This window comes from Xenopus laevis, chromosome 2S (genome assembly GCF_017654675.1).
Source record: "Xenopus laevis strain J_2021 chromosome 2S, Xenopus_laevis_v10.1, whole genome shotgun sequence".
NCBI lineage: Eukaryota > Metazoa > Chordata > Amphibia > Anura > Pipidae > Xenopus > Xenopus laevis.
This window is the reverse complement of record NC_054374.1, coordinates 162,870,682-162,998,120: the sequence shown is the minus strand read 5'-3', so window position 1 is coordinate 162,998,120 and position 127,439 is coordinate 162,870,682. Positions and strand designations below refer to the sequence as shown.

Sequence of the window (127,439 nt, the reverse complement as noted above, 5' to 3'; positions counted from 1 at the left end):
GTTTGGTCTTTTGAGAAATGGATTTCAGTGCAGAATTCTGCTGGAGTAGCACTATTAACTGATGCGTTTTGGAAAAAAACATGTTTTCCGAAGACAGGCTCCCTTTAAAGGAGAAGGAAACCTAGTCGGCGCAAAAACCCTCCCCCCCCCTCCCGTGTGTTGCCCAACCCTCCCTCCTCCCCCCTGGCCTACCTGACCCACTGGGCAAATGCCCCTAACTTGTTACTTACCCTTCTGCACAGGTCCAGTCTACGGAGTTCACCGACACCATCTTCTTCCAAGCGATTTTCTTCCTGCTTTGACCGGCGCAAAGTGAAATCGGAAAACTTTGTGACTTTTGGCGCATGCGCAGTAGATCTGTACCGGCGAAATGCTCCTACTGCGCATGCGGCAAAACGCCAGTCAAAGCAGGAAGAAGAAGATGACGTCTGTGAGCTCCGTGGACTGGACCTGCGCAGAAGGGTAAGTAACAAGTTAGGGGCATTTGCCCAGCGGGACGGGTAGGTCGGGGGGGAGGGTTTTTGCGCCGACTGGGTTTCCTTCTCCTTTAAAGGAGATAGCCAGGGAGGAGAAATCGAACGCCGCATGATGGATCGTCGCCCTGCCGCCTTTTCTGAAGAGGAGCGCAAGGGGCGTTCCAGTACGTTATTTCTAAATAAAGACTTTGCAATGTTAAAGTTTAATATGTATTGGTGTTTTTTTTTCCCGGAGTATACAAACTAATTTTTTATAAAATCTTTTTGATATTACTGATCCTTTAAAGACCAACACACACAGGACTTGTATTATTCATTCTTCAGTAAAGGGATGCACCGCATCCACTACTTTGGATTAGGCCGAACCCCTTGCGAAAGATTCAGCCGAATCCGAAGGGGAAAACATGTTTTACTTCCTTGTTTTGTGACAAATTTGCATATGCGAATTCTGTTCGGCCAGGCAGAAGGATTCGGCCAAATCTGAATCCTGGCAGAATCCCAAAACGAATCCTGGATTTGGTGCAATATTACTTAAGTATTATACAGAGATTATTTACTCCTATTAGTCCAGTAGAGTTTACAATCCAATGTCCCTGTCGTAGTCATATCAGGAGCCGTTTAACCTCCCTGTGTGTGTGTTTCGGCATGTGGAGCAAATCCACACAAACATGGGGAGAACCTGCAGACTCCTTACCATGGCTGGAATGGAACCCAGGGCCACAACACTGAAAGTGTTAACAGGGAAGATGAACTTTCCCTTAAAAAAAAAAAAAAAAAAAAAAGGGCTAAAAATTACTTTATCCGATTTTAGAAATGATACCAATGTTGCAAATACAATTGTTAGGGATTGTGGGACTGACACAGGAAGAGACCTAGAACCCCACTGAATGTCACCCATGGGTGCTAAGGAAGTGACGCTGATTGCCATTCAGCTAACAGGGAGATGCGTTTCAGTGAGGATAAATGTGAAGGCACATGCAGTTAGGGTGAGTTGTGTTGCTAAAGACACTTACACACGAGTGTTTAGTCTTGGAGGGTTAAGCCCTGATTGGCAGAGCCCTGTGTATAGGACACCAGCCTTAAAGGGATACTGTAATGGGAAAAAATATTTTTTTCAAAACATCAGTTAATAGTGCTGCACCAGCAGAATTCTGCACTGAAATCCATTTCTCAAAAGAGCAAACAGATTTTTTTATATTTAATTTTGAAATCTGACATGGGGCTAGACATTTTGTCAGTTTCCCAGCTGCCCCCAGTCATGTGACTTGTGCTCTGATAAACTTCAGTCACTCTTTACTGCTGTACTGCAAGTTGGAGTGATATCACCCCCTCCCTTTTCCCCCCAGCAGCCAAACAAAGGAACAATGGGAAGGTAACCAGATAACAGCTCCTTAACACAATATAACAGCTGCCTGGTAGATCTAAGAACAGCACTCAATAGTAAAATCCAGGTCCCACTGAGACACATTCAGTTACATTGAGTAGGAGAAACAACAGCCTGCCAGAAAGCAGTTCCATCCTAAAGTGCTGGCTCTTTCTGAAATCACATGACCAGGCAAAATGACCTGAGATGCACCTACACACCAATATTACAACTAAATACACTTGTTGGTTCAGGAATGACATTTTATATTGTACAGCGAATTATTTGCAGTTTAATTTAGAAATAAAAACTACACCATAAAAATCACGACATAATCCCTTTAAAGAACTTGACACTTCACCACAGAAACCCTGTTTAGATGCAAATTTTATACCTTGGTTTTGGAGCAGTTTATACTGATATAAATATTTATATATATTAAAAAAAAAAAAAAACAATTACTCAGGCAGTGCCTCAATGTCAGTCCCAGGAGGCGGCAACTTTATCATTTGCTGATATATATTATAATGACGGGAACTGATGTAAACATCAAACATGGCCTGAAGGATCAGGACAAAGCTCATCTTCTTCTAAACCTGCTTGGATACTGCTCCAGAAGCGCAAAATATTCCCTTTGTCTGGCAGACGGTCGTCTGGTACCTGAATACAAAAGGAATAAGCTCAACACAACTTATTGCACACGCCAAATTTGATGGTCAACTCTTGTTAATATATAGTGAATAAAGTACCCCCTCTTGTAAAATATAAGGATATTATAAGTTACCGAGGAGTTTCATGACCATATAAAAGTACGAGGCCGAAGGCTGAGTGTTTTTATACAGGTCATGGAACTCCGAGGTAACTTCTAATATCCTCATATTTTACAACTGGGGGTACTTTATTTATTATAATACACAAGTTTCAGTGAGTCATGTGACGGAAATGACATCAGAACTGACCGTTTATAACTGATGACATCAGAACTCACCGTTTATAAGAATATAATTTACAGGATATTCATGGCTTTTGTGTATTATAAAGGTATACATAGATGTCTCTGGGCTCATTTAAAGGATAAGTCAACCCCATAAGAAGCCTCTCCAATTTGCCTCAGAAGGGTAAAAATTTCCTTCCTGACTCCAAGATGCAATGGGACCAGTCCCTGGATCAACTTGTACTATGAGCTATCTCCCATATCCCTGTATTCCCTCACTTGCTAAACACCATCCAAACCCTTCTTATACCTGTTTCCTTCTCCTTTAAAGAATAATTAAACCTTAAAAATATGTGATTGTAAAACTGATAAGGGGGCTATTCTAAGAACATTTGCAATTTACATTCATTATTTATTTTTAATTCCAAGATATTAAGGGATACATGTACTGTTAATATGAATGAATTTTGTTACAACAGCTCCACCTGCTGGTCAGTTTCCCACCAGTCTGACCAGCAAGTAGTCAAGGAAGTTGTCAGGAGAAAGAAAGAGGCTGATGTTCTGCTTAGGAATAAAATTAGAAACCTTTCTCACATCTTTCCTAAGCAGAAGAACATCAGCCTCTTTCTTTCTCCTGACAACTTCCTTGACTACTTGGTGGTCAGACTGGTGGGAAACTGACCAGCAGGTGGCGCTGTTGTAACACAATTCATTCATATTAACAGTACATGTATCCCTTAATATCTTGGAATTAAAGAAAAATAAATGCTGTGAAGATGTGGAATTGTCTCCCTGAATCAGTGGTACAGGCTGATACATTAGATAGGTATAAGAAGGGGTTGGATGGTGTTTAGCAAGTGAGGGAATACAGGGTTATGGGAAATAGCTCATAGTACAAGTTGATCCAGGGACTGGTCCCAATGCCATTTTGGAGTCAGGAACCTGTGCCTTTCAGCTTTGAATGGCTGCCCCCATGGCTACACAACAGCTTGTTTATATAAACTATAGTAGTACTTATCTGTTATCTACTGTGTATCCTGTGCTTGAATGGCTGCCCCCATGGCTACACAGCAGCTTGTTTATATAAACTATAGTAGTACTTATCTATTATCTACTGTGTATCCTGTGCTTGAATGGCTGCCCCCATGGCTACACAGCAGCTTGTTTATATAAACTATAGTAGTACTTATCTGTTATCTACTGTGTATCCTGTGCTTGAATGGCTGCCCCCATGGCTACACAGCAGCTTGTTTATATAAACTATAGTAGAGTTTCTGAAACAAACACACCAGTTTTACCAGTGCAGGGCAACAGCACATTATATAGTGAATAAAGTACCCCCTTTTGTAAAATATAAGGATATTATAAGATACCGAGGAGTTTCATGACCATATAAAAGTACGAGGCCCAAGGCCGAGTGTTTTTATACAGGTCATGGAACTCCGAGGTAACTTCTAATATCCTTATATTTTACAACTGGGGGTACTTTATTTATTATAATACACAAATTTAAGTGAGTCAAATGACATCAGAACTCACCGTTTATAAGGATATAATTTACAAGATATTCATGGCTTTTGTGTATTATATTGTCATTACTTTTAAACACTTTCATTGTTTGGTGTTGCGGTTTCTTTTAAAGCAGCCCTGCAACCTGAATTTTCAAGTCACCTGCAAATTTTAAAGGTGTTGTTTCTACTTGGGGCAGTGAAAGCTGAAAAGATTTGGAAGGAGAAGTCAAATAATTTAAAAATTATAAATAAAAAATGATTGTTGATCATTTAAAAAGTTGCTTAGAATTGGCCAATCTATAACACACTATAAGTTAACAAAGATGAACCACCCCTTTAAACTATCAGGGTCACTTAAATGACTGCCCATGAATATACTTGCCCCCTATAGTTCCCCTTTAAAACCAGACGCAATGGCTTTGCCAAAGGACAGGGAGGTGCTGCAGAAGGATGGGAGAGGCCACGCAGGGGTCATTCAGTTTTGGTTGACCCCTTTTCCATCAAAAAAATACCTGCCTTCCTATATAATTACTGTTTTTTTCCTACATTGGGATCGACCGGCATATTTACCGGCCAGGTGGCAACTATAGATTGAGGGCAAAACTACAGAGAAGCGGATGCAGGGGGAGGAGGTGTAGGGGCAGGAAGTATAGGGGGTCCCATGAGACCCTGAATTATGAGCAATTTCAATCTATTGGTAAAACAACTCCTGGTTATGTTGGGGCCTAAGATACATTTACTCTGGGGCCAGTTATATGTAGTTCCCCCACTGATGTGACTGTAAACGACAAGTCTATTATAGAATGAAAGGGGCGGGTCTGTGTCTCATATAGAATCTGAGCTGCTCGTGTCAGTCTCACCCCGGGTATTACACGAGCACATGAACTTGACAATCACTGGAGCCTCACACACTGCCGGAGGGGGTATCTCCTGCCCTGCCGACCCATCCCACACGGGTCAGTGAGCTCCGAGCGCTCCGCGAGCCCCGGGATCTGTCTCACCGACTGCACCAACTTTACTCTCCGCGTTCTACTGTGGGCGCCGCCATCTTGCCTGTCATGTGATGCGCAGCGGTGACCTCACGTGACAGCCTTAAGCAGCAGCTTGAGCAGCAGGCGCTTGTGTATATGCGGGATGCACCTGTTCTGACCCACCTCCTCCTCCTCCCAGGCCGGATTATTGGCACCATGTCCTGCCCTCCCCTGTGCCCGGACTTGTCTCTGTGCTGCACTCGCCTCCCCTCTGTGACTGGCAGCCTGGGACCCACTGGCCATCACTGACACATGGACTGTGCAACTGGGATACAACAAGAACACACAGCTGAATATTTACCAGCTGAGACCCTGAGTGTCAGCCCAGCGGGGCACCCTGGGAAATATTTATAGGGGAGCTTGAGCCCCTGAATCCTCAGCTCCAATCTAGAGGCACCGCCCCCACATCACTGCTCAGCACTCACTGACTTTAGAAAGTTCTTTTTTTGGAGCAGTTTTTACCCAGAGGGATTTCCTATTTTTATATATTCTATTTCCTCCCAGGCAGCTGAATTGTAAGTGTCCTAGGAGTATCCCATCTATTTTTATACTTGCGACTGGATCTATTGGAAATTCTGATAATTGTCTGATAATTGTCTGATAATTCCTCTTACCCGGCCATTAAACTACTGGCCATTCCGTCGGACTCTTCTACGTTGCACTGTCATTGGCTACTGAAGATAAAGTAGCGGCAGCCGAAGATTTCCCTATAAGAATGCCAGTGAAGAAGACAGGTGGGCAAAACCATCATTTCCCTCCTTCCATCTCCATCTCAGACGGGACCCGCAATGTTCTCATTAACATGAAAGACATCTGATTGGAAATGAACTTAGCAAATAATTTCTAATGTACATTTCTGTGACCTAAAAATGCTCAGATTACGATGGGTTTTGTGTTATTGACTTGAGGATAGAAAAGACATGTATCACCCTGCTCATCCATGACATCCAACATCTCATACACTTAATGATCTGTTCCATTCCTGCTACTACTACTACTACTACTAGGCTTTCTTTGTATCTCCCTGTCCTATTAAATGGCCTGTCAATCAATACGAATGTGTATAGTGATCTGTAAATAACATACACGTCTTTGTATAAACTTGTATACATTCTTAATTGTGTAACTAAAATCTGCAGAGATGCTGTTACTTGGGTCCAAGCACTGGCAACAAAGCTTTACCTTACAGAACACCAATCTTATGTAGGAAGAGTGTGCAAAAAATCAATAGTCTAACAACATAGTAGGGAGAGATGGTGCCTATACTAACAGTGGATAATAGTCTCTGGGAAGGGAGTGTGACTGTGGGATAGCAGGTATAGTAGGGAGAGATGGTGCCTATAGTAACAGTGGATAATAGTCTCTGGGAAGGGAGTGTGACTGTGGGATAGCAGGTATAGTAGGGAGAGATGGTGTCTATAGTAACAGTGGATAATAGTCTCTGGGAAGGGAGTGTGACTGTGGGATAGCAGGTATAGTAGGGAGAGATGGTGCCTATAGTAACAGTAGATAATAGTCTCTGGGAAGGGAGTGTGACTGTGGGATAGCAGGTATAGTAGGGAGAGATGGTGCCTATAGTAACAGTAGATAATAGTCTCTGGGAAGGGAGTGTGACTGTGGGATAGCAGGTATAGTAGGGAGAGATGGTGTCTATAGTAACAGTGGGATAATAGTCTCTGGGAAGGGAGTGTGACTGTCGGATAGCAGGTACTGTATGTGGAGTGAATGCTATACTATGTGACTCATACCCAAGCCTGTGTTAGAAATACCTTTATACCTTCCATCTAACTGTGCAATCATACTTCCTACCTTAAAAGGAACAGTTCAGTGTAAAAATAAAAAGTGGGTAAATAGTCAGGCTGTGCAAAATAAAAAATATATTTAATATAGTTAGTTAGGCAAAAATGTAATGTATAAAGGCTGAAGTGACTGGATGTGTAACATAATAGCCTGGACACTACTTCCTGCTTTTCAGCTCTCTAACTCTGAGTTAGTCAGCGACTATAAGGGGGGCCACATGGGACATAACTGTTCAGTGAGTTTGTAATTGATCCTCAGCATTCAGCTCAGATTCAAAAGCAACAGTTATGACCCATGCGCCCCCCCCTGAAGTCTCTGATTGGTTACTGCCTGGTAACCAATCAGTGTAAACCAAGAGAGCTGAAAAGCAGGAAGTAGTGTCCAGGCTATTATGTTACACATCCAGTCACTCCAGCCTTTATACATTACATTTTTGCCTAACTAACTATATTAGATACATTTTTTATTTTGCACAGCCTGTCTATTTACCCAGTTTTTATTTTTACATTGAACAATTCCATTAAATCCTGGGCAAGGTTGTTTTTTTTTTAAGAAGAGGCAAAAGTGGTAGTATTGTTGGTCACTAGGGGGAGCCTAACTAATTGTCACCCTCCCCAATCATTAGTTTTTCTTGTCCTTGGACAATGTGACCACATGGGGGCCGGCAAGTGCTCCTCACGTCCTCAGCCACATACTACCCCACCCCTGCTGGCTTTAGGCACTATCTGGCAGCAACAGACGAGGAACGAGGATATCATACAGCCAGTGCCGGGTCTAGAATATGGTGCTCCCAAGGCTGTGATCACACCTCACAGACAGACAGTGGTACAGTTTTCCTTTGCATTTGACTCTTCTGCCTACTCCGAGTTCAGGCCCTTCATACAGTAGATGCTGTGACTGCTTGGGGTGGCTGCTGTACGGTAGTTACATCACTGGATGGAGACTATGGGGCAAATTTACTAAAGCGCGAAGTGGCTAACGCTAGCGCAAATTCGCCAGCCTGACGTCATTTCGTTACTTTGCTGATTTACTAACGGGCGCTGGCGTAAATCCGCTAGCGAAGTGGACCTACTCTAGCGCTACTTTGCACCCTTACGCCAGGCGAAGTTGCGCTATGGCGAAGGGACGTAACTACGTTAATTCACTAACTTGCGGATTTTCATGAACGTTAACTCTTGCGCCAGACTTGCCTTTGCCAACTGAGACCAGGCGAGGTGCAATAGATTAGACAGGGCTTGCTTCAAAAAAAGTTGAAATTTTTTCTAAGTCCCAAAAAATGCTGTCTTCTTTTCCTTTTTTAAGGGTGATAGGCTGAAAAAGATCGTACATTTTTTTGGGGTACCCTCCTTCCCCCCTACATTTCCTAACATATGGCAGATAAACTATACAGTGGGCTCATGTGTAGGGCAATATAACACCTCTATTTTATTTTATGAAGCTTTCCCAGGCTTGTGTAGTGTAATGTATTTGCTGCTACACATACGTCCATTGTACTTTAACTTGGCGCCGTATGCAAATTAGGCATCGCTAGCGTAACTTCGCTTTGCTTGACTTCGCTACTGTTCGCCTCTCTGAGTGCAACTTCGCATTTTAGCGACTTTGCGTAGCGCTGGCGAAACTACGCCTGACGAAGTGCGGCGGAGTGTGGCATAGCTGTCGCCGGCGCAACTTCGGATCTTAGTGAATTTGCCCCTATGTCTAGATATCAGGGTATCTGTTATAGTTCCTCAGAGGCCTTTACTATCCAGTGGGGTCAGGTGGCCTTTGTCTTGGGCTTTACCATGTATCTGTATTTGATGGAGCCCATTTGCTGGAGTCGGAGTGGTGCCGAAGAACCTGAGGTAGGAGGCCTCACAAGGAGAAGTAAGAGGCTCCAATAAGGAGATTAGAAGTGTTAGTTCCCTGGGTGTCACCCAGCAGAGTAAGACCTTAACTTAAAAACAGAGACACTTTAAAGGAATAGTTCAGTGTGAAAATAAAAACTGGGTAAATAGATAGACTGTGCAAAATAAAAAATGTTTCTAATATAGTTAGTTAGCCAAAAATGTAATGTATAAAGGCTGGAGTGACTGGATGTGTAACATAATAGCCAGAATCCAACTTCCTGCTTTTCAGCTCTCTAACTCTGAGTTAGTCAGTGACTATAAGGGGGGCCACATGGGACATAACTGTTCAGTGAGTTTGTAATTGATCCTCAGCATTCAGCTCAGATTCAAAAGCAACAGATATGACCCATGTGGCCCCCCTTCGAGTCTCTGATTGGTTACTGCCTGGTAATCAGGGCAACCAGTCAGTGTAAACCAAGAGAGCTGAAAAGCAGGAAGTAGTGTTCTGACTGACATGTTATACATCAAATCACTCCAGTCTTTATACATTACATTTTTGGATAACTAACTATATTACAAACATTTTTTATTTTGCACAGCCTGTCTATTTACCCAGTTTTTATTTTTACACTGAACGATTCCTTTAAGTAAATTCGCCTATCTGTAACTAATTCCCTCTCTGGGCAGATACTGCCAACAATTTACATGTATATTAACAGATTGTTCCTGGAACTGAGCCCCCTGCATAGTCTGTATTCCCTAAAATGTAGGAGGTGCGCCTCTAGAGCAAAGGTCCCCAATCATTTTTATCCATGAGCCACATTCAAATGTAAAAAGAGATGGGGAGCAACACAATCATTTGGGTCGCCCCTATGTGGACTGGCGGCCTACACAAGGTCTTTTTAGAAGTACAACTGGTTTTTATGCAACTAAAACTTGCCTCCAAGTCTGGAATTCAAAAATAAGCTCCTGCTTTGAGGCCATTGGGAGCAACATCCAAGGGGTTGGTGAGAAACGTGTTGCTCGTGAGACCAAGTCTTTATCTTCATTAAAAAAAAATGCACCTGTGTGGGGTATGTTCCAGCTTAGCACTGTGTTGCCATACAGATTGAAACCCCCAGTGATTTTGAGTTTACTTGCCCTTTAATATGTGCCATTTAGCTTTTCCAGTTGCAAGCCTCAGTATTTGTGCTGAACTAGAAATTAAATGGACAGATATAACAATCAGCACTTATTCTAAATGAGTTCTAGCCGCTCACATGATTATATAACGCCGCTGCATCTGGCGCAGGAGTGTGACACCATGTGCATGGGGGCTGCTACCAGCTTCACTGAAAAGAACAGCGGAGGATTAGATTCAGGAAAGCTTCTGTGTTTGATGCTTAATCCTCAGGGAAATGAACAACGGTTAAAAAGATCTCTATTTTCTTTGTTTAAAGGGGAAATTCACGCTAAAAAAGTGGTTTTGGTATAATCCAAGTAAATGTAGCTCTTAGCAACTTTCCAATATATATTTATTAAAATGTATCCGGTTTTAAAGTTATTAATGGCTGGTGAAGGAAACAGCTCACCCACTGAGTTGGCACCTACAGGAATCAGGATCCAAACAAAAGAAAGGGATGGTGAACAAAGGTGATATCTACAGAATTAATATAAATGGGCCAAGTCAATAAGGTCTTAAATGGGAACTATCGCGAAAATGAAAATTTAATATAAACTTCATCATACTGAAATAAGAAACTTTCTAAATACAATCAATTAAATATTCGGTACCGTTTCTGAAATAATCAAGTTTATCATCACTATCCCTCTCTCAGCATCTGTTTCTCTTCATTCTCTCTTCATGCAGCAGTTGGGTGTCAGATATTCATTGACAGTTAGATCCAATATATCTTATAGGGGGGCTCCTTTCCTAGCAGATGTATTAGAGCTCACTCAAATAACTGATTCCAGTATCTAACAAAATAACTGCCTTTTGCACAAATCCTGCATGTAGAGAGACACGATGTCCGGTAATTTTAATAGAGTGAGCTCTAATACATCTTCTAGGCAAAAGGAGCCCCCCTATAAGATATATTGGATGTAACTGTCAATGAATATCTGACACCCAACTGCTGCATGAAGAGAGAATGAAGAGAAACAGATGCTGAGAGAGGGATAGTGAAGATAAACTTGATTATTTCAGAAATGATACATCATTTTTAATTGAGTGTATTTAGAAAGTTTCTTATTTCCGGACAATGAAGCTTATAGTTACATAGTTACATTGTTAAATTGGGTTGAAAAAAGACAAAGTCCATCAAGTCCAACCCAAATGAAAACCCAGCCCCATACACACACCCCTCCCTACTTTCATACAAATTCTATATACCCGTATCTATACTAACTATAGAGTTTAGTATCACAATAGCCTTTGTATTATGTCTGTCCAAAAAATCATCCAAGTCCCTCTTATAGTCATTAACTGAATCAGCATCACAACATCACCCGGCAGTGCATTCCACAACCTCACTGTCCTGACTGTGATGAACCCCCTACTCTGTTCCTTTAAATGAAACTTCTTTTCTTCTAGTCTGAAGGGGAGGCCTCTGGTACGTGATTCTCTTTATGGGTAAAAAGGTCTCCTGCTATTTGTCTATAATGTCCTCTAATGTACTTGTAAAGTCTAATCATGTCCCCTCGCAAGCACCTTTTTTCCAGAGAAAACCACCCCAACCTTGTCAGTCTTCCCTCATAATTTAATTTAACCAGTTTAGTTGCACTTAGTCTCTGCACTCTCTCCAGCTCATTTATATCCCTCTTAAGGACTGGAGTCCAAAACTGCCCCCATACTCCAGATGAGGCCTCACCAGGGACCTATAAAGAGGCAGAATTATGTTTCATCCCTTGAGTTAATGCCCTTTTTTATACAAGACAGAACTTTATTTGCTTTAGTAGCCACAGAATGACACTGCCCAGAATTAGACAACTTGTTATCTACAAAGACCCCTAGATCCTTCTTATTTAAGGAAACTCCCAACACACTGCCATTTAGTGTATAACTTGCATTTATATTATTTCTGCCAAAGTGCATAACCTGCATTTATCAACATTGAACCTCATTTTCCAGTTTGCTGCCCAGTTTTCCAGTTTAGACAAATCACTGTGCAAAGTGTCAGCATCCTGCATGGAACCTATAGTTCTGCACAATTTAGTCTCATCTGCAAAAATAGAAACAGTACTTTCAATGCCCACCTCCAGGTCATTAATAAACAAGTTGAAAAGCAAGGGACCTAGTACAGAGCCCTGCGGTACTCCACTAACAACACTGGTCCAATTAGAAAATGTTCCATTTACCACCACTCTTTGTAGTCTATCTTTTAGCCAGTTCTCTATCCAGGTACAAATACTATGTTCCAGACCAACATTCCTTCATTTAACCAGTAACCTTTTGTGTGGCACTGTATCAAATGCTTTAGCAAAGTCTAAGTAAATCACATCCACTGCCATCCCAGAATCGAGGTCCCTGCTCACCTTCTCATAAAAAGAAATTAAGTTAGTCTGGCAAGATCTATTACACATAAAACCATGCTGGCACAAACTCATAGTATTATGATTTGCTATGAAGTCCAGTATCTTATCCTTTATTAACCCTTCAAAAAGCTTTCCTACCACTGACGTCAGACTAACTGGCCTATAGTTTTGAGGCTGAGAACGGGATCCTTTTGTGAATAGAGGCACCACTTTAGCAATTCGCCAGTCTCTCGGCACTATGCCAGATCTCAATGAATCCTGAAAAATTAAGTAAAGAGGTTTGGCAATCACAGAGCTAAGCTCGCTAATTACCCTGGGATGAATACCATCTGGCCCCGGACCTTTGTTAATCTTAACATGTTCTAGTCTTATAATTAAAATAACATTTTTGCAATAGTTCCCCTTTAAGAATAACTATTAGTGACCCGAAGGCATGTCATGTTGTCCACACCCACTTGTAATGATGTCATAAAATGCAGTGACCGTCCTTGCAACAGGTTGCTACAGGATAAATAAATTAGGGATGCACCGAATCCAGGATTTGGTTCGGGATTCAGCCAGGATTCAGCCTTTTTCAGCAGGATTCAGATTTGGCTGAATGCTTCTGCCCGGTTTAACCAAATCCTAATTTGCATATGCAAATTAGGGGTGGGAAGGGAAATCGCGTGACTTTTTTCACAAAACAAGGAAGTAAAAAATGTTTTCCCCTTCCCATTCGGATTTGGTTCGGTATTCGGCCAAATCTTTCGTGAAAGATTTGGGGGTTCGGCCGAATCCAAAATAGTGGATTCGGTGCATCCCTGCAATAAATCCAATTTACAGTATATCATCCCCATTCTGATTGGCTTACAGATAACTGTAGGAAAGATGATGTCCCTATAAAACTAGAACTAGCAGGGCCCTGCCCTAGAAACAAACCTCAAGCATGGGCCAGAAGTAGCAATAAAATATATACAAATACTTACTCAAGGGTGGGGAGATGTAAGTGTGGTTTACTATTGAGGCTGTAACTATCCCCCTTTTACTGATATTGCTCATACACCAGGACCCTGCTGGGCTCTATATACTCATGGGGTCCCCTTGCAGGCTCTGGGTCTGCTGTTGCTATTGTTAATTGATCAATATATCAAGACAGAGAGATATAGGTTGGTGTTTACAGTTCAACACCAACTGCAATTACTAATGTAAACGCAAAAGTATCATCCGTTATACTGTTACTCAGCAGCCCCGGGGGGTGACTGTTACCTGTATTTTGCTTGTTCTCTGCAGATACAGAGCGAGCGTTGGCATTACTGGAGGAATATCGCAGGAAATTACGAAAACCGCAGGAACGGCAGCTCAGACTGGCCATTGAGAAGGTGATCCGTCTCTTTAAGAGTAATCTGTTCAAAGCCTTGATAGGTAAGTGCAATGAGTTCCCCTTTCATTCCAGATTCTGCTTGTGGAGACTCATAACAACCAGAAAACATGATGATTGCTATGTCAGTGGTCGCCATTTGCCTGACACCAGTGGGCCACTAGACACACTTATTGGCAAACACTCGCCCCTGTGGTTATGTTTTTATATAAATAAAAGAAGTGGGTCAGAATTCAAACACTCCGGGTGCTAATTTCATAATGTTGCACAAAAATTCTCTTCTATCAGCAGGGGGTGATAATTATATGGGTTAACGAGGGTGTGTGCATCTGCATTCACTAACATCCCTTTGATCACTATTAATTGTATTTCTCCTCTCTCGCCTACTGGTTGCTATGGAAACAAGCAAGGGGTACCAGTACCGTTGCAGAAGCCTGATGAGTGTCCCCTATACAGAGAGACTCTTGGGCCGTTCTGCAGAATTTTCACATCTCTGTATCCACAATCTCTAAAAGCTCAACCCTTTGATATAGGGTGTACTCTTCCCACTCAGCCCATAGTACTTACTACTCTCATAGTAAGCAGTGTTTTAGTATACAAATGAAGAGCACAGGAATATTATGTTCCGAAGTCTAAATCTAAACCAAAAAGTTGAAGGTGAACTTCCCCTTTATTTACTTTTCTCCACTACATTGTTTGTTGGACATGCCCAGCCTCTGCCACCTCCAAGATTGGGGGCCCTTGAGCCGGACCCTTTATCTGACTGTCTAGATGTCTGTTCAATCCTATAAAGTGTCAGCTGCTTGGTTAGGCATTGGTGCTTTACGTATTAATCAGTGGGAGGCTCAGCATAGATCGTTCTACATATTCAAGATTCTGAGGACAATTGCTTAGCCATGGCCTCTCAAGGTGGGAAACCATGAGCTGAACTCTCTTCATATTATTAGGCACAGGAATGTATGAAGTTATCCTATCACCTCTCCATGGATATAGAGGAGACGCTGGTCCATATTGGATCCGGGACTGGCCTTGTTTTTCTGCTTCTGCAAATTTCCTACTACTTAGAGGTCAATCATAATAATGTGACCTACGTAATATGTGTAAAGGGGCTGCGCTAATAAGGCACGTGCATTAGTGAGCTTTGCTAGGTTGGCAAAATTAGATGAACTAAAATTGAATATCTCACCTGCCGATGCAGCTCATCTCTGCCATTCGCTCCTGCACATGCTCTCATTTTATCTCTGGGTACAGGTGAGGAGGGTGGCACGTGCCTCAATGCTGGAATGTGTAAGTCAGCTGATCAGCTGCTAAATGCCAGGCCTGTTACATCATTTTAATAAAAACTGGAGCTTTTGCTGCCATTGAAGCAGATGTGAAAACTGCACGAGCCAGTATATTTATTTCCTCATTAGAGTGCTCATTTGGAGCTGTATATGAGGGAATACCTATGCTGCCATAGTTTTATGGGATCTCTCTGTACAGACTATGAGCAAACTTAGGGACTGTTCCTGCTGAATTGTGCTTAGTACAGGGGAATACCTATGCTGCCATAGTTTTATGGGATCTCTCTGTACAGACTATGAGCAAACTTAGGGACTGTTCCTGCTGAATTGTGCTTAGTACAGGGGAATACCTATGCTGCCATAGTTTTATGGGATCTCTCTGTACAGACTATGAGCAAACTTAGGGGACTGTTCCTGCTGAATTGTGCTTAGTACAGGGAATACCTATGCTGCCATAGTTTTATGGGATCTCTCTGTACAGACTATGAGCAAACTTAGGGACTGTTCCTGCTGAATTGTGCTTAGTACAGGGGAATACCTATGCTGCCATAGTTTTATGGGATCTCTCTGTACAGACTATGAGCAAACTTAGGGACTGTTCCTGCTGAATTGTGCTTAGTACAGGGGAATACCTATGCTGCCATAGTTTTATGGGATCTCTCTGTACAGACTATGAGCAAACTTAGGGGACTGTTCCTGCTGAATTGTGCTTAGTACAGGGAATACCTATGCTGCCATAGTTTTATGGGATCTCTCTGTACAGACTATGAGCAAACTTAGGGACTGTTCCTGCTGAATTGTGCTTAGTACAGGGGAATACCTATGCTGCCATAGTTTTATGGGATCTCTCTGTACAGACTATGAGCAAACTTAGGGGACTGTTCCTGCTGAATTGTGCTTAGTACAGGGAATACCTATGCTGCCATAGTTTTATGGGATCTCTCTGTACAGACTATGAGCACACTTAGGGGACTGTTCCTGCTGAATTGTGTTTAGTACAGGGAATACCTATGCTGCCATAGTTTTATGGGATCTCTCTGTACAGACTATGAGCAAACTTAGGGACTGTTCCTGCTGAATTGTGCTTAGTACAGGGGAATACCTATGCTGCCATAGTTTTATGGGATCTCTCTGTACAGACTATGAGCAAACTTAGGGGACTGTTCCTGCTGAATTGTGCTTAGTACAGGGAATACCTATGCTGCCATAGTTTTATGGGATCTCTCTGTACAGACTATGAGCAAACTTAGGGGACTGTTCCTGCTGAATTGTGCTTAGTACAGGGAATACCTATGCTGCCATAGTTTTATGGGATCTCTCTGTACAGACTATGATCAAACTTAGGGGACTGTTCCTGCTGAATTGTGCTTAGTACAGGGAATACCTATGCTGCCATAGTTTTATGGGATCTCTCTCTCTGTACAGACTATGAACAAACTTAGGGGCTGTTCCTGCTGAATTGTGCTTAGTACAGTAAAAAACTATGCTGCCATAGTTTTATGGGATCTCTCTGTACAGGCTATGAGCAAACTTAGGGGACTGTTCCTGCTGAATTGTGCTTAGTACAGGGAATACCTATGCTGCCATAGTTTTATGGGATCTCTCTGTACAGACTATGAACAAACTTAGGGGCTGTTCCTGCTGAATTGTGCTTAGTACAGGGAATACCTATGCTGCCATAGTTTTATGGGATCTCTCTGTACAGACTATGAGCAAACTTAGGGATTGTTCCTGCTGAATTGTGCTTAGTACAGGGAATACCCTTTTTAACTCATCTTCTTCTTTCTTATTCCACCCTTTTCCTCTTTCACACGTCTTTCTAAACTCGTCTTTCTCCTCCTTTCCATTTTCTTTCTCTCCTTTATGGCTTCATCCTCCCTCCCTTTCATCCTCACCTCCCTGCCGTGTTTGGTGCCCCACTTATTCATGACTCCTCATAACACCCCCTTCTGCTTCTGCTTCTGCTCTACATTTCACTCTCCCATCAACTTCCGCTCATCCCATTTGACTTTCTGCTGCTTCTGAGCTTTCTCTCCTCATTCTGCTTTTCATTTTCCTCAAGGCCCCAAAGCAAATCTTCCTCCCTATCAATTTCATATATATATATATACTAAAGCAGTGAATCAAATGCCAGTAGGTATACCTCCCATTTCTACTTATGTATACAGGGCTTCCTAGTTTTATACTACATTTCTTTCTCTCGCTTCAGCTTCTGATTTTCCAATCCTCCCTATTCTGCTCTTTCTCTTTTCCTCCTCTTTCCATTCCAAATTCTTTCTAGCAAATTTCTACACAAATGAAAAACAAGCTAATGAAGGTTTCCTTCTTAATAGTCCTAATTCTAGTAATACAACAAATGATGCATTTTTCACATAAGAGGAAATTTAAAAGAGACTAGAACATGTAAAGATAAACAAAGGTCCAGGACCGGATGGTATTCATCCCAGGGTACTAAACGAGCTTAGCTCTGTGATTGCCAAACCTCTTACTTCATTTTTAATTCAGGTTCATTGAGGATTTGCATGGCCGAAAGACTGGCAAATTGCTAATGTGCCACTATTCAAAAAAGGATCCCATTCTAAGCCTCAGAACTAAATGCCAGATAGTCTGATGTCTAAGTTGGGAAACTGGGCAGCAAACTGGAAAATGAGGTTCAATGTTGATAAATGCAGGTTATGCACTTTGGCAAAAATAATATAAATGCAAGTTATACACTAAATGGCAATGTGTTGGGAGTTTCCTTAAATGAGAAGGATCTTGGGGTCTTTGTAGATAACACGTTGTCTAATTCTGGGCAGTGTCAGTCTGTGGCTACTAAAGCAAATAAAGTTCTTGTATAAAAAAGGGCATTAACTCAAGAGATGAAACATAATTCTGCCTCTTTATAGGTCCCTGGTGAGGCCTCATCTGGAGTATGGGGGGCAGTTTTGGACTCCAGTCCTTAAAGGATAAGTAAGCCTTTAAAATAAGTGAATGTAAAATTCATGAGGAAGCTTTTCTATGCACTTTTGTAATTTACATTCGTTATTTATTTCTTTAATTCCAATATAGTAAAGGATACATATATTGTTAATATGAATGAATTTTGTTACAACAGCGCCACCTGCTGGTCAGTTATTGACCAGTCTGACCACCAAGTGTTCAAGGGTGATGGCCGATTCTGTTAATGCCTTTAAGAGGGGCTTGGATGACTTGCTGGACAAGCAGAATATCAATAGCTATAGTGATACTAAAATCTATAATTAGTATATATATTGGTATATACTGTATAGTTTATGTGAGTATATGGAGGGGTTGGTATGAGTGTGTGTGTTTCCTTCCAAGCTTAGCAATGCCAATCCCTGTTTTATCAAAGCCTTAACTCATCTATTTAATCTCTCGCTCTCAACTGGAATCTTTTCTTCTCAACTAAAACATGCTCTTGTCACCCCCATTCTGAAAAAACCCTCCAGTCTCAATATTCTCCGACCTATCTCTCTGCTACCTGAGTACCCAATTTATACCTGGCTAATGCTATTCCTCTCTGACAATAACCTGCTGGACCCCCTACAATCTGGTTTTAGGCAACAACACTCCACTGAGACTGCCCTAACCCAACTAACTAATGACCTTTTAGCAGCCAAAGCCAACAACCACTTCTCACTACTAATACTTCTTGATCTCTCGGCTGCATTTGACACTGTGAATCACCCTCTTCTCCTCCTCCTTCAGTGTCTCCTACAATGGATTGGCATCTTCTCCCCTACCTCTTTCTGTTGGGGTTCCTCAGTGCTCTGTCCTCGGACCCTTGTTATATTCTCTCTATACTTCCTCTCTCAGCAAACTAATCGTATGGTTGTATGGTCTCCAATACCACCTCTATGCTGATGGTACTCAGATCTCTCATCTCCTGATCAATCTAGAGCGTCGGGTCTCCTCCTGTCTGTCTGCTTTCTATATTCGGCTGTCACAATGCTCAGGGGTGCTGCGCCAATGAGGCGAGTTGATGACAGCCCCGAACAGGTTACCAGTGGTGGTAAAAAAATCCACTCATGGTACCTTGAAGATTTGAATTTCCATTTTTTAAACCAGAAATTTGATTTACTACTTTGAGAGAGCACCATTGCGCTCCCCACACTAGAATTGCTGCCCCTGCGCAGGAAAGGTAAACGGTTAAGGGGGCAGCATTGCAGGAGCCGCTTCAGAAACACCACTGACCTTAAATGAAACCTCTCTAAAACGGAAATGGCTCTCTTTCCCCCAACTAACACCCATTACATGCCAGAAGTAACTATCAATTCCACTACCCCCCGTCACCCCAGGCCCAGTGCCTTGGGGTTATCCTAGATTCTGCCCTGTCCTTCCCTCCTCATATCCAGTCACTTATTAAATCATGTCACTTTCACCTAAGGAACAAATCCATCTCTAATCTCATCTCTAGTTACTCACCCTACCGCTTACTACGCTCCTCTACTGACCTGCTCCTCAACTCTTCTCTCATTACCTCCTCACATGCTCCCATTCAAGACTTTGCAAGGGCTGCACCCCTCCTCTGGAACTCTCTCCCACGATCTGTCCAATTTTCTCCCAACCTTTCTGCTTTCAAAGGATCTCTTAAAACACACTTATTTAGAAGTCTATGCTACACCTCCCACCATTATTTCTGATCTTGCTCATTCTCACACCTTGTGTCTCAATCCCTTCCCCTTTTAGACTGTAAGCTCTTTTGCAAAGGGCCATCACTAGTGATGGGTGAGAAAATTCGCCAGGCAAAAAAATCGATTCTATAAAATTATTCGGATGCCCATTGACTTTAATGTATTTGGACAAAATAGCCGTGTGTATAAAAATTGTTACGGGCACTGAAATTGGTGCGCGTCAAAACAATGCGTTTCACTTATTTTTTGCCACTGCATGAATTTCACGGCAAATAGAAATAGGACAAATTCGCCCATCACTAGCCATCACCTTTTGTATCGTTTACTGGTTGCTATGTGTGTCATTCTGTATCTTAATTCTATAAACACATTTTGCTGCTATAAAAAAATATAAAAATACATAATAATAATAATAATGTGTAAGTATGGACACTGGGTTTCACTGGGAGGGGATGAACTTGATGGACTTTGGGCTTGTTTCAACCCAACGTATCTATGTAACTATGTTCATCATTCATATACTCAAACTTCTCCTCAGTCGCCAATAGGCATGACTCCCATTTCTTCTTATTTAGACTCCACAGCCAGGTTTCATGAAGCTGAAATGGGGTTTTCTTACCCAAAACTGGTCGGTATCGGGGTGAATTGGAGCCGTGTCTGTGCATGACCGGGTGCATCAGACGTTTTGCTACTTGTGTTTTACTCTTGTACAAGAATCATTGGAAAATCACCTGCTGCTACTGTATGAGGTTCCTATAGGCTGGAGCCTGGGATATTAGTGCTATTACATAGAGTTATATAGGAAGTAGAGTTCCCTGTTTGTGTCTGATTATGTTTAGCCTGCAGTGTATTGCTGATATATATAATAAGGCTGGAAACCATGATTTACAGGGGGTCTCTTCGACTACAGCTCCTCTGTTCCATCACAAGGGACTCATTCTATTAAAAGTGAATAATCAGCTTTGGGCGAGGGGAGGAATAAGAGGTTTAAGCAGAGGATGTTTATTGTTTTGATTCATCTCCGTAAAATGTTTTGTATGTTCCAGCTGGATTTAATGTGCCCCAAATATCATTAATCACCTTAAGCAGCATTAGGTACGAGTAATCCCCTTCGGATCTATGGCGCCCGCTCTGAACAGGAGCAAGAGCCATTCACAGCCTGACAAAGCCGGGGAATCAGTTCAGTGCGGATATGTCAGTAGAGATGGGCGGATAAATGAGATTAGACTGGAATATATGTTTGTCATTTTCTTCCTATATTGCTGGGCTTGGGTTTCATCTCTGTGAAATATTCAGCAGCTTTCATGCTTCTTTACAGGTCTGTTATTCATGCTGCACTGTTTGATTAGTCAGAACCAGCAGTGCAGCGAATAACAAGGTTTCAATAATTTGAAAATTTGTAATGAATGTACATTGTACAGGTATTGGATCTGTTATCCAGAATGCTTGGGACCTGGGGCATTCCGGATAATGGATCTTTCCATAATTAGGATTGTCATACCTTAATTCTACTAGAAAATCATACAAACGTTATATAAACCCAATAGGCTGGTTTTGCCTCCAATAAGGATTAATTATATCTTAGTTGGGATCAAGTACAAGCGACTGTTTTATTATTACAGAGAAAAAGGAAATAATTTTTTAAAATTCGGATTATTTGGATAAAATGGAGATGACCTTTTTTATAATTTGGAGCTTTCTGGATAACGGGTTTCCGTATAACGGATCCCATACCTGTAAGATATTATTTTTGGATTTACTTTCCCTTTAACCTTACAGCTAATAACATTCAGTGGAGCTTCAGGCTGGAGGGTCCAAGGCCCACCGGAGATTCTGATACAGGGACCCCAATCACCCCTCCAGCCACAACTCCCCCACCCAGTACCTGTTCTCTCGAATGGGGCAGCTGAGATTCTAGCTATCTGTATAACAGAACATTCTGTCCCAGTGGCTGCACAGATCCTATCTGATCCCTATTGTAAGCAGCAGTCCTGTCCTGCTTTATGGCAGCTGAGATTCTAGCTATCTGTATAACAGAACATTCTGTCCCAGTGGCTGCACAGATCCTATCTGATCCCCATTGTAAGCAGCAGTCCTGTCCTGCTTTATGGCAGCTGAGATTCTAGCTATCTGTATAACAGAACATTCTGTCCCAGTGGCTGCACAGATCCTATCTGATCCCCATTGTAAGCAGCAGTCCTGTCCTGCTTTATGGCAGCTGAGATTCTAGCTATCTGTATAACAGAACATTCTGTCCCAGTGGCTGCACAGATCCTATCTGATCCCCATTGTACCAGTCCTGTCCTGCTTTATGGCAGCTGAGATTCTAGCTATCTGTATAACAGAACATTCTGTCCCAGTGGCTGCACAGATCCTATCTGATCCCCATTGTAAGCAGCAGTCCTGTCCTGCTTTATGGCAGCTGAGATTCTAGCTATCTGTATAACAGAACATTCTGTCCCAGTGGCTGCACAGATCCTATCTGATCCTATCTGAAACTGCCCCTAGTGTGTGTCTGAGATTAGATTGTAAACTCCACTGGGATTGATGGTTAATCTCTGTAAAGTGCTTTAGACAGAATATGTTGGCAGTAAATAAATAAAAGGGATATACAATAAACAGAATTGGTCACTAGGTGGCACTACATTACTAAATTTGTCTGCTCAGGAGCATTTTGTTCTCTTACTTGTCATTTCTGAGTAAATTATCTGATATTAAAAAATACCAAAATACGGTATGAATGCAACTATGAATCACAGGAAAATGGCTCCATTCTTACATATTCTCAAACGTTTATGTTCCTGTGCCTCCCAAAGCCTATGTGTATTTATATAGATTTTGTAATATTTATTTCCCCATCTGTATTATTATTGTACTGTGAGACTGCACTGTGGCAGCGCTATATAAATACAGATAATGTATCTGTCATGGTCACCTTACATTATATATCAGTGTAACACCCTCTTGCCGACCCCCTTGGTGCCAAGGTTGTACCATCTTACCAACTCGGGTCCTGAGTTCCCTTTGCAAGGTGAAAGGTACTGGGAAACTCTTCTCTGGCAGTGCCTCCACCTAATGGGGTCCTGGAATACACCTGAGGATAGTCCCATTAGGAAACAAATCAATCACACACTTTATTATATAACAAACCACAACTTTATATAAGGAAAGTGTAAATTAAAGGGGAAGTAAAACACATTTACATCATATCATTTGTAACCCACTCCCCTGGGAACCTGTGGCAGTCCATCTCCTGACCCTCCATGCCAGACAAAGTCCCGCAACTCCTTTGGCAGACAAAGAGTATCAGTCCCTTTTCCCCAAAGAGCACATTTGTCCCCAGGTTGCGCTACCTGCCCCAAATACCTTTCCCACTGGACAAGATATTGGCTCCCACGTGGCAGGCACACAAACAGCCTGTTTCACAAACAGGAGATACGCTGGATCATTATTCTTTTTCTACCCTCCCTTAGGCACTCCTCACCCTTGGGATTCCTCCTGAGCTGGAACAGGCATCCACAGCCACGAAATCTTTAGAAGCTCCAGGCTCACCTAGCTGAGCACACAACAAGGCTTTAAATCCTTCAGGGTATTGCTCCCAGCACTGTCTATAGGGCGAGCACGGTAAACCCCCTTTACTCCTTACATCCAGCTCCCAACGTTGTCTATAACGTGAGCACACAGAATTCCTCTGCAAAACTACAGCTCCCAGCACCATCCATAGCGCAAGCACAAAAGATGTCCAGCAAAATGCCAAACAGGCATGGTTTAGCTTTCCAGGCTGTTGGAGTACCCTGCATCAGCCCACAGGGCTATCAAACTCCTTTTAGCCCCCTACATCTTTGCATAAGTTCTGGTCACCTTCCTACATGAAAGTGAAAGTAGGAATCCTCCGGCAGTAATGGCTGACTGAGCACATGGCATCCCCTTTTATATGGTTGCACAGCACTACCTTGTGGCTGCTTTTGGGATCAGTCATGCTACACCAATCCAATCCCTGTATACACCATGAGACTCCAAATAAAAAGGGGAATTTATGCCTCAGGGTCCCTACATTAGAAAGCTACAATATACAGGGTTGGTCCGTATACATTTTATATCACAGAGCGACAATATATAGGGTCGGACCTTATACATTATATATCACAGAGCGACAATATACAGAGTCAGACCTTATGCATTATATATAAGAGAGCTACAATATACAGGGTCGACCTTATACATTATATATAAGAGAGAGACAATATACAGGGTTGGACCTTATACATTATATATAATAGAGAGACAATATAGAGAGTCGGACATTATACATTATATATAAGAGAGACAATATACAGGGTCAGACCATATCCATTATATATCACAGAGCGACAATATACAGAGTCGGACCATATGCATTATATATAAGAGAGCTACAATATACAGGGTCGACCTAATACATCATATATAAGAGAGATACAATATACAGGGTCGACCTTATACATTATATATAAGAGAAAGACAATATACAGGGTCGGACCTTATACTTTATATATCACAGAGCGAAAATATACAGGGTCAGACCTTATACATTATTTATAAGAGAGCTACAATATACAGGGTCGGACCTTCATTATATATAATAGAGAGACAATACATAGGGTCAGACCTTATACATTATATATAATAAAGAGACAATATATAGGGTCGGACCTTAGAAATGATATATAAGAGAGACACTATACAGGTACGGACCTTATACATTATATATAAGAGCGCTACAATATACAGGGTCGGACCTTATACATTACATATAAGAGAGCTACAATATACAGGGTCGGACCTTATACATTATATATGAGAGCAACAATATACAGGGTGGGACATTATACATTATACATAATAGAGATACAATATATAGGGTCGGACCTTATGCATTATATATACGAGAGCTACAATATACAGGGTCAGACCTTATACATCATATATCACAGAGCGACAATATACAATATAATTTTTCCTTATTTACTATTTATTTAATTGTTTTATCTCCGATTAGGGCAGAGCAGCTTGTAAAGTGTAATATTAAAGTATCAGAGCATGTTTGGCTTTATTACCCACTGCCTTCTAGGTGCCCAGAGCCTCATCTGAAAGTCTAACTCTTCCCCCAAATGAGATTTCACGTTTTTACACGTTTACAATAAATGTCAGCGAGTGGTTTACGACGAGAGTGATCGCTCCTCTGTGTAATGGAATATTCTGAATTTCTGCCTCCTCGGATGGTTCCCGGCAAAGAAAAGATTGTTCACTTGTAAAGAAGCCAAAACCTTTTAACAGGAGAGAAGTGGGGTCTGGATGGGGAACATCATGTCTATTCCCAGCGCTTCAAGCACATCCGTTGGCCATTATCTTTTTAATAAATAATGGAAGAAATGCATTAATTTCCCTATTGAATATTATCTAAATGGTGAATGTAATGCCAGTGATACAGGGCAGTGAATATCTGCATTTATATATATGACTGGAAGCTGCCATGTTGGACAGCAGTAATAATCGCAACATTTGTTCATGACCACTAGGGGGTGTAGAGCCTGTCTGTACATGTGTCATACCACTGCTGAAGGTTACATATATAGAAACATTGGGGTACCAGTCACCCTGCTATATTTCCAAGGGTACCCAGGGTACAAATAAGCACTCACCCCAAATCTCCCCCTAACTGACCTTCAGACTGGGCCCCCTTAGCTCATAACAAGGTTACTGATATATAGAAACATTGGGGTGTCATCTTGCTATAGTTCCAGGGGTACCCAGGGTACAAATAAACACTCACCCCAAATCTCCCCCTAACTGGCCTTCAGACTGGGCCCCTTAGCTCATAACAAGGTTACAGATATATAGAAACATTGGGGTGTCACCCTGCTATAGTTCCAGGGGTACCCAGGGTACAAATAAGCACTCACCCCAAATCTCCCCCTAACTGACCTTCAGACTGGGCCCCTTAGCTCATAACAAGCTACAGATATATAGAAACATTGGGGTGTCACCCTGCTATAGTTCCAGGGGTACCCAGGGCACAAATAAGCACTCACCCCAAATCTCCCCCTAACTGACCTTCAGACTGTGCCCCCCTTAGCTCATAACAAGGTTACAGATATATAGAAACATTGGGGTGTCACCCTGCTATAGTTCCAGGGGTACCCAGGGTACAAATAAGCACTCACCCCAAATCTCCCCCTAACTGACCTTCAGACTGGGCCCCTTAGCTCATAACAAGCTACAGATATATAGAAACATTGGGGTGTCACCCTGCTATAGTTCCAGGGGTACCCAGGGCACAAATAAGCACTCACCCCAAATCTCCCCCTAACTGACCTTCAGACTGTGCCCCCCTTAGCTCATAACAAGGTTACAGATATATAGAAACATTGGGGTGTCACCCTGCTATAGTTCCAGGGGTACCCAGGGTACAAATAAACACTCACCCCAAATCTCCCTCTAACTGACCTTCAGACTGGGCCCCCTTAGCTCATAACAAGGTTACAGATATATAGAAACATTGGGGTGTCACCCTTCTATAGTTCCAGGGGTACCCAGGGTACAAATAAACACTTACTCAAAGTCACCCCTTTACTTGGGCCCCCTTAGCTCAAATAGTGCTTATGAATGAAAGTAGAGATAAAATCGAGGTTCATTTGCAATGAGTCTGATGAAGCCAATGATTAATTATTAATATCACATTATCATTTCCATGTGCCAAACGAGACTAAAGAGCCCAGTCCAGTCTCAGTTCTGATAGAATTTGGTCGATTGCGATTGACTTTTTATGCAGAAGTTTTTTTTATTTATATTGTCCAAATCAAAGGCTTTAGCTCCTTTAATGGAGAGTCCTGCCATTCCCCAGCTCCGAGGCAAAATGAACAGTTTAGTGGTAAATCAATGAGTGTTATAGAAAAACAAATTTTATTTCTATCCAATATTTGAGGAGATGATCCATTAACGAAAAATATACTGTATTTATAAGTAGAGCTGATAATACATTAGTAAACTCTGTGGCAGTTATTATTCTGCGCAGGGAGGAACATTTATCTTTATATTTGTCTTTCCTTTTATCAGTGGGAGGAGCCATATTTGCTCAGGTGCAGTTACATCATCTACAGACCCAGTGCTTGCTAGGAATAATGGTGAACTGGTTCTTTGTCATTATTAAACAATAGCCTTTAAATTATATATACTGTATGTCTTAGTCATAGGTATCCTACTATACCTTATATACCTGCTATCCAGGGCCGCCATCAGGGGGGGACAGGGGGGACAAGCGTACCGGGCCCGGGCATGAAGGGGGGCCCGGCAGCGCTGCATTTTTTTGAAGATCCGGGCCCCCCTTACGAGCGCCCGAGCCGTACGTCTTGCCTCTTCAGTGCCGAATGCGGAAGTGCCGAAAAGCCGAAGCCGATGCGACGAAAAGACCCGAAGTCACGGAAAAAGCCGAAGTCCCGAAGTCACGAAGCGCCGAAAAGACCCGAAGTCACGAAAACAGCCGAAGCCGAAGTCCTGAAGCGGTGAAAAGACCCGAAGTCACGAAAGGAGGCGAAGTTGAAGTACTGAAGCCATGAGTTCAATTCTACTGAACACCAGTTTGTGTTTTTTTTTTTTAATCCCCTGGCCACCAATGTATTATTTTAATATTCTATAGGCCCCTGCCACCAATCTTTTTTTTAAAACTTTTGTTTTTGGGGCCCCAATTTTTTTTTTAACTCGTAAGGGGCCCCTTGCCACCATTGTTTTTTTTTGGGGTTTTTTTTTAAAAAAAAAATTAATTTTCTTTTTGGTGGCCCCAAATTTTTTTAACTTGTAAGGGGGCCCCTGCCACCAGTTTTTTTTTTTTTTCAAAAAAAATTTTTTTTTTAAATTTTTTTGGGGCCCCAATTTGTTTTTAACTTGTAAGGGGGCCCCTGCCACCATTTTTTTTTTTTTCAAAAAAATTTTTTTTTCTCCAAATTTTTTTTTTGGGGCCCCAATTTGTTTTTAACTTATAAGGGGGCCCCTGCCGCCAATGTTTTTTTTTTCAAAAAAAATTAATTTTTTTTCAAATTTTTTTTTGGGGCCCCAATTTGTTTTTAACTTATAAGGGGGCCCCTGCCGCCAATGTTTTTTTTTTTTTTTTCAAAAAAAATTAATTTTTTTTCAAATTTTTTTTGGGGCCCCAATTTGTTTTTAACTTAGAAGGGGGCCCCTGCCACCAATGTTTGTTTATTTTTTAGTTTTTTTTACATTTTTTTTGTTGGGGCCCCAAGTTTTTTTTAACAGGGGGCCCCTGCCACCAATGTTTTTAAAAAAAAAAAATTTAAATTTTTTTTTTTTTGGGGCCCCAATTTTTTTTATAAGGGGGCCCTGACCATCAATAGCTTTTTACAACTTGTGTGGGGGGGGGTTACTTTTTTAGCGCTAATGTCTGTGTGGTCTTTTAACTGCGATGTGGGCGGGATATGGGGCGGAGCTTGGTCGTCAGTGTGGGCGGGGCCCAGGGGGCCCCAAAAATTTTGTTGTACGGGGCCCCGTGATTTCTAATGGCGGCCCTGCTGCTATCCCACAGTCACACTCCCTTCCCACAGACTATTATCCCACTGTTACTATAGACACCATCTCTCCCTACTATACCTGCTATCCCACAGTCACACTCCCTTCCCAGAGACTATTATCCACTGTTACTATAGGCACCATCTCTCCCTACTATACCTGCTATCCCACAGTCACACTCCCTTCCCACAGACTATTATCCCACTGTTACTATAGACACCATCTCTCCCTACTATACCTGCTATCCCACAGTCACACTCCCTTCCCAGAGACTATTATCCACTGTTACTATAGGCACCATCTCTCCCTACTATACCTGCTATCCCACAGTCACACTCCCTTCCCAGAGACTATTATCCACTGTTACAATAGGCTCCATCTCTCCCTACTATACCTGCTATCCCACAGTCACACTCCCTTCCCACAGACTATTATCCCACTGTTACTATAGACACCATCTCTCCCTACTATACCTGCTATCTCACAGTCACACTCCCTACCCAGAGACTATTATCTCACTGTTACTATAGACACCATCTCTCCCTACTATACCTGCTATCTCACAGTCACAGCCCCTTCCCAGAGACTATTATCCACTGTTACTATAGACACCATCTCTCCCTACTATACCTGCTATCCCACAGTCACACTCCCTTCCCAGAGACTATTATCCACTGTTACTATAGACACCATCTCTCCCTACTATACCTGCTATCCCACAGTCACACTCCCTTTCCCAGAGACTATTATCCACTGTTACTAAAGACACCATCTCTCCCTACTATACCTGCTATCCCACAGTCACACTCCCTTCCCAGAGACTATTATCCACTGTTACTAAAGACACCATCTCTCCCTACTATACCTGCTATCCCACAGTCACACTCCCTTCCCAGAGACTATTATCCACTGTTACTATAGAGACCATCTCTCCCTACTATACCTGCTATCCCACAGTCACACTCCCTTCCCAGAGACTATTATCCACTGTTACTATAGACACCATCTCTCCCTACTATACCTGCTATCCCACAGTCACACTCCCTTCCCAGAGACTATTATCCACTGTTACTATAGGCACCATCTCTCCCTACTATACCTGCTATCCCACAGCCACACTCCCTTTCCCAGAGACTATTATCCACTGTTACTATAGGCACCATCTCTCCCTACTATACCTGCTATCCCACAGTCACACTCCCTTTCCCAGAGACTATTATCCACTGTTACTATAGGCACCATCTCTCCCTACTATACCTGCTATCCCACAACCACACTCCCTTCCCAGAGACTATTATACCACTGTTATTCTGTTCCAAGCTTGCCTGTACTGTGTAGTTACATAGTTACATAGTTAAATCTGGTTGAAAAAAGACAAAGTCCATCAAGTCCAACCCCTCCAAATGAAAACCCAGCCCCATACACACACCCCTCCCTACTGTCACATAAATGATAAATACCCATACCTATACTAACTATAGAGTTTAGTATCACAATAGTCTTTGATATTATGTCTGTCCAAGAAATCATCCAAGTCCCTCTTATAGTCATTAAAGGAAAACTATATCCCCAAAATGAATACTTGAGCAACAGATAGTTTATATCAAATTAAGTGGCATATTAAAGAATCTTGTCATACAGATATACTGTATATATTAAGTAAATATTGTCCTTTTACATCTTATCCCTTGACCCACTATTTCGTGGTGGTCTGTGTGCTGCCTCAGAGATCACCTGACCAGAAATACTGCAGCTCTAACTGTAACAGGAAGAGATCACCTGACCAGAAATACTGCAGCTCTAACTGTAACAGGAAGAAGTGTGGAAGCAAAAGACAGAACTCTGTCTGTTAATTGGCTCATGTGACCTAACAAGTATGGTTTGTTTGGTATGTTTGTGTGCACCGTGAATCACAGGACCTCAGGGGGCTTTCCTTATTTTTTAAAATGGCAATTTTCTATTTATGATTACCCAATGGCACATACTAATGGTTTATTTACATGAAGCAGGGTTTTACATATGAGCAGTTTAGTATAGAGACCTACATTGTTTGAGGGGTATAGTTTTCCTTTAACAGAATCAGCATTCAGTGCATTCCCCAACCTCACTGTGAGGAACTAAGTTGCTTCATATGAATGTTCTACTTTACATATACTATTCTGTGCTGCCTGTGCATTGTAGAGAGCAATGTGTAATACAAAGCATAAATCCAGAGTTTTAGGGCTGAATGTGATTGTGAGCTACAGACTGTGTGAGCTTTTTCCTTCACTGGTGCCAATGCCACTGACTGTCGGTTCTGTTACAGAGAATGTGGCAGCCAGTTATTGAGCTATTACACTGCTCGGTGCAGGTGGGAACATTCTGTCATTCTAGGTCACACCAAGGACCATATTTATAAAATGATGCTTGAACTTGTCTGGCAGAGAAAGATGCACTTAATGTATGTGCCCCTTCCTGTGATGATGCAGCATTTGACCCCTGGCGAATGATTTCAGTGTCTGACAGATGGTGAAAGAAAACAAACTGTCAGGCCTTTTGGCTAAATCATGATGAAAGCAGCGCGGGACACAAATAGATATGTCACTGTGCAATTACTGAGCGGCATGAAGCTGCCAAGCGGCTTTTATAGACTATTCACCTTCCCTTTAAAGGGATACTGTCATACTGTCCAAAACACATCAGTTAATAGTGCTGCTCCAGCAGAATTCTGCACTGAAATCCATTTCTCAAAAGAGCAAACAGATTTTTTTATATTCAATTTTGAAATCTGACATGGGGCTAGACATATTTTCAGTTTCCCAGCTGCCCCCAGTCATGTGACTTTTTGCAGGCGGTTATTTCTCCTACTTAATGTAACTGAATCAGTCTCAGTGGAACTTTGCTATCTAGTATAGGTCAATCTAAAAACAACTGGACTTGCTGAGTAATCAATGAAGACGTTTCACTACTCATCCGAGCAGCTTCTTCAGTTCAACTGACTGGTGTGGGAAGTTCTCGGCTATAAACTCTTCCACTAATCCATTTACAATGGCACATTGTAACTCTTCAAAGAGGTGACATCTGAAGCGAAACACAGTCATCCCATATGTAGCTGGAGTGTCAGAGAAACTCAGGAGGATTTTCAACAAACACCATGTCCCTGTGTTTTTTCAAACCTATCAACACACTGAGACAAAAACTGGTACACCCAAAGGATCCAACCCCCGAAAAACAAAGCAATGTGGTATACGGAGTCCAGTGTAGCGAGGAGAGCACAGATCTATACATTGGGGAGACAAAACAACTGCTCTCCAAGCGAATGGCTCAGCACAGGAGGGAGAACTCTACAGGGCAAAACTCTGTCTTTCTACACCTAAAAGACAAGGGACACTCCTTTGAAGACAGCAAGGTCCAAATCTTGGATAAAGAAGACGCTGGTTTGAACGAGGCGTGAAAGAGGCGATTCATGTCAAGGTGGAGAAACCATCCCTGAACAGAGGCGGGGGCCTTCGACACCACCTGTCTGATACATACAATGCTGTTCTAACATCTGTACCCCGGCGGATTCAGAACACTTCACACATCCATTCATGCAACTCTCACAACTAACACCTGTATCTAGGAGTTGCATGACACATTGGATAATCCTATCACAACTACACAGAATCAACACCTCTGTGAATTTCTTCAGATGTCACCTCTTTGAAGAGTTACAATGGGCCATTGTGATTGGATTAGTGGAAGAGTTTATATGCGGAGAACGTCCCACACCAGTCAGTTGTACTGAAGAAGCTGCTCGGATGAGTAGTGAAACGTCTTCATTGATTACTCAGCAAATCCAGTTGTTTTTAGATTGACCTATACTAGATATACCATGACCTGGATGAATGAAAATCTTCATAGTCATTTTGCTTTTACTATTGAGTGTTGTTCTTAGATCTACCAGGCAGCTGTTATCTTGTGTTAGGGAGCTGCTATCTGGTTACCTTCCCATTGTTCTGTTGTTAGGCTGCTGGGGGGGTGTGATATCACTCCAACTTGCAGTACAGCAGTAAAGAGTGACTGAAGTTTATCAGAGCACAAGTCACATGACAGTAGTAGTCAAGGAAGTTGTCAGGAGAAAGAAAGAGGCTGATGTTCTTCTGCTTAGGAAAGATGTGAGAAAGGTTTCTAATTTTATTCCTAAGCAGAAGAACATCAGCCTCTTTCTTTCTCCTGACAACTTCCTTGACTACTTGCTGGTCAGACTGGTGGGAAACTGACCAGCAGGTGGCGCTGTTGGAACACAATTCATTCATATTAACAGTACATGTATCCCTTAATATCTTGCAATTAAAGAAAAATAAACAATGAATGTAAATTACATAAGTGCTTAGAATAGCACCCTTGCTTACTTATCCTTTAATTCCTTGAGTCATACAGGTGCCACACTGACATAACCTTGCCCTCCCCCCCTGAAACGTTTAAAAATAATTTCCAACCCATAGCAGTCGTCCTACCCCCTTCTCTTCTCTGGATGTGACTCTTGGAATGATTTAGCAGAAGTCAGTTTCCCTGTTAATCAGCTGGATTCTGCTACATTGTTTCAGGAGTCTGAAGCAGCAAGGCGAGACAGACATTGCTTTCAATAGCAATTACATTAATTACATTAACACTTACCTTTAAAAACAGGGACACATTTTTTTAAATTTTGTATATTGAAAAAAAAAAAAAAATAAAGCTGCTTAAAATAACATTTTCTTATTCTGCATCTTTCTATTCATTTCCATGAATGAGTGCAGCCATGATGATTGCTCTGATGAGGGAACAGTGACCCCCAGTGGCCACATTGTAATAAATGCTTTTTAATGGCTGAGCCACTTTTCTGAGCTTTTGAATGAAGCGTCTGTCATACCGGCAAGTGGCCGCCCAGTAATAAAAGCCTGTCGTTTTTTTGAAGTAATTGGACAGCACGCAAAAGGGCTCATGTATAGTGATGAGTGAATTGTTTCGGCAGGTATAGATTTGTGGCGAAATTCTGCACTTTGCCATTTGCTTTTTTCCCCCGAAACTGCGGCAAAGATCTGCTGCGGCAAAAAAAGTTGCCAAGACAAAATTGTCGCCCAGACAAAAAGTCATCATTAGAGAAAAAACACCCATTGGCTTTAATGCGTTTGGACAAAAAAGTGGCAGAGATAAAGTCTCCGAGACAAAAAAAAAAGTCGCACAAGAAATACGCCCATTGACTTTAATGCATTTGGAGTGCGAAAATATTGTGTAAAAAAATGTTGACGCCTATTGACTTTTTTGATTTTTGCTGTTTTGCTAATTTTTTGGCAAAGCAGGAAAACTCACTTTATGGGGGGCTCAGGCCCAGTAAGGACCCAATTAATGAGCAATTGTAATATATCTTGGTAGAATAGATCAACATACCAATGTTTTTGGGCTTCAAAATGTAATTTGCTGTGGGGCCCAGTAACATCGAGTTATGCCATTGTCTACACATCGAAGCATTTCAACTTGCTCCAAATGATGATAGAATTCGGGACGATTTAATGTTGGTAAAAATAACAAAAAAAGTGATTATGTACAAATTTTGCTGTTTGCCCATACTAAACCCATATGGGGCAAATTCACTAGGCGCCGAAGCGCTGAACGCTAGCGTTACTTCGCTAGCGTTTGTCATTTTCGCTACTGCGCAAATTCACTAACGAACGCTGGCGTAGTTTTGCTAGTGTTACTTCGCACCCTTACGCCTGGCGAAGTTTCGCTAGCGACGTAACTACGCAAATTCACTAACGCGCGCAGTGTACTGAACGCTACCTTTTACGCTAGACTTCCTTCGCCACCTCAGACCTGGCGAAGCGCAATAGAGTAGATAGGGATTGTTTCAAAAAAAGTCAAAATTTTTTCTAAGTCCCAAAAAACGCTGGCGTGTTTTCTACATTATAGGTGATAGGCTGAAAAAGATCGAAATTTTTTTTGGGGCTCCCCTCCTTCCCCCCTACATTTCCTGACTCATGGCAACTTACCTAGACAGTGGGCACATGTGTAGGGCAAAATAAGAATTTTATTTGATGATTTGAAGGTTTTCTAGGCATTTGTAGTGCTGATACGTATTCCTCCACTGAAATTTGAATTTGGCGCCCTATGCAAATTAGCCTTCGCTAGTGCAACTTCACTTTACTAAGCAAATCAACGCTAGCGCAACTTCGCAACCTTACGCTACCCCTGTGCGCAACTTCGGATTTTAGTGAATTTGCGAAGCGCTGGCGAAACTACACCTGGCGAAGTGTGGCGAGGTGCGCGAAGCGCAGCGAAGTTGCGCCTGGCGAAACTACAATTGTTAGTGAATTTGCCCCATAGGATCACAATATTGTGCATTTTAGGACCCTTCCCCTGAGAGCCTCTAACACCCGGTTTCATGCAGTGTAACTGAAATCCCCCAATAGTGACTCTCCTTTCCTCTCTCAGAACAGGGCAGAGAGCAGTCACTCTTGAGACACATCTTTTAACAAGTGATGGCCAAATGTGACCTGTTTTGCTTCACCAAAAAATCTTGAAATGGCGAAAATTCGGCGAGATGCATTGAAGTCTATGGGCGACAATTTTAAAATTTTGGCGTGCGACAAATTTTTTCACCCATTAGAGTTTCGCCGCAGGTGAGACTAATCATCCCTCACAGCTGATCAGACCCAGAGGATTCTGGGAGGCATATACTTTCCTTCTATGATTTTTCCAGCCATGCTTCAACTGCTATAGGTAAGTACTGGGCTCCCTGGCACCTTGAGTCTGTGGGTGCACACGAACTTTTGCAAGTTAAGGGGTGTCCAAGTAGATGCCCATGTGCCCACACACCCTGTGCCTTTCATGGGAAAGATCTTCTATTCTGGAGTGAAGTGAAAACCCAGGGGGCAGGGTGCAAAGTACTTGGGGGCAAATTTACTGAAGGGCAAAGTGACTAACACTGGCGAAAGCGTGACGTCATTTCGGTACTTCGATGATGTAATACTGGGCACAGGCGTAATTTCGTTAGCGAAAGAGACTGACACTGGTGCTCATTCGCACTCAATCGCCAGGTGAATTTGCGCTTTGGCGAATGGATGTAACTACGCAATTTTACTGAACGTTTCCTCTTGCGCCAGACTTGCCTTCGCCACCTCAGACCAGGCGAAGTGTAATAGAGTAGATAGGACTTCCTCAAAATTTATTGAAAAAGTCCCAAAAAACGCTGGCGACTTTTCCTTTTTTCAGGGTGATAGGCTGCAAAAGAGAGTCAAATTTTTCTGGGGTACCCTCCTTCCCCCCAACATTTCCTAACATATGGCACATAAACTAAACACTGGGCTCATGTGTAGGGCAATATAACAACTCTATTTTATTTTATTAAGGTTCCCTGGGCTTGTGTAATGTAATGTATTTGCTGCAACATATACGTCCATTGTACTTTAACTTCCCGTCGTATGCAAATTAGCCAACGATATCGCAACTTCGCTTTGCTCGCTGAATTAACGCTAGCGCAACTTCGACAGCGTTCGGCGCCAGGGACGCAACTTCGCATGTTAGTGAATTAGCGTTGTCTGAGCGAATTTTCGCCTGGCGTTGCCTGGAAATTTGCCTCTTGGTCCTTTCCTCCTGTTTTTTTGGACTTTGCCCCCTGCTTTATAAAAAGCCCCAGGAGTCTATGAGGCACCCGCTGCCCCAATCACAGACAGAACGTTCCTCTATCGACCTCCTTTGGAAGATCAAGGAAATATCAATTATTCATGGAGCCTCTTCCATCTCCTGGATCCCTGGAACCCCACTCCGAGAGTTATCTCTCCCATTTACATGACTATCATTATCCTGTCATTATGACTTATTGCTTCTCTCTCCATAACATGAATCCCTCAGCCTCCCCTCTTTGACCTTTTCTTACTGTAACGCTACAGCCTTTAATGGGGAATATTATTTAATATTAAACTTAGATTTTTCTGCTCAGTGGCTCCTCTTGTTAATGCTGCTAATGGAAATTCAATGGGCAAGCTTTAATGCTGTCGCTGCTGATGAACTGCAGCTCCCAGAATCCCTCTTTATAGCTAAGGTCCCTGCTGGGAGTTGTAGTTCTGCAGTATCAGGAGTGCTACCGTTTACATTTACCCTGTAATTCCATTATTGTGTAATGATTTTCCTGGTGAAATAAAATGACAGTTGGAAAGTTGCCCCCCTACGGTTGCCTTGGGTGCAAAGCAGTGGTGCACCTGGAGGATTATGGGCCATGGAGCAACATTTACACTGGGGACTAAGCAATAATCTGGATCCCCCATGCCAGAGCTACAGGACTCCCGATAGGCCCCAGTCGTACCCCCTTGGAGTTTGTGTCAATAAACATTTAAGCAGCCGTGGTCCATTTTTAAAGGGGAAGTTCAATCTTAGCATGCCATAGATTGCCTTTTTTATGATTCTGTCTCATCTTAACTTGCAGTTCAAAATACAAAAATCTGGGTGTTGGGGTCAGTGACCCTTCATTCTAGAGAGGCCCTCTCCTATTCATCCCCCTAGAGACCCTAGGGGGAAATGTAATTAAATTCGCAAGCGTTACTTAAAATGCCAGCTAGGGGGCACTACATGTTAAGATGCCCAATTCCCAGTCTCTCCCAAATTTCTACAGAAGGTTCCTGGATTGGTCCTTTAGCCACAGGTATTCTGCATATAAATTGTGATCCTCTTCTAAAGGAGCCAAGAAAGAGTTACATTCTGTAAAATAAATGTAGATTTACATATTCTATGTGTAAATACCCAGAGCTGCATATATTTCATACTGGAACAATGTCAGGTCCGGCTGATTAACATTTATTAGATCTCTAAGTCCCGGAGACCAATCTCTTAGGGGCCGGCGTCTCGCTGCTTCTAATGCAAACATGGCGGCTTCCAGCACTTACTGCTAATTCCTTTTCACTCTGCACTGGGGATTCTTCCTTCCCCTTAATTGAAAATAGGACTCCAGGGAATATCAGGGCCACAGTTCATGTAAATGAGGAATAAATTTCACTTTCCCTACAATTCTATCCTTTCTATAATAATTATTTTACATTGGTTCAGATTCTGCACCTTCCTGTCATTCTTCCTACACCGACTGTCAGTTGCAGTGTAAGCAGTTTATAGGTGCTGCTCATCATAACTAGTTGTGTGAACTGTTATTGATTTACTTGTACCATGTGGCGCCTTTACATGGAATCATGGGTAAATGGCCCCTTTTTTTACTGTACATGGGAGCAAATATTTAAAATGTGGTTACCTATGGAAACAGCTGTGTATTAATGCTTCCTAGAGAAGAGAAACTATTCATCCGTGAGTGTAAATTCAAATATCAAGTCTATCTGATCCCCATTGTAAGCAGCAGTCCTGTCCTGCTTTATGGCAGCTGAGATTCTAGCTATCTGTATAACAGAACATTCTGTCCCAGTGGCTGCACAGATCCTATCTGACCCCCATTGTAAGCAGCAGTCCTGTCCTGCTTTATGGCAGCTGAGATTCTAGCTATCTGTATAACAGAGCATTCTGTCCCAGTGGCTGCACAGATCCTATCTGATCCCCATTGTAAGCAGCAGTCCTGTCCTGCTTTATGGCAGCTGAGATTCTAGCTATCTGTATAACAGAACATTCTGTCCCAGTGGCTGCACAGATCCTATCTGATCCCCATTGTAAGCAGCAGTCCTGTCCTGCTTTATGGCAGCTGAGATTCTAGCTATCTGTATAACAGAACATTCTGTCCCAGTGGCTGCACAGATCCTATCTGATCCCCATTGTAAGCAACAGTCCTGCTTTATGGCAGCTGAGATTCTAGCTATCTGTATAACAGAACATTCTGTCCCAGTGGCTGCACAGATTGTATCTGATCCCCATTGTAAGCAGCAGTCCTGTCCTGCTTTATGGCAGCTGAGATTCTAGCTATCTGTATAACAGAACATTCTGTCCCAGTGGCTGCACAGATTGTATCTGATCCCCATTGGAAGCAGCAGTCCTGCCCTGCTTTATGGCAGCTAAGACCCTAGCTATTTTAATAACAGAGCCCATTAATAGTGATTTGCGGATTTTTTCCCCAGCCATGGATTCGCAAAACTGTGCCAAAAATTCACTGCAACAAAAAAAAAAAAGCCTGTTGACTTTAATGAATTTGGACAAAATGTCGCCTTAAGAAAAAACGTCCATTGACTTCAATGCATTTGGAGCATAAAAAATTGTTGTGGGTGTCAAATTTTTTTTTTACGCCCATTGACTTCAATACTTTGGCAATTTTTTTTTTTGCAGTTTCGCAAATTTTTTTCACGAATTTTTCAGACAAATTTGCTCATAACTACCCATTAACTTTCACTACTGGGGACACCCATGGGAATCATTACTGCCTCACTTTGTATTTTATTGCTAATAAAGCAATATAGTCTGAGGATTACCCATCATTACACAATACATAGGTACAGGTATATATATTTATTTACTTTCTTGCTGATAATATTCAGCGTGTCAGGCAAGTGAATGCTTTGGAGTGTTTGGTTATACAACTCGAGCACAATTTGTATGGGTTTTAAATCCGTGGCTTTGCATCAAACAACCTGAGAGATTCGCCCACACACGGCTCCATTATGACACGTTCATGTCTGTTGGAGGCAGATGCTGTTTTTCCTGCTGCTGCTCAACTTTTCTTCTTTTCCTGCGCTTTATGGTGTCATTTAACACCTTCAGCGCCAGGTGCATCTGTAGGAGAGGAAAAGAGATTGCGATGGTTCCCCGATTCCCATGAAGGAACTGTATGAAACGCGTGGGACAAATCTTTAATTGTTTGTAACTATATTTGATTTCTTTTTCAATCAATACCAGAAAACAAGTTAAAGAACTCATGGTTTCCATTACCCCCCACTGAAGTCATGACGATGCTCCTACAGTTATTTTCTCGATTTTTTTTATCAAGCAAAAATCTTACAAATGCAGTTGCTTTAAGTTGCAGGAAAAGAACGAAAATCACATTGTTGCATTCAGTGTCTGTTTTTCTTTACAGCTGAAAAGCCTATGATTAAAGGGGCTGTTTACCGTCCAAACACTTTTTTCAGTTCAGTTGTTTTCAGATTGTTCCCCAGAAATAAAGACTATTTTCAATTACTTTCCATTATTTATTTTTTACTGTTTTTCCGAAATCTAAGTTTAAAGTTGAATGTTGGTGTCTCTGGTGTTTGAGTCTGACAGCTCAGTAATTCAGGTGCAGATTCTAAACTGTTACAATTTTACATTTAGTTGATACATTTCTCAGCAGAATCTCTACATAGTTACATAGTTAAATTGGGTTGAAAAAAGACAAAGTCCATCAAGTCCAACCCCTCCAAATGAAAACCCAGCCCCATACACACACCCCTCCCTACTGTCACATAAATGATATATACCCATATCTATACTAACTATAGAGTTTAGTATCACAATAGCCTTTGTATTATGTCTGTCCAAGAAATCATCCAAGTCCCTCTTATAGTCATTAACTGAATCAGCATCACAACATCACCCGGCAGTGCATTCCCCAACCTCACTGTCCTCACTGTGATGAACCCCCTACTCTGTTCCTTTAAATGAAACTTCTTTTCTTCTAGTCTGAAGGGGAGGCCTCTGGTACGTGATTCTCTTTATGGGTAAAAAGGTCCCCTGCTATTTGTCTATAATGTCCTCTAATGTACTTGTAAAGTCTAATCATGTCCCCTCACAAGCGCCTTTTTTCCAGAGAAAACAACCCCAACCTTGTCAGTCTCCCCTCATAATTTAAGTCTTCCCTCCCTCTAACCAGTTTAGTTGCACTTAGTCTCTGCACTCTCTCCAGCTCATTTATATCCCTCTTAAGGACTGGAGTCCAAAACTGCCCCCATACTCCAGATGAGGCCTCACCAGGGACCTATAAAGAGACACAATTATGTTTTCATCCCTTGAGTTAATGCCCTTTTTTATACAAGAACTTTATTTGCTTTAGTGGCCACAGAATGACACTGCCCAGAATTAGACAACTTGTTATCTACAAAGACCCCTAGATCCTTCTCATTTAAGGAAACTCCCAACACACTGCCATTTAGTGTATAACTTGCATTTATATTATTTTTGCCAAAGTGCATAACCTGCATTTATCAACATTGAACCTCATTTTCCAGTTTGCTGCCCAGTTTTCCAACTTAGACAAATCACTGTGCAAAGTGGCAGCATCCTGCATGGAACCTATAGTTCTGTCGAATTGAATCGACCCAACAACTCTAATCAAATTCGATTTGATTCAAAAACTCGGTTCGAATTTAAAAAACTCTGTTTGAGTTTTTTTTCTCCGAAAAAAACTTGAATGTCAGGAAGACTGCAAACAACTCAAAATTGATCTCTGGACCTCTCCCTTATACAGCAATTCGGCAAGTTTAAGGTGGCGAATAGTCGAATTTGAGTTCTTAAAGGACCAGAGTATGATAAATCTCGAAATTTGAATTTGAATTAAAACTCTAATCGAGTTTGGATAATTCAGAGTTCGAATTTGAGAAATTAGAGAGTTCGAATTCTAATTTTCCCTTCGACCTTTAATCAATCTGCCCCTAACTGTGTGTGCCATACTCTGCCTGTGTGCACCATACTCTGCTTGTGGGGTTGGAGGTGAACATGGTGGGGGCTAGTTATAATGTGGAAATTCTTGTAAGGAGGTCCCCCAAGCTGTTTAATTATATACAGGGGAGAAGGAGGCACATGAAGGTATGTCTTCATATGACATTAATTTTTTTCATATATGAGTGACGAGAGATGTCCCTGAAGTGACCACCAACCATTGGTGTTTTGGTGTGCTACCACCATTAATGTGGGCATCATCTAAACATTTCCTATGATAACATGGGGATAGTTTAAAGTGGATGTGGTTTAAAAAGGGGTGTGGTCAACGCTGGTTTCCATTTCCGGCCCTCCACCACAATTTTGTGTGGCCCTCCACAAAATTGCGGCCCTCTGTACCATAGATGTTGGACAACACTGCCCCATGACATCAGCAATGATATCAGTGATATCCGTGCCACTATACTGGCTTTGGATTGCATACATGTTTTTGGTGTCGAGGAATGATTATCCAAGAACTCACAACAGAATGTCTAAGACCCAGAAAGGGCATGAATGAAGGCTGGATCCTGTGTAGCACTTCATGTGGTCATTACTCTACTTCTGGCCATGGTTCCATCAGACCTAAGCATTCCTGTTAACTTCAACCTTACATTGATGTATTTGAGGGAGGTCACCTTGTTCCACTCCAGGAATCTTTCTAGAATCCCTAGTTGAGGATTTGGAAAGTAAGCAAGAGGTTGGTCACTTTGCAGCACCATATGCATTTTCCTAGTTGAGACACTTCCCTGGACTTCCCTTGTCCTAGAAGGAAGGTCATCTGTCTAGAACCGTGCGTCTTCTGATTTAAGGTTCAAAAGCTCTTTGTTGATTATTTCCGATCTTTCTCAGTTTTTTGTGCAGTGTCATATTCATTAAGGATTTCTTTGGGTTCACTATATTACTAAATGTCCTACCCTTGCAGAGAAGACTATTGTCTTCACACTTGGCCACACTTGCTTCTCAATCCAAAAACCTAAAATTAAAATGAGTATGCTTCCTTTCCTCTATCGCCCAAATACCATATGCAGTTTGGGGAGACGTGCCTCTCACAGAAGAAGTAGTCTCCTAATTGTACTCAAGCTACTCACAGGGAGTAAACATTGAACCCAAATCACCTTTAAAAGAATTCATCAGAATTATACAGAATCATAGCAACCAGTTTCTACAAAGAATCATCAACAGAGCTCTGAATATTGCATGTGATCTCTGACTGTTCACCTCTCATCAATAAAGGTGGAAAAAAATCCCACTTTATAATATGAGAAGCCCATTTCCTACTTCATTAGAAGCATTAGGTGAAGTGGTTATCTTGCTTGCTGGAATACATCAAAGCATTATGGAACAGTTTGAAGCTTTCTGGCCATGCCTCTAATGGTTGTGTAAATGGAGAGAAGTACATAAAAACAGTTTGTGGGTAAAACGTAATTATCTCATTCACGTTATATAAAGATAAAAGTGGTTAATCATCATGGAGAAGAAAGGCACGGAGGATTCAGCCCTTATGCAAGTCAGTCGTACAAAAAGCTTTTGTTCTTGCTTTGAAAAGAGATGAGTTAAAGGTTGTGTCCCATATTTATTTCCATGTTTATTTGTAGTCGGGAAAAGGCAGTAGATTGTTGCATATGGTGATGCTAAAGAAATGGGTTCTATATTACATATATATATGTGTGTGTCTGTGTTTGTGTGAACCCAAAAATTACATTTTGCTCATTGAAAGAAAATTTAACACTCACACTTTTTCCAGTAATAATTAGTAGTAGTGAAGTTTTAATGGACAAAGAAAGGTTAGGTTATTGTGACTATGAATATTTTCATTCATCCAGGTCATGGTTTATCTAGTATAGGTAAATCTAAAAGTTAGGTTATTGTATTGCTCCTCTATTTCCAAAGATGCAATTTAACAGGGAATTAAGATACTACTCTATTGTGCTGCCCTTCGGTTAGTGACTGTCCCATGGGCCCTTATCAAGATTATGGCTTTCCTACAGGAGACCACGTCCCACATAAACTATGAAACCACCTTATCTTCCCTGTGAAGAGAAAAAATTCTTGTCCAGATGGTCAAGAAGTTTTATCTACCCATCTGAATCAAGGAAGCCATTAGGAAGATCTACATTATACTCTCATATTCTCTTATACCCTGACCCAGGGTTTCAGGTAAGTAAATACAATCACTTGGGGGTGCCTACGTTTTGGTATCCCCAAGTATAACATACCTTTCCTTCTCCTTTAAAGCTCATTGTTGATTCCTTCCTATCTTCCTCAGCTTTGGAGTGCTAGTGTCATATTCACTTTCCGACAGTCAATGTCCCACATAAACCATGAAACCACCTTATCTTCTCTGTGAACAGAGAAAACTTCTTGGCCAGATGGTCAAAAAGTTTTCTCTGCCCACCTTGATGAAACAGGCCATTAGGAAGGTCTACATTCTACTCCTCTATGTATATGTTGACTCATTCTGCTATGTTCCTGAGTACTTTTTAGGGGATCTTATATTGTGGCCTGCATAAAGCAATTGTGTTAGGCAGCAGTCTGGTAGTTCATCTATACATTCACCAGATTAAAATATGAAGTTTCATTCATTGGCATCTGTGGATTACGGTCAGGGTCAGACAGTGGGCCCGGATCTCGTGGGCCTTGCATTTCATAGCTGGCGGCAAGGTAGGGGAAGGCAGTTCGGGGAGATTGTCGCCAAAAGAAGAGGCGATTAGTCGCCAGGCGACCAAATCTCCCCGAATCTGCCCATGTGTCCCTACCCTTAGGCTCACAGTGTAATAAAACCCCTTCTCACCGCATTGTAAAGTGATTTTGGATTTTGAAGGTCATTCTGTTTTTATGGGGTGGGGGGTTGTGCAAAGATTCTCTAGAAAACTCAGGGACTTCAGGTCCCAAAATTTCACAATGGTGAGGATAAGGTTGCAAGTAGTGATGATTGCAAGGCGAATTTGTCCCGTTTCACTTTGCCGGAAAAATTCATGACTTTACCACGAAATTCGCAAAACGGCATTGATGAAACGCATTGAAGTCAATGGGCATCAAAATAATTTTGACGCGAGTCAAATTAAACACCCGTGACAATTTTTATACGCGTGCCTATTTTGTCCAAATGCATTAAAGTCAATGGCCGTTTTGACGCTAGTTGCAAGACCTAAGTCTAAATAGAACAAGCATTTGATGGCAAGATAGTACTTTTAGTTCAGCAACTGGGGTCCTCTTAACTCCAATAGACCGCTGACATGGGTAAACCTATTTAGCAAAATCGTATTTGTGCCTTTCATAAATGAAGCCGACATATTTCATCCGCCATGGCATTAAGCATTGACTCTGCAAGTAAAAACAATCAATAATATTCTGTCTTTACGTCCCCTTTTCTACAGTTAAATTACCAGAGACTTAACATGGTTTTCTATTGTTCCAGAGGAGATGTCCTGTAAATGATATTTTGAAAGACTTTTTAATTGTAGAGTGTTTTTAAAGCTCGAGTGACGGGCACATGATGGGCATGGAAGAGCTGCAGCTGGCATGTATAATACTGAGAATCACCAGCCTTGCTTTGTAAATTGAAGCAGCTGCTTGTGATTTGGAACAATAACATGATAGAAACATGGGGGTAGCACTGGCACTTGGCTAATTTGGTCCTTTGCTTATGTTCAACCATTTCTTCAAATTTTAGCCCCAGAATACACAGATTTATTGTTAAATAATATACAGGGGTAGAGATAGCAATATCGTTTTTCACTTAAGACATTATTTGTGTAGACATGCCCAGTGTATAAGGCTATACACACAAGTGCAGGCACTTGCAGAACAATAGTTCCCAACTGTATTTTATAGGTAGAGTTGCAGTTATAGTAATATTACTTAGCATTGTGGAATCACTCATGACGCAGATGCCACTCATGAATCTACTCATCCACCGCAAAAAAAAAACGTATGGGCCACCACATCTCCACATCATGTTATCCTGCTGCCTACGCCACTCAGCAAGGGCATACAGATCAGCCTGAACACATACAGTCTATAGAGCCAGCATGGGGTGGTTGGAACATGGGCTCCCTGGGTTCATTGCAGTTGTAAATTGTTTTGGGTGCTAATAGTTCATACAGTAGGTAGATGTCTACAAGATCAAGACCATCAAGATATGTCAACATTCTTCAGTTTCTGTGCCTGTAAGAGAACCCGGCACTCATAGTTTAACCTCCTATTTTAATTTTATTTCATGACTATGGCCATTTGATGAAAATATACCAAAAATCTAATACCAATTTCTAAGAAATATCAGAAGTCATTATGGACTTTTGTGCCTGATGGGTCTGGTAATGGATAAGGTGACTGAGTGTCTGTTAGTATACGGAGACACACACACTCAATTTATGCAGCTGGGGAGTTTTACCCCATTTATTGTTTCACCAACATAATCAACGTTTCAGGGGGTGCACCCTCCCTTCGTCAGGATGTTGGAGGATTTACCCCCTCGAAACATTGATTACTTTGGTGAAGCAATAAATGGTGTAAAACTCCCCAGCTGCATAAACTGAGTGTGTGCGGCTCCATATACCAACAGACGTCTATGGACCAAGCCAGGTCAACGGCTGGCCAGCTCCACCCGTGCAGTACCTGAAATAATGGGTGTGTGGGGAGCCTACTACATAAGGTAACTGCTGTGGTTCTTTGTGAATAAAACACATTTCCAACCAATGAGAGGGATACTCGTCTGTATCACTTTAATATTTGAATGTGATGGGTTGGTCTAAATATACAATATATATATATGTGCATCAAGTAACTATAGACTAGAGAAAACTAAAAAAAAATAAAACATGGGAAACTTGCCCTTTAAAACTACTTCAAAATGTCAATGAATTATAAAAAAATAAATAAATAAAAAAAAAGATAAACCTGATACAGTTCTACTATATCCATTACCTTGTATGGGCTTTTCATAATGAAATAGAATGATCACTTAAATGATGACCTACTGCGAGGCGGCAGAATTTGCCCTTCGTGTAAGTGTTCTTACATTTATTTCAATCTAGCACACTTGATTGCATTTACATTGGCCAATCTCTAAGAATGTCTAGCATGAGAAAGATCCTCTAAATCACGGAGCATTATGCATGAGATTGCATTATTTACAAACTTGGTAAGCAATAACCGCCGCCGCCATAGAAACTATTTCATAACAATGACATTTAAATCACTTTCATGAGCTTAGATACGGTCGCTCTACAGTAACATCTCAAGAATCTACAACTCGTGTTTGCTTTGTACAAATATAAGATTGTACGAAATGTTCCTCTTTTGAATTTAGGCCTCCTCCAAAAACCTCACAAAATGTTAAAGTAAGTTTGGATCAGTATTTTATTGGTTTATTAGCCTTTGTGTAACACCAAAATATACCACAAGGACAACCTAGGGTTTCCACGTGTCCAGATTTGACTTGGACAGCGCGGTTTTCAGAAGGGCTGCTCGGGTCAAGATAGTCTGCCCGTGTTTTCCAAATAAGGAAAACCAGCAGGATCTCTGATTAACATGGCGATCAGCCAATCACTAAATGCCACATCATAGCCACACCCACAAGACATAGCATACCCGCCAGCCTCTTCACTGACCCACCTATGTGATGTCATGGCTAGTGATGTGGCTAAATTTGACAGGCATGGATTTGTGGAGAATTTCACGTGAATCAGAGCCGGGCCAACCCGGCCAGGCGCCCTAGGCAGCCTGACGGGCCAAGGCGCCGGCTCTGTGCGCGCTCGACTGCGCATGCGTGAAAGTGCGCTCCAGTGCGCATGCGTGAAATGTGCGCACGCATGTGCAGAAGCGCATTTACGCCAGTGCCAGACGAGGAGAGACGGGACCGGACACGGGGTAGGCGACAGAGCAGGTACGTGCCTGGCGCCCCCTCAGCTTTGCGCCCTAGGCACGTGCCTACTCTGCCTACCCCTAGTTCCGGGGTACATTCACAAAACTGTGGCAAAAAATTGACCATGAAAAATCTGCCGTGACAAAAAAATTGTCAAAATTTTTTTTTTATCAAAATCTTCAAAATTATTTGGACACCGATTTGTGTATTTTTCGCCATTTCACAATACACAGGATAAACAGTAGATAACAGATACGTTTGTTTATATAAACTATAGTATTGTTTCTGAAGCAAACACACCAGTTGTACCGGTGCAGGGCAACACTACATTATATTGTCATTCCTTTAAAATACTTTCATTTTTTGGTGTTACTGTTCCTTTAAGAAGGAAAGAGGCTTCTCCAAATTGTTCCACAAATTAGGAAGCATGGAACTGTCACGAGTGTCACTAAATGCTCTAGTAGCACCTGCATTGTGGCCTTAAAGGGGAGGTTCACCTTTAAAGGAGAACTAAACTCTAAAAATGAATGTGGCTAAAAATGGCATATTTTATATAGTGAACTTATTGCACGAGGCTAAAGTTTGAGCTTGTCAATAGCAGCAATGATCCAGGACTTCAAACTTGTCACAGGGGGTCACCATCTTGGAAAGTGTCTGTGACACTCACATGCTCAGTGGGCTCTGATTGGCTGTTGAGAAGCTAAGCTTAGGGCTCGTCACTAATTATCCAGCAGAAAATGAGCTTCCCTGGCTGTAATATAAGCTGATGCTACAGGTTTGCTGATTATTCAATTCTGATGCTAATTGCACTGGTTTCTGTGCTGCCATGTAGTAATTATGTGTATTAATTACTAATCAGCCTTATATTGTGACATTTCTATTCTATGTGTACTGTATATTGTGAGTGGCTCCCTAAGCTCAGTAAGTGACAGCAGCACAGAGCATGTGCAGTGAATCAGCAGAAAAGAAGATGGGGAGCTACTGGGGCATCTTTGGAGACACAGATCTTTACTGCTAAAGGGCTGTGGTTGCCTTGGGCTGGTACAGAAGCACAACACATCATGTACAACATTTCTACCTACTTCTTTAGTTAGGCTTTAGTTCTCTTAGTTCTTTTAGTATAATCTGATGTGATGGGATATTCTGAGATAATTTGCAATTGGTTTTCATTTTTTATCATTTGTGGCTTTCAAGTTATTTTATTCAGCAGGGTCCAAATAACCCTAACAACCATGAATTGATTTGAATAAGAGACTCGAATATGATTAGGAGAGGCCTAAATATAGTGATGAGGAATAGAAAGTAACAATAAAAATAAATGTGTAGCCTTACAGAGAATTTGTTTTTAGATGGGGTCAGTGACCCCCATTTGAAAGATGAAAAGATTTAAAAGAAAAAGGCAAATAATAACAAAACTATAAAAAATAAATAACGAAGACCAATTGAAAAGTTGCTTAGAATTATCCATTCTGTAGCATACTTAATGTTAACGTAAAGGCGAACCTTCCCCTGTAATGAAAGTCTGCCCATGAAGTTTATGTAGAAACTCGAATGCTAGATTCCATTGTTCTAGATTTATCTAGAAACCTTTAAAAAACAACTGAAAACATGTCCTAGCTAAAAGCTTTTTTTTTTAACATTCTAGCTACTTTATTTTTTTTAGATTTTTTTTAATACAGTTAAATATTTAATACAGTGTCATATTTAAAAATGAAAAATGCAATTTCCATTGCATTTGCCTCATAAGGCAACTTTATTGTCTTGGCGACTTTTTTTGTCCAAATGAATTAAACTCAATGGGCGTCTTTTCTTATGGCGACTTTTTTGTCTCTGTGACTTTTTTGTCCAAATTAATTGAAGTCAATGGGCGTCTTTTCTTATGGCGACTTTTTTGTCTTTATGACAATTTTGTCTTGGCGACTTTTTTGTTGCAGCAAATTTTTGCGGTGGATTTTTTGCCGCAGTTTCATGTGGATTTCAACTGCAAATCCACGTCTGCCGAAAAATTTTGCTCATCGCTTGTTACACATTTGGGATTTAATGAATAATCTTACTGGGTTAGCTGATTGGTGGATTTAGACTGTTGAAGGCTCTAGGTTGAGATATAATGACTTTAGGTTTAGGGCTCATCTGCTGCCAATTAACATCTATCATTAATTGGCCTATTCATTTCAGTGATGAAGAACATTAGCATTTCTCTATGGGACACGAGGCTAAGTGGTAATTTAATGAGCTATTGCGTGACTAACGGGATTAGTGTGTATTAAGGTTTATCACAGAACAACCCAGTAACAAGGAGAGACTAGAATTGTTTGTTATGTCCTAAAACATTAAAGGGTCCCCTGCACAGGTTTCCTCATCACCCCAACCCAGCAAAGGGAAAAATGCAGAGCCGCACAGTAGGGTTGGCTTATACCATCAAAAGCCCCACAGTGGTGATTGGAAACCAGGAGAATTCACAGTAAATCCAGGACCCTTTGGGGTGGTTGGAGAGGCAAGAACACTGCAGTGTGAAACTTGGTTTAATTCTTATTTAAAGTGTCAGCTTTATATCCTAGGGCCACTGTATGGATATACAGGCCTTCATCACCCATAAGCCATGACTTGGTATTATCAAGCAAGAGAACCAAGAGGTCAGGAATATTTTATTCACCAACGGACACGAGGTTGAAACTATTTTTAGACATTCTGATAACGATAACCTCACAATCTGTCCATAATTAGCGCCACCAATGGGCAGGAATTATGTGGAGTATCTCACAGATAATCCATTTGTAACCAAGCCACGGCTGTGGGGGTCCCAGGTGAAAATTTTGCTCCTGAGCCCATGGGACTTTAGCAGACATGTGTGAATTTTTGGTCAATGATGCAGTGAAATGTAACCTCCCTTTCACCCAGTTGCCCATAGTAACAGGCGTTCAACAGCTGTTTAAGGAAGCATCACCCCAAATCCTCTGAAGCAGCTGAGCGGGGAGCATGATTGGGGTGTGGAAGGTGTGAATGTGACTTACTCGTCAACCAGGAACCTTATTGGGCAGCAGGTACACTCTGATTCTGTGGATTCCAGCCCTTTTGGGGCCCTGGGCTTTCTGCTGCAGAACCAACAAGGAATTGGTGTGTTAGGTAGTAACAAGTCCGAAATGAGGTACCAGTAAGGATTAGGCAAAAACGTTGTCACAAACAGGCAAATGGATCAAGGCAGGCAGCAGGAATCAAAGTCAAAAACAGCATATAAGAGTACAAAAAACAGAATTTTCCAGTAGAATAAACGCTTCGGCAGGGTCTGTAAACAGAAGCCAACTTGGGCATTGTTAAAATGGTGACTGGCCCTTTTATAGAAGAATTGGCGACAAAATTCGTGCCAAAAAATGACATCATGATGCTCGGCGTCAAAACGTGAGAGTCACGACGCTCAGTGGCAAGCGCTTGTCAAACGATGACAGCGTCATTTGCGTCTGGCCGGATCGAATGATCTAGTCGTGGAGAGACGCCGGGAGGTAAGAGCACTTCCCCAGTCTGACCCACACTGAGCCCTAACCTACAATGGTTGGCCCAATTTACACCCAAACTTGCCCAATCAGTGGTCAACCCTTGGGTCACCATGGGTTTTGGGTCAACCCACCCTAATGTCCAGGGACAGGTGGAGCCAGGATTTCCGATCTAGGTTGGCATCTCTGCAATAGTCATGCCTATGTTTGCCACCGTATGTAGGTCCTCAGTGCACGTGATTGGTGGGGGGAAGATGAGTCCAGCCCAGAAAATAGATATTTAATGCGATCATTTATGTAAGATGTAAAGTGTTCCGACCCATTATAGGGTTGTGATGCCAATCCCACCTTCTATAGTGGAAAGGGAGAACCAATATCTCTGGGACTGTAAGAGTCCCTTACCCACAAAGGCTTACAGTCTACAATGAGGCCACTTTTCTTCCTCCCTCAGAGCCATCTTTTAGTTCTTGTATTTTCTGTGGGTTTAGAGAAAACAAGAGAATTGGAATATATTTTGAATGGGAAAGTAAAACAATGTAATGCACCTTAATGCAGCGGCACTTTCCATCCTGGGGAGGGATATTATTTGCAATCAGTGGCGGCTTTGCTCTTAGTGAAGTGGCTCTGCAACAGCCGCATAATTCACTAAATATTTCTATTCTAATAATACAGGTATGGGGCCTGTTATCTAGAATGATTGGGACCTGGGGTTTTCAGGATAATGGATCTTTCCGTAATTTGGCTCTTCATACATTAAGCCTACTAGAACATCATGTAAACATTAAATAAACCCAATAGGCTGGTTTTGCTTCCAATAAGGATTAATTATATCTTAGTTGGGATCAAGTACAAGCTACTGTTTTATTATTACATTTTTAAAACTTTGGATTATTTGGATAAAATGGAGTCTATTGGGAGACGGCCTTTCTGTAATTTCGAGATTTCTCGATAACGGGTTTCTGGATAATGGATCCCATACCTGTATAAAGGAAAGCATATTTAATACAAAAACAGATAAGTCAGACACTGTACATCCCTTGTACCAGTGGTGTAACTAGAGTGCGCTGGGGCCCCCCTGCAAAAAAATCTTCAGAGGGGCCCGAAGCACACTGATCCCAGGGGCGTAACTACAGAGAGAGCAGACCTTGCGGCTGCAGTGGGGCCCAGGAGGTATAGGGGCCCGATAAGGCCCTAATTCATATACAATTTCAATAAATCTTGGTAAAACAAGTCAACCTCTTGACATTTTGGGGGCCTGAAAAATAATTTGCTGTGGGGCCAAGTAATATCTAGTTACACCACTGTCTGATTCCCATCCTCCCACCCACTTTCCATCCCGCCTCTGGCCCACCCATGTCCGACCTCAAGCCAACCCATGCCCCAGCATGACTCCACCCACACCCTACATGACTCCACCCACTCCCACCCGACTTGCTTTCCCCTTCCTCAGTAAGAGAGAGCAACTGGGGAGGAGTATAGTTACACCACTGCCTTGTACTATCAGCGATTATTACATGTTTTGATTTCCCCATTTAATGTTTACTAAAGGCATATTTTACTCTTTATTTTGAAGTTGCCATTCCCTATAAATATTCTTCAGCATAACTGTATATATCTCAAACAAGACACCTAATGAAGCCGCTGGTATTGTTATATATATATAAATATATATATATCAGACAGCTGAAGAGTCCACTAGAGACACGCACAGAGCACTTCAGTGATTCCAGTCTGCACATCTCAGTGCACTTGTGCTCCGCCGCTGCACAAAGGCAGAGAAAGACGAATTAACAAGGACTCCAGGGATATTAAGTGCCTTGCAAACTGCCCATAAATATGCATTACTGCAACCCCATGAAATTGGGAGGCAAGAAGGATAACCTAAGGACACAGATGCAACACCAGGCAGGAGATTGCAATGATCAGCTCCAGTAAATATTTGATTTATAAATGACGGCAGTCACTGCAGAGTCTGGAGGGCTAAGAGGAAGCAAAACGCAGCCCATCTGTAGCTCTTGGGCATGTTTTTTAAACTCCTATCAACTCGATATTCGAATAAAAAAAGACCAACCAAAATGTATTAAAAAAATTGAATTTTTTAACTTCAGGTGAATAGGCTGTATTCAATCCTTCCATTTGAATTCGGATCGTATTCAAACCAAAGTATTTTCAAAAAAAACCTTTGATTTTTCAATGACCACCAAATGACTCCAAATAGGTTCTAGGAGGTCCCCCAAAGGCTAAAACAGCAATTCGGCAGGTTTTAGATGGTGAATAGTCAAAGTCAAATATTTAGACAGTACATGATAAATTTTAATTTTCGAATTTTCGATTTTTTTCAAATTAGATTCGAATTTGGACTATTCCCTAAAATTACCTCGAAATTCGAATTTAAAAATTTGAATTTTCACTTCGACCCTTGATAAATCTGCCCCTAAGTCATGGAAAAAAACTTGCATTGTTTCATTAATTTTAACAAATTGAAATTTGATTGACTTGTCTGAAATCTTGCCAGGTTTTAGTAGCCACATTTTTTCATTTGTTATCGCTTGCAAATTGAAGCCCAAAAACTGCCTCTTATTTCCCAGAAATAATGAATGTAACATATAGGGGCAGATTCATTAAGGGTCGAATTTCGAAGTTAAAAATACTTCGAAATTCGACCCTCGAATTGAAATCCTTCGACTTCGAATATCGAAGTCGAAGGATTTAGCGCTTATCCTGCGATCGATCGATCGAAGGATTTTTCGTTCGATTTTTCGAACGATTCGAAGGATTTGAATCCAACGATCGAAGGAAAATCCTTCGATCAAAAAATCACAGGCAAGCCTATGGGGACCTTCCCCATAGGCTAACATTGACTTCGGTAGGTTTTACCTGCCGAAGTAGAGGGTCGAAGTTTTTTTTAAAGGGGAAGTACTTCGACTTTCGAATGGTCGAATAGTCGAACGATTTTTCGTTCGTTTCGTTCGAATTCGAACGAATTTAACCAATTCGATGGTCGAAGTACCAAAAAAATACTTCGAAATTCGAATTTTTTTCATTCGAATCCTTCACTCGAGCTTCATGAATCGGCCCCATAGTATGGCAACACTTTTCATTTGGCAAAGTTATATCTAAAGGAAGTGCCGGTTCCTTTATGGAAAGCTGGGTGGGATGTTTATCATCTCAAGGTAAATGACTTGAACGTTTGTTGTGTTGGGTCTCCCCTGCTGATTCTTATTTCATTTCTATGCTAATTTCTCTCACTGGCGCAGAATTTTAAAATCCCATCTCGTGGCATATCTCGTTAATTGAGAATCTGTGGAGCTGCCAATAAAGTTTACTGGGAGTGAGGACCTTCTCCGTTGCATGAACAGAAACCTTTCCATCTCATGAGACTCCCACAGTTGGACTTGTCTTATCTCCAGAAGGAACGTGTCTTTACATTGAGGATCCCTGTTAAATCTTAAATTGATTTTAGCAGGTCAGAATGGAAGTATTTACTCCTGTGCACATCTCAGGCTAAATACATTAGTTACAAGCACGACTCATAGAAACTTGGGCAGGCATAGTGCTCATATGTCTTATTCTGTTATTCAGTAGTTACCATACGCTGGATCTCACTTCTGTCTGCACTTGGGCAAGAATCAAGACAAAAAACGTTACCTTCCCTGTTATATACCCCAGAAGTCTATGTGGGGCCTCAAAAGTACATAATCACGTAGGAACTAGCATGTATCATTATACATTTATTCAGACTTGTAAATTGAATCATAGTCCTCTTAAAGGGCTAGTTCATCTTAAAAGATTATCATTTTTGTTCCCTGAAATTTCTTGATCATGAAAATGACCAATAGGTCCATCTATAGCACACAAATGTTAGTCTAAAGGTGGAGTGCCCTGTTAAATGATTGGGTGGGTTCTTATGACTGCATCCAATTGTTTTTTGGTTTCTCAGATGAAATGCCTCTTTGGCATGAAAAGTATCTGTTTTCCTCTTCTCCCCTTTTATAAGTTAGTACCCGACCATAGCTGGGCTTGAACTTGTGATGTTCTGTGTTACTTGCTTTGTGTATCCTACAATTCTGCTGACAGGTGGCTGGGCTAATCAAACTTTATTGATCAAACTTTATATACCTGCCCCCTCTACATCTCCTTTGGATAGAGACAGCAGCTCCCACAAAGAAGGCACACAATCAACACCTGTCCTCACACAGGGGACACATGATGGAGCCATTCCAATAACCTTCCTCAGACAGAGACTCACAGAAGGCTCACACATAGCTAGTACAGGCATCCACAGCATTTCACAAAAGTATGCAATTTTCAGGCCTGGCTCCAATGCTCATCCAGAGTGTGAGCACATCCAAGTCTCTTTCACAGAAATCCAACTCCAGGCAACTTCATTCTTTCTCTGCTGCCTTTGAGCTCCAGGCATCTCCTTTCAGTCAAGCTCCATTATACTTAGGGCCCCATACCCCATGCCCACCAAGGGTCAGTCAACCTTTGAGGTACAGCTGCATACAACCCCAACTAGCACTTGGCAGCTCTGCTTTATAAAGAAATTGTGCAACAGTCACACCTTCTGGCCAAATCTAGATATGCCAGGGCTCATTTCACTAGAGAAAATGCATCACACCCCTCCCATAGCCAATTTAGGTCCAACACTGAGCTGTCCACAGAATGGAATTTCCAACCATGTGGGGATTTTCAGACCATAGGGAAACTTAACCCTATGGACCCCTACATCAAAATGACAAAAGATTAATGATAATTACAATATATATAGACTTATTATATGAAATGTGTGTATATTGGCTGAAGCACGCAGCTATTTGCACTTTATCTGTGCCAATGATTGATCTTATCTGTGCCAATGATTTCAGCATAACTCCAAGTGGTTCCCAGCTGCCTCTTGGCCAACTATGAGAATTATGTCATTGTGAGATTTGGGCCAGAATCCTGCTGATCTGTGGTCAGGGAGACAGCAGTGCAACCTGTTCTCCGTACCAGTTCTGATCCGTAGGCTCGATGCCTTCTCACAGCCTGTATTGATTTTGACTTTAAACAGAATTTAACTTAAAAGCTGTGTTATTATCGACTGTGAGTCCCTAAATAAAGCAAGGCTCTTCTGATTCGGAAAATACCGGGTGGAAGTTTTCAGCACATGGAGTTTATTTCAAAGTGCTTCACCTCAAACAACTCAGCACAGTCTGGGATGCAAAGCAAGTTCCATCAGACACTTTTATAAAAAGAAAATATGACTCTGTTTAATATTCAGGTCACGTAAATAACCGGCGAAAATGTAGAAATGCAAAAGAGATACGGATGGAAAAACTTAAGAATAGTCGTAAAAAAATACAAATGAGAGGGCCGGCGGGAATATTGAAGGATAAGTAAACCTTAACAATAAGTGAATGTTAAATTAATGAGGGAGCTATTCTAAGCACTTTGCAATGTACATTCATTATTTATTTTGTTTTTATATTAAGATATTAAGGGATACATTTACTGTTAATATGAATGAATTTTTGTTCCAACAGCACCACCTGCTGGTCAGTTTCCCACCAGTCTGACCACCAAGTAGTCAAGGAAGTTGTCAGGAGAAAGAAAGAGGCTGATATTCTTCTGCTTAGGAATAAAATTAGAAACCTTTCTCACATCTTTCCTAAGTTGTCTTTCTCCTGACAACTTCCTTGACTACTTGGTGGTCAGACTGGTGGGAAACTGACCAGCAGGTGGCGCTGTTGGAACAAAATTCATTCATATTAACAGTACCTGTATCCCTTAATGTCTTGGAATAAAAACAAAATACATAATGAATGTACTTTGCAAAGTGCTATTTTTAAGGTTTACTTATCCTTAAAGGGAAGGTGTAACAGCTGATGTTGATTATGATTGTAGGGGTGCAACAATATGTCCAAACAGATGCTGCAGTTTTCAGGGAGCCCGGGACTCTGCAGTGCAAATTGGGGTCCTGCTTTATGAAATTCAACACGTAGCAACGTCTTATTAGATCTTCCTTTCAAAGAGGAAGGAGTAAAATGATGGGGGATCTAGGGAAAATGTTCTTTCTACCCAACAATAAAACCAGCCCTCTGTCACCATTACACCCAGCTCGATTACTGCCACATTCGGGGTAACGGTAGCTCTAGGGTTCCTCAGCGTCAGTAGGCGTCATTGATAATGGAAAAACGTCATCCATCTCCATCTGTTGTGGAAGGTACAGCAGGTGAAGATGTGGCAGCTGGAAGAGAGCAATTTGCACCAGATAATCACATTAACTGTTATTAAGGCTCAGATGTAATGGGCCATGAAGAGAAAATGAATAGAAAACAACTCTATTTTTGCTTAAAGAGAAATGTCATTATGGTGTCCGGAGGCCATTTTACTTCACTAACGAGAAATTTCAGTATATATTTAACACAGTGAGTTAATGAAGTGCTCCTAAAGCAAATAAATTAAAGGGGAAAGTCACATTGAGAATTAATGTTAAGTATAAAGTAGATGTTGCTATGGTGAGACAATTTAGATAACAGGTCCCTTGGGAGAAGTCAGACTCACAGCTTAAAGGGCAATTCACCTTCATTAGCAAAACTGTAATAACTGAAAAAAAAACCACAGAAATATGTTCATACTTTCATAACTTGCTAAATTTTGTAAAATGAACATGGTAACTAGGGGGTGTGACCACAAAAATGGGTGTGGTCAAAAAAATTTGCCGCAATATGCCCGCCAAATTTTTTGTCCATCTTTTTGTTTCCAAAATGTTGAGAGGTATGAAGTTGTTCAGATATATTTGTATTTTTCCTTTATAATGTAGTTTTAGTGACAACTGAAAATAGGGGCACAGATTCAATATATGTCACCTGGGAGGATAGCACCTAAAACCCACTGTTCAGGGACTGGATGAACCCCATGAACTGTTCCTAATGGTATGGGATCCACGTTATCTTTCTCCTCCTGTCGGTCCACATACAAACTCTTCAAGTATAAAATGTCCAATGAAATGGCCAGTGAAGTCATTTATAAAACAATCAATTTGCCCTTGGTGACCAATCCATTGTGTGTGTCTTGAAAAAGTTTGAGTTAAGTTACCCTTTAAACCCTTATAGTGGCCAGGGAGGGGAGATAATATGAAGGCTTCAACCATGCATCATCCTATTTGCCCAAAACAAACAGCACCATCTCATGCAGCCGAATTTCCTACTCACAAGATGACACTTTTTTTCAGATGTGAATCAGTAAATGAATATGGTGAAAATTATCGATAATTTACAAATTTATCAAAGTGTAAACTTTCCAATACGTTACCCTATGCGCCAAAGTTTACTTCGCTTGGTTCTACCTGGCAAATTGTTACGATGAAGTGACATCATCAACATTATTATATCAGTGACATCATAGCCTGTATTTAAAAAAGTCATAAAAAAAGAAAAAACGCTGGTGTTCTTCCATATTTTGTTATACTTTTTTTTTAACCATTTGTTTTAGGGTGGGCTCATTTCTAGGACATTAGAGGATCTCTTTTGTCTTTATTTGGCTTCCTTGGATATTTGTAATAATAAGTGGCCACTTCCAGCAATTTCACCATCATCACTAATAAAGACATATACAGTATATGACCTGTATGTAGCCGCAGGACCGCCATCAGAAATCGCAGGGCCCCATACGAGATATTGGTGGTCAGGGCCCCCCATAAAAAACATTTGTGGTTAGGGCCCCCCCATTAAAAAATATTGGTGGCTAGGACCCCACATGAGAAAAAAAAATTGGTGGGCAAAATTGGTGGCCAAGGCCCCCCCCCCACACATTATAAGAAAATTGGTGGCCATGGCCTCTTAAACGTCCATGCCTTCCCGAAGTCAGCAGCTCTCAGAAAGATGGGGGGCCCAGCTAATCAAGTAAGTGTGGAGTGGCCGGGGCCCCCCTTACCCTCGGGGCCCCCTACAACTCTCCCCCCTGTCCCCCCCTGATGGCTGCCCTGTAGCCGCCATATATAAACTGAAGTAAGTGTAAGTATTTTAATGAAGAAACTTTAGCAATGATGAATTTTCGCTGGGAAAGTACGCCATCATTCATTTGCCGAGATGAATTGTCGTATTTTTATGAATACGCGTAGCTGTGGCGAATTAACGGCTGACATAGTTGCGCAAAGAATGGCGAAGATTTCCGAAGCAAAAATTCTCACCTAAGTTAATGTGCTGAACCCGGAAGTAATGTAATCACCTGACTAGTTTGGCTGTCCAATAGCATCATCAGAGGCGTTTGCCTTGTGTGGTGCCCTCTGTTTTAAAATCGCTGCATGCACCTTCCCATAGCAACCATATTGCGCTCACTAATGTAAGGGAAGCACTGGGTTGATCCAGTGTATTTTCCCCCCTAGATTCTTGTCATATGTCTGGTCAGCAAATGTCAGTTTTGCAATGGGGAAAAATAAAATGCTTTGTTTTACTTGTTCAGTAAAGACCTGCAGTCAATGGACAAAAGGGGACAAATCCTCCATTCCAGTAGGCCGCTCCAGGTGAATTGGGTTCCCAGACAGGTCGCTGCATGACTATTAGGCTGCAGCTGCATAGGGGTTTAGTGATATTTGGGATATCTGTGGGACCCATTGGTTTATCGGTGGGTCGGTCGGGTTGGGGCCAACCTTGCTCCACATTTTCCAGTTGGCTGGTTTAGCTCTTCTGCTTGCTCCGCCTGCCCTTATGTGACTTCATTGGTTGGGCAGGGGTTGGCTCCTAAGAAAATATCGGGGTGCATCCCAATATTTACAGGTTTTAAAAATTAGCCAGAAAAGTGTTTCTAAACCCTGAGAAAAGGGGGTCATGCACCGTAGGGCCTGCTTCCTCTATAGCATTGAAATCGACCTCTTGCCGCTCTTCTTCTTCTTCTTTTAAATGAAGCACTCGCACCTGAGCAAGCATGCGGAGGGGGAGTTGCATAAGGCGCTTGCAGCAGTGAATATACTCGCTGGGGCCCAGCACACTCTTGTTACGCCCCTGTTTCTTGCGCATTTATTTATAATCCATAATATCTTACACATGTGTGATATCCATTATCCGGAAATTCATTATACAGAAAGCTCTGAATTACGTAAAGGCCGTCTCCCATAGACTCCATTTTATCCAAATAATCCAAATCTTTAGAAAGGATTCCCTTTTTCTGTGTAATAATGAAACAGTAGCTTGTACTTGATCCCAACTAAGATATAATTAATCCTTATTGGAAGCAGAACCAGCCTATTGGGTTTATTTCATGTTTACATGATTTTCTAGTAGACTATAGGTATGAAGATCCAAAACCGTTATCTGGAAAATCCCAGGTCCCGAGCACTCTGGATAACAGATTCCACACCTGTACCTATACAGTTTGTGCAGAAATAGGATTACCTTCTATATCTCTTTAAACATTTCCCACTATGCTATTTGCTCGTTGCATAACCTGCTGCTTATAGAGGTGAGAAATAGGCAAAAGGGGGCTTCCTAGAATTTTTTCTGCTGTCCTAATGATTATTTTAGCTTCTGGAACTGGAGTGGTACATTGGGGTGAACCCTTATTTACTGTGGCCGCTAGACCATTGATTGGTTATTGACTACTGTCAGTAGACAATGGACATGTATGAGAACTTGTGATACACAGCTGAAAGTCAATATGCCTTCACTTATACCCGTTGCACTGGCTATGGTATTTGTATCCTATTTTTCTAGTATAATAAAGTAATGCAAAAGTAATAATAAAGTTTAGCAGGGCACTTGCTAGTCCCCTGACACACCTGTTGGCTACCCTAGCCTGGCTAGTTGAGGCTCCTCCATCATTCAGTAGAGCACTCGTTGCATGTGACTTTCTCAATCTGGTGGGTCTAAGCAGATCTTCTGTCACTTGGGCTCCATTGGTTCTAAACATCACAGCTAATCATTTAATTGCTGGAATATCACAGCAAACTTTTCCAGAAGGCTATCTCTATAGCTTTTACAGATCCTAGTTCAGGATGCTACATGGTATATTCACTCAGTAGACACTTCACTGGAGAAATGGGCACAGACTTAGTGTTGGTTATAGCAGACATGTCCAAAGTCAGGCCCGGGGGCCAATTGCGGCCAGTTTTCAAATTTACAACGGCCCTCAGCCCCCATCATGAAATTAATAATAATGTGGCCTCCCAGCACAGTGCGATCAGGAATTGCATAGCCGTAGCAGTAATATTTGGGCACATTAGTGAAATGATCTGACTCTTGGTCTACACTGCTGCCTGTGTGCTGAAGGTCTTAGCAATAGACATGTACTGGCATGTAGTGAAGCTGTAAAGGATTACCCTGGTGGTCTATTGGGGGGTCGGCAGGGACGCCTGCCGCCCCTTCGGTGGGGACGCCCGCCGCGTCCTCTCTCTGTCATGGTGCCGGATCATTAAGGGCGCGCGCCTCTTCTGCTTTATGCGCATGCGTGGTGACGTGATGACATCAGTGCGCAACGGCGCGAAAATTCAAATATTTAAAGGGACATTCCTCTAGTTCTCATGGCCCATTATAGGTTGTTCCTGGTGCCTTTAGCTGTTGCTATTCTGATCCTGTACTTGATCCTGACTACCTGTTGTGACCCCTGCCTGTTCCTGACGATTCTGACCTCTGTATCCTGATCCATTGCCTGAATTTCGATTACCTCTTCTGCCGTATCCCTCTGATTGATCTCCCGGTTTTGACCCGTGCCTGCCTGACCTCGCTTTGAACGCTGCCTGCCCAGACCTGGCCTGAATTGTTTACACTGACTTTCTGCCTGCGTCGACCCGGCCTGATCTGACTACTCTATTGCCTAACGCCTTGTACTACGACCTTCTGTCAAAAGACTTTGCTCTACAGTCATGCCCCTCTGCCTATCCAGAACCCTTATCTCGCACCTCTCGTTTAAGTCCAGGTGGCATCCAAGTAAGCTGAGGGCTCCTCCCGAGGCTCAAAGGGGGTCACACTACTGGTGAAGCACAAGCAGAGACCAGGGTGCCTGGTGTTTGTTCTGGTGTTGGGTGCCGACCGTTACAGAAGTGCTGCTCTCACATACTTCTTTAGGGCTGAAGGTGCAATAGACATACTGAAGTGCCAGTACAGTAAATTAAAAAAAGTATGTGAGAGCGGCGTGTCACTATGTGCCAGTACGTGTCTATTACTAACACCTTCAGCACACAGGCAGCAGTATAGACCAAGTGGCAGATCATTTCACTAATGTGCCCAAATATTACTGCTACGGCTACGTGATTCCTTGGTTAAATGAGTTAAATGATGTTAATGGTTCAAAGAATGTCAGGCTGAATGGTCGGCCCCCACACATTTTCACCTCACCAAATCTGGCCCTCGTTGCAAAAAGTTTGGACACCCCTGGGTTATAGTCAGTGGTAGTAATCAGTTACAAGTGTCCAGACCCCCAGAGGACAAAGCCATAATGAACCCTTTCTGATAATTTTGGTGGAGCTTCTGATTGCTCTACTAACTGCTCCATCCTATCAATAATTCCTAGCTCTAGCTATTAGAGGTGCAATCTGTCTAGCTAATCTTACTTCATATGTCCCAATGGAGGGAGCTTGCAAGGTCTTTAGTCCTCCCACCTCAGTATCTTTAGCATCATCTACCAACCTCCTAAGGTTGAGTTCAAAGTGCTTTCTACTTTGCTATCTCTTCCCATTTATAGACTAAGGGACCCACCTGAACTTCCAGCATTCCCAGATTCCCCCAGGGCATAGGAAAACATCATTGCATGCTGGCACATACCGGATCACCTATAGTTGAAAACCAGGAGCTAAACATTTAAAAAAAATAAAAGCCTGACACATTTCGTGTCACCAGAGGTCGGGACACATCGAAAAAAGGCCATATTCCCCAGGGCATGCCTAACCAATGGATGGGGAACTCCTTGCCCTGATATAATTAATAAGTATCTTGGTATAAATAAATTAAGAACAAGATATCAAGCAGTAATTAAATTGAATAAATTTCTTGTGCTTATTTTCTTTAATATGCCCTGCGTCTCTTATCATTTTACTTGGATTCTGAATAATTAATTTCCTGGAAAATGATTGCAAGTGGCTGCTTCTGTTAGTTATACCGAGGATTAAAGCACCATCTGTTTGTTAGATTACTGTAATGCTGACAAAAAAGAGGGACTACAACGTTATTTGTTTCCACTGTCATTTAATCAGAGCAGTTTTGAAACTTGTTTATAAATAAAGGACACAAAATAAAATTCACTTTGACAGTTTAAATCAAATCACTGTTAATCCTGGGAACTGTGTTGGCCTAGATTCCTAAAAGGGTAGATTGATCATTTCAAATGTTTCAATTGTTTAGTTAGGTCTGGGTTGACAGAATGCTGTGTTATAAACCAAAAGGTTTATTAGAACTCAATAGAAAGCCTGTCTCTCTACATGCAGGATTTATGGCAGAGTCAGTTATTTTGTTAGATTTTGTTTGTGCAAGACCATGGAGTACTTTGTAGTTAGGAAAATCTCCTCCCAGTCGCTTTCTTACCTACTAGGAGTGGCGTGGGGAGTGGGGGCAGGGGCATATTTATATCAAGGCCGCCTAGGGCGGCAGGTTTTGGGAGGCGGCCCTCTGGTGCCTATAAATAATTTTTTTTCCATAGGAAATCCGGCGAAAGAGCTGGGGGGATGAGGGATAGGGAGTTGGGCTGGTTGGTGGAAGTGACGTCATACACATACGTTGCATGACATCACTTCCAAAACATCCGTTCGTGTGAAGTCACACGCACAACGCGCTGATGTCACGTAGGGGGCAGGTTTAGCTCCAGTGCCTAGGGCCCACATCAGACCTAAATACAGTCCTAGGTGGGGGACGTAATCAAGCACAATGGCGGGTGGAGGAAGGGCTAACTAGGAGCTGCTGTACACCTGGCCCCTTTTTTTGTGGGGTGGGGGCCCGGTGAAGCGTTGTTACGCCACAGCATGAGAACAAATAGGATATTCACTGGCTATTATATAAGTGGCAACATCTACATCTGTCTCTAATTCAAAGTTAAGAAAGAAAGTCCCGATTTTCTCTGCACTGAACAGCTAAAAAAAGAAACACTGTTTCTAACTTAATTGGCTTTTGGCAGAGAGCCAAGAGCTTCCAGGAGGTTCAGATAAGGGTACGGTCACACTGGGAGATTCGAGAAGATTTAGTCGGCTGGCGACTAATCAACTCTTCTTTGGGGTGACTAATCTCCTCGAACTGCTTCCCCCTGTCTTCCACCTGCAAGAATGAAAGTTTCCTCGTGAGATTACTTCAGAAAACTAAGCTCCGCAAGTGCCATGCCGCAGGTGATTTTTCATTCTAGCAGGCGGAAGACAGGGGGAAGCAGTTTGGGGAAATAAGTCACCCAAAAGAAGAGGCGATTAGTTGCCGGGCAACTAGATCTCCCCAAATCTCCCAGTGTGACCTTATCCTAAGATACTTTTGTAATAATTTTGAGATAAGGAAATGAGTTATTGTAACAATATAAGATAACAGGTCCCTTGGGAGACGTTTGAGTCACATCTTAAAGGGCAATTCACCTTCTTAAGCAAAACTATAATAAGTGAAAAAAAACCTCAGAAATATGTTCAAACTTTCATAACCTGCTAAATTTTGTAAAATGAGCATGGTAATTAGGGGGTATGACCACAAAAATGGGCGTGGTCAAAAATTTTAGGCCCTATGCATGGCAATTTTTTCTCCCCTCTTTTTATTTCCAAAATGTTGGGAGGTATGCAGATGTCCTAATTCAAATAGGTAGATTAAAGGGGAATTATTGTGAAAATTTAAATTTAATATTAGCTTCAGCATACTGAAATTAGAAACTTTCTAAATACAATCAATTAAAAATTCTATACCGATTCTGAAATAATCCAATTTATCTTCACTATTCCTCTCTCAGCATCTGTTTCTCCTCATTCAGGAGTTGGGTATCAGATGAATGATCCAATATACTGTATCTTACAGGGGGGGGCTCCTTTTACCTAGAAGATGTATTAGAGATCACTATTCAAATCACCAGACATCATGTCTCTCTACATGCAGGATTTGTGCAAAAGGCAGTTATTTTGTTAGATTTGTTTGTACTATAATCAGTTATTTGAGTGAGCTCATCTGCTAGGAAATTTAAACATGAAAATAAACTTGATTATTTCAGAAACAATGCAGAATTTTTAATTGATTGTATTTAGAACGTTTTTTACTTCAGTATGAGGAAACTTATATCAAATCAAATGTTTGCGATAGTTCCCCTTTAATGAGGCTTTCCCTGCATTATTATCTATATTTATAGACAGAAGTTGTCAAACCCTTTCCTAAAGATGCGATTAAAATCAATGTATTCCATAATTGCAATATGAATAAAAGACTCTACAGAGTAATTTTTTGTGACATTTGTTTAATCAGATCTCGTTGTCTATTTTTGGAAGAAAGAAGTGAATCGGGCAAATTTGTTAATCCAAAGATACAGACAAATCTAAAGGCTGCGCCGGCTACTCGTGGCTGTAGTTATTAGTTATATTTAACCTTTTGTTCTTCATTGGAACACTTGGCTCATTGCTTATGCAGGGAAATATATTTAGTAGTCTCCAAGCCTTGTTTCATCCTTGTCTGCAAAGCTTAGGTATGATCTGCATGTTAAATGAAAATGAACTAAAGAAACGTGTCCCTAAGGCTCTCGGCTTCTTCGGATGGAAACACTTGGAAACTGATATTATGTTATTGTAAGTCCAAGCTCACTTGACTTAACTACAGATACAATTCTCCTTCTCACATATTAGCCTTGCTTGCAACATGACTACTCTACTGTCCGATGCATCAACAAACCTGAGCTCACCGCACTATATTGGGCTGCACCTTTTGACTTTGATTGCGCTTTAAATCAGTGGTTCCCGAAATACATTGCTGTCATGGAGCAGTGAGCTCAGGCTGAATGCTTTGTAAAAAAAAAAAAAAGGCTTCCGAAATCCTATCTTGAAGGTCAGTAAGGGTGAGATTTGGGGGTGAAAGTTTATTTGATATCGTAGATATTCTTGTAACTATGGATAAGTGAGTGATACACTTTAAGAACGCCAAACGATAAAAATGGAGCACTCCAACCTCACTGCCAATTGGTTAAATGAAGACTTCAATACAACTTTAAAAATGATTAAATAAACGGGTTTTCGCAAGATTATTCAAATATGATTTCTTAAAGGGATTATGTCATGGTAAAACATGTGTTTTTCAAAACTCATTACTTAATAATAATGCTCGGTTTTCAAAAGAGCAAACAGATTTTTTTTTATATTTAATTTTGAAAGCTGACATATTGTCAGTTTCCCAGGTGCCTCAGTCACTCTTTACTGCTGCACTGCAAGCTGGAGTGATATCACCTCCCTCCCCCCCAGCAGCCTAAGAATAGAACAATGGGAAGATAACCAAATAACAACTCCCCGTCACAAGATAGGCCTGGGCGAATTTGACCAGTTTAGTTTTGCCTAAGATTCGCCGTCGGCAATTTTTTTTTGCCCCATGATGCCATACAAGTCTATGGCCGTCATTTTCATGGCGAAACAAGGCAAAAAAATTTGCCCATCCCTAAAGATAACAGCTCCATGTTAAATCAAAAATGGTAAAAATCCCATTGCAACTTTTCTAGTTACATTGAGTAGGAGAAACAATTGCCATTTATGTTCACAACAAAGCGTTTTATGTTCAAGCCCCCTCCTCTTGAGGTCTAACCTTTGGCTAATAGTTGAATAAAAGTAATAATAGTAAAAAAAAGAAAGAAAGAAAAAGAAAGAAAGAAAGAAAAAGAAAGGGCAGCATCATGAACCTATTCCAATGCTTATCTATTATCTCCTTGAAAAGAAAACCATTGGAGACAAACCTTTTTAAAATGAGGATACTGTTCAGGTTCAGAAAGTGATAGTACCTCAAATTTACAACTTGGGTTATGCCAAGTTCCTGGTGCTTTTACAGCCTAAGTCTCACTATAAGCCATAGTCAATGGTCAGGAGAAAATCTTGCTGCTTTTACCCACAAAAATAAGGGTGAGTACTGTTTTTTATACATAGACAATAATTTGTTCATTGTTATTTAGTAAAATTGTCTTTTGGTATAAAAAATATTATTCTGAAGTTAATGAAAGGGAGAAATGTTACAAAATAACATAATTACTTTTGTTGGGAATTAGTTTTTCTAGCTATAACTACCTGATTGGATGTAGGACTTTTTGTACGGTTTTGCCAGTTGTCTACTGAAATTTTACATAAATCCCACTCAGGTCAGACTGGGTAAAAACCTGGTTGGACCAGGCCCTCATGGGACACGCCGACTCCACACCCGGATTTGTGGAGAGGCCACCAAGGCCCGGACCTAGGGCGGTAGGATTTTAGGGGGCGGCCAGCTGCCCAACCACACCCACATTGGTTCAGAAACACTGGGAGATAAAATAGTTTTTTTAAACCCCCATTGCTCCAGTCCCGATGATGAAAATTTGCACAAATAAAAGGGAGGGGATGGGAACGACAAACATCAGATGGCCTAGGGGTGCCCAATATGTAAATTCAGCCCATGCTGACTCACACCTGTAACAGATAGGGAAAAACTCACATGCCTGTGTCCTCGTCGCTTCTCAATTGTGCCCACTACCAAAATTGTGCCGGCTCCCTCAGCGGACATCATGTGTGAGGGATAAGGTAGTTTAAGGAAGCCAATCCACACTTATGGCGTTAAATAAAAATTTCCAGCTTTATTGGATCGTAAAATAACAAACAGGCATCTATAACAGATGTACTCCTACCCTATGACATGTTAGGTCACCTGACGCGTTTCATGCCTCTTTCTGGCACTTCATCTGATGAACTGACTCACACCTGCACCTGTTTACAGCCTGCTCTGCTCCCTGATATAACCCTGCTACTGAGGCTAGAGGCCTGTAGGGGAGTTATGGCAGAAGAAGTGGGGTCCGGAGGGGGGCCCCTGTGGTGGACCTGCCAACCTACCCAACTGTGACAAATACCAAACCCTTACAAAACCCAGTTACAAAAAACAAAGGGCACGTCACTCCTAGAAACCCTCAAATTTCTTCAACCCCCACCAAGAAAAAAACCCAGTACTAAATAAAATAAATCATTATTAAGGAATAAAAAAAAGATAACAAGGAAATTATCTGTCTCGGGTCCTCATGTATCTGCTTTAAGTAATTCCTTCAAATGATATATATATATATATATATATTTATATACACACATCAGGCAGATCAGAACGAATCAGTTCCAAATATTAAGTTGCTTACATCAGGGGGAATGTTTTAAGAAATTCTCCTGTTTTGGGCAGCAATATCCACCATTTTGATCGTATCCTCTGTTTAGCTGCCATACTTGCATATTTTTAACTGCATTTTATCTCATATTATTCCTCCTTTGGTTGACTGATTACAAACTACCATATACTTTTAAACTATCCCTATATTTTTATAGGGATAGTCTGTTCTGTTACTGTAAGCAGAAACTGCCATTAAATAGTTACAAACTACCATATACTTTTAAACTATCCCTATATTTTTTCCTGTAATAACAGTTTTATAGTTTTATAGGTTTCACTTCCCATCAAGACGTGACTCTTGTGCTGTTCTTTTCAATACAAATACCATTTAAAGCAGCGGCAACGAGTTCACCCCTGCAATTTAGAGCTGCTTTTAGACTAGCATATTATTTAAACTGTTCAAATTCCAAATTTGAATACTGTTCTGTTGAATTATATGTTAAAAGGATAAAGGGAGAAAATTCGGAAGTCATCCCAGTTCTATAAGTAGTGTTTTGTTCCCATTTTAACAGAGTTTTAGAATGTTTTACAACTGGTAACTATTTCATCAATGAGTCTGTTCTGTTACTGTAAGCAGAAACTGCCATTAAATAGTCAAAATTAAAAAAAAAAATCTTATTTTTCTATAAAATGCCCAAATCTGGGGCAAATGTATAAAACATTTGAAATTGTTTTTACGTGATTTTTTTTAAATACATTTTTTACAAACTAGAATTTTGAGATGTATTAGTTGAAGAGAATCTAAAACTTAAATGAACACATTTTGCACATAAAACCTGTCAAGCTATTATAGAAATCAGTAGGAGATGTGTTTTCAACATTTAAGTAATTTAAAATTTTCAAGATTGTGAAGCAAATCTTAATAGTAAAGTAAAAAAAATAGTGTAATGATGTGACTTTTGTTTGCCATCAAGTTTTTTTTCTGCAACATAATATGATCTAGTTTTTCCTGTGTGAGGTATTTAATAATTATGTTAACAATTGAGAAAAAAACTTGATACTGTTTAATCATAATTTTTTTCTTGATTAAACATTTAACATTGATCATTACTAAAAGATTGCAATCAATCATTAATGATCAATCTTTCTCTTAGCCGAACAATTTGCGAATTTCCCACGAAATGGCAAATAATTAGCGAAACGTGAATTTTGACGCTTGTGTCAATTATGACACTGCCGTCAATTTTGACGCCGGCGGTAAAGTCATTGGGCATCTGAATAATGTTGACGCGCAACGGTTTTGACGTGATCAACCTTTCCGATGCACGTCCAAAATGTTCATGGCAGTTCCGGGAAATGTATTCGCCGGCGACATGGAAATTCGCCGCAAATTCGGCCCTGGCGAAGTTATTCGCCCATCAATATTAGTGATCAATCTTCCTTTAAGGGACAATTGAGCTTTCAGGAAAGAGGATTCGATCAATAGTATCACCTTAGACAAGTCAATCTTTTGGAATGTGAGGGGCTGATACTTTAGAAGGCTTCAATCTTAAATCTTGATTTTAAACAATTCAATTTATATATTTCATTGAATCTGTAAGATAATTTGATCCATTTTTTAAAATTTTCTAGAAATTGAATTGAGAGGAACCTGCAGGACTTGCCATTGAACAGCACATAGTATTTCTATGTATCTGAAAGTAGAATTTGTATAGCTTAACTGGAAATGTTTTAGGGTTCTCCTTTGATCTGCCTTGACTTTGCTTAGTTACTTTCAGACACACCTCCAATGTAACTTGAGAAAGAACCACCATTTTTGGTTCCCCCTAAGAACAGTGGTCAGATGTGCAATGCAAACTAGGGTGGCAGAGGTCTTACTTGACAGGGACAATTGGGGGTTATGGCAAAATAAATATATGCAGCAGAAGCTCTGGGGCCTGGATCATTTTAGAAAATATAGAAATAGTGAAGTAAACCCCAAAAAATGATGGGCAAATTTGTCCCAACTTGCTTCACCGAAAAATTAGAGAATTGGTGAAATATTTGTGAATCGCAATGAAGTCATTGAGCGTCAAGGTAATTTTGACGCGCGGCAATTCGGACACCCACATCATTTTTTATATCTTGTCCAAATGCATTAAAGTCAATGGGCATCCGAATAATTTTGCCACGGGACAATTTTTATGTGCGCGGCTGTTCCCAACTTTTCTTGCCTCTAGTTTGCCTGTCTCCATCAGTATTCAAAACAGAGGCAGTAAATTATGGGAGCCATGTCCTGTCTGTCCCCTCCGTTCCGATGCCTATCTTGCTATGCTGATCATTCTGTTTATTCTGGCCCCACACATGTAGAAGGTTGTCCTGTAAGACCAGTTTTCCATTTCGGCTTTGGAACTTTTGTACCATAGCAGCTTATGGGGATTGGGTCATTTGTTTTGACAATTCATTATTTAAAAGCAATGATTTTGTGTTGCAGCCAGGTCCTCCATCAGAACAAAGATTGGGGCCTCCAAGACCAACACCATTGGGGCCCAATTCCATGGCCATTCCTTTCCAAAAAGCAAGAGGGACTTTGAGTCCAGATTGCTCTACCCTGCTGTTTAATGACAGACCTGTTGGCATGGGCTTCCTTATATACAATCCTGTAGTATACAGTATAATATGATGCTATAGATTAGCAATTCCATTTTAAAAGTTGGATGATAATCTATAATGCTTATTTTATGTCTGTCTTTCTAGACATACAAGAATGCTATGAGGTAACACTGCTAAATGCCCACAAAAACTATGAAGAAAAAGTAGCTGAACTGAACCATATAGCAGAGTTATGGGAGAAGAATAACTCATCATCTACTGGCCCGGAGAGCTTACAAAGAGCCTCAGAGGTACTGTTCTATGCTTGGTTCAGATATGTGCAATTATGTATATTTGTAAAGTCATTCCTATTGCCAACAGCGAGGTCTTGTACCAGTGACCAATAAAAACAACAACAACATTTTGGGAGGCTACAGGTTGGGGTGACTGACCTGGACTTTCTCTTATAGTGGACCCCGGAAGAACAACAAAAGGTAAGAACCTGAACAATAGGGCAATTTGGCAACAGTAGGACAATCTAGTATAAGTAAATCTAGAGCAACCCAATGACCTCTTTGGTTTATTGGAAGAGTTTATATGCTGAGGACTTGCTATACTTTCCAGTTGAACTAAAGAATTTGCTTAGATGATTAGTGAAACGTCTTCAGCAAATACTCAGCCAGTCCATTTGCTCTAGATTTTCTTCTACTAAATATACCATGACATGGATGAATAAAAATCTTCATAGATAACAGTAGGACAAAATGGCAACAGTAGGGCAAAGATGATGACAAACACTTTTTTGGGAAGTGTGATAAAGGACACACAATTTTCCCAGATCTAGGAATCCAAATTCTCCAATCAGAAGTTTGATGAACCTTGATGTCATGTCATCTTCTCCATTGTTGCATTCCTAGGGCAATTTTGATTCTTTCTGACACTCTCATCAACCCCTTTACTGATTGCCTTCCCTTTCCATCCATAATTGACATGAGTCTAGATCCAATGCTAGAGTTTCCTTGTTGCTCTCCCTGTGCTCTAGATGTGCCTTACTATATATCCACGCCTGATCATAGTGGAGTCACCTTCCTAGAGTAATGCAAATGAACAGAGGACTCAACCCTAAAGAGAAGAGGGACAATTACTGGTGAGCAGCCGTCCATGGGTAAAAGTTTGCTGACCAACCAAACTTCTCCTTTACAAAACTCAAAATCAGGCTACACCAATATATTTGGACATGTTCCAAATACTTGTGTTGACAACAAAATATCATAGCTAAAGTTATGAAGCAATGCATCCAAATGCTGTTAAATATTCATAAGTTTTAATAATATGGATTTTAATTAAAAACCTTAATTTGCTGTCATATTGAAGTGCATGTGCATAAATAATTTGTTGATTCATATTCATTAAATAGGTGCTGTGACTAGACAGGATGGCTTTCTGGTGCCTTGTAGAGACTGAATTAGAAGTCAACACACATATCCATGACAACTCAGGGTAACAAAAAACAGGATATTTGATTGTCGCAAGAAACAGGTTACACCCAAGGTCACATATGCATAAATTTTGATAAACAACAATAAGTATTTCGATGCTGTTGCTGTCGTGGTTTTCAGAAAGAGGGATTTAAGCTCCATGTTCAGGTCCTCCATTTGGTTAGGGCACCTTGTTACAAGGTTCCAGATACATTTTTTTTTAAAAATGTAGAATGTTTGCAAAGTTAACCCCACAGTCATTCTGTTGTTTAGTTGCCAGCTTGCCTTTTATGGTTGCCGGCTTGCTGTGAATTGTTAGTACATTGCTTGCCATTTGAATATGCTTTTGTTTTATATATAGACTCCACTATTCAGCACTTTTCCAGAAGTTGCTTTGCATTTAGTTCCAATAGACCTGTCAACATTCAGTTAGACACAGTGTCGGACTGGGGTTGTCTGGGCCCACCGGGGCTGCCGCATCAGGACCCCCTCTCTACGGGCCCCCTTCCACCCCCCTCCTGAGCTGGAAATCTTGCTCTGCCCCCCTGGAGGTCAGGAGTGCAGGCTGTGTGGAGTGGGTCTGGGGCCATGATGGCTGGTGGATCAAGGCCCTTGCCCCCAGCTCAGCCAGAAATCCCGCTTGGCCTCCCCTGCCACCTCCTGCGCCAGCATGTACTGGTGCACGTCAGGCGGGATTGGCGTTTTTGGAGCACAAGCTGTGTGAAGCAGGTCTGAGCACAAACAGGGTCGGACCGGAGCGGTGGGAGACCTGGAAAAAACCCGGTGAGCCCCACCGGCCCAGTCTGACCCTGGTTAGAAAAATAGGCTAATTTATACAGTTGCTCTGCCTTCGCTTCATCATTATCTCCAGGGTAATAGGGATAATAGCTGGGTTTTACAGGGTCCTCATTTTCCTTGCATCTCCATCCACCCTATGCGTTTCGTACCCCCCCAGGGTACTTAATCATGATAGCCCATGATTAAGTACCCTGGGGGGTATGAAACGGGTAGGGCAGATGGAGATGCAAGTATACATTTTTAACTTTGTAAAATAAAGATATATTTTTTAACTTTATACTTTTCTGGTCCTGTGGATCCATTTTGAGTGCCGGGCAGTCCTGTTCTTTCATTGATTTTTCTGGCGTGCCGCTCCCTAAAGCTGGGGGTCTGGGGCTGGTGCACCCGGACCACATCTACTACACTGTGAGATATTTACAATATATTCTGGGGCACCTTGTCTCTCTAAACATTGGAATCCTCATTTTCCTCTCTTGACACCTTCAATCGATCTTAGCGTTTTAGTTTTGCCTTTGATTTTTGTAATAATTTCAATAATCAGTTTTATCCATCTCATTGCGTCATCATTTCCCCAATTTTTTTTTCAATTCATTATACACGATATTAGGATTTTGCAGACCAATTGCTCTAAAATTTAAGAATACAGGTATAGGACCTGTTATCCAGAATGCTCGGGACCTGGGGTTTTCAAGATAACGGATATTTCTGTAATTTGGATCTTCATACTTCATTCAAGTCTACTAGAAAATCATATAAACATTAAATAAACCCAATAGGCTGGTTTTGCCTCCAATAAGGATTAATTATATCTTAGTTGGGATCAAGTACAAGCGACTGTTTTATTATTACATTTTTAAAAATTTGGATTTTTTGGATAAAATGGAGTCAGCAGCCAGACAGAATGTTCAGTTGCTATTGTTGAGTTGTTATATCAAAATGAAATTAAAAGACAGGTAAAAATGTGCTTTAAAGTTATATATAAAGTTATTTTATACCTGCTCTGTCAGGTATAGCAAGCATTCTGTTTTTGATTAGTGACGAGCGAATTTTTTTGGCATGTATGGTTTCGCTGATGACAAACAGTTTCATGGAATGGGCCAAAAATTTGTCACATGTGAAGTTTTAAAAATTTGCCACCTGTGAAGTTTTAAAAATTGTTGTGCGGTAGACAAAAATGTCATGTGGTAGACAAAAAAGTTGTGCGGTAGATAAACAAGTTGCAATAGACAAAAATGTCACCCATAGGGGTATATTTATCAAAGAGTGAAGTTCCGCCACTAGAGTGAAATTCCGCCACTCTCAATTCATTTCTATGGGATTTTTATAGGCGTATTTATTAAAGGGTGAACTTTCACTTTCACCCATTGATAAATACGCCTTTCAAAATCCCATAGAAATGAATTGAGAACTGCGGAATTTCACTCTAGTGGCGGAACTTCACTCTTTGATAAATTTACCCCTAGGGGCAAATTCACCATGAATCGAAGTTGCGCCAGGCGCAACTTCGCCGCTCTTCGCCAGGCGAATTTTCGCCAGCGCTCCGCAAATTCACTAAAATGCGAAGTTGCGCACAGGGGTAGCGAAAGGTTGCGGAGTTGCGCTAGCGTTGTTTCGCTATATAAAGCGAAGTTACGCTAGCGAAGGGTAATTTGCATACGGCGCGAAATTCAAATTTCAATGAAGGAACACGTATCTGCACTACAAATGGCTAGAAAACCTTCAAATCAGCCAATAAAAAATTTATTTTGCCCTACACATGTGCCCACTGTCTAGGTAAGTTGCCATGAGTCAGGAAATGTAGGGGGAGGAAGGGGAGCCCCAAAATTTTTTCGATCTTTTTCAGCCTATCACCCGTCATGTAGAAAACACGCCAGCGTATTTTGGGACTTAGAAAAAATTTTGACTTTTTTTTAAACAATCCCTATCTACTCTATTGCGCTTCGCCAGGTCTGAGGTGGCGAAGGAAGTCTAGCGTAAAAGGTAGCGTTCGCTACACTGCGCAAGTTAGTGAATTCGCGTAGTTTCGTCGCTAGCGAAGATTCGCCTGGCGTAAGGTTGCGAAGTAACACTAGCGAAACTACGCCAGCGTTCGTTAGTAAATTTGCGCAGTAGCGAAAATGGCCAACGCTAGCGAATTAACGCTAGCGTTCGGCGCTTCGCGCTTTAGTGAATTTGCCCCCTAGACTCTAATGTATTTTGCTACAAAAAAGTTCCCGCAACAAAAATTTCCCCTCTATCGATTCTAATATGTTTCTCAAATTTTCCCGTTTCACAGATTTTCTCGTAGTTTCTCTAATTTTTTCGGCAAAGCAAAATGGGACAGAGTCACTTATCACTATTGATGAATGTTATCGAATGTTGATGTCTACAATTGCACCACCGAAACATTGTTTAACTTCATTGCTTTAGATGATTTCATGTTGTGTTCTTTTATTTGCTTCTTGTGATCCAGGGCCTCTTCTCAAATCCTTGTACCAAGCGCAAATAAATGTATATTCATGCAGAAGACTGGCAGGAGGAAATCATTAGGTTGTCTTCTTTTATGCTGTTTTCTAATTGCTGCTCATTATGTTTAATGCTAAAAAAAGCCTGTTTTCTTTCTGATGTGCAGTCAATCAGATAACTCCGGTGTGAATTAATATTCTGAAGAGTATGGTCAGGCAATTAGACATACACTAATAATATCGTCACACAGACTTATTTCGCTTCTTGTTTTTAGTTCTTATCAGTCTGTTTGTTGATATGTGGCATTTATTCCTTCCCTGTTGAGGAAATGTACTTGCAGATAGTGATGCTTGGGAAATTTAAGGTAAACCTTAAAAAATGTCTGGGAAATTTCAACTGCCATTGTGAGACATGGCTGGGATGGCTGACCAGTAAGACAGGAGATCTCATGGTACAGCTTTAGTTGGTTCTGTAGTTTACCCAGTCACTTGACCTGCCAGATCTATGTCTCACCTACCCTACTTTCATGGTACTGTTTTAGTTGGACCTCTAGTCTAGCCAGTCACTTGACACTGCCAGCTCTAAGGCTCACCTTGATAAAGGGTATCAACCCGAGTCTGCTGGAGTTCTCCTTCGTTTACTATTTTGATTTACTTGCTCACCTACCCTCATGGTACATCTTAAGTTGGACGTCAAGTCTACACATTCACTTGACTCTTCCAGCTCCATGGCTCACCTGCCTTACACTCATGGTAAGGATAAAGTTGAACCTCTAGTCTACCCTGTCACCTGACCCTACCAGCTCCATGGCTTACCTACCCTACACTATGCCAATGCAAGGGTTTAAAACCCAACATTCTATGGTATGCTGTTGAACATAGCCCTCCATTAGCACAGTGAGGTACAAGTAAAACATTAGGGACCCTCCATGACTTGACATGACTGGACAGATATATTTATCAAAGCAGATCAATGTGTCAATCTATAAGAATCTGTTTTAACAAAGGTGGTGAAACTAACATTTCATCTTCCAGTTTTACTATAAAAATATGTTAAAGTTCAGATACTGGAGTTTGGGGAGTGCTAGGGGCTACTTTTGACCAAGGTAAGGCAACACTATTGAGGCCTTGCCTCAAAATGTAATTCTAGTTAATATTCCAATTGTAAAATATTCAGTGATTTTAGTGTCTCTTAAATCTACTAGTGAAAGCAGTGTCTGTCTATTTCTATTGTATGTAGACTCCTCACTGTAGTTCTCCTCAAACTGATTCCCACAATACATGGCATTAGGGTTGCCAGCTGTTTGGTTTTGACCCGGACATCCTGGTAATTTTGAAGATCAAAACTACCTGCCCGGTTTTCCAAATTAGGAAAAAACTGGGCAGGATTCCCTTTGATTGACATAACCCCGTCCCCGACGTCACAATCCACACCCTCCATGGCCCAGCCCTGTCCCCTCTGCATCACATCCCTCCCCCTCTGTGTCATAGCCCCGCCCCCTGCCCAGTCTGCATAGCCATAAAAGGTGGCAACCCTACATTGCATGCTTCTTTGCAAGTCTGTTAATCACAAAAACAATGCTAGACTTCATGGGAAAGCTAATTTGTGCTACATTGTTTCAACAGTCAGGAGAAGCAAATAAAAAAGGACAGACAGATGCTGCTTTCAATAGCAATTACTGTACATGTACAAAATCTTAATTAATTTATGTTGGAAAGTTGATGAAAGAGTCTCAACAGTCAGGAGACATCATGGTGGACCCCTAATGAGAGAATAAAAAAGTAAAGGAAAAAATAATAGGAAAGGTGATGAGAGACTGAAACATAAAGATGAAAAGAAGAAATTGGAGTCATGAAGACCAGAAACAGGAGATATGTTGGAAATATGAAAACTATAGGGAAAACCTAACATCTGGGGTAAAGGGATGGAAGGAGAGAAATACCAAAAGGGTAAAGGAGACAGAGAAGGTGGAACAGGAAGAGAAAGATAGAACCGTAGTGAGGGTAGATATGAAGGTCATCAGTAGTTGATCCTGATCTTGAACCCATTCCATGTTTATATGAGAACAATGAACATAAAACACTAATGTGTTAACAAAGCAAAATATGAAAAATGGCTTCAGGGCGACTGACATTTCTAGAGGCTATTATGGATTTAAGGGTCAACTTTCAATTTGGAACGGCTGGATCATATAAATAAAAGATTTTTAAAAGACCTGTCCTATAGAAATATTGAAGAATGTATAGGTGGCACTGCACCTCTAAAGTTAGCATCTCCTCAGCACTGGAATGCCACAGGTATTGCCCATTACTGGTCTAGGCTTGATTCTTGGATATTTGATTAACATGGTGGCCTATGAGCACTAGGGCAGCTGTTGGACTTTTCAATCCAATTACCACTTAGTAGCCACCCCTTGCTTAGGGCCTTTCAAGGTTAAAGAATCAGATACAGGTATGGAATCTATTATCCAGAAACCCATTATCCAGGAAGCACTGAATTACGGAAAGGCCGTCTCCCATAGACTCCATTTTATCCAAATAATCCATATTTTTAAGAATTATTTAATTGTTCTCTGTAATAATAAAACAGTAGCTTGTACTTGATCCAAACAAAGATATAATTAATCCTTATTGGAAGCAAAACCTATTTAGTTTATTTAACGTTTACATGATTTTCTAGTAGACTTAAGGTGGCCGCTCGTTTGTCCACATATCTGCTCAATATGTCCATATTGAATTGGCCGATATCAGACTGATCCGAACTTAAGCCCAAAGAACAGATCATAATGCAGAAGAACGGGCGGTCGGATCTCGGGACCGCATACAGGCAGAGATGCGGCCGCAATCCGACGGGATTTTTTAACCCGCCCGATCGAGATCTGTCCGACTTTCAGTCAGATATCGATCAGGAAAGCCCGTTGGTTGGCCCGTCACACGGGCCAATAAGCTGCCGACTCGATCTGTCGGCAGCTTTAAGGTATGGAGATCCAAATTACTGAAAGATCTGTTATCCGGAAAGTCCCAGGTCCTGAGCATTCTGGATAACAGGTCCCATACCTGTAGAGGAAAAAGCACATAGCACAGCTAATCAGGTTGCACTGCCAATCTCGCCTTAAAGGGGAACTAAAGTCTAAAATAGAACAATGCTAGAAACACTGTATTTTGTATGCTAAATATAAACATAAACTTACTGCGCCAGAAGCCCTATTGAGTAATCAGGGGCCACAGGTATTGCCCATTTATGGTCTAGGGTTGATTTTGACTTGGGCATTTGAGTAACATGGTTGCCTTTGAGCACTAGGGCAGCTATTGGAGTTTCCAATCCAATTAACACTTAGTAGCCAGGCTTTTTATGGGATCCATTATCCAGAAAGCTCCAAATTACAGAAAGGCCATCTTCCATAGACTTCACTTTATCCAAATAATCCAAATTATTAAAACATTATTTCCTTTTACTCTGTAATAATAAAACAATAGCATCTACTTGATCCCAACTGAGACATAATTAATCCTTATTGGGTTTATTTAATGTTTATATGATTTTCTAGTAGACTTAAGGTATGGAGATCCAAATTACAGAAAGATCTGTTATCCGGAAAGCCCCAGATCCTGAGCATTCTGGATGACAGATCCCATACATATAGAGGAAAAAGCACATAGCACAGCTAATCAGGTTTCACTACCAATCTCGCCTTAACTGACCTTAAAACTGGGCTTTCTGGTGTATAGGAATTACCTGATCTGACCTGATCTGCTGAATATATCAAAATAACTGAAGAATTATCACACCAGCGAGTAAAAAAATCTGCTTTAAATAACATGAATAAAATTCACCTCACAATGCCTTGTTTAAAAAAAAAAAAAAAAGTTGAGGTTTCTTCTTCCCTGAATGAACAGTTACTTTTTAAGTAACATATAACTACTGGGAAACAATAGTGAAGAAGGAACTCAGTTGCCATGGAAACAAGGGGGATTCTGGATTTCTGACAGTTTGGAAGCTGACATACTTTTGTCTCAAGTACAAATTATTTGTTTCTACCTTATTATTACAGCACACCCCATAGAGTTTGAGAGAGATTGTCCCACGTGGCGTAACTCGTGAACATCTTCAGATCAGTTCATTGTACCTCTAGTCAACGCTACTCTCATTAAACTCACTAAAAACTTTGTTACAGATACATGCGTGTATGTATGTGTAAGTGTTTGTGGGTTTTAGCACCGCTAGCCTTTTGGGGGGGGGGTTTAAGAAAAATTCCTCCTGAAAGGGCAACTAAAGTCTAAAATAGAATAAGGCTAAAAATGCTGTATTTTGTATACTTAACATAAACATGAACTTACTGCACCACAAGCCTAATCAAACAAATGATTTATGCTTTCAAAGTTGGCCACAGGGGGTCACCATCTTGAACTTTGTTATACATCTTTGCAAGACCAAGACTGTGCACATGCTCAGTGTAGTCTGGGCTGCTTAGGGATCATCATAAATTATCAAAACAGCACAAGTCAAATAATATCTGCCAGAAGCCGATACATCAAGACTGATTAATAATCAGAATATACAGACTGCACTGGGTCCTGTGTTGTCATGTAATCTAATGTAGATTTTATAGTTTTTATATTGTTTAATACAAACTTTCTCCAACTCTGCAGAACCAGTGGCTGCAGCAAAATAATCCTCCAAATAGAATCCCAGTTTTTTTAAATCTGGCTCCATGATCTTTGTCCCTGCAGCTGGAGTTGGAAATAGTAAAGGGGATGTAAAGGCCAAAAATAAAATCCAATACAAATCTCGACACAGTCGCCGACTGCTCTACAGGGAAACAAACAAAGCTGCTTGAGTTCTGCAGGGCTGGGAAGTAAGACGGGGCTCCCCCTGCTGTTCATAAGTATGATTGTTTCCCTGCAGAGCAGTTAGGGACCGTCTGACAATTCCTATCCACAGCAGTAAATGAAGGGAGAATTTCACTGCATACAGTCAGGTTTCTTATAAAAAATGGTACCCATTTTTTAATTAAAGTGTATTGGAGGTAGGTTTCTTTTTCATTAAAGAAAGTAAAAACGGGATTTTATTTTTTTGCCTTTACATGCCTTATAATTTACTTTATTAAAAATGTGTACAAATACAGTTTATTTAATGTTTAACACTTTTTTCATTCCTGGCAGTCAGGAAGGTTTTTTAACGAGCTGGCACATCTGTTAAACTAGAAGAATGTGTAAATTCCCCAAATGTGCTCTATAGTAATACATTCCTTCACTGGGGTGTTCAAGATCAACAGCAATTCTGGTCTTTAACACCCTACTGAATTAACAATTTAAATGGATGGTCTCCAGTCTCCACTGGTCTAAATCCATCAATTAAGTGCAGTAACCCATTGTAATAAGTTAGCAGTTAGCTTTTAATCAATCGGATACAGGCAGAATACAGAAAATACCTGTACCAAACTTATATTGCCAGGTTAGTAAATAAGCCTCAATGAGCCAAAGATTATCTGTGATCCAAAGATCTGATCCTTCCAGTTCCCAGGCTCCAAACCTTTGATTTTGAACAGGGTCCTTTTTAATTGCAAGTAAGGGTATGGATCTGTTAACTGGAAACCCATTATTCAGAAAGCTCCAAAAGGTATAAGCCATCTCCCATAGACTCCGTTTTATCCAAATAATCCACAGTATTTCCTTTTTCTCTGTAATAATAAAACAGTAACTTGTACAGGTATAGGATCCCTAATCCGGAAACCCGATATCCAGAAAACCCCAAATTACAGAATGGCTGTCTCCCATAGACTCCATTTTATCTAAATAATCCAAATTTTTAAAAATGATTACCTTTTTCTCTGTAATAATAAAACAGTAGCTTGTACTTGATCCCAAGTAAAATATAATTAATCCCTATTGGAAGCAAAACCAGCCTATTGGGTTTATTTAATGTTTAAATGTATTTCTAATAGACTTAAGGCATGAAGACCCAAATTACGGAAAGATCCATTATCTGGAAAACCCCAGGTCCCGAGCATTCTGGATAGCAGGTCCCATACCTGTACTTGATCCCAACTAAGATATAATTAATCCTTATTGGTAGCAAAACCAGCCTATTGGGTTTATTTAATGTTTAGATCTTTTTTTAGTAGACTTAAGGTATGACGGAAAGATCCATTATCTGGAAAACCCCAGGTCCTGAGCATTGTGGATAACAGGTCCCATACCTGTATTCCAGAAAACCTAGCTCTTCCCTTTGGCTCACTACATCTGCTCTTCCAAATGCTTCCAAATGCAACTATGCTGGGTTAATTGCAATGAATACTGAGAGCTGGAGGCAGGACTGTGAATTACTACTTAACATATATACCTGTCAGTATATTCCCCTTGTAAGAAAGAAATCTTATAAAAACAAAACTATTATGTTTTTATAGGGAGGCTGAATTTGAGGTTGGGAAGAAAAAAACTGCATTTTAAGGCATTCAATTTAGCTGAGACTTATTAAGTACAAAGAGGTCAATAAAACATATACAAATTTCGACAAGCTGAAATAGAGAATAAAAAGGCATTGCAGCAAGATTAAAATACATGCAAAATAATTTTTTTTTTTACATTTTTCTCTAAGTAGTAAAAACATTATGCAAGAAGGGATGGAACACAAAATTCAAATATTTGCAAGATTTTTTAAATTCTAATGAACTCAAAAAAGCTAATGTAAAAAATAAAAGGGAAAGAAATAATAAAAACCAAAATAAACCAAAACTTGGTTTTACAGATTTAAACGTTATATGTAGAACTATCAGATTTGTAATATCCCTAAGATTTCAATTTCATGACTAGAATCAATTTGTTGGAAGAAAACAGACCAGTTATCTAAAAATCTGCGCTTTAAATGAGGGTTATTTATTTTTATCCATAACGCTTCCTGCCAACATAATTGATCTGTGATAAAACATCTGTCAGGGAGGGGGAAGCTTCTGAGAGCCAATATAGAAGAAGAGTTTTCTTTGTAGCAGCAACGAAACGAAGGATCAAGTTATTTAAATCCTTAGTATTGGGTTTATACTGGTTTATTCCAGAAATAAAAGGGGAGCTAATATTTAAGAGACCATAAGCCGCATATCTTTAACTTCAAACTAAGAAAATCCTTTAGTCTTTGCCAGACCAACTCAACTTGGGGACAACTCCATAAGTAATGGAACAAATCCACATTTTCATGTTTACATTTCGGGAACCATTACCCTTACAAATAGCTTCCCATAACCCAGATGGATCAGTCTGAAGTCATTTTCAATGGGTCTACCAACTATCAAAAATTTTTTAAATGAAAAAAAAATTACTTAAATGTTATCTTCTACATGAAGGCATTAGCTGAAAGGTGCCATATTTTTACATTTCACTCAAAAAGAGTTCTTAAAGCTCATAATTTGCATTTGTGTGTTTTAGAGCAAAAATCGAATCACTGTAAAGATTTTAATTAGAACATTGATAAATCAGTTGATTGAGAGCAGGGAAAATGCAATTTGTGATAAGAAGCCCAGCTGGAGTATATTTTGGACAGTAAGGCAACTGGCCAAACCTGAATTTAAATTTTTTGCACATATCATAAAAAATTATGGTTTTCCTATATTTCCATAAAGCTCAAAAATTTTAAATGTATTAAGTGAAAAAACCACAAAAGCCTTTAATGTTAAACTTCACCAAGTAAAAGTTGTACTACATAGGTTCTGTAGAAGTCAATGGGAGGTGCGCTGATCCTATTGGACCATTTTAAAATCAGAATTTTAGAAGTTTTCAGATTTCTTTTAACCATGAATTATCCAAAAAACTAATTTTAGAGTTTTTTCAAGATATTTGTATTGTTTTGGATCATTCAGCTCTTTTTTTTAGTTTGTTTTTTTTATAATCAGAACTTTTAATAAATTCAACGACAATAATCATTGTTTTAGAGTTAAGTCGTGGTTTCAAAAACCGCTAAAATAACTTAATTTCGATCTTCAATAAATACGCCTTCACATGTTGTACTCTCTAAAAAAAGACGTGTCTATTATAAATACTGTATGAATGGAACGTGAAAGTTGATCAGGGTTTATTTCAGTTTGTGAAACTGGCCACTTAACAGCCAAATATTTAAGAGGATAGTTTAAAATATGAGATCAAGCCAGGGTTTTCAATAAATTCAACCATACAGTAGATTGAGCCAACCAAATACACTTTTGGTAGGGACACCCTCTTAATAAGCATCTACAAGAAATTGTCCAGAGTCTTTAAATCAAGCCTAATATTCAGGTCAAACCAAGTTAATAAATTGCTACAGACACAACCTTTAATGAGCAAGGGTTGATTATTTTTAGGAAAAAAAAAGAATAAGCATGTCTCAATTTTTTCCATAAAAGTTGTTGTCACAGGTGGATCACAGGTGAGTGGTTGGCAGGTGGGAGCCTAAGTGCTTGGTAACACGGTGACTCCATGTTTGGTGTTAGAAGAACCAGAATACGGAAATGTGCTCAGAACATGATTTAATAGGAAATGTGAACAGATGACACTGATGAGGTAGAAAACAAATGAGAATAGAGAATACAACCTGAAGATACATCTGTATAACAGGCCATAGGTCAGAGGCAGACTTGAATGAGGAACGAGCAGGAACTAGGAACTAACAGGACTGAGAAACAAGCAGGAACAAGGAACTAACAGGACAGGAACAAGCAGAAACAAGGAACTAACAGGACTGAGGAATGAGCAGGAACAAGGAACTAACAGGACTGAGGAACAAGCAGGAACAAGGAACTAACAGGACTGAGAAACAAGCAGGAACAAGGAACTTACTTGACTGAGGAACAAGCAGGAACAAGGAACTAACAGGACTGAGAAACAAGCAGGAACAAGGAACTAACAGGACAGGAACAAGCAGAAACAAGGAACTAACAGGATTGAGGAATGAGCAGGAACAAGGAACTAACAGGACTGAGGAACAAGCAGGAACAAGGAACTAACAGGACTGAAGAACAAGCAGGAACAAGGAACTAACAGGACTGAGGAACAAGCAGGAACAAGAAACTTTCTTGACTGAGGAACAAGGAACTAACAGGACTGAGGAACAAGCAGGAAAAAGGAACTAACAGGACTGAGGAACGAGCAGGAAAAAGGAACTAACAGGACTGAGGAACAAGCAGAAACAAGGAACTTTCTTGACTGAGGAACAAGGAACTAACAGGACTGAAGAACAAGCAGGAACAAGGAAATAACAGGACCGAGGAACAAGCAGGAACAAGAAAAAAATAAATAAAATAGCCAATATATTTGAATGATGTTCAGGGAAGATTTACATTTTTGGGTTAATAATTCTGTTGCTCCAAAAACCTTATAAAATAGCTTAAATGTTGATAATAGACCTCACATTGTAGCTCACCAGGCTTTAGTTTCTCAGTGTTTTAATTGACAAATTAGAGTTTTTCTTTTTCAATTGATAAGTCTTAAAAATTCAAGTTCAGAAAATTCAAATTGTAAAAAATGGGACATTTAGGAAAAAATATCATGAATTTAAACAAATTTGCCCCCAAGCCATACATTTATAAACTATATATATTATGGGGGTTAATTATGCAATTTTTCCCAGCCTCTGCAAAAACAAAAAGACACAATTTATTCACGATTTATTATGCCCCGAAGCTGTTCCATGTCCAAATCCAAAAATATTCCATATAAAACCTGCCGAATTCAATGAAAAAAATAAAAAGTCAATGGCAGATGTCCCCTTAACCATTTTGAAGATGTTTTAACCCTCACAAAATGTTCAGTGTTTTGGGGGTTTGATCCTGGTTTTCCAGCGAAAACTCAATTTTTTGTGTTTTTTCCCAGTCCTATGTTTTTTTCTATTGATAAATAAGTGCAAATCGTGGATTCTAGTTTTTTTTATTTAAATTACCCCCTATATGTGCCTAATCAAATGAATACTTTCACAGGATTAGTATTATTAAGGTTTTATTGTGCTTAAGTGTTTACATTTCAGGATTTGTCATTTCCAAGATGAGGTTCAGCATTAATTCCCAAGTACAGTCTATTAAGTGCTAACAATTCTATGTTATTATATGAAGAAAAATATATTTGTGTTTTATTTCTAGCTTGAGGCTCTCAATGGCTCCAATGGATATACAACAAGCGATGAGCCGAATACGGACAATCACTCCTTGGATACAACTGCTGTTAACAGGAAGGTACAAGATATATTTTATTACTTTCCAGATACCAGAAGGGCATGTGCTGACCTCCGTTCATGGAAACTTTGTGACACTTTTGGTGCTTTAATGTTCTTTGTTGATTTCAGTAGAAGTCAGTAGCGATCCTAGAGGGGGCGGGCCCTGGTGCGTAACGCGCAGCCGGGCCCCGCCCCCTCCGTACGGCCGCATTTGGCCGCATTTGTTAGTGGCGCACGGACTGCCGGGGGGCCCTGAGGGGTGCGGGCCTTGGCCTGCTCGCACCCCCTGCTCCCCCGGTAGTTCCGCCACTGGTAGAAGTGGATTGGCTAGTGGAAATATATTTCTAACTGTCTACAAACATGGTTCAATGGGGCAAATCGACTAAAGAGCGCATTTTTGCATCAGAAGGCTTCGCCACACTTCGTACCACGTTGTCAGACATTAATTAGAAGCGTGTACGCTAATTCATCAAAATGCAAAGTTATGACTTGGCAGTTGAACGCTGGAAAAGTTTTGCGAGCATTTCATAGTGAACCTTGACTAATGTTCATTTCTGCCTAGCGAAACCTCAATAGTACCCTTATGGTTAGGTTAATTTGAATAAAGAGGGTACATATAGGTCATATCTATGTCTTTATTAGAGATGTTGGTACAAATGCTTGAAGTGGCCACTGAATATTACAAATGTCCAAGAAAGCAAAATAAAGACAAAAGAGATCCTCTAATGTAATAGACATGAGCCCACCCTAAAACAAATGTGGCATGCCCCTCAAATGGTTAAAAAAAATACTAAAACATAAATATTTCATAGTTACAACTTTTAAACACAATCTCACTTTAAAATATGAAAAAATCGCCAGCTTTTTTATAAATTGTAATAACTTTTCGGGATACAGGAAATGACGTCACTGACATAAGATTGAGGAGGATGTTGCTTAATCTTATCAGTTTGGCAGGTATAATCTGGAGAAGGAAACACTGTGAAAGGGGTAACATAATGGAAAATTCGCACTGAATTTGTGGAGTAGCGATTGTTCGCCTGAGTGAAGATTCACCTTGCGAAAGGGATCAACTTGTCCTGTATGCCTGTTAGTGAATTAGTGATGTCCCTGTGGATGGTATTTCTTTTGAAGTTTCGCTAACGATGCCCATTTTGCCCTTTTCTAAATTTGCCTGTAAATCTTTACATCTCTGTGCTGGAACACAAACATGATGGAACCACCATAGTAGCTGAGCCAACACAACCAACTTTTACTGGACTTATCTTTCAACTTCACCATTGTTCTTCACAAATTTACCAGTTCACATTTCCTCCTCAGAACTTACATTCAATTAAACCCTTTTCGATGTTTTGGGGTTTATTTTAGGGATGTTCCAAATCTATTACTAAATAGTGAAGCCTTCACTAAAGATTCGGCCTAATAGCAGACCCTAGTTTAGCATATTCAAAGTCAAGTATAAAAGTTGTCTAATTTCTTGACAAAAAAGATTTGCTTTCAGTTGTGCTAAGCTTTAAATTTAAGGATAACATGCACACCTGGTTTTGTAGCTACAGTGTAAAAATGCAGTCAAGAGAATGATTTTGCAGTTTTATTTGGTGTTGCCATTTGTGCAACTGTACATAAGTCCAATAAAACAGATCTAATTTAGTTCTCAGTTTTTAGGTGATAACATTTTTGAGAAAAAATTGATTAAGTGGCTGATTTATAAAAAATCTAAGCTTATGTTGTTTCATGATTTGAGAAAAAAGTGAAAAAAACTTGAATATACTCATGAATACCCTTCGGAACCTCAAATAGTCGCGGTTCAATAGAAGTAAATGGGATCTTTCACTAACAATTATTATTTATTTATTGAAAACATTCCAGTTTTTTTTTTGCCTCGTTGAAAATGAATGGAACAATGTGATCTTAGGTATCATGTGACTATTTTTTGGCAAACAAACATGCAGAATATTTAATTGTGGTTTTTTTTTATTTACCTGAATTTTTATGAATCTGCCCCTAAATGTGTGGAATATTTGGTTTTGTAAATGTGACATGCAAATTAATGTATACAATTTTGTTGAAGATAAAAATAATGCTGATTTATTTTTAAATACTGTGTTTGAAATTATAGTATATTTCTGCTTAAAATATCTGAGTGATTTTATAAATGCGTGAAAAACATTTTTTTTGGCAGTTTTGCCCCCTTATCAATTTGCTCCTTGGACAAACCATAGATTATAGTACAGTATGCTGGATATATACTTTGCATTGATATTTGGGAGTTGATATTGGGCCTGATTCACTTGAATGATTGTGTCATCACTCTGCTACCTTATGTCAGCACCCTACTGTCATAATTTTTGGGCTGGTAAAAGACATTGATAAAACGTGGAAACCCTTTTCCTGAAAAAAAAAAAGACACAGACATGACTTTAATTGTCTGACTTTTAAAGTTTCTTTAATTTAATCAATATATAGATGTATGGGGTAATGTAAACTAAGAATTTAACTGATACCTACTGATTGGCGCCTATGAGTTTCTAAGGGTTTGTAAACTCATTGAGGCAAATTTATTTTGAATTCAAGTTTTTTTTTTTACAGTTGCAATTTTATTTCTTTTTTATCCATTTGTTAACACATTTAGGGGGTTGTTTACTAACTCTGGTCGGACTTTTTTGGCAAAATTCAAATTTTTCATTTTTATTGTATTTTTTATTGATTTTTCTAGATTTATTAAAGCCATATGCATCAAAAATCCAAAATCCAAAAATTCACCATCTCAGACCTGCCAAGGTTGTGTATAAGTCAATGGCAAAGGTCCCTATCACAGTGGCATTACTACTGGGGGAGCAGGGGGTGCAATCGCACCAGGGCCAGCTACCCCTCGGGGCCCGCCAGACGCAGCGCCACAACAAACGCTGTGAGGAAGCCTTGCAGATCCTGCACCCGGGCATGGAAGAGGGTAGTTATGTTACTGCCGTATCCTATTTTAGAGGAAAAAATCGCACAATTCGGGTTTTCGCTTGATTTAATCGAGTTGTTACTTGAACCAATTAAATCAAGTTTTTTCTATATAATAAATAAAGTCAAATTGTGGATTCTAGTTTGGTTGGACTTTTTTTATTTAAAGGAGAAGGAAAGCTCCAAGACAGTTTATTGCCAACAGATTAGCCACAATAGTGCAAGCTAGAACGCTATATTTATTCTGCAGAATGCTTTACCATACCTGAGTAAACAGCTCTAGACACTGACTCTGTTTGTTTAGGATAGAAGCTGCTATATTAGCTTGGTGTGACATCACTTCCTGCCTGAGTCTCTCCCTGCTCAATCATAGCTCTGGGCTCAGATTACAGCAGGGATGGGAGGAGGGAGGGGGAGAGGAGCAAACTGAGCATGCTCAAGCCCTAGCCCTGGAGGTTTAAGATGAAAACAGGAAGTCTGATACAGAAGCCCATGAGTACACAATAGAAGGAAAGAAATGTGCTGTTTCTTTTGACAGAGGACTCAGAGCAGCATTACTTTGAGGGTTTACTGGTGTATTTATATAGACCTTTCTGATAAAGCTTACTTAATTTTAGCTTTTCCTTCTCCTTTAAAAAATCAGCTTGAACGTGACAATATATCTACCATGGACTTATATTGAAGCTCGCCAGATTTTAGCTACAAATTAATTTTTTTCATTCTAATTTTCAAGATTTTTATATTCACTTGATAAATCAATAAATCTTGAAATGGAACAAAAAATGTGATTAGTGGTGTAAAAGCTAGAAAATTGAATGGTGGCACCCATTGGCCTCTTTGAAAGCCACAAATGATACAGATACCTCAAAAATGAAAATAATTTGGGCCTATTTCTCTTATCTACTGCATTTTTTTTCTAATTTCTTCAATTTCACATCATAATTGTAATAAAAGAATAACTGATTTTTATCAAGCAGGTAGGCTGTTGTAGGTGCTATTGTTTCCTGCTGGCACTGGAATGTGTTAATTTTCTCCTTTCTGAGATACTTTTTACATGAATTTTTTTTTACAGTGGGAAATTTATGTTTGTTACCATGGCAACAAGCAAAATTCTGAATGATCAGTGTAAGATGGGCTGTACAGTTTGCTTCTGGTATAGTACAAGTGAATGAAATGTGCTCTTCTAGCTGACAGCTTGGCAGGATGAGTTACAAATCATTGACTTTTAAAAGTTAATCTTAAATGTAGTCATTGGAACATTTGGTTGTCGCTATTTGTCTCTCTTGCATAGATTACTGGTCATGTGCAATAACTAAAACATAAACTTTTTTGGGATATCATACTGCTAAGTAAGTGAATTGCAGACTACACCTAATGCGGAAGTTTCTTTCTGTGTTAAGGCGTGTTTTGCTTGCCCGCATATAAGATAAAACTTGGTGTGAGTCATACTGTTATATTTCCAGGGGTACCCAGATCACAAATAAGCATTCACCCCAAATCTCCCCCTTACTGACCTTCAGACTGGGTCCCCTTAGCTCATAACAAGGTTACAGATATATAGAAACATTGGGGTAACAGTCACCCTGCTATAGTTCCAGGGGTACACAGGGTACAAATAAGCACTCACCCCAAATCTCCCCCTAACTGACCTTCAGACTGGGCCCCTTAGCTCATAACAAGGTTACAGATATATAGAAACATTGGGGTAACAGTCACCCTGCTATAGTTCCAGGGGTACCCAGGGTACAAATAAGCACTCACCCCAAATCTCCCCCTAACTGACCTTCAGACTGGGCCCCCTTAGCTCATAACAAGGTTACAGATATATAGAAACATTGGGGTGTCACCCTGCTATAGTTCCAGGGGTACCCAGGGTACAAATAAGCACTCACCCCAAATCTCCCCCTAACTGGTCTTCAGACTGGGCCCCCTTAGCTCATAAGAATGTTACAGATATATAGAAACATTGGGGTAACAGTCACCCTGCTATAGTTCCAGGGGTACCCAGGACACAAATAAACACTCACCCCAAATCTCCCCCTAACTGGCCTTCTCACTGGGCCCCTTAGCTCATAACAAGGTTACAGATATATAGAAACATTGGGGTAACAGTCACCCTGCTATAGTTCCAGGGGTACCCAGGGTACAAATAAACACTCACCCCAAATCTACCCCTAACTGGCTTTCAGACTGGGTCCCCTTAGCTCATAACAAGGTTACAGATTTATAGAAACATTGGGGTAACAGTCACCCTGCTATAGTTCCAGGGGTACCCAGGGTACAAATAAGCACTCACCCCAAATCTCCCCCTAACTGGCCTTCAGACTGGGCCCCCTTAGCTCATAACAAGGTTACAGATATATAGAAACATTGGGGTGTCACCCTGCTATAGTTCCAGGGGTACCCAGGGTACAAATAAACACTCACCCCAAATCTCACCCTAACTGACCTTCAGACTGGGCCCCCTTAGCTCAAAACAAGGTTACAGATATATAGAAACATTGGGGTAACAGTCACCCTGCTATAGTTCCAGGGGTACCCAGGGTACAAATAAACACTCACCCCAAATCTCCCCCTAACTGGCCTTCAGACTGGGCCCCCTTAGCTCATAACAAGGTTACAGATATATAGAAACATTGGGGTCACCCTGCTATAGTTCCAGGGGTACCCAGGGTACAAATAAACACTCACCCCAAATCTCACCCTAACTGGCCTTCAGGCTGGGACCCCTTAGCTCATAACAAGGTTACAGATTTATAGAAACATTGGGGTAACAGTCACCCTGCTATAGTTCCAGGGGTACCCAGGGCACAAATAATCACTCACCCCAAATCTCCCCCTAACTGACCTTCAGACTGGACCCCCTTAGCTCATAACAAGGTTACAGATATATAGAAACATTGGGGTGTCACCCTGCTATAGTTCCAGGGGTACCCAGGGTACAAATAAACACTCACCCCAAATCTCCCCCTAACTGACCTTCAGACTGGGCCCCCTTAGCTCATAACAAGGTTACAGATATATAGAAACATTGGGGTAACAGTCACCCTGCTATAGTTCCAGGGGTACCCAGGGTACAAATAAACACTCACCCCAAATCTCCCCCTAACTGGCCTTCAGACTGGGCCCCCTTAGCTCATAACAAGGTTACAGATATATAGAAACATTGGGGTGTCACCCTGCTATAGTTCCAGGGGTACCCAGGGCACAAATAATCACTCACCCCAAATCTCCCCCTAACTGACCTTCAGACTGGACCCCCTTAGCTCATAACAAGGTTACAGATATATAGAAACATTGGGGTGTCACCCTGCTATAGTTCCAGGGGTACCCAGGGCACAAATAAACACTCACCCCAAATCTCCCCCTAACTGGCCTTCAGACTGGGCCCCCTTAGCTCATAACAAGGTTACAGATATATAGAAACATTGGGGTAACAGTCACCCTGCTATAGTTCCAGGGGTACCCAGGGTGAAAATAAGACAGGCTGAAAAGAAATTCTGTTTGCTTGATTAAACAACATTATTTAACTACAGCACATTTTATTTGCCAATAGTTAGTGAGCAGAGAAGAACCATATGGCATTTCTGTGGCAGTTTTAAGCAAATCACAAGACTTTCCTTTTCTCAGGGAATTATTTTTCAGAGGACTTGTAGCAAGTTTTCTGAAATACCAAATAGCACATCTGTCCCTCTTTAAGTGACAGAGAACTAATTAGCAGAATCTGAAAAAAGGGTGGTTCTGAACAAAATGGGTGGGACTTATAGAACATTGGAGACATCAATGGATGTGGACTGTATAGATCCTGGCTCTGGAACATTGTGCCCCAGTTTTTCATTCAGGACAGTATATGGGAGATAAGGTCTGTAATGTACCAGAAGTTTGATATTCCGGCCCATTCTATAAAAAACATTGGTGGACTTGATGTGGCTGCAAATCAGCTGCGGCTTTATCAGTCCATGTTGTCACGACAACGTGCAAAATTTGTATAATTTAAAGCAATAACCTTAAAAAAAAATCAGCCCATTTCTTGTGTGATGTATAATTATCTCTGAAAGGTAATAGGGGTCTTCATTCTGGAACAGCAGATGTTTGCTCAGTGATATATTCACACATACGCACAAATGTATATTGAGCGAAAATTAGCATATTTGCATTAGCCAGTTATTTGGTGAATAATAGTTATTGTAGAGCACAATCTGCATTTCAAAAATCACTAAAACAGACCATTGCTGATGATTTATTAAGTACAATATGCCCAGATATAAGCTGGATCAATGCCCATTTGGGTAAGGTGCTCTAGCAAGTCCATATATTCCAGCAAGTCCATATATATATGGAAAAACTGCCCGTTATTGAGGGGAGCATGATGCACCAAACAAGTTAGGATATATACTATAATCCAGACCAAATAAGGTAATGACTGGAAGGCAATGGAAGCCCACATATGAATAGGAATATTGGTTTCTTATATTAGCCCCATGGACATTCTGGGAAGGATAGACAAGTCTGTGAATAACAGGGGAAGATTAATGCACAGGCAACCCTAGGATAAAGCCTAGGGGCCCAATGTGATCAGCGGCCCATTTAACTTGTTGCAATTATAATTTCTATTTGCTTTTCTTCTAATATTTTTTTTTCACTGGTGGGTCCAGTTGGGTCGCTGGCAGAAGAAGGCAGGCAAGGCACATTAGCTTGAATGAGTGCCAATCCAGTGATATCACTAGCGTGTGCCAAACTCGACCTGGCATAGAGAGCTCAGGTGCACACTTGCCTGGATTAGCATGCATCCAGGCCCCAGGACCTGACCAGGCCGGCCAAGCTCCCTAGGTAACCTGGCCAGCAAGCCCCGTCCCCTGCTCACGTGTGCTTGATGGAGAGGTGTGAGCGACGGGCAGAGGAGAGCTATGGAGGGAAGGATGTCGGGAAGCACAGGAAGTAACTGAGAGGTGCGGACTAGGGGTAGGCAGAATACAATTTTAGAGGTAGCAGCCCAGCGACCCCCTATTATTGCACCCTAGGCATCTGCCTCTTCTGCCTACCACTAGTTCCGGTCCTGCCAGGCCCAGCAGCAACAGTCTAGAAGGCGGGACTGTGTGGGTGTAGACTAAGGGACCCACATCTCACTGGTGAATAGGAAGGACTTGTTTTGGGGTAAGGTTGAGAAGGCCTTTGTCTAGAACCCTATGAGTAAAAGAATTGTGTAATTTAGGTCCCCAACCTATTCCAGCTCTCCAGTTACTTGTAGATTTCCCCTGGGCAATCCAAACTCAATACTTGGCCATTTTAGTGCTGGCATTTTGTAGCTGCCCCACCGAAATCACGACCATTGGGTATGTGTTGGCTGTGAATAGCATCTCCTAGCACCCACTTATAACTGGGTCTGAGCTCCCTGCTGCATGTTGAACCAATCTTGCCAATTTAAAGAAAAAAGGAAAAAACATTAAAAGGAGTATATACTACTGTTTTACAGCTTTGACTTCCATTATGTCCAAAACTACTACATTTGTTTTTAGAAGGTATCTGCACGACTGCTGTGATAGGGACTAGGCAGGAATCTTGTTAGGGGCCTGGTTCTAGTGGGGGTGTTAAAATACTTGCTGAGAAATGGGCAGGGTTTGGGCAGATCAATTGGCCTTTATAGGGTGTGGTCAGATGGGCATGTGGGGTTCCCATTAGGGGCAGATTAATTATGCCTTTGACCCTTGTTCCCCCACACTGCCTCTGATATGTCATAACTCTGTCCTGTTTCCCCACCCACCTCCCCTTTCCACAACACTGGACTCCCTTTAATTAATTCCTAAATTAAAGTTTGGATTGGTCTGATAAAAAAATCCACCACTGAATCCCATGATTTAATGCAGAGATAGGGAAAAAAAGGAATTTTCCAAATTAGACATATAATTTATAGTGATGGACGAATTTGTCCATTTTGCCGAAAAATGTGTGAATTTCCCACAAAATTCGCAAAACATCGAAGAATTTGCGAAACGCGAATTTTGATGCCCACGTTAAATTCAATGGCCATTGGCCTAATGTTGACACGTGACGCGTTTAACGTGAGTGACTTTTCTGACGCACATCCAAAATTTGAATTTTCAATGCAGATTTGTGCCTGGCGAATTTATTCGCCCATCACTATTAATTGATTTAAATACTGGAGAATCATTGTCTTGGAATGCTCTTAAAGAATCTTACCAGTTAGTAGAAAAATATAAGGTGACATATTTTCAACTAAAAAGAGGTATTAATTGAATGGGAAATAGATATTATATTTTACTTTTTAAACAACATTTTTAATACTCACTGCTTAGTCTGTTGGAGAACTCAAACTTACAAATACAACAAATATCCCAATTACTTTTGACCCTTAGGAATATGATCCTTTGAAAAATTCTGGGGAAAAATGGTCTTTATTTTTAAGCATTAAGATTTCTCCGAAAGATCTCTTAAAAATAATTCAAAATGATAAAAATCTATCCTGAATCTTGGAGAGGCCAACAATTTAGATTCTTATATCTGGGTTATAATACATTGTTTTGTGAATCTTCTAATCTTAGAAAAGAATCTTGTCCAAAATGTAAGAAATACAGTGTTGACATTTTCCACTATATTTGGTCATGTCCTCTCATCAAGATATTTTGGGAAAACAACCAGGAATTTATAAGAAAGGTAACTAAAATTAAAGTGGTCCCACAATTTGCTATTGAAGACTATCTTGAAGAATCCATAATGGGATTTTATCTGGGGAGCACTAAAAACAGTAATCAGTAGTCATCAAGTCATCAAAAGATTTACAGAGGCAAATGTGTATACAAAATATTCTGTTATGATTAAAATATATATATATATATTTATAAAAGCTTGTTAAGGAATATTTCATGCATCTCATAGGAGTAGGTTTGGATTGAAATATATACAAGCAGGTGGTGATGGGATGTATATCAGACTTTCCCTGGCTCAGTGCCGAAGGGTTTTCAGTAGAGCAGAACAATATAGCACTGCAGTTTTTTTTCTTTTTAACCCAAATAAGTATGTTACTATAGCAACAAGGGTGGCAGTTATTCCTGATGTCTTTGATCGTGTCCAGTAGTTATACAGCAGACATGTATTTTATTGCTGTGGTGTTAAGTGCAGTACCGAAAAGTATTTTTTGGTTTATGGGTCTTTATTTGGAAAAACTCAAACTCCTCCTCAAAATGAGCTTTTAATATAAACTCTCAGTCTGGGACCAGAGGTTGTCATTCAGAATCAAGTTGTTGAATTAATGAGTAAAAAAAAGTGTTTCTGGTAACCCTACCAGAAGGCCAAAAGTAGGCTGGGGAAAACTATTTCCTCTATGTATTTTTTAATTAAATGTAACTTACAAAAAACCTAAAAACATTTTTGAGATACTGTATTGGCAGGGTACATTTATGATATAAATGTACTGTATCTAGTATTGAGTTTCCAGGAAAGCAAATACACTTTTCTAAAAAATCACCCTTTTGAATTTAGGGGATGGGTACCTTTGGCACATGGTTCTCTACCTGGTCCCATGGAGTGGATGTGCTGGGGAGCCTGTGGAAGTAGGCCTCAGTAAGAAGCCCTAAGGTAACTCAAGCTTTAATGCAGTTGGCATTCATGAACCTCTTGAATGAGGTCAAGTTAGTGGCACGTAAAGCCTAGACTTTGATAAGTCTAGTTGCTACTTGCAGTGTATGTGATGTTGTGTTAACAGACACTTTTGGCATATTTGAGCTCCACCAAGGAGCTTTAGTGTATGGTAGTTACCAAGGTGACACCAGATTGTAGAGACTCCAGTGGACAGAGACATCTAAGTGTAAAACACTTAGGAACACTCTTTTGAATTCTAATACACTCAGAGAAATACCTGAGATGTAGTAATATCGAATGATGATGTGATAAATATTTGGTGAACAAAGATCCTCTTTGAAAGTGAACATATTGAACCTGGAGACTCAACCCTTCCTCCACTACTTCCATGAGGACCAGAGGTGAGGAATCTTAATATAATGGCATTCTTCCTATTAGTAGGAATCAGTGAACTTTGTTGGTTGGTACAGTAGTGTGACAAAATTTCAGTGGTATTTGTGGGAAAAGGGGATGTTCTTGGTAATATCGCCATTAACGTGGACTCTATATAACAGGGGCTTGGCAAGATAGCTGACTTCTACCCAAAAGTAGGGCAGAGACATCTTAGTGTTAAGAGAAGAGACCTGAGATGTAGTAATAACGAATGACCAAGTGACAAATATTTGGTGTACAAAGTTCCTCTGTGAAGGTGAATATGTTGAGCCTGGATACCTGACCCTTCCTCCACTACTTCTGTGAGAGTTAGATGAGGTGAGTCTTCCCATTAGTAGGAATGAATGAACTTTGTTGTTTGGTACAGTAGTGTGACAAAATTTGTGGTTTCATCAGATTGGACGTTTGTTCACGAATACATGCTAAAATATTTTGTCTGTTTTGCCGTCTTCTCTCAGTACATTCAAAAGAATTTCTCCTGCAGGACATAGAGTCATTGTGCCATGAATCAAGGTGACAAAGTAATTTTAGTGATATTTGTGGGAAAAGTTGATGTTCTTAGTAATATCGCCATTAAATTTGAAGATATTTTACAGGGACTTGGCAAGATAGCTACCCAAAAGTTGGGCAGAGAAATCTTAGTATAAAACTCTTTGGAGAACTCTTTTGAATTCTGATACATAGAAGAAGAGACCTGAGATGTAGATACACTGAATGATGAAGTGACAAATATTTAGTGTACAAAGTTCCTCTTTGAAGGTGAATTTGTTAACCCTGGAGACCTGACCCTTCCTCCACTACTGTATTTGTATATCAGAGCCATAATCTGACCAGGAAAGGCACGTGCCATAATCCCAACTTTCTTATTTAAATCACATTAATGAGAGAGTTGTCAGAACTTAATCCCGGGTATTATCTGCAGCAAACAGTGATCTATTGCTTCAATATCGCGTATTTTACAGGCTGCCTCTTAATGTTCATTTGGTTTGTATTAAAGCTACACAGATTTACTGGCAACAAAGGTATAAACTGTACAAATACAATATAACTCTGACAGCAGAACATCTGTCTTTAGCAGCAATTGTGTTATTGTATTGACCGAGGAATATTCTCCTAATGCTACATGGCCGGCTTTAATGCCTCCCAGCTTGTGTTTACCTGCGTGGCTTAATTCTTAACCATGTGTCTCTAGGCGCATTCATTTCCCTGTTTATTTTCCTGTCTGTCAATTCCACCGAATGGAGACAGAAGAAGCTCCACAATTCATGATGGAGGGAACTGAATATATATTAAGTTCCAGCATTTGCAGCTCATTCAATAAGGAGATGGATTTATGCAGGTCGTTTCAATTATTTCTGCATTGATGTTGCAGTTGAGGCCTAAAGCTACCACTGTAGAGACGTTGACTATAACACGTCTCTGTAGAAAAATAAAGCACATTGTCCAAAGAGAGGAGAACGGGTTGCCGGAAATAAAACTCTGGCACACTCGGTTACTTTCTTCCATTTGTCAGAATTTCTTGCCCTGAACTGCAGTTTCTACTGCTGCCTTCGATACTCATGATCTCCCACTCCACATATATAGCGAACATTTAGGGGTAAGTGATGCCATTGAGTAAAGTACGTCTGGTCAGAAGGTAGCCTTTATTGGTGTAGTGCACTTAGGATAATGATAGTACAGATAACAAAAGGACTTATGTTGAGACTGGAGAAAAGAAAGGCTTCACTTTCAGCACAGGAAGGGTCTATAAGGGCAGTCTATTTAATTCACTACAAAGAGAGGTCATAATAAGTGATTCAACAGAAGAGTTCAGAAGGGGTTGGATGCCTTTGTAGAAGAAGAGGGGAAAAATAACTGCAATTGGTTATTAGTAAAATAATTCCCAGGTGCTATTTCCGTTGGATCAATCTGTTTTGTGTAGGGTTGTTTGTTCTCTTAGCATGAATTACTATGCTACTGTGTTAAAACAAATACATGTTTAGTTACGATGGGTCTCTTGAGTGGGGAAAATGTTGCTCATATTACTACATAACTCAATCCTAGGCTTTCTAGCAATAGTGACCCTTTAATTCTAATAAAACCACTGTTATCTATTTTTCCTCCCAAGCCACATATAATGCTTCCAGGGCAGATGTGCCCTTTCTCTAACCCTAAGCTGAGAACACAGAGTAGTGCAGCGAGGCTGGTGGCTTTCATGTTTGGCCATGTCCAATGTGCAGTATCCCAGTAATAATCACCGACTTGGAATGTGTTCACAAGAAACCAGGACCCAATCAGCTTCTATCTGTATCTCCTGCTCATCCCCAGTGTTTCTGAACCAATATGGGTGTGGTTGGGCATCATGCCACCCCTTAAAATCCTGCCAAAGTAGGCCCAAGCCTTGGTCGCCTCTCCACAAATCCGGGCCTGAGTATCTCCTTAGACTGCAGCAAAGTTAAAGGGTGTCACCCATGCCTCTGCATCTTCTCTTACAAGTGTTTACCAGCACTGAACATGCATACTTGAAGCCTATGTAGACTTGATTAAACTGGACATTCTTCAAGTCTGCAATCACATGCAAGAGAAAATTAGAGGCATATAGAGGCATATATCAGGCATGATGCCCTTCCACCCCTCTGCTTTGTTTCAACTTCTAAAGGAAAATGACAGATTCAAGGTGGTAAAATGGTATGATTTAGGTAGCAGGAGGTTCGATTAGGGAGAAATGGCTTGTTTTTAGCAACATGTATGGAATAAGTGGTTAGCAGATAGTAAAGTGAGTTAACCAACAGCCAACACCCAACCAACATAATGCAGAATTATTGTCAAAGTCATCAAGATAGCTTAACAAAAGGTAGTATCTCCAAAGAACGCTGCATCATTGAGGGGTGCCATCTCGTGACTCCTGTATCTTCTCATAGCAGTGATCACCAACATGAGCGTGCATGGTTGAAGCCTATCTGGACTTGGTTTCAACTGGACATGCTTCAAGTCTACAATTGAGTGAAAGTGAAGATTAGAGATCAGACATGATACCCTTCAACCCCTCTGTTTTGCATCAACTTTTAAGGAAAACGGCAGATTCAGGTTAGCAAGATGGTGCAATTGGGTAGGGGGAGGTCCAAGAATCAACACTTTATTTGATTCATATACCAGCAATATAATACAAACTAAAATCACACCACTTGGGACCTTATAGAAAAGAGATGTATACAGATAAACAGTGGATCTATAAAGTTCATTTTTCTGTCCTGACTTTGCTCAATATATAATGTTATACTGTGTTATCAAGTGCATATGTGGAAGTTCAGACGCTGCACCAGTAAGAATAAGTGAATTGCCAATGAAGAGCAATCACGGTGTTGAAGTGACAAGGTTGTCAATGTCACAAGGTCATCTCAATTAGCGCTGAAATTGTGGGAAATTGCCTTTCTGCGAAGCTAAGTCCCTCCATTGACCTTGTTTCATCAAAATAAAATTTGGGCGCAGATTATCGAGCAGTTTCAAGCTCAGAGTTATCCTTTCATAAATAAAACCACCTGAGCTGTTTTTTTCCTTTTTATGCGGCATCGGAATAAATCTAAACCTTTAAGTGCTAACCCCTAAAGTGATGAATATGGTGCTATTCTAGTTAGAAGACAAATCCCATTTAAATAAAGCTGTCATTCTTCACACTCCTCCATGATCAGCAGCTTGATATATGGGCTGCATTAAATAAAGACAAATCCCTCTGCAGTTCCAAGAAAAGAAAAGGATGAAGATTGATGGCATATTTTGTATTCTGGAGTGGAGAAATCATTTGTATTTTGGGCAATTAGAATACAGTGACACATTCAGCTTGGAGATATCAGTACCTTTCCAAGGCCTTGTCCCCTTCAGGAACAGGAATGGAGCTTGTGATGGCAAAACATCAAAAGGGAATTCAAAAAGTAGCTTTTGTTCACTAAAAAGATGAAATATTGGAGGACACGTAGGTTTAAATGTGAAATGTTCAACCAAAGGCTTTTTGTAACATGAAACATGAGCTTAGAGCAGTTAACTGGAGATATACAACTTGACACGTTGTGTGAGGCACACTCAGCCTTTTATTCAACTTATTAGACTTATGTTTAAAGTGTCATAGTTACATAGTAACATAATAAGTTCAACCTTTTAAGTCTGTATATATAACCCACCTAACTGCCAGTTGATCCAGAGGAAGGCGAAAAACCCTGTTGAAGCCTCTCCAATTTGCCTCAGAAGAACTCTTTCCTGACTCCAAAATCGGACTAGTCCCTGGATCAGCTTGTACTATGAGCTATATTCCTTAACCTTGTATTCTCTACCTTGATAAAAAGCCATCCTTATAACATTTAACTAGAAATTTACAAAAGCTGTTCACATATAAGTGCACCTTATAGTCTATACATGCATACTGTAGGGTCAGATTCTTGAAGGTGACAGTTCTAACCAAAGCAACACAAGGTTCATGATATAAAGCCCTACCACCGTCTACTGAGTCTGCTGCTCCAAGTGCTTCCTCTAACCTTTTGGATGAACCCACAGGAACTTAGGAAACAGCAGGAGACGCTTGAGAAATCTTAGATGCATCTCCTCTGGTTCATGCTCAAGTCTAAGTCCAGTTCAGGAAAAGATAGAGGACTAAGAGCCTGAATATACTAAACAAGGATAGTCATGATTATAGAAGGTGATGATGCATGAGAACATTTGGTGTGTGATGTTTGCACCCAACTGATTGACACAACCCTGAAGATACAACCTGGTTCAGAGGTGACAGTAGCACCAGGGCTCCCCTGCATTAAAAGGTGCAATTGCACTATTCAGAACAGGAGGTGGGAGGGACTGATCAGCACCAAACACTATACTAAACTATACAAAAGTGCAAAGACCTCCTTTCAATAGAAGTACCTAATGAATGTTTTATTTTATGTACAACTGTGTTTTTTTTTTGCCTTCCTCTGCACCAATTAGATGTAAGATAGTATTTGCTACAGGTATGGCACCTGTTATCCAGAATTCTCGGGACTTGGGTTTTTTTTGGATAACAGATCTTCCCATAATTTGGATCTTCATACCTTAAGTCTACTAGAAAATCACGTAAACATTAAATAAACCCAATAGGCTGGTTTTGCTTCCAATAAGGATTAATTATATGTATCTTAGTTGGGATCAAGTACAAGCTACTGTTTTATTATGACAGAGAAAAATGTAATTATTTTAAAAAATTTGGATTATTTGGATAAAATGTAGTCTATGGGAGATATTTTCTTAGGTTTGAGCTTTCTGGATAATGGTTTTCCGGATAACAGATCCCACACCTGTATTGTTAAAGGTTGAACTTGTTGGGCATCTGTCTTTTTTTCCACTATTATGTAATATATTAGGGGTGATTTTTTTATCTCCTGCAATTTAAATTTTTCATCGCAGGTCGTATGTCTTCTCTTGATTTTTTACCACAATTTCCAAATTATGAAAAAAAATTGTGACATCTATGGCACATTAAAAAAAAAATCATGATTGAGGCAAAATAATTTTTTTTTTATAAATGTGCCCCTTTGAGTTTGTCCGCATTTATTTCACTCCCGCGTTCCTGCCTTATTCAGCAGTTTTCTTCTTATTATAGATTAATAGATATCAGCATTAGTGACGAGCGAATGTTTTACAGGCATGGATTCACTGAGAAATTCCGCACTTCACCACCTGAAAATTTTGTCGAGACCCTGCGGAAATTCTTTTTCTGCAACTAAAATGTTGTCACGAAAAAACTTCCCTTGACTTTTGGGCAAAAAAGTTGCTGAGACAAAAAAAAAAGTCGACACAAGAAAATGCCCATTGATTTTTTTTTTTTTAAAGGTTGATTTTTATTGAATTTTAACAACAGAAAAAAAAAAATTAGAAGGAAGTAAAGCTAGTTAGAAGGAAAGAAAGAAAGGGAAGAGTAGAGAAAAGAGGTACGGCTGAAAAAGTGACTATCATTGGTTAGTCGAGGTGGCTGGGACTCGAGCCAAGGGTTCCAAATATTCTCAAATTTCTTCGGGCATCCGCGTGCTAAGCAGGTGAGCTTGTACAGTTCCAGTTGCGAATTAATTAGTCCAATCCATCTAGTCAGAGTCGGTGGCAATGGGCCCATCCAGTGCAGGGCATGCCCATTGATTTTTAATGCATTAGGAGTGAGAAAATATTTTGTGCATAAAAAATTGCTGCATGTAAAATATTTTTTACTCCTATTTACTTCAATATGCTTTGTGAATTTTCTGCAGTTTCGCCAATTATTTGAAGTTTCGCTAATTTTTGGTGAAAAGGGACAGATTCGCTCATCACTATTCAACATTTAAAGGACCAGCAACATCAATTTTTAGAAAAAAAAAAAATTGTTAGTAAAGAACGAAAAAAAAAAACCACAAGGACAAATTAAACTTTTAAGTCACTAAGTCTTTATTAAGAAATAACTTACTGAAACTCCACTTGCGCTCCTCTTCAGAAAAGGCGATCCGGTGATCCATTGTGGGGCACTCGATTTCTCCACCATTCCTTCCCTATAGGAGATAGCCAGGGAGGAGAAATCGAGTGCCGCATGATGGATCGTTGCCTTGTCGCCTTTTCTGAAGAGGAGCGCAAGCAGAGTTTCGGTAAGTTATTTCTTTATAAAGACTTAGCGATTTAAAAGTTGAATTTGTCTTGGTGTTTTTTTCGTTCTATACTAACAATTTAAAAAAAAAAAAAAAAAATTGATGGTACTGATCGTTTAAGAGCTCTTGGTACCTGGTGGACTGCTCTAATTAGGTGCAGTTTATATGTAACTCGTGCTGTTTTGCAGTTCCCAGCATACCTTGCACTAATAAGGAATCATGGCGGCTGTCACATTGTTCTGACTAGGTAAGCAAAAACATGGAAATAAAGTTGCATTGATCACGCCTGCTGCGTCTCCTGTAAAATCCACCACCTTGGTGAAGAAATGCCGAAGTCACTTGAATTGTTATTGCTGAGGCCGGATTACATATGTCCAGTTATATAGTATTGTCCACTGCTGTGTCGCCTCTTGTGAAACTGCCAGTTTAATATAGTGCTGAGCTTGCAGAAACCCCCCAATGGCAGATCCAGAAGCCAAGGATGCGTGCCTAATGAGTTGTGGTGCACTTAAACATGCTTAATATTTTATTATACCCTCAAAATGACTTTCAGCATTGTTACGTCTTGATTCCAGGCCAGGCAATGGCTTATTATGTGCCGGCATCTGCTGATCGTATAGATTGGTTATTTAACTCTATCGTTATCAACAAAGCTCATCGCTCATAAGGGACGGGTGATTTTTTAGTTTTGTTTGGGGAGGCTTAAAGCCGAAAAATAAGGCTCCATATATCTGGTTCAAAATCTCCTGCCTGGTTTTTAAAATTTTTAAAACTGGGCAAATACTAGGGAGCGAAGGGGTTGCGATGTCATAACTATGGGGAGGAGGCCCCTATCAATGTCAGCAATTTCACCCCATCCCACCACAACATCACAGCTCTGCCCTCTGACATCACCAACCTTGCTGATGTCATAACCTCCCCCTTTGATTACCATCTTTTCCACCTCTTTGTGGATGGAAAAGGTAGCAACTATTGATGTTGGAGTTGACCCAAAACTGGCAGTGACCCTTGGGTTTACCACCAGTTGGGCAGGTTTGGGTTGAAATTTAGCCAACGAAAATGGGCACGGGGGAGGTGCGGATGGCATTGGGGGGTGAATCGGTGATGTCAGGGGAAAGTCTGGTGATGCCAGGGGTGGGGCTGGTGAGGTCAGGGGCAGGACTGATGATGTGGCGATCAGCGATTGGTTGATTGCCATGTCATTAACATGAAACCTCCCTGTCCGGATTTCCAAATTAGGAAATACGGCAGGTGGCAACCCTATCTCAACCTGTATCACCTTCATTGACTAAAAGTCCATGTGTGCTTCTGAGTATCGGGTTGATAACCTTCTCCTGCAATTATTGTTATAAATGGAATACTGGAATACTTGTGAAGGGGACTGATGAATGATTCCCCATTTATAGTGCAATCCCCTAAGGATTGGTCACCATGGGGACCCTTAACACATTGAGTAATTCCCACTTCCTGGTTGTATAACATGACTCTTTTAGGTATTTGGCCTCAAGGTGACAGAGAGCTCTAATATAAAAGGGGGAGCTATGCAGCTCTAGGGGCTTTTTGCCAGCCGATTCCCCAATGGAGAAAAGGGAAGGAGTGGAATCCCAGGAAAGCATTGGGTTAAATGAGTATCGATTAGACTAGTAATCCCCAAACAGTGGCTTGCGAGCAACATGTTGCTCACCAACCCCTTGGATGTTGCTCCCAGTAGCCTCCAAAACCATGCTTATTTTTGAATTTGTGGCTTTGGGACATGTTTTGGCTGAATAAAAACCAAAGTTTACTGCCAAACAGAACCTTCTGTAGGCTGTCAGGCCACACAGGGGCCACCAGTAGTCAACCACAGTTTGTAATTGGCACCCCCAGAAACTTTTTACATGCTTGTGTTACTCTCCAACTTTTTTTAACATTTGAATGTGGCTCACGGGTAAAAATGGTTGGGGATCCCTGAATTAGACCCTTTAATAGTCTCTTTAGGAGAGTCAGGAAGGAGTAGGGCTTCCTATATTGAGCAGCTTTGTGCTCCACCAAGGAGATTAGAAAAATCCCAAGGGCATTGTGGCCTAGACAGGGAATAAGAGCCAGGTTATAGGGATTTATCAAGATTCCCACCTGGATTTCACATCAGAGTTGTCCCCCTGAGAAACACAGAAGAAACTCTTGGAGGACAGTGTGATATTCCCCTCTCAAGTGCTACTAAAGGGAAGACTATTCTATTGTTCTGTATTGTGAGTATATTTGACTGTCCATTGATTTTTCAAAAAAGATGACCTCCAATAATAAAGAAGCAATTAATTAAAAAAGCAATTAATTAAAAAACTTGAAAATTTATTAGGACATAAAAACCTAACGTGTTTCGTGTCAATTGGGGCACTTACTCATAGGCCTATGGTTTTTATGTCCTAATAAATTTTCAAATTTTTTAATGGAGGTACTCATATCTTTTTTGAAATATTGTTTTGGACTTGCACCTTGGGACTGGGGTGAACTGTGAGTAAATCCTCTATAATTAATTTAAAATTTAGATTTTGTATTTCTGACTTATCAATTATTTTTTGAGTAGTACCGTACATACATTCTCTCTATGTGGCATTAGCACAAACCCTGCTATTATATGTCCATTGATTTTGCTTCTTATAACTGCATTATTCTCCCTTGATATAATAAACCAGTTCAGTTATTGTTCAAGAACCACTGGCACCCATTCTTTGACTGTACAGTGATATTGTCCCTTCATCTACACCATTGTGAGGTCTCAACCCTGAGAGGTCTCAACCCTGTGAGGTCTCATCCGAAGCACAATTTGGGGTACAGTTACTAGTGTAGAGCAAATGGGCTGCTCATTTAACTATAAACTTACACATGTATTTCTGTCTTTGCAGTGGGACGTATTAACTGGAAACAATGTCTTATTGCAGTTGCACAGGGTCAGTATGAGGCCCCGAACTGCTCAGATTGACTTCCATGTGGATTATCAGACAATAGCCTGGAAATGTGAAAGCCCATGTACATTTGATTTTTATAATTGTTTAGAATGTAAAAGGCAGATCTACCCTAAGCAGCTAGAAGACTCCTTTTTATGTTACCAAATCACTTTTTAAAGGAAAACTATATCCCGAACAATGTAGGTCTCTATAAAATATATTGCATACAACAACTCATATGTAAAACCCTGCTTCATTTAAATAAACCATTTTCATAATAATATACTTGATTAGTAGTATGTGCCATTTGGTAAATCCTAAATAGAAAACTGCCATTACAAGGACTAAGGGCCGCCCCCTGGGATCCTACAATTCACAGTGCACACAAACAAACCAAAGATGTTAAGTCACATGAGCCAATAAATGGACAATGTTTTGTCTTTCACTCCCACAATTCTTCCTGTTACAGTTAGAGCTGCAGTATTTCTGGTCAGGGGATCTCTAAGGCAGCACAGAGACTAGCATAAAATATGGGCTCAAGGGAAGAGATGTAAAAGGGAAATATTTACTTAAATAAATAAGTGTGTGTGTGTGTGTGTGTTTAACGCTAATCTGGGATATCCAGACCACAGATAGTTAATGTCCAGCTAAGGTAGGTGCATGGGTTACATTGGACTCTCTCTACAGGATCCGAGGCTTCGCTAAGTGGAAGCATTTCCCCAACAGATGTTGTGAAACTACGACTCCCAGGCTACTGTGCATAAAAAAAATTATTGGGCACCAGAAGGTTCTTATGATGCAAACAAAGAAACTGTTTATTAGTCAGAGACAAGGACCTCATGTTTACTCACATCACAGTGGTTAGAGGAAAAAGGCACATCACATGCAGCTGTACACATACTGACACTCCCTGGGGACAGACTTGGCAGTTATCCCACTTCACCTCTATGACATATTCCGGTAGTGTCTCTGGATCAACCTCAGGGCAATGACTCTCTCCTAATTCCCTCTCCGCTGGGATCCCTATACTACAGGCAATATGGCCTGGGAGAGGTACCTCCAATCTATCACTCCTATGTTGGCGCTCAGAACTGCTCTTATTTAGCTCAACCCTGACTATCTTACACTCCTAGAGTGAACTAGTACTGGGAGCTCACCTGCCACTTTCTATTCCTTATTGCCTGGTCCCTGACTTAGACACTACAGGACCTGGCCCATCTAGGCACATGGCTTCTCTGGGCCTTGCTGTACCCAGGCTCCCCATGGCACACCCAGCAGGATCAGCATCCAGCAGCCAAAGAGGAAGAGGCCACTCCTTACTCAAACTATAGTGCAGTGTGGCAGGAAGTTGTCATTACCCCTCTTGGCCAATAACACTGAGCTACATAGGATTTTGCCTAGTAACTGAGAAAAGGGTAGGGCCTTAAATACAGCAATTCCACAATCATGGATCCGCACACACTCGTTTTTCTAAAGTGGGGAAACCCCTTTCTTTTTATTTATATTCACCACCAATATCAATGTTTCGGGGGGTACAATCTCCCTTCGTCAGGATAGGGCCTTAAAGCCATATGGGCAGATTAACCCCTATGGACCCCTACATATATATATGATGTCAACTATATGTTGCTTAAGTATTCATTTTGGGGTGTAGTTTTCCTTTATCATTTTTCCTTTAACAATTCTTTATTTACAAATAACTTACTCTACCTATCATTTAGAAATATTCATGATACAGTTCTGCCTACTGCCACTAGGTGGCCTCTTAAGCAACCACCTGGAACCCACAGCTGTGGCACAACCAACAAACTCACATCTGGAGGAAGACAGCAGTAAATTTGGGATTATTAGAAAGTTATAGGCAGTTGTGACCCTACAGTATTTCACATGTGGTGGTTCAGTGTTTAGCCTTACAGCACTGGGGTCCTTGGTTCAGTTCCAGCCAGGGAATTATCTGCAAGGAGTGTGTATGTTCATCCTGTGGGTTTCATCTTGGTACTCCGGTTTCCTCCCACACCCCAAAACATACAGGCAGGTTAATTGGCTCCTGCTAAAAATGTTCCCTAATGTGTCTGACTGTGACAGGGACCTTAGATTTTAAGGTCCATTGGGGCAGGGACTGATGGGAATGTGAAAGGGACCTTAGATTGTAAGCTCCACTGGGACAGGGACTTATGGGAATGTGATAGGGACCTTAGATTGTAAACTCCACTGGGACAGGGACTGATGGGAATGTGATAGGGAGATTAGATTGTAAGCTCACTGGGGCAGGGACTGATGGGAATGTGATAGGGACCTTAGATTGTAAGCTCACTGGTACAGGGACTGATGGGAATGTGATAGGGACCTTAGATTGTAAACTCCACTGGGACAGGGACTGATGGGAATGTGATAGGGACCTTAGATTGTAAACTCCACTGGGACAGGGAGTGATGGGAATGTGATAGGGAGATTAGATTGTAAACTCACTGGGGCACGAACTGATGGGAATTTGATAGGGACCTTAGATTGTAAACTCCACTGGGACAGGGAGTGATGGGAATGTGATAGGGAGATTAGATTGTAAGCTCACTGGGGCAGGGACTGATGGGAATGTGATAGGGACCTTAGATTGTAAACTCCACTGGGACAGGGAGTGATGGGAATGTGATAGGGAGATTAGATTGTAAGCTCACTGGGGCAGGGACTGATGGGAATGTGATAGGTACCTTAGATTGTAAGCTCACTGGGACAGGGACTAATGTGAATGTGATAGGGATCTTAGATTGTAAGCTCCACTGGGGCAGGGGCTGATGGGAATGTGATAGGGACCTTAGATTGTAAGCTCACTGGGGCAGGGACTGATGGGATTGTGATAGGGACCTTGGATTGTAAACTCCACAATAGGGACTTTAGATTGTAACTCCACTGGGCAGGGACTGATGGGAATGATGTGTCAATTATCTCTGTAAAACATTATGGTATATGTTGGTGTTATATGAACAAAAAGAGAGATCCCTTTAATCTCTTTTTCTGGGAATCAACTTTTTTCTCCTGCCTTACTTTACATTGTGCTCCCACTAATCCATGGCAGTGGGGATCCCAACCAGCTGGGTCGGGTATCCCTATACAAAATGAATTGCATGTAATATCATAAATCGGCATGTGCTTAGACTCCCCAATATGCTGCTTGTAGAGTTATACAAACCAAAGTGATCTGATCCATCCCGTCTTTATACCGACCCATTTTTTTTACCCTCCGTGCAGCCAGATGGTGTGAGCACTAAACAGACGCTGTCTTTAAATTATACATGTTTCAGGCACAAAGTGTTTCAGTGCAATAAGGACCAGTTGGTATTAAAGGCAAACAGGACACTTTCAGATCCCGGCGCTGACAGTCAGAATTTTGATGGTAAACTGTAGAATATTTATGGCAGTGCCATGGGACTCCTGGTGGCTTTGGCTTAATAAGAGCAATAAAGAGAGTAAAAACTTGGCAGCCCCAGTGTGTAGTCATGATAAAGCAGTTCTGTGTGCTGAAAGCATGGCTACAACTCTGATATCTCGATAATCTCCTCTGCACACTCCACTGACTGTCATTTAATGCAAGCTGGCAGTGAGGGAGGAAAGCCTCCTCGGGAGTCATGCAGGAATCACGTCTCCCTCTTCACCTGGAAGTTTTTTCTGGCAGAGATTTCCCAGATACCTGTGGCAGCTTTTCCGTCAGTATAACGGAGGACTGATCCATCCCTGACAAGGGGCCCAGGACGCTGTTGAAAGCTCTGCAGTAACGACTCCACGTATGCGTTCCAGGCTGTAGTCGCATCCCTTGGAATTGCCTCTGCTTTCTTTAGTCTTATGATTTGCATTGACTCCAGCCGAAGGGAACGCAATGGATTGTCTGTGCATCGTTACAACCAAGGTAGGGAAAATCCTCATGTACTGCTTCCGTTCTGTTGGGGGATTTTTTTGTCTCCGAGCAGCTGGGAATCTAAAGCAGCAGGTTTCGGCGGTGAATTGATATTAATGGGAGTAAAAGAGTTCAATTAGGAAAGCAGAACGGTGAATGAGTGTTTTCTTTCCGCCTGGGGGAAAGGCATTATTCATAGTAGGGAAATCTCCATCAGCAGAATGGGCTGAGTACAGACTAAACTCACACTCATTTGTGTAAGGGATGTTGTGAGTTAAAAATTATATTTTGCTCATTTGTTCAGAAGCGAGATTGCTATGTATTGCATATCTATGAAAATGAACTTTTTTATCCTTCTGCAGTGAGAACAAGCTGAGGTATAAGGTGTTATTACGATGAGTATATTCACTTGGGTAAATCATTGAACTGATTTTGTTTGGAAAGGGGGGGCAGAACAAAGTTAGAAAAGTAGGGTGCATCTTTGGAGGGGGCGCAGGATGTCCATCAAGTGTGTTCAGCCTCTGACACTCCTCATGTGTTATTGAATTACAGTTGGAGAGTTGCTGGGTTGATTGAGCATTGGCTTTTTCCCAAGGTTTACTAAGCCCTAACCTAGTTCCACATGTGTTGTAGGTGGCCCCAATGTTGGATTGGACCTCCTAGGGCCTACCCAAGAAACTAACATCTAGAACCCACTCTCTCAACAAGATGATGGAAACAGGTATATGTAACAGGCATTATATATGTCTGTGGTAGGAATAAAAAGGCTGATGGGAATTTAGTAAAGGGCCTACTAGGGCTGGAACCCAGCAGAAGATCCTTTGGTGCACTGGTAACTATGAGTGGTAAGAGACCTGGTCATCGCCTAGTGGTGGAAACACCTTCAGGAACACAGATATGAACCTTTGAACCATCAGACTACAACTCACAGCACCCTCTGACAGCCAGACAACTGAAGGGCCACATGTTGGGAGGCACCAGTAAAAAGTGTTGCCATCTTTTCTACTGTCCACATATTTTTCTTCTGCTAATACATTATACTACTGTCTATATCTTGCCATATGGTCTTAATCGTGTCCCACTATCTCTATCTTGTTCTGCTGTAACCCTACCTCTGTTGCAGAGACCCTATTTGGACTCAAGAGTGGTCTGTATGGTTTTCTGGTGGAGATACTATTTTGCTAGTATTAGGTGCTAAATAATTACCATGCCTAGGGTTCCATATTGTCTTAATCTATCACTGGGTGAACACTTGTAGTGATTTCTTAACAAGGGGACTCTCTAATGCTGGAGACCAAGGTCAGAGGTCTTCATAAATATGATGTGGCTGTATCTCCAAGGCCTGGAAGCACAACGGCAGTTTAAACCAATCACCTTATAAGATTATGTGGACTCAACATCAACTCTTCCTTGGTATTAGAATAGAATGTTTGGGTATTTGTGGATAAAAATTCATTTTATATTTAATTTAATTTAGTGGCCTCGTCCCTACTGGATTAAAAAAAGTAAAATCCAAACAAAGTTTTTGAAGTGGGTATTGGGCACTAAGAGGAACCATAAAAGTGGTCAAGAAGAAGATATATATTAAAAAGGCCTAATTAGCCTATGATTGAATGTCTCTTAGACACGAAACACTCAAGGCTTGAGAGATTAAGGTGTTCATAAACGTTTCTTTACTTTTTAATATTTTTGCTTGCCATTTTTTGGTATCCCTCTGAATGCCCAATACCCACTTTTTCCTGTTTCTTATACGGTTTGTCCACTCCCTGGAGCTGAGGGTCTGGAGCACCTTGACCGCTGTGTCATACTCGTCCTTTCTCTACTTTGGATTGTGCATTTGGTGTCCATATATAACTTATCCATCATGTCACTGTATCCCACTGCATAGTCAGAAACACTATCCCTTGTAAGTTACAACACCCTATTCTGTCAGGAGCAACCTTCATGGTTCTTCCCGTACAATCTTCCTTTTCCTATAATTCTAGTACAATACAAAAATTGCATGTGCTCCATGTTCACATGTGTTTCCTCTGGGTGCTCCAGTTTCATGTCACGCTGGAAAATCATACTGACCATACGCATGGGTGGCTGCAGAAATCAGATTGTAAGTTCCTCTGGGGCAGGAACTTAAGAGAGTAATGAAGATTGTCTGTAAAGTGCCGCAGAATATATCAATAAAAAAAGAGAAAAGTGTGTCAGGGTTAAACTTTGTGGCTCTATCCTTGACAATGTGTCATTCACACCCAAAATATATAGGGGGTCATTTATGAATGCACCCCAAGTGGGCCTGCTCTAAAATAGTCACTAGGCTTGGGCGGATTTAACCCATTTTGTTTCGCCAAAAATTCGCTGCCGGCGAAATATCGCCATCACCCATTAAAGTCTATGGGCATCAAAAAGTTTTTGACGTGCAGTGAATTTTTTTTGATGCACGTCATTTTTTTTTTTGACGCGCGACACTATACAAGTCTATGGCCGTCATTTCTACGGCAAAACAAGACGAAAAAATTTGCTCATCGCTAATGGTCACCATGGAGAATGCATGTTAATCCAATTCATTTAGATACTTATGTCAAAAGATACACCTTTACCTTTGAAAGGAGAGGGGTCCAACACCAAGGGGGTTATTTATTAAAGTCCGAATCCCAAAAACTCGAATCTTCAAGTTTTTTTTACTATAAAATATGAATTTTTAGTGGAAAAAAACAACTCAAATTTTTTCGAGATCTATGGATCTCCGAAAAAGTCAGAATATGACATCTCAGACCTGCCGAGGTTGTATATGGGAGAGGTCCCAATGCAATTTGGAAGTTTCTGTGGTCTGCTCTGAAATTAGCCCGAAAATCCGACTATTTTGGACTTTTCATGCAAAATCCCAAAAATTCAGGGTTTTCGGGAAAATGCCAAAAAAAAAGCAGTTCGGATTTTCGCTCAATTTTATCGAGTTGGTCCCTGATCCGATGAAATCGTCCTTTTTTTATTAATAAAGAAGGTCACAGTGGATTTTAGTTTGGTCAGACTTTTTTAATTTAAATATTTATAAACATTTGGATTTTTGATAAATAAGGCCCCAAGACGACAGCTGAAATGTCTGCCATAGCGAAAGTCATTTTAGCACCCCCCCTTCAAAACTTTAGCAATATATTCTTTTTCCCATCATCCCTTTTCCATCATTTTCTGGCATGTGTCGAGCAGAGCAGAAAATCTCTCCATATGTGCATATTTTAGTCCAGGTGTAGGTGTACATTGTTTTCCAACTGAATTGACACACTCCCTTTTATTTTTCACTTAGCCGCAAAATGTGCGGAACTAAATTTATCTTTTCTACCGTTCCCTGTTCTCTTTCAGAAGCAATTAAACGGTAATTATAATTTACGCAATTTTCTATAGAAATTGTACAGTAGTGCTTGGTTATTAAAGAAAGCGACACAATACAGGCTTTTATAGCGAAGAGCAAACGACTATAAGGGAAATTACAGTATACATCATTTATAATTAGGGTTTGGTGTCCATTTATTGTCCTTTGAATAAACATTGAAGTATCAGGGAGTCGTTATGGTGCACAATGGTCAACCCGTCCTGGTTTATCTGACTTTAAAGGGATCCTGTCATCGGAAAACATGTTTTTTTCAAAATGAATCAGTTAATAGTGCTACTCCAGCAGAATTCTGCACTGAAATCCATTTCTCAAAAGAGCAAACAGATTTTTTTATATTCAATTTTGAAATCTGACATGGGGCTAGACATTTTGTCAATTTTCCAGCTGCCCCAGTCACGTGACTTGTGCCTGCACTTTAGGAGAGAAATGCTTTCTGGCAGGCTGTTGTTTTTCATTCTCAATGTAACTGAATGTGTCTCAGTGGGACATGGGTTTTTACTATTGAGTGTTGTTCTTAGATCTACCAGGCAGCTGTTATCTTGTGTTAGGGAGCTGTTATCTGGTTACCTTCCCATTGTTCTGTTGTTTGGCTGCTGGGGGGGAAAGGGAGGGGTGATATCACTCCAACTTGCAGTACAGCAGTAAAGAGTGATTGAAGTTTATCAGAGCACAAGTCACATGACTTAAATATATCTGTAGAATTTATTGAATTGATTGCCTCTACAGATCACAGTGCAGAGTACAGATATAGGATCCGTTATCTGGAAACCCGTTATCTAAAAAGCTCCGAAGTACAGGAAGGCCATCTCATAGCTTGTTCTTGATCCCAAGTAAGATATTATTAATCCTTACTAGAGGTAAAACAATCTATATGGCTTTAACTAATATGTCAAATATTTTTTAGTAGACTTAAGGTATGGTGATCAAGTTGAGAAAAAAGACAGGTCCCGAGCATTCTGGGTAACAGGTATCATACTTGTATTGTATATTGCATTTTGTGATTCTTGTGGTTAGCATCGTAATGGTGTCAAATTTGGAATAATATATCACCATGGAGCCCACAGGAGCTTTGTCTTAGCAGGTGATCCAAGATATGAGACAAAGGTCATTCTCTTGTAACTTGAATGTCTTTTGTAAATCATTTACTGAAGAGACAGGTGCTCAGTTTTGTATGAAACTCCTGCCAGTCTTCCTATTCCTCTCCCACGATGAAGGAAATGAAGCTTTTGCTGTTGCTCAGGCCAATTGAGGTTCCCCTGCTAGGTTGCTAGATAAGGATGTTGGACATGGAATTATGAAGGAACTCCTGTGTATCAGATATCTGCATAAATATACAGGAGGGTCTCACATATTGTATTGCTGGTGATCTTCCTGAGATAATATTGATTTTAATACATACACATGAATATCTAGTTAATTATATCCTTATAAATGGTGCTGCTAAGTGATTTTATTTGTCTATCATGACTCACTGTAACTTGTATGTTATAAAATATAAGGATATTAGAAGTCCTCAAGGAGTTCCTTGGCCATATAGACACATGTGGCTGAAGGCATGGAACACCCATATCCTTATATAAAGATATTACATTAGGGGTGGCATTATTCTCTCTTTAACAGCAGAAGTTAAACAGATGGGGTGGTTCAACATCTAGACATGTAGATCCAGTGGTGTAACTAAGTGACCCCGGCCCCCCAGCAAAAAAATCTTTGAAGAGACCTGGCACACTCTAATACTACCTGTGCAAAATATCCAAAGGTTTACTAGGAAAAAGCCATAAGCAGATCTTGCTGCAAAAGTCTTTTATTTCCACAACATGTTTCGGGCTAACAGCCCTTCATCAAAGTATTATACACTCTAATACCACCTGGACTGTCCCACTGTTTTCATCTCCAAGAGAGCAGCTGGGTAAGGGGGATTTCTATTGGGAGTAGACCCTGTATTTCAGTCCTCCAAATCCCCTGGGCCCATCCATGACCACAGGTCTGCTTCCATAATAGTTACGCCACTGTGTCTTGGAGGTTTACCTGATGTAGGATCCCCTCACACAACATTCATAAATATTAGAAGGAACAGGACACCCTGCTTCTCCCCCAACATTGCCCACCACCCTCCCCTTACTCATTCTTACCATGGTGGGATTTGCTAAACTTTTAAGAAACATTTCACAGAAAGGAATCCCTGGGTACTGTATTTATTTGGCCTGTATTTATGCCTCTCTGTATTCCTATTTCCTTAATCCGATGCAGAAGCCTATGAAGTCATATGAGGTTACACCACCCAACACCTTTTTTTATTATTAGATACATAGAGAGAGTGTGATTATTAGGGTAATATAGCTGTTCCTATATCAGTCTGTCTGGCTACACACGCATGTATTGACAAACTTTTAGGTGTCGGATTGGCTCATCAGAATACCTGGGAAAAACATGGTGGACCCTTTCTGCAATTCTAGGTCCCATTATATTGCGTGCACAAAGAGCTGGTTGAACTAATCATGGGCAAGAGTGTGCTGCACCCCTATTGGATGCTTTTGGAGAAAAACAACTTAAAATGTGAAGAATATCAGCCTAGCAGCCAGCGGGGTGCACTCATTGCAGACTACCAGGGGTATGTGATACTCTGTACCCCCATTAGCTGCTCTGCTCTTATTCCTTGATGGAACGGTGATGCTGCTGACAGCTCCAGGCACTCAACTGTGGAGCAGGTGAGTGGTCAGTAAGGGGTAGAGAGGAATGCTGAAGCAACTGCAGTTGTAACCTCTTCTGTACTGGGCAGGGTAGGGTGGTATTCTTCAGCACTAGAATAGAGGTGATATAAAGTGTCATCTAAAGTGGAGTCATGTACTTAGACCCTGCATCAAAGTTCAAGAGCTGCAAAAGTGAGCCTGACTTGGCCAAGACTACATATTGAATTTCATCTGCCAATGTCCCTTCTTGGCACATGGATAGGGGATTGGCAGATGTAGATGTGATAGAAGCCCCAACTCCTCCTACGATCCTTGGCTCAAACTGCATTATTTGTCTAATATATAGGGTCTAGGCAGGCAGTCTGCTCCAATAGGAAAGGCTGATAAGAACACCGATTGGGCTGATTTTAATGATGTCTAGATCTTCTGTGCCATCGATATCAGCAGAAACGTGCATATACCATTCATTTTTATGGAATTTAACAAGTATTACTTAATTTTATGATATGTTTTGTTTAAAATGTAGATAAGTACTGTATACCTGTTAATAAATAAGGATCGAACTGAATGATTTTGCTTGGCATTCCGAAGGAGTAAATCATAATTTATTTCCCCATACAATACTTAAAATGGGGAGGATAGCAAACTGGCTTTTAAGAGATCTAGCAGCAAATGTATTATTGATATAATATATACCAATCCGGTGACAGACTTCTGATAAAATATTAAACAGCTGCTTTTTTTCTCCTAATCTCAGATCATATAAGACTCTGACTGAAGCTTGTGGAAATAATGCAGCTGGGGGCCTGGTGGGGAGACATTGGCATGGGTGGATCCGAGAATAGATCTAACTGTGATCTTGAAAGTCTGTATTGTGTGCCTGATGTACAGGCTGTGCCTCTAATGTCAGCTTCTCGTGACAATGGCCAAAGGATTCACAGCCCAAAAATATCTCATGAAAAAAGATAGCTGTGTAAGTGCAGAACATAGACTTTGGACTCATCTTTTGCTTTGCTTGGTGCAGGGCTATTTGGCTGTAGAGAGGCTAAAGTCCTCTTGTTTCAAGATGGAGGGATTGTTGTTCTATAACTTTGGCCATATTTGCTAGTATTGACTAGCAACTTGGGCAATCCAGGCTTAGTTGTCAGCTTACTAGTCCTTGTATGGGGCCAAAACAACAGCCTTCCAGCAGATAGATGGTTGGGATCACCCAATGACTGTATTGGGCCTCCTCCCCCTATTATGATCCAGTGGTTGACCTGGGGGTCAAAAGAACAAATTAGTCTTATTTGGCCCACCACCATCAAGCAATCATCCCCTTGACAACCTTTCTAGACATGAAGATCTGTCTATGTATCATGTTAGAGTAATGCTCACACCAATTGACTTGGACTTGAGGCAGATGTCGGTCGCACAAGGCCAGTCAGGGTTGGTTTTATGGTAGGGAAGAGCAGGAATCTGTGGAAGGCCCTAAGTAAAACATTTGGAGATACATAGTGAAATAATACTCTAGTGAAGAGGAGGAGATTTTTACTAGAAGCCATGCTACTGGCAAATATAGTAGATTGTTTCAACTAAGGGTTAGATACCTTCAGCTTTTGGACATCAGTGGGATGTTGGGAGTTGTAAACAGGAGCAGTGCTCACCACTAAACATTTACATTATAAAGTGAGGGTCCAATGAGGCTATGACATTAGCCATAGTAAAACATTTGTTGCAAAAAGCTTCTAAAAATGCCATTCCCTTTAAATAAACCGGGGAATAGTTTGTCCATATATTCCGATATATTTAAATTGGCCAACTACATCAAAGCCATTCTTGGTCTATTCGGTATTGTTTTTTATTATGAATTTTTATAGGGTTACCTGCAACTTGCTTCTTCAACATTAAGAAAATGTTTTTCTTGGACACCTAACAGAAGATGGGAAAATGTGTGCTAAATATTATTCAATGATAAAGTGGGGTGCAATAAGGGTACAACACAGAAATGAAAATTTTATGGAAGCAGCTGTGGGAGTATTTTTGATGCCCCATTATATCTGACCAGGTATGTCCAGACCATGCCCCAGCTAAGTTCCCATCCACTATATAACTCCAGGGGGCAAATTCACTAAGCGCCGCTAGCGTTGGTCATTTTCGTTACTTCGCAAATTCACTAATGAACGCTGGCGTAAATTCGCTAGTGTTACTTCGCACCCTTATGCCTGGCGAATTTTCGCAACGGATGTAACTACGCAAATTCACTAACGCGCGCATTGTACTGAACGCTACCTTTTACGCTAGACTTCCGTCGCCACCTCAGACCAGGCGAAGCACAATAGAGTAGATAGGGATTGCTTCAAAAAAAGTTCAATTTTTTTCTAAGTCCCAAAAAACGCTGGCGTTTTTTCTATATTATGGGTGATAGGTTGAAAAAGATCGAAAAAATTTTTGGGGCTCCCCTCCTTCCCCCCTACATTTCCTAACTCATGGCAACTTAACTATACAGTGGGCACATGTGTAGGGCAAAATAAAAATTTTATTTGATGTTTTGAAGGTTTCCCAGGCATTTGTAGTGATTGTACGTATTCCTCCATTGAAATTTGAATTTGGCGCCATATGCAAATTAACCATCGCTAGCGTAACTTCGCTTCGTTTAGCGAATCAACGCTAGCGCAACTTCGCAACCTTGCGCTACCCCTGAGCGCAACTTTGAATTTTAGTGAATTTGCGGAGCGCTGGAGAAACTACGCCTGGCGAAGTGCGGCGAAGTGCGGCGAAGTTACGCCTGGCGCAACTACGAATCTTAGTGAATTTGCCCCTAGGTGATTCCCTGATAATCTGGGTGGGGGGACAGCTCTAAAAACAGAAAAGATCTTCATTGCTTGTCCATATCAATTTAGTACTGGACATCTAATGCCAAATTATTACCCTATAAAATTTCTGTGTTGGAATGTACTTTATTTTTATTAAGCGCCCCTAAGATGCTGAGACAATCACAGTTACATTTTTTATTATAAGAGTGCCTTTCTTTCGCAAAATGTTACATTGTAAACAGTATAAAAGAAAAATACACATCAAGGATACATATAATAAAGAAAGATCTTGGGTCTCATTTACTTCAATTCCATTAAATTATTCTTTTGTTGTGCATTGTATTTGTGTAGCCTTTGAGAAGGTGGCTAATAATTCATCCGGTGACTGTGTGGAGCACTGGTACAATGGTTACAACCAGCAGTCAATATAAAATATAATCTTTTTCTAAGGAGCCATTCTTGATCTTGAAAGGGCTACTGCTTCCATTATCCCGCTCAGTTGTGTTTGGATCATGGTAAAAGCAACACAGACATTGATGTAATGAATACCTGTACTGGTGTAGTTATATAGTGTATATCTGTACAGGCCTTTGTCCCATGCCTTGTCATGTCTAAACACAGCCCTGTTGTATTGATTCTCTTACTAAGCCTGGCAGGGCCCCTAAGGCTGATAGCAAAGACTCATGTGTTTGTCTGTAAGATCAGCCAATGCTGCAGAACAAGTGCCCATAAATGATCTGCACTACTTGGCTGGTTAGTCTTGGCCTTTCTATCCAATTCAGCCCAAATCAGCTCAGTGGGGTTACGGTTGTAACTTTTGGCTTTTCGCTATCTTCCTTATTATTTAAATAGCTCTTTGAATATGTTTAGAAACACTATTCTGTGACATCACACAGGGTTGTTCAATAAGTCTTATGACAGAGAGGATGGCAGGACACTGAATAATAGGGACGTTGCACCTTTGATCCAGAATTCCAGTGACTCTATGCAGGTCCCCAACTTTAAAACCATCTTAAAAACATGATAATACCACCGCCATACTTAACTCTTTCTTTTAAACACTGAACATTCTCTCACCCAATTGATTAACTACAAAAACCCATTGTGATGACCCAAAAATATTAAGATTGGATGCACCAGTCCACAAGAGGGTTTTCCATTCTTCTGGAGTCTGGTTGTTTTGTTTCTTAACCCAAACCTTCTTAATCCTATTTTGTTGCGTTAACAAAAGTCCAAGCTGCCACAAGACCCAATGTTTTCTCTGCTTCACTGACATGGAATCTTTCTAACATTTGCACTGATTTAGCCTTGATATCTGGTGGCATCAGTCTTCTGTTAAGCAGAATATTACCCTTTATGTATCTGTCATCGGATCTTGTCCTTGATCAAAAGCTGCCCATATATGTTCCAAACAAGAAGATCTCGGCTTTATTGATTTGGCCACTCACACGCTGGTCCAAATCAAGCTGATATGATCATTTGCCCGTGTAGCAATGATTGGATCATACAGCAAGGCAGTGCAGTCTCTGTCCTATGAGATTTCTAACCAGGTATCAGTTGGGCAGGTCCTACCAAGGGCTATACATGGAGATGCAGCTTGGTTTGGTGGGGCTGAAGTAGCAGCTTCTCCCTGCCTTTTACCATCTAAATTCTTCCCTTTTTCTTGATGCTGTTTGAGTATAAGTCTTATCAATGTGTACTCCATTTCTAATGATATTTAGATTGTTTTAAATAAAATCTTATAAGTATCACACTCACTTCAATTCACATATACATTTTCCTAAATTACATGTTGAAATCTAAGAGTAAATTGGTTGGAATTCCACCCAACAAACGGGCTGCTTAAAATCCTTAGACTGACAGTGTAGTTCTACATATGTAAAGTGCTTGCTTATGGGGATCAGCCCTGCACAGATCTATACTAATATGAAGGGAAATATACCGGCAGTTTGGCCATTAAAACTTTAATGAGATGCTCAGCACCCATCAGGTTAGAAAGAAGGAGCCAGATGAAAGGAATCTAGGACAAAGGCTCCCTAATGCAATGTGTTTATAAAGGCAATGTGCTTGATAAAGGAATACATTATGCTGAACAACGTATGTTAACGAGCTCAGAGGCATTATGAGTGGAATCTTCAGTTTGATAAATTACAGTGTTTACATAAAACTAAACCCATACTTTTTTACTTTGTCTTACAACAAGTTGGAAGCCATTTATCTGCTGAGGAAGAGTTTATCTATTACCTTCTCATCTGAATAGAGTCTCTAAGGAGTGTAATAGCACAGCACTGAATGATGGGTGAAACATCAAAGTCTAAAACAAAGCAGTCTAGTAACCAGTAATGGACATGGAAGGGTCTATAAAGGCTGAAGGTCCAACCGCTAAGGGGAGTGCAAGCAGTAGCGTAACTAGATATCACTGGGCCACTCAGCAAATTATTTTTCAGGCCTCCAAAATGTCTAGAGCTTAACCAATATTTATTGAAATTGTATATGAATTATGGCCTCATGTGGTCTCCTTTCTCTGTAGTTACGTCTGCAAGTCTTGAGCACCCAATGAGATTATAGCTAGGCACTCCATATCTGGCATCTTCAGCGAAAGCAATGCTAGAGTTTACTGCTGGGGGAGGCTTGTTTAAAGGACAAGCAAAAAAATAAAATCCAATTTCTACTTTCTTTAATGAAAAAGAAACCTATCTCCAATATACTTTAATTAAAAAATATGTACCGTTTTTATAAGGAACCTGACTGCATGCAGTGAAATTCTCCCTTCATTTACTGCTGTGGATATGAATGGTCCCTAACTGCTGAGCAGGGAAACAATCACACTTATGAACAGCAGAGGGAGCCCCCGCCTTACTTCCCAGCCATGCAGAACTCAAGCAGCTTTGTTTATGACGATCCCTAAGCAGCCCAGACCACACTGAGCATGTGCAGGGTCAGGGTCAGACAAAGATGTTTAACAAAGTTACAAGATGACAGCCCCCTGTGGCCAACTTTGAAAGCATAAATAGTTTGTTTGATTAGGCTTGTGGTGCAGTAAGTTCATGCTTATGTTTAGTATACCAAATACAGCATTTCTAGCCTTATTCTTTTTAGACTTTCCTTGTCCTTTAACCTAGACAGGGGGATGTGGCTGGTTTGTTATCTGCCTGGAAGGTGAATTTTATACACTATTCTTCCCTATACCTGGTTTTACTGCTGATACTAACCATTGATATTCATTAATTCAATTTTAATTAAGCTTTTTGTTTCAAAAAAGAAAATAATGGCTGCATGGCACTTGACTTGGACCCTACCTCTGAAAATATACCCTTTGGCCATTGAATGCCCTTACTGAAAAACATGTATTTCATATATTTGGGTCATTTACAACAGACCAGGGGAAGAAATGCAGAACACTGGGATGCTACAGGGTCCATTTACCTTTTACATCCGCTGCATCTGAATTATACACAAGTTAGGGGAAGGGTAGGGGTTGGAGGTAGGGTCTTTGTGTACCTCCACTCTCCAGCTCCACTGGGGCAGGGACTGATGGGAGTGATGAATAATCTCTTTTAATGTGTTGCTGCTATATGAATAAAGGATAATACTAATTGGATATTTTGCATTTTATCATGGAAACCCAATTACATCTATTGTTGGAGAGCTTCATTTTGGAAATTTCCGATATATCTTTTCTTGCCTCTTCGGATGGGTGCCCAGCCTCTCTGCCTATGAACCCAATACTGCATATAGCATTCTCATATTTGCAATCAGTAATTGCCGGCAGACACATTTAAATCTGGAATGTATTGTATATCATTCAATGCCTGGTATATTTTTGGCTCAGGAGGTCTTTTTGTCAACTATTTTTGCATTTTCCGACAATTAGGCGAAAAATGGAGTATTCTGCATCTTGTTAACTTCAGTCACTGATATTTCTGGACGCAACAGTGATTTCCCTGTATCTCACTCAGCTTTATTATATGAAATTGGGTGGGGGGGAGATTTATCTATTTTTATTAACTGAATAATAGTTTCCGTTATCAGGAAGGGGAAGAAAAGCTTTCTATGTTGTTCAGCTCTTTCAAACTGGTACCATTGTGTCTTTTTATTTTGGTTGCTGCTCGAAAGCTGCTGTGTGTGTAGAGGAACCCACAGGAGCCAATCAGCAATTATCTTTCGTCGAACAGCTGCAAATTAGTGATGAGCAAATTTTTTTTTGCCAGGCTTAGCAAAAAATATGCCCATAGACTCCAATGGGTGAAAAATATTTGTCGCCCATCAAAAAAAAAACCATGGTTGCCCATTTTCAGCGAAGCAAAACGTGTCAATGAAAGCAAAGCACTAATTGGTTGCTATGAGCTACTCAACTACTGGAGTGTATCATCTGTGTTAGTAACAGTGCATATTATTGGGAACTCATGGTGCACAGGAGCTTAGTCTGTACCTCCATTTTTATTTGCATCAGGCTTTGCAGCCTTAGTTACCACCTATTTCTTACTTCCCCCCCCTCCATCCACATCTCTAACTTTCTAAGATACATTTGTATTCCTGCTGCCCAAGAAGTCCCCAGGGAGTAATTTACACCATGAGGGTAGTCCAGATGTTCCTGGTTCCCTAGCAAATAAAAAGGGAAGGAACATGTGCTCAGTCTCTTTTCTGCTCTTTGTCATAGCAAGAAGTTAATCTGCCAGAGGACCTGATGTGGTGGTAGACATTATTAAAGGATTCTACTAAGATCAAGGTGTAAGGAACCACTTGGTAAAAGAGCTTAGCGAGTATCAGACTAGCTCCTGTGATAGTGTAAGATAGTTGGGACTAGTGAGCAAGAGCAGTCCTGTGCTACACCTAGGAGTGGGGTTAGTACTCCCCAGGCAGCACCCAGCTTAACTAAAGGAACGCAGCTTCACTGCTCATCAACTACATTGAATAGAAACTATTTTTACTACTTTTTTAATTTCAATATCCTTTTCATTAACAACAACATTGATAGCAACCAAAACACAAACTGTAGCAATCCTCCCAGAATAAAAAAAAAATCAGTATAATATATAATATTGATATGTTACTGTACATCCAAAGTTAACTGTATCGTATAAGACAATAAATGGAAGGTTTTCTTCATGAAATAAGGGCTAGAAGAAAACTAATTTCTTTGAAAAGTAGAATCAAATTTCTCAAGGAAAATGTGAATGAAATCGATGGTTAATTGGTTGGTTAGCTTGTTGAATTGTTAAAGGGATACTGTCATGGGAAAAATTTTTTTTTTCAAAATGAATCCGTTAATAGTGCTGCTCCAGCAGAATTCTGTACTGAGATCCATTTCTCAAAAGAGCAAACAGATTTTTTTATATTCAATTTTGAAATCTGACATGGGGCTAGACATGTCAATTTCCCAGCTGCCCCAAGTCATGTGACTTGTGCTCTGATAAACTTCAATCACTCTTTACTGCTGTACTGCAAGTTGGAGTGATATCACCTCCTCCCTTTTCCCCACCAGCAGCCTAACAACAGAACAATGGGAAGGTAACCAGATAGCAGCTCCCTAACACAAGATAACAGCTCCCTGGTAGATCTAAGAACAACACTCAATAGTAAAAACCCATGTCCCACTGAGACACATTCAGTTACATTGAGAAGGAAAAACAGCAGCCTGCCAGAAAGCATTTCTCTCCTAAAGTGCAGGCACAAGTCACATGACCAGGGGCAGCTGGGAAATTGACAATATGTCTAGCCCCATGTCAGATTTCAAAATTGAATATAAAAAAATCTGTTTGCTCTTTTGAGAAATGGATTTCAGTGCAGAATTCTGCTGGAGTAGCACTATTAACTGATGCGTTTTGAAAAAAACATGTTTTCCGATGACAGGATCCCTTTAAGGCTAGATCACAAAGAATTTATTAGTCCTTGGAATTGTGAAGGAATCTATTAATGTTCTCTCCATCGACCTTATTTAGACTGTGTAAAAAAAATGTCCACTTCTATGTTAGTTTCAATTGGTTTATTGTGTTGTAGAAACGGAGGTTTATAGCTTCGTTAATATATAGGCTTCGTAGTTCTGAAAGAACCGCTTTTACAGAAGGAGGCGTGGATTTTATCCAATCTTTAAAACTAACTCTGCGAGCGGCTGCCAAAGTTAATTTGATAAAAGTAGATTTATTAGAAATGCTCCACTCCTTTTTAAGACGTTAAAATCCAAGGCAGTAACATCACCTACAAGGGCTGTTATTGGGGAAAGTGATAACTGAGAGTTTAAATTATAATTCAAAAATTCTTTTACCTCCTTCCAATAAATTAGGATTGGTGGACATTCCCATATCAAATGATATGTATTCGGAGACGTCAAGTACATTGAAAGAATGCAACCAAAATCTGTAAACAATTTAAAATTCAATTTCCAGCTGGAGTCTTGGCTGGAGGAAAGCTGAAATGGTTTCAGTGGTACATGTATTAAAGACCAGCAGTAAGTGGGGTAACTGCAATACAGCAAATCCAGTGGGGTCTCTTCCCTCTTACATTAAACATCACAGTCAGTTGCAAAATAGTGGTGGTGGGCAGGCGCATGCAGAGTGGGGTGCCCCCAGTATTCACCTGCCAGGCCCCTCCAAAGATCAGGAGACACATTTATCAAGGGTTGAATTTCGAATTCATGTTTTTTAAAACTCCAAGAAACTCCCATCAACTCGAAATTTGAGCAATCGAAATTTATTATAAAAATCACATTTTGTAAACTCGGGTGAATAGGATCGACTTGAAAACTAAAATCGAATTCGATTAGAATTTTAAAAACTCGATCCGAGTTTTTTCTCCGAAAATAAAACTCAAATTTCAGGAAGGCTGCAAACAACTCCAAATTGATCCCAGGATGTCCCCATTGACTTAAATGGTAATTTGGCTGGTTTTAGGAGGTGAATAGTCAATAGTCATTCGAGTTCTTAAAGGGCCAGTGCATAAACTATAGTAGTACTTATCTGTTATCTACTGTGTATCCTGTGCTTGAATGGCTGCCCCCATGGCTACACAGCAGCTTGTTTATATAAACTATAGTAGTACTTATCTGTTATCTACTGTGTATCCTGTGCTTGAATGGCTGTCCCATGGCTACACAGCAGCTTGTTTATATAAACTATAGTAGTATTTATCCGTTATCTACTGTGTATCCTGTGCTTGAATGGCTGCCCCCATGGCTACACAGCAGCTTGTTTATATAAACTATAGTAGTACTTATCTGTTATCTACTGTGTATCCTGTGCTTGAATGGCTGCCCCATGGCTACACAGCAGCTTGTTTATATAAACTATAGTAGTACTTATCTGTTATCTACTGTGTAGCCTGTGCTTGAATGGCTGCTCCCATGGCTACACAGCAGCTTGTTTATATAAACTATAGTAGTACTTATCTGTTATCTACTGTGTATCCTGTGCTTGAATGGCTGGCCCATGGCAACTTGTTTATATAAACTATAGTAGTACTTATCTGTTATCTACTGTGTATCCTCTGCTTGAATGGCTGCTCCCATGGCTACACAGCAGCTTGTTTATATAAACTATAGTAGTACTTATCTGTTATCTACTGTGTATCCTGTGTTTGAATGGCTGGCCCATGGCAACTTGTTTATATAAACTATAGTAGTACTTATCTGTTATCTACTGTGTATCCTCTGCTTGAATGGCTGCCCCCATGGCTACACAGCAGCTTGTTTATATAAACTATAGTAGTACTTATCTGTTATCTACTGTGTATCCTCTGCTTGAATGGCTGCCCCCATGGCTACACAGCAGCTTGTTTATATAAACTATAGTAGTACTTATCTGTTATCTACTGTGTATCCTGTGTTTGAATGGCTGGCCCATGGCAACTTGTTTATATAAACTATAGTAGTACTTATCTGTTATCTACTGTGTATCCTGTGCTTGAATGGCTGCCCCCATGGCTACACAGCAGCTTGTTTATATAAACTACGGTTGTGTTTTTAGTGTAACACACTAGTTTTATCAGTACAGGGTAACAGTACATTATAATGTCATTCCTTTAAAATTTTAACTTTTTTGGTGTTACTGTTCTTTTAAAGCTTCTATTTACAGTCACTGGAGATGAAACAATACATTCATTGTAAGAAAAGCAAACCACACTCCTAGTAGAAACGCCAAATCGCATGTGTCCTTAGTGATACATTGGTAGGTATTTCATGGGAATACAATGTTTATTTTCTGAGAAAGACATCACCGTATACATCACTAGCTGATGTGCATTGCAAGTAAAACAGCCCTAATTATATACTGTCAGGGCTTACTTTCTTTATTCTTTAGAATTATGGTAATTGTCTCTTTCCTCTTGTAGTTAATTGCAAATTTGGGTAAGAATTAAGCCTCTTCAATATATTTTTGGTCTCTATGGTAGCACAAGGGAAGGAAATAAACCACTTTGATCTGTGTATACATTTGATAAGGAAAGGACATTGTGACTCTTCTATCCAGTGACATTCCTAATCTCAGATACATGGGAAAATACTCATTGTTATTGTATTTATTAGTCTGAATTGAAAAGTAACATTCATGTTCATCTCTTTAGGAGAGTCTGAAAAAGGCATGATGACCTGGAAAACTTAGAGACAAGTGTATGAACCCTAGGAGGGTTTTGGACAACTGAGAGCTGTTTTTTATGTACAGTTGGGATGGGGAGTTGTTTCCCATTCCTGAGTTAAAGTTTAGTATTTGGTTAGGGGTTCCCTAGTTTCATAATTCCAGGAGTGAGAGGCAGGATCAGGGTAGTTAGTAGAGCAGCCAGATGCTCCAACAAGGAGGTCATGAAGGATTAGTACCCTGCTGTGTCACCCCAGTGGTGTTAACTCTGAGGGCTATTTCATGGATCTATGAGTACTACCTTTAGGCTGTTATGAACACTAAGGCTGAAACAGAAAGAGTACCATCCAAGGGATGAAAGATTTTGAGCCTTTATGAAATGATCGATGTTTGTGCCCACAAAGAGATTGTGAAACATTCAGTCAAAAAAGTAATTTTTTAAAGAACCACATGAAAAATCAAGTTTTGTGTAGGTGAATAAAATATGGTTAATCCTTTCTCCATTACTACAGTGACGGCCCACATGTAACCCATGTTGTAGGCATAACTAATGCCTATAGTAACAGTGTGATAATAGTCTCTGAGAAGGGAGTGTGACTGTGGGATAGCAGGTATAGTAGGGAGAGATGGTGCCTATAGTAACAGTGGATAATAGTCTCTGAGAAGGGAGTGTGACTGTGGGATA

The 127,439-nt window shown here is 40.6% G+C and overlaps 1 protein-coding gene and 1 long non-coding RNA gene across 2 annotated transcripts in view; both read left to right on the top strand.

The window, feature by feature from the left end:
* Positions 1 to 13,247: 13,247 nt before the first annotated feature.
* LOC121400722 lies at positions 13,248 to 84,938 on the top strand. The gene is made up of 3 exons (XR_005965936.1): positions 13,248 to 13,855; positions 70,200 to 70,345; positions 84,852 to 84,938. It is a non-coding gene; the product is annotated as an uncharacterized LOC121400722 (long non-coding RNA).
* Positions 84,939 to 108,308: 23,370 nt separating this feature from the next.
* The window catches only part of LOC108710034 (disks large homolog 2), a 621,594-nt gene continuing 602,463 nt past the window's right edge, over positions 108,309 to 127,439 (top strand). The window contains exon 1 of the mRNA XM_041584606.1: positions 108,309 to 109,335. Coding sequence (XP_041440540.1) covers positions 109,306 to 109,335 — 30 coding nt within the window. The 5' untranslated portion in view covers positions 108,309 to 109,305. The remainder of the gene's footprint in view (positions 109,336 to 127,439) is intronic.